This window comes from Phasianus colchicus, chromosome 7 (genome assembly GCF_987193195.1).
Source record: "Phasianus colchicus chromosome 7, bPhaCol1.hap1.1, whole genome shotgun sequence".
Taxonomy (NCBI): domain Eukaryota; kingdom Metazoa; phylum Chordata; class Aves; order Galliformes; family Phasianidae; genus Phasianus; species Phasianus colchicus.
In genome coordinates this window covers 871,327-1,015,505 of record NC_143442.1, presented here as the reverse complement: position 1 = coordinate 1,015,505, position 144,179 = coordinate 871,327, and the positions used below count along the sequence as shown (strand labels likewise).

Here is a 144,179-nt window from a genome sequence, read left to right as displayed (position 1 = left end):
CTCCCTGCGCGTTACGGGTAAAATTTATACAGAACATTTTGGAAAACTAAATAGATGAGTAAATAATTTCACTGGCAATGTGTTATTGTAACCTGCCTTGTATGCTCCTTGTAAAGTACCGTAAATTACGATTTTAAATTATGATGTTAGATTAGGTTTTCTGCAGCTTAATATATTGTAATATAATATAATTGCTAAATGCAAATGAGATACTATACAGCTTTCCCATAGAGTTGTTCATGAAAGCCAAGCGTTTTACATATTACAGTGAAGTGCATGTTATTAAGAAACAAATTATAATGGAGCTTAATTTAGTTGGGAGACGAGATACCTTGCCGTGCTGGCAATGCAGGGAGGTATCTCACTTTGCTGTTACCCCACCGGTGTGCAGCTCAAGGCACACAGCACGAAAGGACCCAGCAGCTGCACGGCACCTTCCTGGCCTCGCATGGAGCTGGTTGCTTTAGAGTCAAGCAATGCTATCAAGTCATCAGCGTGGCTTCAAACGCACTCTGTGATCATGACTGACAAATGCTCTTTTCAAAATAACAAATACGGAGCCGGTTAGCATTCAAACAACGCGCACGCAGAGCAAAGTTTGGGCAGAAGGCACATTTCACTGCTCCGAACGCAGAGCGCAGCATTCGGCAGAGGGTCAGGAGTAAATGGCTGTGCAACACCCACAGCCCCACAGCCCTGGGCAGGGCCTGCCCAGCCTCCCATGAGGCACCCGTGAGGCACTGTGCACGACACGTGCCCCAGGAGCACACCCCTAAGATAAACACTGGCTTGCAGATCGCAGCTCAGAGCGCACATCTCCCAGCACCAGGTGCTTGCAGCACCGAGCACTTGGCGCGGTCCTCCGGCCTGAAGCACAGGCAAAGGTGGGTTTGTTGCAGAGCAGGAGAGCCCCGCTCAAAAGCAATTCATTATTAATGCCAGAATATTCTTGCTAAACAGTTCTGATTATTTCACAAGAAAGAGGTCAAGGTATTGGAGAAAGGGATTTAATCAAATAAACTCTCAATCTCTCCCCAAATAGCATTTTCGTCCGGCTGCATGTAAATTCATCAGACGTGCAGCCTCACAAAGCACAGGAAGGTTAATCCGCTGTGACTGTTAAAACTTCTCTGATATGCCCACGGAATAAAGATTGAAAGCAGGACGAGCCGTGCGAGCCACCCCAAATTATTTCCTTTCTCCTCTCTTCCTTAAAGTTTGGCCGTGCCCCTCAGCATCCCCACAGTCTGGGCACAGCCTGCAATCCCCGCCCGGGCTGCACTTTGGGAACTCCACAAAGCGCTCTTTGTCTGCCCCTCGGCAGCGCTCGCTGCTCGGCTGTGGGCTGACTGCCTCACAGCTCCCTCCATCCCCGTGAGCAGCACAGAGCCGCCGGATTCCTTGCAGCGCTCCTCGTTTAAATCAGGTGCCGAGGAACTCAGCACAGCCGTATCCCAAGGTAAATTCAGTGACGAATACTGATAATTCCTCCGGGTCACCCAGCACTGATCAGACAAACCCCGGCTGCTAGCAGAATAAGCCAAGGTCTGTTTTTAAAAGCAATCTTTGTGAACTTCCAATTAAGCACAGCTTTATGGCACGGCTGTAAGCAGCACGGTCGGTCATAAACAAAGAGCTGCAAAAGCGTTTTGTTTGTTTGGGGGTTGTGCTGTTTTAAGTACACGTACGTTCCCAAATTCCTACTGAATCAGATTGAGGGACAAAAAGGCAGGCAGAAACACAGCGGGCAGGCAGGGTGAGTTTTACCAATATTTTTGCTTCCCTTATCCCAAATCTCGCCGCTGAAGCCCCGTTTAGTACAAAGTGCTGTAAATATCTGCATGAAGTCAGATCAGATTTATGAGACGGGAGCTGTGCTTGACGCGAGCCGCGGCGTTATGCAAACAAGCCCTTCCAGCACAACACCAGCACGACAGGCCCAGCACAGCCCTCCGACCAAGCCCTACGTCAGCTAAGGAGCAGCTTTTTGTGCACGGACACCCGAATTGGTGTTGCCCCACGGGCAGCTTGCACCTGAACAGCCCCGCCAAGCAGGCAGCCCCTCTGCCCGCTGCAGGGATGTGCCCTCCGCAGCGGTCGGGGAGGGCTCCTCACGGTACACAATTGCTATCCCTCATTTAGAAGTCACGCAGCTGCTATAAACTCTGTTTCCTCCAGATAAAAAGTGTTTTGCCGCCGGTCTTCTCTGCCCCCTCTGCTCCCAGCACCTTTCCCGCAGCTCAGACACCATTTTACACGAGGACGCTTTCTAAAAAGCAAAATGTAACTGTCTAATTAAGAGCGGGATGATTGGCTAGTTCACGGACTCTGTGACAGTTATGACAAATACACATATTGGCACAGCCCTAACCTCGCTTCACAGTTTGCAACACAAAGATGGTATTTTCAGAAATGTGCCGAACACCCTGCTACAAAGCTTCACCTTGTCTAGTGCTATTCCATTTAATTTTTTATTAACTGCCTGAACATATGCCATTCTAGGAGAGGGTAATAGTTACAAAATGTCAGCAGAAACATTTAAACTGCTAAAATGTAAATGATTTTATAAATTTGTAATGAAAGGTAATTGTCATGTGGGAAAAGTAACAGAAAAACAGATATGTGTAAATGTAAAACTGGTAAAAAAAAAATACCTCTTATTGGTCGAAGGCAGCAAAATTTAAGTATGTTTTAATGATCACTGGAAGTAGTATTTAAATATAATTAGATCCACACGCAGAAAATGCGAATTCTATAATATTTTACTTTCCAGCATTAGTAAAGTTCACAATAATGAAAAGACCTCATAGAACTTTAATGTGCCTAAATTCATTAAGCAGTAGGACGTTAAGATCCCTCATTTAAAAAAAAAAAAAAAAGAAAGAAAAAAAAAAAACCCTCAACCCTACCAAAACAAATAAATCACGTTAGATAACACAAATCCCGAGCATCCGTCAGCATCGGGCAGCTCGGCTTTAAAAGAACAATATTAGAACGCGCTTAGTTAGTTTCTTTACTTTCCACTAAGATGAAAAACAATTTGGTGATTAATCCCTTCAGCAACGAAGCGCTGGGTCAGTGCTCCCCGAGATGTCAAGAAGGAGAAGAGCCGGGCGCAGAAGGGCGCTTTTCCTCCGCCACCACACAGAGCAACCACCTCCCAGCCAGGTTTGCGGGCAACCATCTTTAAATGCTTGAGCTGCTCTGCGTGGCCATGACAAGATTTGCAATTCCCCACGTTTATTTACACACCATCACCCCAACTAGACATCACATCGAAGTGGCATGGTCGCGGCTGACCCCAGGGTAGTCCCTGTCTCTGCCGATCCAATTTTATCGTGCTCTGCAATTGAACTGCAGTCACACTGCGCGGGATGTATGCACACTACTCCGCGCCGCAATAAAATTAGCAGAAGCTTGTCAGGGCGCATTTTCGAGTTTTACGCTGACAGACACTGGACAAATATGTCTGCTTTTCAGAAATCCACAGAGGTTTGTACTCTCCTGAAATGTATAGCAGGCGGTCGGATTTGCAAGTCTGTGCTTTCCTGGATGGGAAAGCGGCAGGCGCGAGCGCCGGGGCAGAGTGGCACTCGCTCCGTGCTCCTCGCTTTTTCCTCCTCCCCACCACGCAAAGCCCTCAGCTAGCGGTCATTTGTATTTTTATTGTGTTCCCTGGCGCTGCTCCTGCTTGGGATTGGACGCACAGAACGAGCTCTTCAACCAGAAATTAATAGAACATAAATCCATCATATTTTGATACCAAAAGTTCGGGGGGAGGCACGGCTATCCGCGCTGCGCGGTACGTATACAAATTGCCTTCCGCAGAGATATTACCTCCAGTCCACGTCGGCTCCCACCTCCAACTGCTGCTTTGGGAGGAGAAGCTGCTTTAATTTTTTTAAGCGCCTCTGCAAATGAACTAAAAAATGATCATTTGTTTCAAAAGCTGAGCGCGAGGAAGGCTAACACAGTAAATAGGAGAAATTCACCGTCGGTAATGGGACCGTTTTTAAGTAAAACCACCTAATATGTTTTGTAATCTACACCAATGTAATTTTATTAGATATTCAGTGCGGTTCTTACATCAAACAGCCTCAGAAGCCCCAGGATCATTTTATATTCACTGGAAGACAGAAAGAAATCCAAAACCTAGTTAAATAAATTGTTCATTTATTCCTTTCCTTTTATGCACCAAGATCTACATGTGGTCATTAATTATAAAGAGACTATTATAGCACCATATTTTCATTCAATACGATGTCCTGGTATATATCAAAGAAGTCCCATAATTAAAACAGAAGGGCCACAATGACAATTAAAATTACAATCTATATGGGGAAAGAAAGTACAGTTCTGCAATTTTTCACCCTGTCACTGTCAGCACGGTGGGATATTCCAGTCACGTCTCTTGTAAAGCAGCCTAAATTCTTCCTCACCAATGCAACCTCAAAAGCATTATCAGCACCTAAGCAAAAGCCTATGCAAGTATAATTTAATACCAAGCCACAGTTTGCAAGTAATAGCGTATAAAGTGATATTTAAGTGGTGTTTTAAGCACACTTCTGATGGCTACAGCCGCTTTTTACTGGTAAATGCGTTTTCCTTTGAGTAGTGATTATGAGTCCTGGGTGAAGAGGTCCTGTGTGCAGGTCTGCCTGTAAGCCTTACTTCCAGCTGCCAATCTTTACTTCACAGTGAAGAAAAAGCCACATAGCACCTTGTTCTTACTCTTGTATGCTGTCATCCCCTGAGCCTGATAACTGCAAAATCATTTCCACATAACACTTTTCTGCTTCTGCCTCTTAAACCCCGAGACCTACACATTGTGCATGCACTTGCACCCCTGGCAACCAGCCCCCCAGAAGCGGCCCCTCGCTGCCCCCCGCCCCTGCCCACCGCCTGGTTTTCACACTGAGCGTGGTAAATATCTGCATTAATGGACGATGGAGCCTTTTTTTTTTTTTTTTTTTTTGCAGCAATATGTATTTGCTACAATTTATTGTCTATAAAAGTCACGAGCGGTGAATTATTACTGTTAAAACTGTGTTTTTCTTTATAATAACTTTAAACTGAGCACTCATATATGAAGCATGCAATGGAGATTGAGAAGGTTTTGTATAATAAAACTGTGACATGGTCATTTTTTCCAGTTTTGCATTACACAGACACACTCATGCATGGTGCTTTTTAAATTCTTATTATATGTGAGGTCAGGGGGTCGAATGTCAGAAAGTACTGTTAATTTCACGGGGTTAGGGGAAAGTAAATTCAGAGGGAATACAGATCACTTAGCACAGAAAAGCAGCTCCTCTGAAGTTTGGTTTTACATTTGTTAACCATATCCTTCAGCTGACGAACCATTGAGACCGCCGTGACATTCCGCTCCCTGCTATAATGGCTCGACACGCTGCCGGCAGCGCGGCACGGAGCGGCACTGCGCCCATGTGGGCACCACCGCCTCCTCCGCGCCGCGCCGCCGGAACCGAGCGCCGCGCTGCCATTTGGGCTGCGAGGGCTGCATTACACGCACAGCTCTCGAGATGTCTTAAAGTTCAATCTGACAAGAAATGGAAAATATATTCCCGTCTTCATTGCCCGGGAAGGTAGCATCTCGCAGCGCGTGCTATCGCTACCCGCAGCCCTTTCGCAGTGCTTTATAACGCAGCATTGAAGTTCACAGCGTTTTGCTGGAGGCGGTGCTGGTGGGGTTTGGGCTTTTTGGGGTGCTGGTCATTGTCTGGGGTTTGGGGGTTTTTTTTGGTTTTTTTTTTTTTTGGTTCTCCGTGGTGAAATAGAACTATGGAAAATGTGAGAAAATACAGAGGGTGCCTCTGGGTTTCAGATAGCAGAGGAGAGGTGGGAAAACGTGCAGTGACACAGCTGCTATTTCACCAGGACTACTCCCAAATCTGCTTTGTTACAAACAAGTCCTTCTCTTGATACACGCCTCCTTACTCAAATGCCATTCAAAGTGAAAAATGCTTTAACAACGTAAGGGCACATTTCATCCAACACGTTAAAGACCTTTTTGCCATTGTCTCTACTCAAGTCCAACTTAAAAAGAGCACCACGTAAGATCGATGCTACGCACCCATCTGCAAAAGGTACAAAAAAATCACCAAACCAAACCAAAGCAATGTGCCCAAATGACAGCCAAGAGCTGTTCCAAGAGGCAGACTTCTGGTGCTCAGCTGCCTACCAGTGGGCCTGGAGCTGGGAGCAGCCTTGGGTGGGTGCTCTGGGCTTTATGCACGGGTTTCTTTTGGAGGATTCCTCTGAGTCAAAATTCCAAGCAGGCTCAGCTGCCCCCTCGTAATTACACTCTAATGACTCAGGCTGGGTGTTTGTGTTTTGGCAGCATATTTAATAGTGTTAGCATTTAAATGGTCACAACCGGACGCGGAGGGCAGCGCTCGCAGCGCGGCGGGGCGAAGTTCAGCTGCGGTGCGGCTGTTTGTCGGTGCCCAGGCAGCAGGGCAGAGCCCAGCACAGCCCCGGGCACTGCTTTCCCCAGACTCTGCTCAGAAACGCAATAACATCTGTAGCAATACTTTGAATCTATGGGCTGTGCGGGTTTCCAGATGCCCAATTCGGAAGCAGAGCGCACTGCACGCCTGGCTTTCACATTTGCTGCTACCAAGAGATGCTGATGACACTCGACTGCGTTCACTGCTTCCTCCAATGAAATACTCCCTGAAACTATTCAGGCAAACAGTGAAGTGGCAAATGTGACATATTTATATTTTATTAAAGATGCATTGTTAACTTTGCAGTGGTATATTTCACTAGCTGCCTTTTATAATTAAAAACTTTTTTCTCAAATCCCCTTTCCTGTAAGTAGCCTGTTGCCTGAAGATTTAATCCTTCATTACCAGTTAAAACAAAATCACCAATTAGGCACATGAACACGTCCGTATTAATCTCATTAAGGTGATGGCACCAAATAAATTGGAACTATTTTTGTGCTTTTACTGTGGTCCTATGGCTTTATCAGGCCCTGTGGTCATATACAAAGACCTTGCAGCTTAGTCATTTAGAGTCATTCGGTTGTGGACTAAATGTGGCATTACCATCTATGGCTGAAAATTGCTTTCAGCTTTTAAACTGCACTGACTAGTCTGTAGTTAATCTTAGATCATTCACTCGCAAAATTAAATGAGCCAGAACGATGGTCTTTTTTTTTCTTTTTCTTTTTTTTCTTTTTGTAAAATAATACATCACAAAACACTTATTTGCCCTGCCCAAAAGAGAGATCAAATTCATTTAAAATCCCATAAACCAGAGTTGTGAATTTTTAATTTTATTTAGTAGCACAGAAATAGAGGGTAAGCTATCTTTCCACAGCACATCATTGCTATAAATTTACATATAGAAGATAGTTTGATGCCTAACCAACCTTTAATCTACCCTTGATGTATACTCCTACTTCAGTATGGATCATGTGATACACCTTATTAACGAAAATGTAAGAAGGACTGTTTGGGATCTCTGATGTAATTAGCCATAAACCACATTTTTTTACATTAAAAGGAAAAAAAAAGGAAATAAGTACTTCCTTTGTCACCATAATTGTGCCACATGTGCAGCCTGTGCGGCGCCCTTCCCCACCCGGCCTCCCCTTCGGTTACACCAGGATTTCCATCAGTCCTCCAACAGTGCTCTGAAAAAGCAAAAGCGGCGCAACGTCTGCTCAGCCCTGAGCTGCCCGAAGAGTGCAAAAACCAAAACAATTGCTGCTGTTGAACTCAATGGAAATCTTACATTTCTGCTCTCCGGAACCAACAGCCAGACCACCTTTGCTGAGACACCCATCAGAGCTGCCTTTCCATTCCTCAGCAGCTCATTCCTCTCTCTAAGGACACCACGGATGCTCCCAGTTCTGCAGGATATGTGATAACAGGAGTGCTGCCCAGCCAACCCGCAGCACTGCTCGCAGGCTGACAGCTGCTATCTCCCCACCTCGCATTCCTCAGTTCAGCACGGCAGCCTGCTTCATTTCACACAGAGGCACAACCCATGGTACTGACAGAAGCAGGGACCCGCACCGACCCACAACAGGAGCTGCAGGATGCACCAGGCCTCGCACAGCCCCACGTCCGTGCGTGTGGGGATGTCCGTCCGTCCTGCTGCCACAAAGCTGCCTCCAGCCCTGCCTAAAACAGCGCCCGGGCTGCACTGCCCAAAAGCAACCGGCGGGTCGCATCTCTCAGAAATCCTTATGCATTTTGTTTGATTTTTGGAGGAAACCAAAGTTTACTCCAACGGCGCTGCCCTCTAAGGAAGGGTGTCTGGAAACGAGACAAAAAAACCGACATCCTAATAACAAAATTGCTACTTGATTCCAAACAAAAAATATATATTTATCTGAGATTTTTTTACTTTTCAGAAGAAGAGCTGCGTATTTTGTTTATTCTCTAAAAATCTTTTTTATTTTTTATTTTTTTTTTTAATAGCCTGAACCAAATAATTTCTCATTTCTACAGGCTTCACTTCACTTTTCTCACAGTGAATAAATTGCAACTTATTTCCATGAAATCCGCAGATGACACAGATCCTTATTTTGCATAAAGGCATAGAGAAGTGTCTAATACCCTCCATATTCCCCCGCTAAGTGGACATTTGCATGGGGCGAGGAAGGGAGGAGGCGGCCGGCCCTCCCGCGGTGACAGCTGTAGGGTGGGATGACATCTGACAGCTGTGACAGCGCTGACGGCGGCTGGATGGCTCCCGCACCCGATCCAATTACAGCGCACATCCCCTGACACAGCCAGCCGCCCGGCGAGCGGAGGACACTATTGATCTCTTGTCAGGGCCGCCCGCCACGCCGCACTCGGCTCGGGCCCGGCGCCCTCGGAAACGAGGGGGGTGCAGGGTTATGGGGCGCGGGGCAGCGCTGGCCGTGTGGGTCTGTGCTAACGGCGAGGCCGGGAGAGGCCGCGGCGATGTGACAGCCCCATCATGCCTGCGCCGCTAACGGCAAGGAGACAGCTCTGTGTGGTTAGCCGGGCGAGCGGACGCGATGAAAAGGCCACTGCAATTAGCGCGGGCGGGTCGGCCGTGCCAGTGACAGCAGGCCGGGTGCAGGAATGGCAGCTGCCAATAATGCTAACTTCCAAACGGAGACAATTAGGCCCAGGTTCCATGCGGCCCCGCTGCACCAGCACCAGGTCCTGCACCAGCACCAGGTCCTGCACCAGCCTTGCTGTGAGCTGCACACCAGCATGGCTTGCAGAGGCCTTCTCCTCATTAGCAGGAAGTTTTTCACACACAGGGTGCTGAGGCACTGGAACAGGTTGCCCAAGGAGGCTGTGGATGCCCCATCCCTGCAGGCATCCAAGGCCAGGCTGGATGTGGCTCTGGGCAGCCTGGGCTGCTGGTTGGTGACCTGCACACAGCAGGGGGTTGGGACTGGATCAGCACTGTGGGCTTTTGCAACCCAGGCCGCTCTACGATTCTATGATCCTCATTGCCATCCTCCTTCTGGCCCCAGGCAGCACTCAGCTTGAGGATGAAAAGTGGCTGGAAACCCATCAGCAAAACCCCCAGGCCAAAGGGCATGGAACATCTTTCTTTCAGACATTATTTTGTTGTACCAAAAGCTAACAAGGATTTGTTTTCATCATTTCCTTTAAAAGTTTCTATGTGGTTTCTAACAGCTGCAAGTCAGAATTATTTTTAAGAGCCTTTGTACACCACCATGCTGGGGGCCAAGGTCTCGGAGCCCAAACCATTATCACAGAATAGACCGAGTTGGAGGGGACCATTAAAGGCCATCTGGTCCCACTCCCCTGCAGCATGCAGGGACACCCACAGCTCCATCAGGTGCTCACAGCCCAGTCCAGCCTCACTCTGAATGTCTCCAGGGACGAGGCACCCACCACCTCTCTCAGCAGCCTGTGCCTCACTACCCCAACTGCAAACCACTTCCTTGTATCTGATTTCATCTCCCCTAATATACACCGGACTAAGCTGAGAATGACTTTATCCAGCTCCTCAAGAAGCAGGCTGAGAATAATAACAAAGAGAAACCAGCAGTGTTTTGACAAAAATATAGACAATAGCAGAGAAGTCCCCAGTAGGAATGTGAACCTAAGCTGCAATGGAAATGGGACAGACAGCTACAACATCATGAGAGAATAGGGATGTCATTCTTAAAAACTATAAAATACCCGTAGTTGGAAGGGACCCAAAAGAACCATCCAAAGTCCAACTCCTGCAAGTATCAGAAGTATCAGGAAAAATTAAAAAAAAAAAAAAGTTTTTTTTCCTCTTCAAGTATATAAATAAGCTGTCATACCTACATTTATTCCCATTATGTCCAGGAATTTCAACTTAAAACACACTGAAAGAGGCCATGCTCGGTCCCATATGGTAATTCAAATATCATTATTACTCAGACCAACTTTTTTTGATAAGGCTTTTCAGCAACAACCACACATTGCCAGCTAGATGTCATTATAAACAAAGTTATTGATCACCTCACCAGAGCTGGATTTGAACCTGCAGACGAACTGTGAGCTGCTTCCACGCTATAATGTTATTGATCAGAGCAATCCAGCTGCCACGGCTTTCTGGAAAGAAAAAAAAATTAAAACAAGAAAAAAAGGAAGCCTGAAAACATCTTTCCTTTGCACACACATGAAATGAAATAACAACTTCAGCCTGAGCTGCTCTTTTTCCTTATTTCTTTTAATTTTTTTTCCCCAAAGCCATATATTCCCTCATTTCACAACATAACCACCAGGTCTGCCAGCTTTGGGAACAGACCGTAATAATTTCCCACCACTCTTTGTCCAAATTCCCAAATCTTTCAGTAAAAAGAAATCCTCTGTTATCCCTCATTAAGATTAGAGCTCTCTAGAAAGAGCGCTGTGAGGTTTGCACTCCCTGCTCCCTACCCCAAACCTACGCCCAACTGTAGTCAGTCACACTGTATGCCCCACCAAGCCTTCAGTCCATGCCCCCAGCCTGGATGTTGCACAGACCTTTACAAGTGAGAGGCTCATTCAAATGGCTGTGCCCAGAGATGCTCAGTTCTTTCCACTGCCGTTATGCATTACATCTCCTGGTGGGTTTCATTTACTTTCAGAGATGCATGCTATTCAGTGCTAAAATTGTCCTTTCTTACAATCTTAACCCATCACCACATCACCATGTTAAGTGAAACTGGAAGGAAAATACCTGAGAGAGTGAAACCCAGGGCTGAGGCCCCAGCCCTTCCCCTGATCCAGAGGAGGGAACCAAAGCAGCTCAGCACCACATCAGCCCAACTCACCAGCAGTTGACTTCAGAGCACGAGCCACAAACCTTCGGAAGAATTCATTAAACACAGAGTTTTTCTGAAAACAGCATTTCCCACCCTGAGATCATGTACTCCTGAGAGGAATGCTTACCCGCCAGATAAACACTGATCTCTGCAATGCAAAGGCAAATGTGAAGGAAATGAGAAATTCTGTAAGGTGTTAATCACAAAGCATGGCAAAACGTGCATGCAAGAATTTAAAAAGCAAATTGCTTCAAATCTGTTTGAAAATGCTATTCATGCCTTCCAAGCAATGCAGTCAGTGGTTTTTATCTGATTGTTTGTTTATTTTCTTTTCTGCTGACACAGTTTTACCCTGAAACAAAAATATTTCAAGGTGGGTGCAGCAGCACCCCTCAGAAAGAGTGGGATCTGAAACCTGCTTGCTCCAGGGAAGGGCTGTTGGTTGTTTCCAGAATACGTGGTGGTGGAATCCCACATTTAATGTGCCCAGACCTCCGGCCCCCAGCACAGCAGGGAGACCTCATTGTGGCTTTCCAATAATTGAGGGGAGCATACAAACAGGAGGGGGAACGGCTGTTTGTGAGGGTGGATGGTGATAGGACAAGGGGGAATGGTTTTGAAGTGAGACAGGGGAGGTTTAGGTTGGATATGAGGAGGAAGTTTTTCCCCCAGAGGATGGTGAGGCACTGGAACAGGTTGCCCAAGGAGGCTGTGGATGCCCCATCCCTGCAGGCATTCAAGGCCAGGCTGGATGTGGCTCTGGGCAGCCTGGGCTGCTGGTTGGTGACCTGCACACAGCAGGGGGTTGGAACTGGATGAGTGTTGTGGGCCTTTGCAACCCAGGCTGTTCTATGATACTATGATAATGGCACAAATACTCTAGAATATTCTTCTTTCTTTCTTTCTTTTTTGTTTTCTAATAAAAACAGAGATTAGATTTTACACCTGAAATACTGAAGTCTCATTTATAAGAAAAATGTCACACATTCAGCTCTACAGACAAAACCAAGGATACTCCAATGTTTATGGAAACTGCAAGCACTACGGTGGTGAAAGTCAGTTTCTCTGTAAATCAATGAAAGCATCACATTCAACTTGAGATTTTAACTCAGTTGCCATCATTGATTTTAAGTGGTCATTGCTGTATTTCTTCCTCAGCATCCACCTTATCACAGTCTCTTCTATGCTGTTAGTTCTGCATGTGCCTGGCAGCCCACATGAGGCACGTCTACAGCAAGGCCACCACGTTAACAGGTTTACACATCTACATTCTGGATGTATGCATTCACATCCTTCTTGCCAGTGCATTATCTCTACTATAATGATAAAATGTACACAATCTCTGAATAATTTCATTTAAAACCATTGAGAGGAACTACAATGGTTACAGGTGGCTTTACTAAAGAAGAGGGAAAAAGGCTTTTCTCCAGGAACATGAAAACGTGGTAGAGGTTTTAGCGTACCTCATTAATTTGTCCTGAGTTGCAGACATTCTTTGATTGTGATACTCTTTAATGGCAATTCTTAATTGTTGACATTAAAAAATATGCTGAGCTGAGCATAGAGAGGAATTCTGGCTACAGTGCAGACGTTACTTCCTATTCTCAAAAAATTAAGCATAACGGGCACAGTGGCTTAATAACCTCTCTCAAGAACCATAGTTCAATCCCAAGTGCCATCAGAAAGGTTAGATATTTAAATCTTGGCAAATAGGCAGTTTATGAATTTCAGTGCACACGGGCAACTTCGTCAAGTCTTGAGACAACGGAAAATTTGGAAAAGAACTCCTCCTAAGTGCAAGCAAAGACATCAACTCAGATACACTTTTCCACTGTGTGGATTAATATTATTCATCAGAGCAGTATGACCCAGAGATTCAGTCCACCATTCTGGGTGTGCAGAAAGGAGACCAGCCATGCTCTGAAGAGTAGAAGGAAAGTAAAGACCTGGAAGTCGAGACTGGAGAGCCGACTGGCCTTCCTCCGAGTTTATTCTCACCTTGTCTCCTGAAGTTTATTTTCTATCTTCTCATTTTTAATTCCAATTTAGTCAGCTGTTATTTCACTGCTAAACCCTTCTTACTTATTTTTGTTGTGTCCTTGCTGTACTTTACAACATATTCTAGCAATACTTCATTAAACATACCAGCTGAAATTGTTGATTTTGTTTTAGTAACCCACTTCAGTTGAGAGAGAACACCTCCAGCAAGATACCCTCAGTGCCTTCTGCTTCCCCATCACCTCCTTTGCACAAGGAGCTGTGTCCCAGCAGCATGTATAGAGATGTGCTGCTGCTGGACAGGAGGGGCATTACAATGCAAAACAGTGGGTCAAACAGCATCTGCAGGAAAACATACCATAGAACCAAACTGCCTGAATACTCATATTAACACAAGCAATTAGGTAGCTCTTCAAATGAATTTACATCGCAGTAAGTCCTATAATATGCACTATACATCACATTTCTCTTTTTCCTCTCCAGTAGCAGAGTTTATTTCCACTTGGATTGTGACAGAAAAGAAGCTCCATATACAGCCCTTCATGTGAAGGACCTGCAAATTTTTTCAGATATACATTATTCTACTTTTCTCTCTCTTTCCCACTGCTATGGATAAAAACTTGAATTAACGTTACCTGCTATCACTGCCAAGTTCAGGAGCTGCTCGCTAAGTTAAAGTTCCATTCAGGGTATTAGTCTTGCTTTGAAAAACTGAAAGTTTTCAGATCATGCTATATAAATATCTCATGTCTGAATTAATCTACAAAGTTTGTTAGAAATGAAGGTCAGGACTTGATTTTGCAGCAATTAGAATCATTGATATTTTCATGGTGTCAGCCTCCTTTTCCTGATTATCAATTTCCATGGTGCTAACACCTAAAAAGTTTGCCCCTCTGACCCTGCTTGAGTTTAGATGTGGATACTGTAATGTCGAGAATATGTTTCTGCATTACTTTTTGTAAGTCTAAGGAAATTTGTTTTAGAAAACATCATGAAGAACAGAAAATACGTATGCAGAAATATATAATTTTACATATTTTAATTAAATACTATAACCAAGTAAAATACCAATCCGGATTCTGCCTTCTCCAACCTTTGCCTCAACACTTAATGCAATTTATTAACGGTGTTCTGACCTACAAGGTAACTAACTAGGAGATCAACTCCCAGCACCAAATGCCGCGAATAAGCTTGCCAGCATTCAGCTATTTTCTGAGAGCAAGGACAGGTCAGCCTGCTAGTGGGAAGCCTGAGAAGAAAAGAAATGCCATTCCCTTCAGAAATAAACTTGTGATGGTCATCCATGCTGGATCCAAAAGATGCAGCTGGATCCAGGCTGGATGTGGCTCTGGGCAGTTGGCAACCCTGCCCATGACTGGGGGGTTGAAACTACATGATCTTTCAGGTCCTTTTCAACCCAGGCCATTCTATCATTCTATGACCCCGAGTTAAAGATACGTGTTAACTCTTCCACTAGCACATAAAAAAAAAAACATGCTACAACAGTGCTGCCAAGCATGCAATTCCCCTACAAATCCACGGGCATTTCAATATAAAAGCCAGGAGAGATCCAATGAAATGGAGGAAAAGGGAACTGCCAGAGCACCCATTTGGTGACTCTTCAACAATTTCTTGTCAATCAAGAGATCAGAGTCTGCTCACCCATTAGAACCTAAAACACAAACGCGCTAGCTTGCACTCAGTTGAAATTCCAAGTGGCATTGGACACAGAAGTGTTCCAGTGGTTAGTTACAGATGTATCATTTCCCGTCTGCAAAGCACCCACAGTACCTTTGTGTGTGCATCTGCAAGGAAGCTAAGTCTTTCTGTGTCCCGTCCCAATAGTGTTTGTAGACACTGTCTAATTTCAGTCCAACGCAACAGAAAGTAGAGAGAAGATTTTTTATGCTTTCAACCATTCTTATGAACCTAGTTGTCCAAATCATTCTGTCTACTTTTTTTTTTTTCCAAAAGGCTGATAATTTGACCTTCAATAGACCTCAGAAAGCCAACATGGGAAACAGAATGGGAAAACAGAGAGCTGTTGCTTATAAACTATTTGAATTTGCCCAAGGAGGCTGTGGATGCCCCATCCCTGCAGGCATCCAAGGCCAGGCTGGATGTGGCTCTGGGCAGCCTGGGCTGCTGGTTGGCGACCTGCACACAGCAGGGGGTTGGAACTGGATGAGCATTGTGCTCCTTTGCAACCCAGGCCATTCTAGGATTCTAGAATTTCCATCAAATTTTCTTCAAAGCCCAGCTTCTATTAATATAATTTGCAGAAAATACAGCTCAGCACTTTTCCAAAACAGACCAAAGTCAAGTGCCCATAAGAAAGGTTGCCAGTTAAAAGTTTAGATAGCATGACTTGTTTTTATCAGATAATACACACATATATATATATATATATATAAAAAATATTGTTAACATCATTATCCATCACTAACACTTAGCAGGTGTCTAATTTTAGAACATAGTGATGAGAAAAAATAAATTCAAAATAGAAAAGCTATAAAGATGACCAGGGGAAAAAAGTCTCGTGCAAAAAGGAATAAAAGAGCAAAGTCATTTCAACGAGTATAATGAAATCTGTACAGGGATACGTGATTTTTCTTGTTCCTTTTAAAAATATGTTAGTAAATAGCAAGGAAGAAGAGCATCCATTCAGTTTCTAAGATACTGCTGTCATAAGAAAACTAGGAGTGGGATGGTCACCACATATTTTGGTTTAAAAGGAAGACAGTTCCCTACCATCAGAACAAACATCTCAGTAAGGGCCAATTCAATGAAGAGAGTTAGTAGATTTGACAACAGTTATGTGATTTGGCAGCCTGAAATAGCAGGAGACTGGGCATTACTGTCCTTCCCTGTCCTTATTCATATGAGTAGCATCACAGTGCAAACACACCTCCATCGCATTTGTGAAGAAGAGATGTGCAGGAAGAGATTCAGATTAATCAAAACCAGCTTTAGTTGCCCAAATCTCTCTCCTCTGAAACTCATTTTACCTTTGCAACAAATAATACAGGAGGCAGCAGCCTCCTCCATCATGCAATCTTGAGTCATTCTCTAAGTAGTTCAACCTCTGAATTAAATAAAACAAGGGTCCTGTGACTTCGCTACCGCAATAATCATCTTTGCCAGAGTTTCCTGAGCGAAACACTCCAACATACACATAGTCATACACACTTCATTGAACCTAATACCATACAATCCTTTTCCCTTGAGAGGAAACTGAAGGCATGTGATTTCTGTACACAGTAGTTTTCTTACGCTCTCAAAATTACCAGAATTTTAAACAGAGGAGAAGAGAAAAAGAGACAGAAAGATGCTAAGTGGGAATTTTCCATACTCCAGATGCTTAGGGAAAAGACAGAGTGGTATAGCCTTATTTTTTCTTGCTAATACACCTCAACTCTGACCTTCCTGAAAACCTGGACCTCCTGGGTAATATGGTAATTTAATGTGAGCGCTTATATGCTGATTTCTATGGAGTGGGTTGGCTTTGTGAAATACGACGTGGTTTACTTTTAAATAGAGCTCAGCTGAGACTGGAATGGAAGTGGAAACAGGCCTCCAATGGAGAGAGATAAATGCCTAATTTACTGTCCCACTTAATCCAGCACTTTTTCCTTAAGTCATTATCTCCTATTCCTCATTATTGTGGCAGCACAGTCATGAAAGACATGTGCAGTGAGACCATGATTTGAGTGCTTCTGTTTACAATAGCCACCATTTATCATTAAAAAGAGAACAGTATAGCCGAGCTGCCACATCCAAGACAAAAGATAAATAGGACAAGGTCCACAAATCTGTGCTTCAGCCCAGACGTTCCTTTACCTGGAGAATATCATACACAACTTAAGCCGTAAAATCTGCTTCACAGAGCATCGTTTAGAGTAACACTGACTATGCAGAAGGCAGGCAGTGCAAGCTGAGCATCAGCTAGCAGCTCTCACACGTCTCTGCATTTCTGACCCTGGTGGTCAGCCCACAGCCAGCAGCCGGGTGCCACAGAGCTCCACGTGCATCACCTCCCTGCACCTGCAGCCAGCTGCTGCCAAAGGCAGTCCCAGCAGCAGCACTCATACTGACATCTCCAGCCATGCTGAGAGGCTGCACGGAGGCGGCAGAGCCTGCAGGCGCTCAGCGATGCTCAGCAGGGTCCCTGCCCCACAGAGCCCAGCATTGCTGTGTGGTGCAATGCTGCCTGACCCTGAGCTGCTGCAGCACCGGTGTGGCCACTCAGCCTTTGACACGCAGCCCTGTCTGTTCTTTGCACATGGCATGGAATCAGTGCACCAGCCAGAGAAGGATATCGCGCCTCCTAACATTTCAAGTATCCACATAAATTAAAATGTTCTCAAATTAAAAAAAAAAAAAAAAAAGAAAAGGATCCATAAGTTCGGATTGCCTCAGGGTGACGGTAACTGACTTGCCATGCGCCCATTAAATTTGGTATTCATTAAGGACAATGTCTTTTTAGTGCCTTAACAAACCCGCGCAGCCCCTACTCACGCTGGGCGCTCTGATGGGGAGATCGGCTTTCCGTCACGGCGCGACTTAATTCGTGTCACATCAGTTTCTTCTCCTCGTACGTTTTAAAGGAGGAAAAAATAATAATAATAAGATTCGCTTCACAAGCGGCTTTGCAAAATGACAGGTTGCAAGGCACAAATTGTTTAAACACTGGGAAATGTCTGGAGGGTGCCCTCCCCCCGTGAAAGCTGCCCGGAGAAGCTCGGCGACAACCTTCCACCCACCGGGGGTCGGAGGGGCACAGACAGGAGCCACACTTTATCACTTTCTGAAATGGCACAATCTGAAAATGCAAATGAGCTAGTTAATTTCTTGCAAGTTTCACATTAATTATTACTCTTTATCAGTTTAACTGTTAGTGTCATATGTATGGTTATGGGGCTACTTGTCTACATATTTAGAACAGATGTTTCGAGAAATGTGGAGTGTAAATATTTATGGGTTAAAAGAAGAGACTTTGTAATTTAAAGAGCCCTATTAATGGTTCTCACACCGCCTCCTTTCATGCTATGGAGAACCACTTTTCTGTGGCTTCCTTTTGAGGATGCTCAAATGGTATTTACATATGAACTGCCACGTGTAACGTCTGCTTACCCAGCTCACAATATCTAGCCTTCAACACATGCAGGCCTGGAGAACAAAAATTACTGATTTCTGAAGAGAGCTTTGCTCTTTTTCTTTTCCCGTTGTTAGGGTTTCAAATCTCTTTCCTCCTCTTTCCACCAAGGAGGTGCTCGGCACCTTTCCAAAGCCCAGCCAAAATATTTAAGCTGGGAAAATGACAAATGAAGACATCCAAAGTGAGCTCTCGCTTGGCAGCCTGGGCTGGCACTTCTCAGCTCACGTAATCCTAACCCAGAGTAAGCGCTGCTCCTCCTGCCATCGGCCGGAGGGAATTGCAATGGATCGCAGAAGGGATCGGTGTCCCAGCCCTCCACAAAGCCCCGGGCACATTGAGGAGAGCAGCCCTGGCACCTCCGGAGTGCTGGCGATGCTCTTCCACCCTGCCCTCCCAACACCCCCCTGTTCTGCACATGATTACGCCTAACCTGTTTATCAAAAATTCATTACATGTAAATTTGATAGATAGTTCTCAATCCAGTAACGAAAGAGCTAAGTAAATTAACATCAAGCTCAGATTTGGTACAAATTACCTAATCATTCAAAGCTGATATGAAATGCAGAATGTGTGTTTCATAGTGTGGTGCAGCTCAGCTCAGCTCAGCAGAACTGGGCTGCAGTGTGGCTGATGGTCAGAGCAAACCAGCAGCATCCCACTAGGCTGGGAGCCACTGACTGCTGCAGAGCCTGGCCCAAAGGGAACCATCTGGTGCTGGTGGAATCATACAGCTGTGGAATTGTTACAGCTGGAAAAGACCTCTTGGATCCCCACATCCAACCCTATCCATCCCACTAATGCCCACTGCCCACATCCCTCAGTGCCACATCCGGCTCTGGGCCACCCCCAGGGATGGTGACCCCCCATTCCACGGGCAGCTGTGCCAATGCTTGAGTATGACATTGTAAATACTGACTACTGGTTGAAAAGCAAGCAGAGGAGCAAAGAGATGCTTCACCATTGTGCCTTCACCGCCAGCTGGGGCAAAGGACTCGTGCAGAATTCATCCACAGACTCTCACTCTGCTGCCCTCATGCAAACTGTTGTAGTGTTTCTCAAATTCATTGATGTTTTGATCAAATACACTGAGTCAGCAGTTTTAAATGCTGCTTGCCTTTCTTCCTGCTGTGGATTTGGGGTTGTGTTTTGTTTGTTTGACGGGGCAGCAAAATAGAGAACCAAACTCTCAAGGAAGTTTGGAGCTTCTAGCTTTAAATCCTTTCTTCTGTAACTTTGTGAATAGCACTGAGAATATGGCACGGAATCACAGAATGGCCTGGGTTGCAAAGGCCCACAGTGCTCATCCAGTCCCAACCCCCTGCTGTGTGCAGGTCACCAACCAGCAACCCAGGCTGCCCAGAGCCACATCCAGCCTGGCCTTGAATGCCTGCAGGGATGGGGCATCCACAGCCTCCTTGGGCAACCTGTTCCAGTGCCTCACCATCCCCTGCGTGAAAATTCCATGCATCTTAAAACCTGTTATTTGCCTGGAATCTGATTTCCTTATCATTTGCCTTCCTAACAAAAAGTACAGGCAAACAACAAGGCATGGAGTCCTCTGCATTGCTCACAGAGCAGATGCCTGCCCAGGACCTGCGTCCCATGGTGCTGAGATGCCCACACACTGCCCATGCTGAAACGCTGCCCTGCTCATTTCCCCTAACAAGCTCTCAAAATGTCCCATATAGCAAGTTTACACAATCCTAAGTAGTACCCAAACCAGAACTTTGCACTAACTTTCATTTCTTTCCGTGACACACGATCTTTGCCACTCTTTTGATAAACTCAATACATCAACAATGGTAAGACCACATCAAATTTAAAGGCATTTTTTGGGATGCCTATATGCAGCAAGTTCACTTCATCAGAATTAAGAGTCACTTTGAACCATTAATGCCAAAGTCTAACAAATTTCAGAGCAGAGTATCTTCATCTGATTTGTTCCCACTTATTTAGTCCTCCAGCAGTTTGAAGCTCACAGCTGTAAGTGCTATGCAAGTGCTCAGCTGCTACGTCAATCGACATATTGTAAAATGATTAAATGAATAAATATTCGGCTATATGTATAAATGACCTATCCTAGGGGACAAGGGCCATTATTCACCGGGCATAATGCATCTCAAGGAAAGCAATGAAATTAATCAGAGGTCTGGGAAACCTGACATATGAGGAAAGATTAGAAGAGTTGAGGCTGTTTATCCTAAAAAAAAGAGCAGTTAGTAGAGGACACGATAACAGTTTTCAAGTTTGTTGACAGTATGTAGCAAAGATGGAAAGAAAATAATTTTTTTCACGTTAATGGTGAACTGAGCAAAAAACTCAGGGATTTAAATTGCAGTGAGGGAGATTCACGTCCTGTGGTAGGGAAAAAAAAAATGACTAGGGGAGCGTAAAGAACTGGAATAGGTTTCTTGGGGAATTTCTAACACGGGAGACTAGGAACGTGCATGCATTGTCAGCAGTGAGATGGGCAAGGTGAACCGTGCTGGGAACGCAGCCCTGATGACATCCCCTGGTGCTTTTCCAGCCAGGTTTTCCTGTGAGCCACACAAAAGCTCATTCTATTGGAGAGGAGTAGAATGTCTTGCTAATTGAATGTCAAAGCAATTAAAGTGGGTATAGACTTCTCTCAACATTATCTTGACTTGATAAAATAAAGTTGTTTTGACAACGCACACTGACAATTCCTGATTTTCAACCGCAGCTATTTTTCTTGAGGCAAGACATCGAAAACGTTGAGGCTTCAGATTGAATTTTCAAAATATATGCAGAAACATTATTTTCAGAATATGCCTATTAAACAAAACTAATCCATGATTTTCAAGGTATTTCCAGGTCTTTGTAACCCAAAGCTCTCTTCCCTCTCGCCATCCCCACACTCACCACCCGACTGCTACGTGGCGAGCATTCCTAATACAGCTCCATACATCTGCCTTCCAGACATGCTCGAGTTGATGGTCCAGCCCGCATGATGAGCCATGCAGTACTTAGCATTAAAGTTCAGATACCTCTTCATTCGCTCGTAATCTCACATTCACTTGTATTTTAACAGCACGTGCTTTATGCGTGAATACACAACATTCAGTAAATATAATTTGGTCGGTTTTCCTTTCTTGCCATCTTCCACTCACACCCTGCTCAGTTCCACCCTTCACCTGGTGGCACTAAGACTCATGGTTTGGAAGGCAGCTCACCAGTTGTTTGACTGCTCAGGGAGACTCCAACGAGGTAAAGCAAAAGGGAAGAGGAAATTGCATTCCAACAGCTCAGCCTCCCCTAGGAGCATAAGGAAACACTCAGAGCCCACCTCAGCTGGGCTTAATTCCCACTGCAGACAGCTGCCAGGCCCAGCCTCAAGCAAAGCACAGGAATGGCCGTGCTGGTTCGTATCACAGAGCCATCGACCTCAGGGAGGAGTCTGAGCACAGAGCAAACACCCAGTGCTATTTCCCCAGAACACTTAGCAGTTTGACTATTTGCAGCTCCGGAATTTCCTGATGCGGAGATCACAGGTTTGTATTTAATAGCCTTCTCTCTCATCAACGACGTTGCTCATGCAAACCTGGATCAAGCAGTGCACAAGTCACTATCTCAGGTGCAAGAGGAGAGCTTCTTTGTGTTCATCTGCTCACAGCCTTCTGCAAGCTGTGTGCCCTCTGCTCCTTCCATGGGAAAAAAAACACGGGAACGCCAACCTACATTTCAATGCTTTTCTGAATGAGAGCACTGGACTTCAGTGGTTGTGTCTCCTCTTTTCAAAATCTTAATTTTCTTAGACTATGGAAACACCCACAGGAGCACCTGCACTCTTGCAACAAACTCTCAAGCAGAGCTTCCCACCTCCACCTGCAGTGTGGCTATGCAGGACACCTTGATTTGCCCATCACCACGCATCATGCAAGTACTTCCAGTTCTAAGAAATAACCTCCAAAAAGCACTGACATGAAGGAGAGTATGTGCAGAAGAAATGTTGGTTTTTGTTAAAAACAAAAGAGAAAGGAAAAATCTCTACAGGAAGGCTTCTGTTTGCCAATGATGTTTAAGTTCCCCTCCAACCCAGCCATGCTGTGGTTCTTTGATTCTGTGATTCCATGGAAAAGGTTGGGCAGAGTCTGCTAAGAACTGGATTTCCCCAATAGCAAATAATTTGTCTGACACAAGACGCAGAAGTGCTTGGTAAGTTACTCACAAAGAATAATTGGCCAGTTCTGTTAAGTAGGGGCAGTTATGAATGCTGCTATCAGTCTTTGACCTTTACAGATCCAGAGCTCTGGCTGCACACCTTTCCACAGCATGGCCTATGTGAGATAAAAAATGAATGCATTTATTTATTGTCATGCTTTTTTCTTGTCCTTTGCATAACTAGTGTATGAAATGCAGCTCACTCTTCCCAGTGTCTGCACTCCCTGAGCTCTTTCTCCTCTGCCTGATGGCACAGGTCTCAGCATCGCAAAGGAAACTCACCCAGTGCTTTAATGCATTCCTGCCCTGCTCTGCCCCACGCCTCCATTACCTTAAAGGAATTTCAAACAACAATCAAGAGGAACAACCACATTTGTGCAAGCAGTTTACAGAAAAGTGTGAAATACTGGTTCTGTATGTGGCCACCTGCAGGCCTTCGATGCTTCGGATCAAGCATTGCTTCATACAACATAATTTAAGAAGGATGGATGGATGGATGGATGGATGGATGGATGGATGGATGGATGGATGGATGGGTGGAAGAAGAATAAAAAGCACAAACCCACAACCTAAGTTTAAAGTTAGCACCTTAACATTAAAATAAAATAGTTGAGGTCTATCAGTTCCCCTCCTCGATATGGACAAAGATATCCAAAGCAGCCCCTCTGTACCCTCAGACATTCCTATATCTGCCTGAGGAGTTCTGTAAGAGATGCATATTTGCTCTGTGTCCAGAACGGAATGAAAAGGTACCGACTCACATATAATTTGCATTCAAAATATCATTAAATACTGTACTCAATAAGCAATTTTTTCCCAATTCTGTCTTCCCAGGAGCTGCAGTTTTTAACTTTGCAACCTTCCACGCCTGCACTTCCAAGGACGTTCCTGGGGACACACCAACCAATACATTTGCACGATGCTCTGTTTTCACAAAGGTTTCATCCCAACCTCCAGCCTGCTTTCCATCCCTTCCTTTCCCAAGCTGTACAACTCGCAACAAAGCGCCTCTCAGTGCGTCCTGCTCCAACTCCATGGCACACACCAACCCACAGCCACCGGAGGAGACCGCCGTGCTCGGATCTCTCTCATCCACACTTGGACAAATCCAGGGCGGCTGCACAGATATTAAAGGTATTGGTCCAGATTTACACCAGAGCAAATGAGCTCACTGCCTGACCTTTTAGCTCCTTCCTTTCAGACCTCCTAATGGTTTTTTTAATAGAAAAGATAAAGTATTTGTAAGACAAAGGAAATCCCTCAAATACCATGTAAATTCCCCTTCTAATTTGCCCAGATTCATTTTCAAATTCCCTAAAAAAAAAAAAAAACAACCTGCAAATAGAAGCTGGGGGCACCTTCCCATGGATCCCCTCATGTTCTGCAGCTCCCCTCCCCTCCGCTTCTCAGCCAGTTCTGCAAAATACAGCACTGTTTCTTTACTTTGCACACTTTTCCCATCCTTAACTTGGCTTTTAACTCCACAGACCCCAAAGCTCCCAAGGTTTGCTGATTCTCACTTATTCACTTTGTTAGAAGTGCACTAAGCAGATGAATATCATTTTAAATTCATTGTGTCTTGTAAAGCTAGGAGCAAGCACAGCTCTTCTGAAGGGAGCAAATGATAAGGATAAAAATACTTTTGTTCTTTGCCTCACACAAAGTACTTCTGCTGAAATCAGAAAGTCCCACTTTCATTTGTGCCATTTTTTAAAACCGAGTAATCACAGCGAAGCAGCATTGCTAACTTTTGAGTCATCAGCAGCACAAATAAAGCTTTCATGAATTGCAATAATTTCTCATCAAGGCTTCCCCACAGAGAAAAAAACAAATTAACACAGTGCCACGTATCAAAGGCTGGAGGATTTGGTACAGAGCATTTTAAGGAATGAAAAAGACTGCAGAAAACAAAAGCAGAAAAGCAGCAATGGGCCGGAGTGAAATAGAGACATGTCTCCCCTTCCCAAACTGCAGCTTTCTCATCGAGAGAGCTGGGAAGCAATGCAGCCTGCTGCCAACCTGCTCTTCTCCTCACCTTGAGGGCGATCCCTCTGCCTTCTGCAATGCCAAAGAAGAAATTAGAGCCCTGCCTCTTCTCCCAAACCCTGGAAGTAAGGCAGAGTTCTAATTACAAAGCCACAGACTGGCTGAGGGCAGAGGGGACCTCACGTCCATATGGACCCACCTGCTCCACTGGGGCACCCACACTGGCTGCCCCAGACCACGAACAGCTTGCTGCTGGAGATCTCCACAGAGGAGACCCCCCAGTGGCTCTGGGCTACCCATATCAGAGCAGGAGAGTCTCTGTTTCTACATTCACTAAACTAAATCCAATTTACTGCGATGCAAGCCACCCTTGTCCTACGACCCTGACAGGAAAAGGTGGGTCTCCCATATGAGCACGCTGCACGGACCTCAGCTTAATTAAAAGTCTGCAGGAGTCCTTGATCCACAGTCACACCCTTTGGTGTTTCTGCTGCATCTCCGTGACAAATCCAAATTACATTTAGGAATAAATTTTTACGTGGTTGGAACAGAATGATGTCTCCCCTGTCTCACTGCACAGTCTTGGTGGTAAGCCATTAGCACATCAATCACTTTGCTATTGCCCCCAATCTTCTGGAAGCACCAGGACTGTCCATTCACAGCAATGTCAGCACAGCAAAGGCAACGGCAGCAACTCACAAACTACAGACTGAGCACTGCTGCACACTTTACTTTTGGGCCATCCTCTATCTGCTGCATAAAACACTGAATTCTAATAATGAATGCTCTCCAAATTCCAGGACCATTTTACTGGGAAATGCTGGAACACCTCAGGTGTCTGTATGCACTGAAATAAATCACTTGTGAGCAAATACCTGATTATTGAATCTTTCATAGGAAATGCGCTCAGCACTTTTCCTACTACAACCTTATTTTCCTTCCTCCTCTTAAAATACAGTGTGGCCATTAAGGATTATAGGGCAGAGAATGGATTTTATTAAATATTAAATTTTCTACAGTATATGTAATTTGGAGTTTGTCAGATCTGAGACTCGGTAAGTTACGAGCTCAAAATTTGTAGACTCGAATAGATTATATATTTTATTGGGTCTCCACTGGGCAGCATCCATCATGCACTTCCTTTTACCTCTGCCAGTAAGTAACAATTAAGGTGAATTTATGACAACAGTCCTCGTAATAGATACACACAAAAGTTTACGAACACTTACAGTATTGCACCAGCAACCCACCAGGACCAACTGCGTGCAGCAGAGCACGTGGAGATCTTCCCAAACACCTCTGGAAGTGGCACAGTTCTTTTCCCGAGTTATGCAGCGATTTAAACCCAGTAGGGATCAGTCCTTAAGAGAGGAACAAATGGGAATTTTTGAGTGAGGAAATTAATAAATAGGAGTTGAGGTTCAGGAGGTGATGGGATGGGACAAGCGAGTGTGGGAGCCCCAGAGCCAGCTCCACTGATCTCAACACCAAAGAGATTTAGGTCCCGAAGGAGACTTTTGGCCACGCCTCAAATTCTGCAGTTCCAGCTCTCCAACCTAAGATGTCCTTATCCATAAACAGCACTTTGAAAATGTGAAGGTAAAAAAACCAACCGCACAACTTTCACGTCCTTAGAAATGAAACCTCCTACTGAGTGCTTTGCTAGGTTACCTACAAAATGTCAATTCTGCCAGGGGCGATGGTTGCAAAAGAGAAAATCGAGATCATTTACATCTATTTAATGCCCCAACCACAGCCCAGATCCCAAAGTCGCTGAGTTACTTCTTTATTTACTGCCATTATGAGGCGTGAACACGAAAAGGTCTCTCTCTTCCTCATGAACCTGAACAACCAGAGGGAGTAATCCAAAATCCACGGGAGGAAAAGAATTCCTCAAAGTGACTCCGTCTGTGCGTCCTTGGAGAATCTCGGGTACCTAATCTCAAAGCAAAACAGGTAATTAGCAATTTCAGCACTCAGACATTTCGTGATTTCTCTGAGCGATGCAGCACACGGCCGCATCAGAAACGCTCCCATTTGTCACCGGAATGGACCCTGCTGCAGCAGAGCAGGGATCTGTGCTTTGTCAATGACAAGCAACAGATAGCGCCACTGCGCAACGTTGCACTTGGGGTACACGTGCTGCTCATCCATCTGCTTCCATGGGTATTTTGCAGAACTTGAGACCAGTGAGTTAATGCAGAGGACCAGGCTTTGCAGTACTGTGGCAGCAGGAGATGCTGAGCAAGTAACCACCTACAGTGGGGAGTGTGCTAAGTAAAGGAGCCGGCTTTCAATACTCCATCTGGGGGAAAATGGAGCACGTTGTCAGAAGTGGATAAAAAGAAATCGTCTTTGATTTACTTCACTCCTTCAGTGATGTGAAATAGTGATACTATGAGTCAACGCTTTCGTAATTTGAGAGACACTTTTCAATAGGCTGCAGAAATTAAGTTAGCTACAAGTTGCCCCAAGGAGGCTGTGGATGCCCCATCCCTGCAGGCATTCAAGGCCAGGCTGGATGTGGCTCTGGGCAGCCTGGGCTGCTGGTTGGCGACCTGCACACAGCAGGGGGTTGGGACTGGATGAGCACTGTGGGCCTTTGCAACCCAGGCCGTTCTGTGATTCTACGTCTAAAATTTCAAAGGTAAGTTGAATATTGAATTATAAAATACAAAATAAATGAGTAACGGGAGTTTGCAAGTGTCACAATGTGTGGTGCCAGCTGGGGGACAAACAGCCCCATTGCGACGCAGCGGTGGAGCCCCAGAGCCACCAAAATGGAGGGGTGGGCTTCTGCGAGCCAGCAAGTAGGAGAGAAACACATCAACAAGCAGAACAGTCTGAACTATTCTTAATTATGGAGCGGTCATATTTATCCTGAGTCCTTCAATACTTTAAATAAGAACATTGTTGCACCAGGAGATGCGGCTCGACCCTTCAATCTCCACGGAGAAGGAGAGAGTTGTTACCGATTCCAACGCACTTGTGTGCATCTACTGGATGCTCGAGTGTCTCCTTCTGCAGGGCTGTGAGTATTGCACGCATGTTTACACACGTACACGGCTAGAAAGGAAAGCAACAACAATTACAGTATGCGCACACATAGCCAGAAAGCCTCGGTAGTATTCCCAGCCAGCAGCTTCAGCACATTCACCGCTGGGGAATAAAGAACTTCTGCTCAAAGATAAGCTGAAGTGGTTTTCATCATCAAACAGACGAAATAAACACAGCAAAGTGCCACTGTTTCTCGTTTTCTTTCCCATGCCTACTTTTTTCCCCATCCACCCCAGCTGGTGCTGGTGCTGCAGACAGTGACACAGACAGGGAAGGGACATGACACACATAAAGCAAACAGAAGCCGAACAAAACACGAGACGACGGCATTTACAACGCAGCTGACAAAAGCAGTCGCTTCCCTTTAAACAACGTGGCAGCCAGCAAAAATATAGTAATTACAGGAATTTCGTTTTCATTAGCTAACAAACCAAGGAAAACAATTTGAGTATCTGAATGTCATTTTTCAAATGAAAATAAACGGTAAACATTTGAATAACATCACAGCAGGGATAATATACCTAAGGAAACCTATTGAAATACGCTGGCGAATTCAGCCTCTTTTATCACATTAAAACTGCAATTGACTGTAAACCTCCTACCACTCTCCGCTGAGACTTTAATTGTAAAGATTCCTGTTACATATCATATTAGAATTTAGTTAAAATTGTAGAACACATTATTTCCAATCAGACAGCCAACCATCACTCACAAAGATTTTTAAAAAGGTGATTAATAATTCATCTCAGATAAGGAAAAGATCTATATTTATACCATCTTCTCAGCCACCATAAACTACCTGACAATTGTTCAGTAATGATGCCCAGTAAATTCTTTAAAATGGTAATTTGTCATTCTGTCACTTCATTTGTGACCTAAAATTCCTCACTTGAGGCATCATCAAATAAATTAATCACTTTCCAGGATCCATTTCTCTGTTCTGCACGTTATTATACCCAGGCTCTCTTGTGTTTCTCTTCATTTACATATATTTAATGGCTCAGCAGTGGTTCACTATGGCACATAACGCACACATCTCATTACAGGTGAAATATTCTAACTGCCACTATCACTGGGAAAGAAAATAACTCTCCCAATTTAATTTTCCTGATGTAACAAAACCATGATTCTTCACTATGAAATGTTGATGCCATCCATCAGTCACAATCAATAAAATCATCATAGAAGTACGCCTTCTTTAGCATCATTCCTTCAAACCGGTATTATTTGAGGGAGGTAATTAAACTCATAATATGTAATGAATGTAAATGAAGAAAAAACCCTCGTGCTCTCCCTCTAACTATGCTTATTTTACTGCTTTGATTTAAAGTATTTTTACATCTTACAATCTACGAAAGGCACAAAGCCCTGAAGGAAAGGCATCAGAAGTACAGTAAGCATCAATCAATACGTATAATGACTAATTAAAAAGGAACATATTTTAACATTAAAAAAAAAAAAAAAACCACCAAATGCTGTTATTTATGGATTTTTCACTTAAAATGATGCATTCCCTCTGGACTAATATATTTGCTGTCTCCCTGAGGTATAGATTGCCATACACGAGTTTTAGATACTGTTGCTCGCATGCATCAAAAAACAAAGTGATTTTATGGGCATTGGGTCCACCATCATCATTTAAAACCCGCATGTGTATAAATGCATATATGCAATCTGCCTCAATACTGGAGAGAAAGCCTTCATAATTTCAGCCTTTCATATATATGCCTATGCTCATATCAGTCAAAGCAGAGAGCAGCCCCTTAGAAAAGCTAACTTTTAAACACGCGGAAAGAAGTCCACTAAAAAAAGGCACTTTGGGTAATGTTGTTTGCAGCTTTGCACTGCAGAAGAGTCCAGAATGCTCAGAAAAAGCATTCCAGTCCATCCTTCATACTCAGTGCTTATCTGCACGCTACTAAACTCCGGGTTGTTGGTAACCCAACAGTTACAACTTGTTGAGCAGCACCCGCACACCGCAGGCGATGCTCTTCGCCCAACCTGGCACTTCCCAACTCACTCGTGTGCTGAGGCCACCAAACCACAGCAGGAGCTTTGGGCACAGTTTGTCTTCGACTGTTTAATTTCATTTAATGTACAAACACTTCTGATAACCAGAACACGTAGCCCCACTGAAAACAGCCTAACTCCCATTCATTTCCATTGGGTCAGGAGAGTAATTCCCTGTAACAGAAAAGAGGAAATATTTCAGTGTATTTGTTTTTCTTCTTTTTCTCTAAGACAGCTCTCACTGCAGCTCATATGCGAGGCCCACGAGATGCAGCAGAACTGGCAAGGTTCTCTGCATAGCCATTATAATACTTGTGCATTATATGCCTTGAGAGAGGACGATGATTCATTTTTACTACTCATTAGGTGGCTTTGTTAGTATGCTAGGAATTTTGCAGTTTATGCATGAAAACTGTGCCACCTGCAATATTTGTAATTCTTAACTTCTTTAGTAACCACTGAGACATTTATCAGATGCAGGAGTGCACATCAGGGCAAACACACTGAAACAGAGCCACTATTACACTCAGCCTAGTAGCTTTGGTCCTGCACATATCATGAGCACTGGATGATCTTTAAGGGCCTTTCCAACCCAAGCCATTCTGGGATTCTACCATTCTATGTAAACAAGTTTGTTACCAATTAGGAGAGGCACGTTTTCATACGGCTGCTTTTTTTCTCTACTGTCCCCTGGAATTACACCAGTTTTCTACCCAAAAGCTGACTTCCGAGAATTCTGTATTTGATTTTGTGTTCGCCTGACGAGAACTCCTGCCTCACATGGCCAAGCACTCTCTCATCATCCTGGCAGACTTCAGGAGGAAGCCGCGGGAAGGCAAAGCAAAAAAGAATCACCCACCAGCACAGCCCAAGCGGGAGCAATATCTGAAGTCACTCACACCTCATTCTGCTGCTGTTTGGAGCAAATTCCCCGCAGCCACGTGCACTCCTACTCCCCACCGCTCAATGAGGACATCCAACAAGCCACCACCACAACGAACCCATTGGGCCACTGAGGACCCAGCTCTGCAAGAACCATCCCCCCCCCTCCAGAGCTGGCTGCACAATGTGTGCACAATCCATACATCTGCGCGTGCATCAGGAGCTGACACCCCCCAAACGCTGGCAGCATCAACATCTAATCGATATGCGTGTTCGCCAGCAAAGCTGACTGGTACATCTGTTCTGTGAAAAAACATACATTCTGCCTCTAGTACAATCAGTGTAATTAAAAATTAACATGCATTAATTGTTGGAGCTGATGTAAACAGCTGATGTTCCACTTAGCCCTGTCTTCTGTACATATCATTAGGCAAAGCCAAATATTGTTAAGTAAACAGGCAACACTTGCAAAAAGAAATAGGAAACTAATTCCAACTAAATAAATTGACGACGCAGTGCAAGTCACATTAAAACAGTTGAGGTAATTATTAGGCTGCTGGACTAACGGAGACAAAATCATAGAAGACATACTTAATTGTTTGAATCTCATTTCAGGAAATGTATTTAGGCACAGTGTGAAATACAATTTAACTCGGACGCTCGTGAGGTGTTTTCCCCCAAGCGGGATGGGCAACGCGCTGTAGAAAGAAAGATACAGGTTGGAGTTTGATATGCAGGTAAAACAAATAACTTCTCAAATGCAGCAACCTCGACCAACTGCTTCAGCATCCAGCAGTCTCAGGAGAAATCCGGGCTGGTTATGCAACGCTAAAGGTTTTTTTTTCTTCCTCAGATGCATCTGCAAAATTCCCATCAATACCGGTGGGAGCTACACGCAGACACCGGGCGCAGAGCACACTCCTAAAGAGTTACTTCCCACTTTTTATCATTGTTATTTAAATGTCATAGCAAAATAATTCCTCCAATTTGTATACAAACAAACCAGCAGCAAAATCTGCTGGGTCGCGCACACCCAGGGCCGCTGCCGCAGATCACAGCGGTGCTGCGCATTGCCTGGGGCCGGCAGCTGCCCGTACCCGCAGGCTGCAGGAGCTGGGTGCCTGTGCTGTCAATCTCCGCGGGATGAGGGACGCTCCATGAGCACTGAGCAGCACCTCCACTCCTCCACCACACTCCAATGCCCTACACGCAGTTCCTGACACAGGGCTTTGCATGCTGGGCTTATGCGGCGAGCTGCTTTTTGGGGATCCTCGGTGGCCCAAAGAAGCCTCGTGGTTCCAAACACCGCCCAGCAGGGCTGCAAGAAGTTGCACCATTGAGATTCCTTTGAACGGAAGAAGCACGGAGCAGAAGGGTTTGCTCGTTGCAGGAATGCTATAACTATGGACTGCAAACTGAGCCCAGTAGCCTGAGCCACGCACCTAGGTTTGATCCATGAGCTTCTACAGAATTCCCCAGTGATTTTCTTAAAGTTTAGCAACTAACTGCACATGGAACTAACTGCACATGGGGACAAGAATGCTTCACAACGGTTTCTTTGCAATTGCATTTGTAACATTAATACTCTCGAAAGTCGGAGTCAAAGCACGTGCTATCCCTCCCACAGCCATAGATGATCACAAATGATGATCACAAAAAAAAGGTGAAAGATGCTTTAAATGAGCATTCTCAACAGAACACCCGAGGACAGAGATGGGGCTTTGGATGTTTCAGTGCTATTGGTGTTTGGATGTCAGTTTTGTCATGGCTTTGTCAGTCTGTTAGCATTTGCCTTACTAATGCTGATAAAATGCTGCGGCCCTTGAGGACCTTCCCATTACAGACCCTTCTTTTAACCACGCACCTCCAGTTCTCCAGCTCTTAGGGCCTTCCACACCTCACAGACAAAGTTCCCACCCAACCCCCTGCCCTGAAACCCCTGGAAAGTTCACAGCACTGCTCAGCTGTTTCATAACAATATCAGGCTCATGATGAACCAAATGAGTTCTGATTTGTGCTATTTAATGTCCTAATGGCTTGACTAGTTAGGTAGATAATTACACAGTATGATTTATCCAACCCATTTATAAATATTTATAATAATGGATAGATTAACCTTTGGGATTGCTCTCCGGCAGTCCCCTCAGCTGGGAGGCATCGCCCAGCACGGCTGCCAGCGCTGCTGCCCACACGTGAACTGGCAAGGGCACGGCTCAGCTTGGGGAGCAGTGGCCAACACAGCATCTGGGGGGCAAGCAGTGCCTGTGGCTCAACATGGACACCCTAGCTGTAGTCCTAGTCCTAGCCCCACTCCTGCTCCAGCTCAACCCATCCCTCATCCCAACTCTTACCCATTCTCTGTGACCCCTACCCCAGGACAGCTTTATCTCCACATCCCATTGAAGTGGGGGAAAGAGAAATCACAGTGGGTGAGTCATAAATCTCAGGCTTGAACTGCCCAGCCACTCCAACACGGTCTACAAGGCGGGAGGAAGCAGCTTGGTTTGCCGACCTCCGACAACAAAGAGCTTCAACTGGAGGCCCGGGTTGTCTGCAGGGCTCTCCTGAATGAGCCCGTTCACACTGTGGGTACAGGCGCTGCAGGAGCAGACGTGTCCCCGTGAGTCACAGCAGCCCACGGCCGCCCACCAGGGCACAAGGAGCACATTGTGGTCAGCGCTGCGTGTGGGGACCGGCGGCTGCCGTCAGCCTGGGACATCCCCGCCAACGTCCCGCACACCCACCACAAAAGGCCACTGTTCTCCACGCCGTGCCCTGCAAAACACCAACCGAAGCTGGGAACTGGGAGCGCCCGGTGCTGCGTGCCCTGAAAACCCTGCTCCGAATCCGCTGCTTGGAGCAGGGAGAGATGCCCTCACGTAGAGAGAGTCACCTTCACACAGAGTCAGCTCCAGCACTTCCAGTCTGGCAGAGCTATTGCTTAAGATCGGTGAAAATATGCTAAATGCACATTAGATAGAAACAAAGAATTGAATTTGTTCTCTTATGGTAATTATCTTTTTGGATGGCTTTGACTTTGCTGGAACAGTTCCAAACCTATCACATTTCTGAATTTTGATACAGCACAAGCTTTCCAAATTTCGGCTTTTGCATCCCAGCAGTGTAAGGAGAATCACAGAATGGCCTGGGTCGCAAAGGCCCACAGTGCTCATCCAGTTCCAACCCCCTGCTGTGTGCAGGTCGCCCACCAGCAGCCCAGGCTGCCCAGAGCCACATCCAGCCTGGCCTTGAATGCCTGCAGGGATGGGACAAAGAGACAGTCCAGCCCCTGGCCAATGCTACTGAAAGTCAATGGAAGCAAGGCACAAATCTTTGCATACACTTTGGAAAATTCTTCTCGACATCATTAAAGTGCTGTAATACTTATTGTTATTGTACTCTCTAATTGCTAACACCTTGTAACATGTCTCTGCGCTTGGGAAGAGCACCGCCATGTTTGTGTATTGCATTATTAGAACTAATGTTCAAATAAAAAAACCCTTCTAGCAACAGAATGAAAATACACAGGAATAATTACAAAGAGACAAATAGATTTCCTAATTCTAGGATCTGACTTAAAAGCAAACTGTTTTTATTCTCCAAGATTGAACTGTGGCACTTAGCTTCTCTACTGCATGCCTAAACAGACATCTGCTGTATAAGTCATTAAAACTTAAACAGCCAAGAAAAGAACAAAATATTTGAAGGTATTTGGGTTTTATCACATGATTAAAAATTTTTGATTAGAACATATTTTCTGCTTGAGATCTCGCATTTTTCCATGCAAACTGTTGCACCTATAAAAAGATATTTGCAAGATGTATCTGCGCCCCAGACTGGCTCTGCAACCACACAACAGCAGGAACACGTGTCCGTTTCCACGGGCGGTAAATCCCTATTGAAATTCTACAGTCTCTCTCTCTCAAAGCAGTGCTGAGCCCACCTGCCAGAACGTCAGCTGCTCTGGGGATGGTTTGCATCCACACACACGTGGGTCCCCAGTGCAGGTTGAGCCAGAGCCTCCAAAGGGAGGAGGAGAAGCAGAGACCCATGGAGCAGCCGGGGAGGTGAGTTTATCTGTGGTCTGTGATAATGCTGGGTACACATAAGAAGTGGTCAGGGGATCAGATTAGGCTCCTTTGGAATTTTATAGATGGGTCATGAGAGATCCTGCTCAATATGAAGATACCTAAGCTGTTGGGTGAAGAGATGAGACATCACTTCTTGTGAGACTGCAACCAACACAACTCCTCTGTGAAACCCTTCAAGTGTAAGCAAGGCCAGCAATGTGTTGGGGAGTTTTGGGGTGCATAACAAACTGATTAATAACATGTCTATGCATAACTTTTAAACAAACTGCTTTAAACACTGCACTATAGAAAGGCGTTCAGATCTCAAAGACAGATCACAGAATCACAGAATGCTTGGGTTGGAAGGGACCTCAAGGACCATGAAGCTCCAACCCCCTGCCACATGCAGGGCCACCAACCTCCACATTTCACAGCAGCCCAGGCTGCCCAGGGCCCCATCCAACCTGGCCTTGAACACCTCCAGGGATGGACGGGGCATCCACAGCCCCTCTGGACAAACAGATCTGGGGTTCACTAACATACATTCCAGATGGGATGATCCTAAGAGAAAATGAAGGGTTGGAAACCACGACTTTCACAACTTCTTCCCACCTCTTTCAGACAACCGAAACTTTCAGAAACTATAGATTATCCCTATACTTGGTCTAGAACCAATAACGCCTACTGAAACAGTGAAATAATTAATTGTGTAATACGTGACCAGAATTAAAAATGAAAATGCAATGCTAGACCTTCCCTCCTGAGCTTCCAACAGCACGAGTGAAGCTCTCCCGATCAGACAGCACATGTCCATTAGCACACCTATGGTACCCCAGCACAGTGGGCACTTCGCACTGCTGCTCGTGCATTGCACACATCTCCATTTGCCCGGGCTGCTCCTTGTGCAGCGCTCCATTCTGAACTCGGAGCACTCTGCCAAGACCAGGGTGCTCACATGATACGAGCCGCGACACAATTCATACATAATCTGAATGCGGCTTTCTTCGTGGAACCATTCCAATGCTAAGAGCAATGCTAAGAAGAAGCAGTAGACAAAATCTGCCTCCAACAAATTAAAACCCCCCTCCCCGGTATGCATACAAGTTCACACCAGTCAGACTGTGTAGATTAGCAGCACAGTGAAGGGACCTACTTAGAAATGGACACACATGTTGGAGCGCAATCTGGCACGAGCATTTTATGCAGAGTGAGCTTTTGGAGTCGCATGGAACTGTATTTTTTCCTCCTGCTGCTCTTGTCTCTGCCCATTGGCAGTTTTGACATGCATCATAATTTCGCAGTCTGCTCGTGATGTTGGAATCCGGTCAGGGAGCGTACCAGGATCCTAAATCAGTCCCCATGATTTGTGCTGCAGCGAGTGAGCGCGCGTGAACCTCAAGGTTGGCATCGCTGCCAAGACACTGCTCATGCACCAAAAGCAAGCTGAGCTCCGGGGAGACGAGAGATACAAATGAGTCCTTGGAGACCTCCTCCAGCTGTACCGCACATTTGCAAGGGCAGAGGAGCGTGCTGCTGTGCACTGCGGCTGCCTTTGTGCCCGGGTTGCTCCAGGCAATAGCGAGCTTGCAGGCTGGGGAGCCCCACAGCCCCTTGCTGGGAGGGCAGGGGGTGCAGCAACACAACGCCAAGGCCTGGCTATGGGCAGGGTGGGAGCAGGGGGTGCGTCGCCACCAAGCTCAGCCTCCAGACAGCCGGGCAGCACCAGCACCTCAAGAGCAGCACCCTTATGCCTGCTTCACCAAAGCACGTGAGCATCACAATTTAGAAAGGAGTGAGATCTCCTGCTCGCTTTAACGGCCATATATTCTACTTGTATTCAACAGCTGCGGAATAGGCAAAAACCTCTCCCTGAAGGAATCCGCCTCAGAAATTCCACCCAGTGTCCTCACGGTGCTCTGCCCTTGGGGAGCTCCGCTGCTCTCATGGCAGGGGGAGCACGGGGCCTGGCAGGGACTCACAGCCACGTAGGGTAAATAAATCCTTGAAAATCTAATAGCCTCCAATGTGACTATACCCTGCGATAAAGCTGTAAATGAAACACGCCGTTCCCAGTACAAATAATTGCCTTTGTTTTCATCATTTTGTCTAGTGCGTCGCGGGAGGCTGTAGAACAGTGTGAGTTTTTCTGATCTATAATCAGACAGTTCATAAAAATCCTAATGGAAATGAAGATTTTGCTATTTGGAGTGGTCAAATTTCCATTTTCAAACACATCACATTTTAAAACCCAGGTTGGCATTTTGGTTTGCTGAGAGTTTTAGGATAATAGCAAATTACACAGAAAATCTACCAATTCTTTGTCAAGTGAACTATGCAAAAAAGAACCATTAGTTCATAGTTCATCTGTGAGATGGGAAGACATCCTGAATAATAATTTTGTGAGACTACGAAGGGCATTTATTCGCAAATAACGCTCACATCTTGAGAATTAAGACTGCCCCTGCTGTCTGTAAAGCCACTGCACTCAGCTTTTCATGCGAATACATTGGCTGAATACATTCATTTTCCCCACCAGAAAAATGGGAACCCCCCTGTCCCATACAAGAGCAGCTCGTGCCTCACCACATTGGGGATGGGGAATCCCATGGGTCCCCCTTGGCCGCTCACCCTGCCCAGGCTGCAAGCAAGATGCCACCATCCATTCTCAAAGCTCATCTTCTGCACCAGTTCCCTGCCATATTTACAGGTCTGTGCTTTGCCACGGCCATAATCTTTACTCCTGTTGAAAAAAAAAGACAGAAGCACAACTCAGGCAAAAGAACACATTCTTTTATCCTGCATTCTGTGCAAAAGTTAAACTCTGTGGCATAGAGGAGGCTCCCAAGGCAGAGCTTTGGGTCCTGTTATTTAGGAAATGAAAACCTACCTGGAGCACACTACGAAGAAAAGGTACAGAAGATTGGTTAACTAAATTAATCCACTTTTTCTTTCCCTTAATAACAGCGCCCTGAGGCACAACCCATACAGAAAATTGTCTGTGACTTGCACTTTGAAGTGAGCACGGAAAAGGAATCCCATCGGGAATTTGCTGCATTTGTTACAGCACTGGGATATATTCATCTGTAAATAAATATATTTTTGCTTTGGGGATCTCAAATGATCTTAAACGCGATGTTTGTACTACGACTGAGCTAAGAGTATTCCTATTACACAGAGAATTGAAATGCTATTAATACTTCTGTGTAAGTTTGTTGTAAAACATGAGAAATCACTCTTATCTTCATTTTATGATCCTATGACCTATTTGGGAGCCCATTAGGAATTTGTTTTTTCTTTAACAGTCTGAAGAAAGCTAGTAATTGCCAGTGGTAGCATCTCTGGAGACCTCCCCCAGCAGAGCCATTTTCCACCATGCCACCCCCAGCACCCAGCCCATGGCTGCAGCTCCTCCTGGAGCCCAGCACCCAGCAGTGCTCCATGGCAGAGACTCATGTGCTGCACTACGACTCCGGAAAGTTGCAACCACCGAAGTGTAAATCCAATGTATTTATACATGTCTCAAAAAAAGGTGTGAGCTACTCTTGTTGTCCCCTTTCCCCTTAGGCTGTGTCGCTCACAGGTATTCCTTAAAGGTAGAGATGAGACACTGTGGCTCCCCTTGCTGTCAGGTTTGTGGTGCAGATGAAGTTCTAAATATCAAGTTTGTAGACCAGATCTTTCCAGATTTTTAGCTGAAAATACAAGATCTAATTACGGGGACATTTCCCCCTGTGGTCTGACTCACACAGAAAAAGGTGAAAATGGAGTGGTTCCCTGACCTACTCTGGAAGCAGATATTTTATTCTACCCTATTAAACAAGCCTTCTTTCTCTGAGTTTTTTACTGGATAGCAGCCAAATCTAGGAAGACAAAAAAGAATTTCCTTGGACAGTCTGACCTTTCCCTTAACTTCAATGGCATCTGACAGCTTCTGAAAGTCCTGGCCACCACTGAACCCAAGGGCTTTTACCCTGGGAGACAACAGGAACCTCCCAGGAGCCTCCACTGGCTCCCAAATGGGCAACCAATAAAAACGTTTGCAAGAAGTGTTCAGAATATCACGGAATTTAAAAGCATCATCAGTTCAGCTTGGGCATAACAGATTTAGTAACGACCATTTTACCTCTGAATAAGTCTCAGATACTGCTGGGCTCTTCCACACAGTTCCATTTTCCCACCCCCGATTTACTGTGCTAGTAACCAACAGTAAGAACTCTTAAGATGTGGGGACAAAGTTGTGGGAATTTTTCTTTTCAATGAGCAAATCCCTGAAAGGTGGAAATTTTGGAACAACTTCATTGTGCCTACCAAAAAGAAGGGATGCCACCTGCTTAGGTATACCTCGCATCCCCTCTGAACTAGGGAACATTCAGCACTTCACCATCTGAGGCGGCCTCACGATTAAGACCAGGTGCCTAAAAGAGGACTTGAAGCCTCCCACTCCAAGTCCATTTTCTTCTTTGAGGACTAGAGAAGAATGGAGTATGGTAGGGTAGGATAATATAGAACAGAGGAGAACAGAGTAGAGTAGGGTAGGGTAGGGGAGAACACAACGCAACACAACAGTCGTAAGGGACCCTCAAAGATCATCTAGTACAACTGCCATCGTGTTTCCTTCTGCAATGTTTCTTGCTTCCAAGAACACATCCGAGGCTTTTGATCACATAATGGTATGCTCTACAGTTTCACCTACCAGAGGAAACGGCATGAAAATTTCCTGAAGCCACGTTCACAACAGTAGCAAGAGTGAAGAGTGACCACAACGTGGTCGGACTGAAAAGTGTTGACACTTAAAAAGGAGAAACGGTGTAATTTTCCCAAGAAAACTAGAAAAGCTCCATGGAAGTTGAACTGCTTGCAGGCAAAGCTTGCTGGTGTTCTGCAACCCCTTTCCTGCCAGAGCCCAGTAGGATCCATCCACACCAGTGTGAGGTTTTGTCAGGAATCAGACTCTGAATTTCCCTTCCCACCCAGCAATTGGATCTGGTTACTTATCACCTCATTGAAAAAACCAAGTGTCTTCCTGCATTTTTGCCAGCAGAGCCTCCTCATTTATCCCCATATTAAAGATTCAGCCACCGTGCATTAAATGAACCCGTTTCAGTGGCAGGTGCTTGCTGGTTTTTAGGCTTTAAACGGTACCATTACTATCATTTATAAGGATAACATCACAATTAAGAATGTATGAATAATTTAAAAATGAGCAAGTAGCTTTTAGTTTCACACCCTGCCTGCTGAAGAGGTTTTAAAATGCAGGGTCTTTATTTTATTGCAAAACACAGGCTCGCCTTGGTAAAAGGGATGAGAAGTTACTAATTTCAGGCTTTAGCTCAAACCCTTTAATCTGACAAATAAGTGCCTTCGGTGAGTACTTTGTTATCTCCTAGAGCCCCGGCAGAGCTGTTGGCAGCCTTTGTCTCAGTCTGAGAGCCTTACCTTATCCTAGGTGAGCCAAATGAGACAAAGGGGATGCCGCCAGAGAGCATCCCTGGCTTAATGGAGCTTTTCTTCTTAAATCCTAACTTGTACTCTCGGCAAATATTATGGAACAGGCTCGTTTCGTCGCAATAAATAATGGCATATCATTAAAATTCCATTCCGTTGTTGAGAACAGTGTGATAAACTGTTTGCGAATTGGTAATTCTATTTATTAAAAACAGGGGCATTAATTTTGACACGTTGAATTATAACGCAGACAAACAGATCTTGTGTTTTAATTAAATGCTCCCATTTGATGAGGTTCTTCGCATTAAGATTTAACGCCGGGCCGCGCTGAGCAATGGGCTGCAGCCCCATTGGGTCCCACTGCCCGTGGGCTCTGGGCAGCCCCAGTGCTGATGGAACCCCACATCCCGCACCCTCTGCTCCTCCTCCTCCTCCTCCTCCCCGCCATAACGGTGCTGTTTGACCACCGCTACTTTTCTTATTTCCTAACGCTGAAGCAGAGCTGAATGTTTAAGGAAAAAAAAAAAAAATAAAAAATAACAACCATACTGCTTTGAGGTTTCTTTCACATTAAGCTACATTTAATATTCATTCCGCATTTTTTTTCTATTAATTAAAAGTAAACCGTGTATTGTATGGTACATTATCCCTCTAACAGCCCCATGTGGAGATCATGAAGTGGAAGACTAATGGTGTAGACTTTAGCATTTAGTTTTAACCAGAATAATTTACATATCTGTGAGAAGAGTCCGAGGCATGTGTAAATAAGCAGAACTCTGAGATATCAAGACCCTTGCTTAGTTTACTACGGACTGGAGAGCCACGGGCTGTGTATTTATTCCATCAGTCAGCTAATTTAATGAGACTTTATACGGCGTCTATTTCTGCGGAAAACACAAAACTTATTATTAAGGAGAGGCATGTGGCAGTAAGAAAAATGTGTTTGTTTGCTTTTTTATTCTATTACCCCCAAGTAGCAAAGGTGATTCTATTCGCTGTTCATTAAAGTTTACCTTTATAATTTATCAAAGGGGACCGATATCAACAGCTTTATGCTGAGATTTCAAAATTCAGGACTGATTAAAATCTAATATAAAAGGCCACAGATTTGGGGTGGGTTTTCAAGAAAAATAGCTTCCCAACTTGAAAGTACGGATTTCATTAATGTCCTTCTCCATTAGAAGGCACTATAAAACACGTTAGTGGCATTTTCACTTCAAAATCCACGTGGGCCTTTCCACATAAGTTTCAAGAAAAGGAAAATTCTGGTAGAAAGCTGAGAAAACTGCACAAGAGAAACTGAGACGGCTTGCACAAAGCCAAGCCACACCTCGCACAAGGCTTGCACAAAGCTTGCACGAGGCCAACACTTTGCACAGATACACCCCACTCACAGCCACCACGCACCTCTGATCCGCCACGCACAGCCATGGACAGAATGCATGCTGGTGCACGCCTTCACTGATCACAGCCAAGATGTACACGTGATGAAAAGCACGTACAAAAGCACCTGTGCAACAAATAGGGGACAAGGGAAAGCCGTCCAGGAACGGGGCAGCAAAGCTGGCCAGAGGAGCCCAGAGTTGAACACTGTGACCCAACCGAATGGAGAGCAGCATCCCTTGTGTGGGGTGAGGAAATAACCAGCTTGTCATGGGTGTTCCCAATGGGAATATGTTGGGAATTGATATTTGGAACTCAATTTTGATTGGATTAACCATATTCTGGGGTGGGAACAAAGCAAAAACAGGGATGCACCAAACTCACGAAGTTGGTGACATAAATACTACTATGGAAAAAATACATATTACACAGGTGTTACAAAGCTAGATATTCCAGCTTCTTATCTCGAACTACTGCTTTCCTTTCCAATTTGCTTACTAATTTAGCCTTTGAAATCTGACTGAAATGGAACAAGAAGAGCTTCCATTCAAATGCAATCAAACTGTAACGACTTTTTTTGTCTCCTGCATTTTGTCGGCAACTGAGAGATGGATGAGGCATTGGCACCACCATCACCAGGAGCCAGACCAACATTACTGCCAGGTCAACAGGGCAAGGCAGCACCCTGCTTCCCTATGAAAGGACTACAACAGGCACTATGGCCAATCATTTATAGAAAGATTTGAGGGCTTTCTCAGCTAGAAAAAAATGGGGAAATTGAGAGAAGAGTTGCCTTTTAATCATGGAAAAGTCCTATCATTTCAGATGTGGTTCATTTTTCTGAATTCGTGTTTCAGAAAATATGGAATTACATAAAAATTTAAAAAAGAGCATAAAAATAATCTGTGCAGACACGACCTGGCATTCCATGCAACTCACCTTAACATCATTTCTCTAACTGCCCCCACGATGCCTACCACACCCCAGGCTGGGTACCCCTCCCTTCATTGGCGTGGATCATAACACCTAGGAAAGCATGCCTGCCTTCCACACACGTAAGGCTTTCAGCACTTTGGCTTTGCACAGTTCCACAAGACAGCCACACTACAAGCAGTTTTTCCCCAAAGGCTTGAGCAAAACTTTTGTGTATCCTTATCCTCTTCTTGATCCTGCACAATAAGGAAAGGGAACGGAGCTTCCCAGTCCGTCTCTGCTACGTGATTAGTCCCATGAATCTCATTAGAATAATAAAAATACGGCCTACTTATGGCTTCAATTAAATGTTTCCTAAGTGAGAAATAATTAAGAATTGCAGAATCCTGTCTGTGAGTCAACTGGAAACCCAGCTCCTGTGGGAGGAGCCCACAGCCCCAGTGCACAGCACCAGGCAGCCCTCGGCCCCTTCCCTCCTGTGCTGCCACCTCCAGACACAAGGCATGCGTTCTGCTATGCACCAGAACCACTCGTTTTAAGATGTCTGAAGCGGATGTTCAAAAATACACATAGGGGCAGAGAAGAGTATGAGTCCTGGGATGCTCCTTCAGCACCATACTTGCTTGATTTGCAACGCTGCATGCCACGGTGAGCTCCCTGCAAACTAAGAGTGTGCAACGTCCAAGTAAGATGGACAAAGAGAAACCAAGGCAGGCTAGATGAGATACCCTTCTGTCACAAGGGTGAGGGTACTCAAATAACATAAGTGTCTCATCTGAGTAACAATTGTGGTGCTTTCTGCTATTTTGCCTTGTGGAGATAACAGAAGGCAGGAATACCAGCCCATGTATGCAGCAGATTTAGAAAAGCTTTGTGACCGTGCTTTTCCAGCTTCGGATTCTTAAGCAATTAGTTTGCAGATGTCACTAAATAAATGGCATTCATTCCTTAAGCAGGAACCATACCTGTTAACCATCTCAGCGTATTCTAGCTTTAAAGCTGAGCTTGATGTGCACAGCATGCTCAAAAACTGTACTCACAGTTCAAATGAGCTGGATTACAGACCATGACCACTGAGACCCTCACATGACAAAGCCTTTGTGTAATTAATATGCAGGGTAAAATGCTCCCTGGACGGCTGCTAAAGCGATTTAAATCATGCACATAAAAAATGTAATCACAAATTTAGCATGGTGGACATTGTAGTCACACTGTGCTTGATTGCATAGAAGGTTCCAAGTGTGTTTTAAATGTCCTTTAAGATTGAGATTAGGACTTGTACTTACAAGATGCATATTAATCTAAAACTCAACATTTTTCAGTGTGGGATCACAGTAGGAGAACATTATGGGCAATAGAGGTTCATTCTAATCCCAGTAGGTAATTACACTTTGAAATAATATTCTTTAATTAAATCTTGTTTGCAGTTGATTGATTTAAACACTAAATCTAAAAACCTAAATTTCAGTTTTTATCAATTTTTGATGCTTATTGCACAGAACTTGGGCTTTAATTGATGTTTCTGAAGTTTTTAAAGCTCTTGTCCACCGTGTCCTAGCTGAATTTATTGTAATTACCAGCATCATTCTTTTGCAGTGCAGACAACTTTCACTAGAACCCTGACAATTTTAGGTACTTTTAAAGCGTAAAATGCATGATGCATATTTGCTGTGAAAGAAAGCTGGTGTTTTTACTGTGGTTCTTTCATAAAGCATCCTGTCCACACACTGCAAACTGTTTTCAAAGCTCTGGAGAAGGGACCTGCCTTCCACGCATCTACTGCTGATGCTGATGCACGGACTGCCAGCACAGGCCCTCCTACGGCAAGGCCTCCAGCACCAACACCCAACCTTTCCTGCCCTACAGTTCCAATTTGAAACCCCCACTCAGGCCCTGCAGCATCTCCTGCGCTGGCACTGTGCTCTGGAAGAGGACAGGGTTCCTACCAGCACAGCCACAGAACCACAGAGTCATTAAGGTTGGAAAAGGCCTCTAAGATCGTCAAGTCCAACTGTCAACCGATCGTCGCCAGACCCACCAAAACGGTGCCCTTAGGAAAGCGTAGGAATGCCAGAACAACCCTTTGCTACCTCTCCATACAAAACGCACTTGGAGGTCAATGGGCACGCACAGAAACGCTTGGCAGAAGGTTTTCCCCACCTCTGGGCATCTCCCAGAATGACTGTGCTTGAGGCTTGGGCTCTTAGCCCGCGGTGGGGGTAGGAAGCAGTGCAATTAATGACTGAGGGGGAAGATGGCCCAGCCACAAGGACAGCGTGGCAGTGGGCACAGGAGGCACTTATGCACCCCAAGCAGCCCGAGGAACCCCAGTTTGCTAGGAAGGCTCGCTCCTGAGAGACCCCATTGCTGCAGCAGCAGGAGGAGGGCCCACGCACGGAGCTGCCAAGTCCATAAGGAAAGGAATACAGCCCTGTATTGGGTAGCACCAGTGCCCAGTGCTCACCATGGGAAATTACACACGTAAAACTGCAAGCACACCTCAGCAGGGCTGACCTTTTCAGCGTACGAAATCCCACACCCAGAACCTCAGCAATGAGTTTGTTGGCTGGAAATGAGCTTTGGAAATGCAGAGTTTCACCCTGGTCATCCTTTCAGGCCCAGCCGGGTGAGGAGCAACGGGCCTGAATTCAAATCTCAATCAGCTACATAACGATATCATGTATGTGTCTTAGAGTAAATTAAATTCATGATACTATATATTTAATAACAGAAAATTCACACCTTGCCGCAGCTGCATTTGTCATATCCGAGAAAACGCAAACTACTGTATGGAATGTTTTATTAAGATGACTTCGCTCTTATGAGAAATGATTAAGTCACTATAAGAGCAAAGTAAGACCACAAGACCTCATTCATTGTAACACTAATATTAATCACACAAATAATATAAGTGTCTTACAGTAATCCACATTCCCTTAAAATATATATTATACATCCTGAGGGCAAACAGTAACACAACTGACTCGGAATAAATCCCTCAAGCCATCCTGGCCAGAAGAAAACCATTTATATTCTGACAGATTCATGTATATTTTGTTATGCGTAACAAATGAAAATATTTACAACACTATCAGAGCTCAAGAAAAATTAAGTCTCGCTAATCAATATATTTCAAGCATGAATTTAAGCCCTGTCCAAATCTGACAATGTCCTCAAAAATTAGCATAAAATAATCAGGCGTCTCTCCATCCATTTAGCTGTGGTCAGTTATTATCATTGTATTTAATCTTAAATTTCTTAAATTAATTATGTCCCCATGCTGGCATAAAGGTGAGAAAAACAAGGAGCCTTCAGGTGCTCCATGAATTTCTTGGCAACGAAACGATTCAAAAATGTGTTCATCTTCTCTAAATGACATTCTCTGTTAATTCACTACAACAGCATGGGAAGACAAAAACAAGGAGGCAATGATTACACTGATGGCAGCAGTCTGTACAAGTGCAGAACGGCGCCCAGGAGGCTGGGGGTCTCCTGCATTAAATACAGTAGGCTCTTTTTACCCAACCCTTCCCTTTTGGCACACAGATCAGCTTCGTGCAGGTGGGTCACATGAGCTTCCCTCAGAACTCATTCCTCATGCCCCATCCTTCGCCCCATACAGCCTCCTCCCACCCCATTGCCACCAGCCCCATCTCAGCAGCCCCACACGCTGCTGGTGCACACATTTTCCTCCTGTGAGCAGGTGCCCCATGCCCTGCAATCACAGCACACTGCTCCCGGAGCTCCCCACGCTTTGTTCAGTGCCTCTCTCAAACCTTGTCACAGTGGCAGTGCTATTCCTGCTCTACCAAACGGAGAAAACATTCTAACATGACTAAAAACTGACTATCCGTCCTTAACCCACGCGTCTCCATCTCCTTTCAAGGTGAGGTTGGACCAGGCCCTGACCTGTGGTGTCCCCCCTCATCACAGGAGAGCTTTACAGGTCCCTTCCAATGCCAAGGATTCCATGATCCTATGATTCCCCCTCTTATTATCTGCAAGAAATTCGGTGAGATGCCAGTCATGCAGTCATAAAAACAATATTTCCCACTTCCTTGTCAGAGCTACATTCTATTTACCTCCGTTCACCCCCTCTGACAGACATCAGAAAAAAAGGTGCAAATAGATGCACTCATTATAGACCCGAGTCTGTGGAAACTCAGCATGAGGTCAACTGCTACAACAGAGCTGTACAGAACCCTTCCCACCCAGTTTCCCCCTTGCAGCTCCAGTATGACCTCCAATACTGCATTTAGTCCATACTGGGCTTATACCAATTTTGGACCTCCAGAGAGTGGTTTCTTTCTGCCTCCCATCCCAGGAGCTAAATCTTGAACAGGTAACAGCAATGCAAAACAGAAGCATTCTGCATATTGGAGCTGGTTAGGGACGTGGTTAGTGGGCACGGTGGGGATGGGATAGGGTTGGATTGGTGATCTTAGAGGTCTTTTCCAACCTTAATGATTCTGCTGTTCTATGATACTGCCCAAGAGCATATGGAGAATATTAATCCTGCAATGCTCCAAGACAGCTGAAATTGTTTCTCATGAAATTTTAAGAATCTTTTCATTGATATCCAATATGCAGATCCATATAGAGATATCTGCTCTCCAAGAATGCCTCCACGTGCAGCAGATATGTTGTAGACGTTGCTTTGTCTATGGAAAATGCAAAAATCCCAGACTGAGCAGTCACACTCCGAGTTCTACCTGTACTTCAGCCAAATGCTAATTACAACTAATTACTATAGCTTGGGATGCATTAATTAACGTAAATGAATGCATTAGTTGGTTTTAAAATGAAGTTTGTTTAAACTTTCTGTAAATCATATCTTACCCCAGCTCGTTGTTCTGAAGCATGCAGCAGGGCCTGGGCTCCTTCCCCAGGGGATGCAGGACCAGAACCATCCCTACTTCTCCCCTTAAATGCAGACCAGGGACCATCTCATTTCACAGCCTGCTCCTCTCCCTTGCGTTAACCCATGGAACAAGTGCAGGAAAGGGCTCCTGGAAGGATTTGTGTCATTCTGTCTGTAAACATCATGGGATGGCAGCAAGCAGGGATGGCTTTGTGTAAGGAACTGAGCTCTGTAAGCATATAAGGGACACAAAGGGTCAGCAGATGTTAGAAGAGAACAGCCATAAAGAACTTTGGGCCTATGAGCATCACACAGCTATGCTCCTTTAAAAACAACGATTAAAAAGTCCTAACTTATAACTGCTCTCAGCCCTCTGTTCAGAATGATTAAACACAGCAGCAGAGGACAACCTGGGCAGAACTCTTTAAATAACGCACAGGATTTATAATTTCAAAAGTGCCCCAGTGCTTCCCCTGCAATTGGCTGTGAGTGCTGACCTGGAGGATGAGAGACGCCAGGCAGCCTGTGCATGCCAGCAGTGTGAAGGTGTCAATTGTACCAAGGTCATCAGCATTGCTGCAAAGGAACCGCGTGGGGTAGCGAGGGAGACAGGCACTGGGGGTGGTATAACAAGGGAAAGAATTGAAATCAAAAAAAGGAAGGGGAAAAAATAAACCTCCACCACTCCCTCTGACCAGAGCAGAATGTGCAAGACAGGGAAGGGGCAGCAAGAAATGAGGAAGCAAACCAGAAGTCACCTTCCAGACACCTAATCTGCTTTTCATGGTGGTAGGCAAAGGGCTCACATGCAGGAGCTCAGGACCTTAAGTGCTGCAGGGATCCCTGCTCACGCTGACAGCATCTGCACACCCAGGAGGGCAGCTTGCTGTGCCTGCTGCTGTCTCCCCAAAGTGTATGACCATCAATAGTGGTTTTCCTCTAAAATGCCTCTTTGTTTTGTTTTGTTCCCTTTCCGCTTCTCCATCCTCCTTTCTCCCAGACTCACAGACTGCCCTCAGACCCACGAGCAGGGATGTCACAGCGGATGAAGGAGTGCAAGACTGGAAATCCCAATTCCCTTGCCCAGGCTTGTTGCTTTGGGTGATTCATAGAACCATTCAGCTTGGAAAAGATCTCTCGGATGCCCAAGCCCAACTCATCCCACCATGCCCAGTGCCCACATCCCTCAGTGCCACATCCCCACGGCTCTGGGACACCCCCAGGGATGGTGACCCCCATTTCCTGGGCACTGCCTGACTGCTCTTTGGAGAAGGAATTGTTCCTCGTACCCAGCATGAACACCTTCTGGTGCAACTTGAAGCCATCACCTCTCATCCTATTGCTGTTAGCTGGGCACAGAGGCAGCCCCCACCTCACCACAACCTGTCAGGAGCTGCAGGGAGCGATGGGGTCTCCCCTGAGCCTTCTCTTCTCCAGTCTGAGCCACCCCAGCTCCCTCAGCCACCCCTCGCACGCTCCTCCAGCCCTCTCCCCACACCTCCATCTGTAAAACCAGACTGGTGCTCCCTACCCACAGCTGAGTGCAGCTCCATAGGCGGCCACGCCACGCACAAAGACCCCCGGCACCCCCCCAGTACGGGTCACCCTGCAGCTTTCTCACCGTGCTGGGCAGAGCCCAGGGCTGGGGGCTGATTTTGGTGTCCCCAGCATTGGGCTCCAAAGCCCCAGGCCTCCCCAGGAACTGCTGGGTTTTCAATTAGGCTGTGTTTTAGGGATATAAAATTGCAATATTCCCTTTCTACACCTTCCCATGCACTTGCAGAGCAACCCATTATTAAGCTATTAATCACCTCTTTCAATTAATTGTTCTAAAATGACCCGGGCTTTAGTAGTTGTGTTGCAATTGAAAAGCTCACTTGTTTTTGGAAAGGTAAAGTTGCAGACGGTGGTAATTTGAGACAGCCGAGCTATTAGCCACTGTTTAGAATCTCAATTACTCTTAAGAAGGATAATTACAAATAAAGCAAACTTGTGATCCCACATCAGTAAGAACAGTTCTTTCCCCCTTTATGGAATATACAAGCAGTTTTTCATCCACCGGATTTAATTTCCACATGAAAAATTGACCTTAACAGTATGAAGTATGGCTACAAGTAAAAACTGTGTTTTCATTGAAGAGAATAAATGCATTTCCTGAACGCCGGCTGTTAAAGCTAATTGATTTATTGGCTCTCTATATAGTGTACTATTGTCTTTGCACTCATGGGACAAGGAAGCTCTTGAGAACAGAACTAAATTCTGCCACTGCAGCATGACAGCTGAAGAGGGCTTTTTTTTTTTTTTTTTTTTTTAATATAATGTGCAAGTTTCCAGAGCTAACAGAAATCTTTCTCGGGCTGGATGTACCCATAATGGATGTGGTCTCCCAACACTGTAACAGCACTGGGAAGCGGCAGCACTGGCAGCGCGTTGCTTCCTTTTAATCAGACGGCTTCCATTGTAAAGTATTTATGTTCAAGCAAATGCAAAGCTCTCGTCAAAAGAAAGGAAATAGGAAACTCCCTTCATCGTTTGTTTGGATTTTTTACTTTACAGACAGCAGTCAAATATTCAGTAGGAAGTCATATTTCTCCCTGCTGATGAAAACAGCTTTAAAATTCATGGAATAGCCAAATATTTGTTATTATCTCTTGCTTTTAGGTTTTATGTAAATGAGTGCCCATAAGATGAAAGCAAGCGCTTGGTAGCAGGTGGGAGCCAACTCACATAATCATACCAATAAAAAAGCCCTGAGGAAAAACAAAATAAAATGAAAAATCAATACAAGATGTTGTTCTCCAGATATGCCATTACAATGCAGTATTCCAGAGCCACACCACTGTGCTCATCAGAGGGTGATCAGGGCAAGCCAGGGGACAAATTCTCCCCTCCCGTGTGTGTAGAAATCCTCGTGGCACGGGATGCCCTCACAGGGACAAAAGAGAACTTCCATTTCCACCTAGACAGGAGTGATTTCCAGCCGTAGAGCTTGTGGGCCACCTCTTGCTCACGGTTTGCATCCTGTGCAGTGACATCTCTGTAGCAGTGAACACATGCATGGTCAATGCAGGAGTTCAGGGCCAGATTGGATGGGGCGTTGGGCAGCCTGATTCGGTGCCTGATCTAGAGGCAGGGTTGGAACTGGACAGACCTTAAGGTCCCTTCCAACCCAATCATCCTGTGGTTCTACAATCTCTAAGGTCCCTTTCAACACAGCTGCTGTCTGGTTCTCTGAATGCGGGATCTGCAGTGGGCTGCGCAGTGCTGGAGGCAGAACTCACGGACTGCCCTCCCACCCATCCATGGGAGCACCACCTGACCCACACCACGTCCCCCAGACGCAATGACAAATTACCCTTGGGTGCTGCGGGGAGACGCAAGTGCATTAGCAAATGAATAATTAAACTCAGAGATAGGAGATGCTGGGGGAAGCTGGAACGATGAGAGGCTGGCAGCCACGTCCTGAGTTAGCCTGGCCAGGCTGTGCTTGGTGTCAGCACCAACTGCTCTGCACAAGGGAAATCGCCCCATGCATGGGCACCTGTGCTGCTCTGCAAACGCGAAATCAATCAGCAAATCACCACATCCCTTCCCTCTCTTCAAGCCTCCCACCCTCTCAGGACAGCAAACCGGCCACTGTCTGAAGGGTGGTGATACCTACATGAGCCTTTGCTATAGCAACACAGCACATCCGCACGCAGAGCTTCCTCTGGTAACCATTAGTGCCTCACCTATTCATTCCTTAAAGCATCAACATCTCATCAAAATCAAGTTTTAAAATCCCGACTCTTATCACAGTCAGCACTCCATAATCCTTTTTCCAGAGGAGGTGTTTCCAAATCACGTTAAATCTTTCATCTTCCTTCCGATTAATTTCAAGGTCTTTGCTGAATCAAATGAGATGTTTTTAAAAACCCTCTGTTGCAGCTTTTTGGGCTTTTAGCCAGCCCTGCGAGTCCAGAGCATCCAGCCACGCGACGGGAGCACTCTGTGCTCAGTCACATCGGGAGCTCCAGGTTTTGGGAGAACGTGATAACAATAACCCTTCTATTGTTTTAATACAGCCGATAATTTAAATTATGAGGATTGCTAAAGCCTGATTATTTTGTCCTATGGATTATCAGCAGCCGTATGACCTTGAACACAGTCGAGTCGACTCACCGATTTCTACAGTTTAAGAAAATAGCAAATCTAGCATAACTGTACCAACTTTGTCTGACCTGGGGAAATCACAGCGCTCTAAATACAGATAAAGGTCCATGTCAGATCCACTCCGTAGCACCAGAAAAGTTTATCCTAGGATGGGGAATCATCTGGGAGTGCTACTGAGCTGCCAAAATGGCACGTCCCAGATTTGCCTTGAATATACAAACGACAGAGAACAGCACTGACCCTCATTTAATTCATCCCTAAAAGAGTCGGAAACCGAGGAAAAGGTAAAGAGGAAGAGCAGTTAACCTCTGGTGACCAAAGGTGCACTTGATCTGTTATTTTGTATTCTATACTCTTCAAAGAGCAATATAAACAGAATTATTTATGCCCGGCAAAATGTTGCTAATTACTTATGCACCACTGTTTGCTTGTATTTTAAGCTCTCTCTACCACCCACAGGCAGACGTTAAACAGCTGCTAAAAGCTAGCTTTAGTCTTGCCTGTTTGAAATTAGCATACTTGAGCTTTGAAAAAACTTTGTTGCCAATTTACATATGCATAGAGACTGATATTTAGACTCACCATATGATATGTCCCTCAAGAGCTTTTCTTATTGCCTCCATCCTCAGGTCTCAACCTAGAGACTGTAAATCTAGCAGGTGATTAATTCTATACCCTTGAGAAACTAGCAATTAGCACTTGCAACCAGTAAAAAATTGTCATTTCAAAACCCTGTTTACTATGCCCATGTATTTTCTATGAACTCACAGTTAACTCTAAATAGATGGGTATGGCAATAGATTTGCAGCCTATTCCGTCTCTTTATGGAAAAATATAATATAGCTCCCAGCTAATCAACCTATTAAACACACCGAGAGGGATTAAATAATTGGCATTCCTTTTTTCAGATATATAAAATGGGAAGATGTAGCAAGCATGGAAATACTCGACATGATGTTTTATGTTAGCAGACCTTAATCAGCTCATTTCAACACGATGACTTTGTAGGGTTTACCTGTTTTGTGTCAATTCTTATCTCTGATAGCTGAAATTACCGTACTTCCAGATGTTCTTATGCATTATTGAGGTCTTCCGCAGTAGATGCTGGAAAAGGTAAGATAAGGTTTTATTTCTTTGTAGTAGTCACAACGCTGAGATCAAAGGCAGCAAAGTGCAGTGCTTAGTATTGAAAACTACGATGAACTTCACATTTATTTTCAAGTAGAAAATCTATCACAAAACTGCTCATCAGTCCTTAACTGTTTCAAGTGTAATCCACTGCACCACGATTTGAAGATCTGGGGGTGCTTTTTCTAAAAAATGGGGGAAAAAAAAACAAAAAAAAGGCTGTTTTAACACTCACTGAACGGGCGCCCATCGGCAGCGTGCACAACAGCACACAGCACAGCGTGCTTCCCCTAAAGCCCCATTGAAAATCTGCCTCGCAGGGAAAGGAGTGGATGCGTGGACCTGGGGGAGCGGGGTCCCTTGTACAGAATAATCCCACTTGAGCGTTTCCTCCGAGCTGCACAAACCTTTACTAAACGGCACTTTTCTGATGGGGGGAAATGCCGCTGCTCCTCCCCAGCTTTAGAGGGGCTTTGGGGAATTCTGGAAATACATCGAGGTAAACTTTGGTGTAAAATGACCGAGGCCACGTTTCCTGCATCTTCTTTGGACAAAGCAAGGAATTAGTGGTGAATATAAAAACGGTCACCGAAGGGAAGATGACTTCTTTCTCCCCCCCCAACCCCTTCCCCCAACCCCCAGCACACAGGGGGCTGTGCAGAGCCGGCCGGACCTTCTTCCCACTAATTACATCATCAGATGATCCTACTGTTAACATCAGCCGCAGAGTACCTGTACACAACTACATCCCTGCTTCTAATTACTATTTTAGTCTCTTTTTCCTTCTGACATGTTGGTGATAGATCATTATTTTTTCAGCAATTTGTTCGCATTTATATGCAATATAATTGGATCTGATTAATTATTATGATTAATGACTGCAGAATTTCCTTGCGAAGCTATTAATACTGGTAGTATCAAATGAAAGACATGGACAAATTAAAGCCAATGGAGTCCTGTTGCTTGTACTTACAATGCTGGGGCTGGAGTAACCCTTTGCTGCTCTCAGCTCAGCAATAAATGTGAGGGTTTAATGGGTATTTCCCTGCAGACCCCAGTGTATTCAGGGGGGATGAAAACATAACTACGGGGTCAGAGAGAGATTTATATTTTAGGTGAACTAATGCACTCTAAAGTATATATATATATTTTGGATGTATTTTAAATGAGCTCGACAGCATTATTTTAGGGCTGCATTGATTTGAAGTCAGGGAACTCCAGCCAAAATAAAAGGCTGGGAAATATTTCTAAACAGGACCAGATACTTTTATCCTTTCTTCAGGTCGGGGGTGCAGGAAAACTTGATGATAAAAGCCGTTAATTTCCATTAAATGTCAAATTACAAAATTTCCAAAGGATGTATTTTTGTGGTGCGTGTTGTATTTTAAATTACACTCCGGCTTAGAAATGGGATATTACATGTAAAAAAGCAAACAACGACTGAGTAGCTTAGGGGATCGACTTTCCTGCTGCCTCTGGGACCTGACTTTAAATCTGTCTTTGAGCAAACTGAGGAAAAATCATTTCAGTCTAATGGCAGCAGCATATAAAAAGTCAGATAGCGGGAGTTCCACGCAGGTGGCAGAAAGCTTTAGAAGAAAGGGGGGTGCAGAATCAGATGAGCGATGGCGATTTTGCCTGGATTACCGTAAAGCTCAAAACTCAAAGACTTTGAATGCGATTTTAATCTGTAATAAGTGACAGCAGTCCTCATCAAACCTTGGCAGAAATGAGGGCATTGATATTTCGGGTGCAAAGCTACCGAGAAATTGTGAAAGGGTCTCAGTCAGCCCAACATCAGAGCTGCAGAACAACGCCTGCCGACAGCAGGAATCAAACAAACACCAAACTGGGACTTCTAAAGAGCCTCGGCGCTGAGATTTGGAGGACACTGCAAAGATGGCCGACCCGAGGTTCTAGGAATTGCCCTGTTACTAAAAAATGGCAAAAAGGTGACAGGCATTTCAGAAGGAGAACCAGCGGGCCACCGAGTATTTTTAAGTCATCTAATTTATATAAATTTGATCTTAAAATGCCACCTTAGAAAACCAAACAGAAAGGAAGCAGCCAAATCACACGTAACGTTTGTGGCCAGGTGCACAGAAACCACTTGCCAAACTCATCCTGGTAACGACAAGAAATTGCAAGTTATCGCGATGTAAGCTGCAAGTCACATTGTACAATTATAACTACGTGCCTTCTGATGTGAGAGCATCCTGGTTGTGCCATTTTGCAGCTTATACTTATAGGCTGCTTCTGCCTGTATTTCCATGGGCATACCGTAAATCACAGAATCACCAAGGTTGGAAAAGACCTACAAGGTTGGAAAAGACCCATCCAGTCCAACCACCACCAATAGCTCTCACTAAACCATGTCCTTCAACACAACATCCAAATGTTCCTTGAACACCTCCAGGGTCGGTGATTCCACCACCTCCCTGGGCAGGGGAAGAGGAAAAGCAGTAAACATGCTGTCAGAATCACATTTCTCATGCAATATCTACAGCAACTCATACACCAACTGCACGTCACTGCAAATAACACGCAGTTTGGAATAAAAATGAGCTTTCCCTACGTGTTTGGGCCCTTTTGTCCCCAAAATAAACTGGGAGATAATACGGGATAATCACATGTAATGGCTCAAAAGAGAAAGTTAAAAATTCAGTAATGGGGAGTATAGTAGTATCATTAAATGAAACACCATTAGAATTCCACTAGGTAAACCGTGACCGTGGATGCACGCAGCAGGATGAAACAATTAGGGACTCACACTCAGAAACTGTGTGAGTGCCTCACCTGCCCAACTCCCCACTGCCACTGGTACTCAGATTTTACACACCAGACCATTAAATGGAGCTGAATTCCATCACGTAATGCACTGAACTCACAGCAGAGATGGTTAGCTAGCAAAATAATAGATGAACAGCAGTGCAGAAGGCGGTGCAGTTTCCTTCACCCACATCCCTGTCCCACCTGCCAGGCCACTGTGGAGCCATGGCTCACTGAGGCACCCCAACTGCTTCTAGGGTTTGTTTTCCAAGATACAACCAAACAAAGGCCTTTCCAGCCTTGGCTGATCAAACATCATCATCAACAAAACAGGGGCTTGAATAAATCTGGAGTGTGGTGGCTGATGTGGTTGTCATATTTATTCATGGAAGCTCCGGTTAGCTCCATCAGAGGAAACAAGTGATGATGAAAAAGGTGCAAGCAGAATGCCTAATGGACTGCAGCTGTTATTTGCTGGCTCCCAAAAGGGGTGTCTGGAAAAGCATTTGCACAGGGATGGATAGGAGGAAAGCCTACAAACAGGAGGGGAATCAACTCTTTGAAAGGGTTGATGACTGCAGGATGAGGGGAAAGAGTTTTAAGTTGAGGGAGGGGAGATTTAGGTTGGATGTCAGGGGGAAATTCTTTACAGAGAGAGTGGTGAGGTGCTGGAACAGCTGCCCAGAGAGGCTGTGGATGCCCCATCCCTGGAGGTGTTCAAGGCCAGGTTGGATGGGGCCCTGGGCAGCCTGGTCTAGCATTAGGTGGGAAGGTTGGTGGCCCTGCATGTGGCAGGGGGGTTGGGGATTCATCATCCTTGGGGTCCCTTCCAACCCTGGCAATTCTGTGATTGTGTGATGGAGAAGGAGAACATGCAATGCAGCCATGGGATGCTGAAAAGCAAGAAGGCACAAGGCAACCAACTGGAAGCACCCAATGTGGGCAAAGAGGAACAAGTGATCCATGTAAACCTGGAGCAGAAGAAAACTGTGGGACTGCAAGCAAAATGTGAGGATGGGCTGCTGCTGAGCTGCAGGCTGCTGAGTGAGCGCTGCACAGATTCTGGGGAGCCATTCCTCCCCAGGAACAGGTAACCCAAAAGCTCCCAGCAGCTGAGAAACATGCTTGTCATGTACCAACCCAAAGTAGCACTCCCTGACCGTCCAGCCTTCGTGTATTTTGCAGAACTAAGAGACCAGTCTTCAGGAAAAAAAAAAAAGATGTTAAACCTCTTAAAATCCACGACCGCTAATCAAAAGACTTTGCTTACAGCAGAAGCAGAACCACTTGCTTACATTTAAGATCTATTTTTACATGTCTTCAACTGACTTTGTCCCCGAGAAACTTACAGTCAATAATGCACTACTGCTCAATTAAAAGTACGCAGGAACCTTCATTTCATCAGTTGCCTTTGTATCTTCAGGCTCCCCTCTGCACCCAGGTAGGCAGCATTAACCCATCTTGTATGCAGAAGAGATTATCTGAAGAAGCACACATCTCTAATCTGAAGATGAAAAACAATGTCCTGAGTGCCTTTAAAATGGTTTTGCAGAAAATGAGGGTGAGATTATTTTGTTCTCCTGTTTTCATTTTTCTTTGGGGGGCTTTAATCATTTTTTTTAATAAAGACAGTTGAGATAACTGAAATATCAGTTCAGAAGCCACCGAGGAAACAACATTTAGACCACAGTAATAGAACAGGCAAATGTGAGCGTCATAATCTTCTAGCATCTTTTGCCCTGTATTAACAAAACACAGCATCATCAATCTCCCGGTGCTGTTTTTCACCTGACTACCACCTTTTGCCTTGCACACCCCAAGGAGCGTAATTACAGTCACATAACATATGTAGAGTTTGAAAAGGGGAGAATAAGAATGATTTTCACACTTTGGTAAATAGGCTTTGGTAAATAGGCAGAGCCCTGCACTTTCCTTCTTGCGACTTCCTCAAAGTTTTAAGCATCTTTTTGTTTAATGTAAAATTCAGTACAGTGCCGGAGTCCAATGGCTTGAAGAGTCTCCACATAGCTGAATGCGAGCCTGTATATTTCTGCATAACTCCTGAATGAATAAATAGCAACTTCAGACAGAGGACTTACTATGTACATGTATTTCCTTGCTAACAATGTCCTTGAAAGCAAAATATGCCTGGAAGAAGGACATTATATATATATATTTTATATATATATCCACTGTTGGAAACACCTGCCAAAAAAACTTTAAGAGGTGAAACATAGATTTACATCCTTAGGTTGTTTTTTTTTTTTCAGCTGTGAAAGATAAGAGGTTGAGCGCACAGCAAGAAGAAGAAATTCAACAACAAAAATAAATATTCCACGATGCTGAAGAAATCTGAACTCCACAGCCACTACTTCCGAACTCCTAGCACAAAGAGCCTTAAGCTTATCCTAATTTAAGATAAGGGAAGCTCAACGAACGGTGTTAATTATTATCTCCTGAAAAGCAGTGCCACATTCACGTGCCACAGAGGCAGATTGGAGTTCAGTAAGAGCCTCCATTTGTTTCTGCCTTCCCGTTTAAGCATGGATAACATATCACACTTACAGAAGGGAAAAAACAAGCAGGACATATTAACACAGCCTCATCTCCCGGCCTCTGCTGAGCGGGTTCTGATTGTGACTCAATCACTCATCAGAAACTCAGGCCATAAGCTGATTTTATTGGTGCTCTCAAGGCGGCCCTAAAGCGCAGCACAAAGGTGTAAGCTGAGAAATGCTCACAGAACTTCACATTGCAGCCCCTAAACAAGAAAAGAGGGAAGGCAGGCAGAGCCCCAGTGCTGCAGGACGTGAGCAGGACTCACGGAGCTGGACCTGCAGGAGTTCCTTTGGTGCGCTGCTCGCGAAGGACAATGAGAGCAGATGCCCACGTGCCAGCACAGCCCAACTGCAGCCGAGATGGGAGGTGAGATTTGATGCAGAGAGGCACTCGGAATCAATCTGCAGCAGTGAGTACAGCTCCTAATGCACGTGGTTCAGAGCGAGGAAGGCACTGCCTGCCCCACGGAGCCTCGCCGCTCCTTCCCCAGCGAAAGCTCTCCAATGAGCAGGAAAGGGAACATGTGTTTCTCAGTGCAGTGATTGAAAGAGCAGCCACGTGTCTAAAACTAACACATTCCAGAGAATTCAAAGAGCTGTATACTACTACTATACGTACCACTGTCCGCGTTCTTTCTTCTACTACGAGACCTGTGCAGGATATCAATCAATTTTATCTGTGCAATATGCAAGAGTTGTCTGAAGACACGCTGCACTTCAGGCTGTTGTGCAGGGGTAATGCCAATTTGGAACAGTTGGCTGCCTGAGAGTATTTTGCATCTCTAAGGCATGTCTTCTCAGCTTTATGTCGGGTGAAGCAGCGAGACCTAAAAATCAAGCACTCGATGAGCTCCCACGATCAGGTATTTAAGTTACTTATCTATGGTGGCATCTGACAATCCTACAAATGGAGTGTCCATGGTTTATAAATTGGTCATATCCAGTAGCTACTAAGTCTGATCTGTAACCTGTCCTCCATTACACAAAGAAAACACTTAACTGAAATTCAAGTACATGCTTAAGGCCAGTTAATGGCTATTTTTCCCTCATTAAGACAACAAACATCAGTGATAAGGAAGGCAGCTCTTCTCTCCCACTCATAAAACCAAAAGACAACAGAAATAACTTCGTTCTCTCCCTACTTCTTGCAATAAAATGAAAATAACAGGAAACAGACTATCAAAGTAGAAAAAGGAAGGTGTTTTTATCAGTGTATACACCATTAGCAAGACCATTAATGGGACAATCTATTACAAGACAGCTCTTCTAAATTTCAGCTTTCACAAACAACGTTAAAAAATGTTAAAGCTTCCTCAAAAAGTGCTACAGGACTGACTGGAGTCTGCAGAACCCACAGCATACAGGGAGGCTCAAGGAGTTCCACCTATTTAATTTACTCGAAAGATGCCATTCCATGATCTCTGAGGTCCCTTCCAACCCAAGCCATTCCACGATTCTATGACTTGAGCATAACCTAAATTACTTCTGTGGGCAACAAATTCCTGATGCCAAAGCCCTCCCTCATTTGCTAGGTGAAGACCCAGAAAATGCAGCAGCCTTAGGGTGTGTTTTGCCTAGATTTGCCTGTACCTTTCCCAGCAGGGCAACAGGAGGGCTTTCCTGCTGGCACAGCAATCCACACGTGTGTGTGTGTATGGGGGGAAGCAGCAGAATTCACACCTCTTGCTGAAACTCCGGCTGAATTTGCATCCCTCAACCTCAAATTAAATCAAAAACAATGAAAATATACATGCCTATACATAACACACGTCTACAGATATTTTGTATGGTATTGTGAAACCAGATGATAGAAAATATAGAAAATTAAGCAGCAAGTGCAATAACACAAGATGGCAAAAGGCGTCACAGCCTTTATCCCCACGGCTGGGATGAGCTGTGCCACTCTCAGAGGTTTCACATAGCTCTGGGGGCAGGAGCACAGTGGGGCACAGGGTCCTGCAGTGAGCACAGCCTGCCATCCATCCCACTGCCTCGGCTCTGTGCAGCCAGCACGGACTGTTTTACAAAGAAACAAATTGAAAGCAGCTCTGAGGGTTACCGAGTGAAGTTCAAGCACGTTGCTTTCAAATTTCCTCGTAAATAAAAATACATGGGAAAGAGAAGAGCTGGCAGTACCTCGGTGCATCCCTCGAGCACGGTTCATAGCCCCCAGCGCACCGCTCTGGTTTTATAAATTAGAAATCTTGTCATCTTATCGTGGAGACCAGGAAAATTGTGGCAAACTTTATCTGCTAAGTGAACCCTAATAACCTCAACTTTAACTTCAAGAAAATTACACGAGGAAGCATTTCCCAGCCTTGCAAGTTGCGGGAGACAGAATTCTTTCTTTTCTCCCATCTCCCCAGGAGTTATTAACCCTCCTGCAGAGCCCCAGGGACCCCCAGCAGCCGGCACTGCCCACGGGCTCCGAGCAGCAGCCTGCCTTGGCAGCGTATCTGCTGCCAGAGCTTATGGCTCACAGGCTGACTAAAGCTCACAACAGGTGATGGAAAGAACTTAAAGAAAATCGCAGTCTTCGGAATCAAAAATGTTACATTGCTAGGGTGGTTTCTCGTGGAAAATGGTATTTTTTCCAATCAGATGGATGGGGATGTTTAACTGCTGTGCTCATTGCCCTGGTCTGTCTGAAAGCAGCTGGTACAGACCCACTGCTGCTGCAGCAGCCAGGTGCAATGCTCTCCATGCAGCTCAGAGGTGAGCTGGGCATTTGCTGGTGCTCAACAGTTCCCAGCTTTTAAATGAGAGCCTTGGAGTGTTACGCAGATAGCATGCAAGTATGGAAAACTGCAACTATGTTCTGGAGCTCAGTTTCGCAGGAAAAACTTGAAGCAACCTGTAGTGGCTTGGAAAGGTAAAATTAAACAATTAAATGTGTCACTGAAACAAAACTGCGTAAAGATTTATTAGTTAGAAAATTTGGGGTGTCATCCTATAATGTTTTCTAACAACTGACTTGGCAATACAGCAGCTCTGTGCCTGTACAAACCAACACTGGGCCAACAGCACAGGGGGAATGGTGATGAAATGATCAAAGAATCACAGAGTGGCCTGGGTTGCAAAGGCCCACGATGCTCATCCAGCTCCAACCCCCTGCTGTGTGCAGGTCGCCAACCAGCAGCCCAGGCTGCCCAGAGCCACATCCAGCCTGGCCTTGAATGCTGCAGGGATGGGGCATCCACAGCCTCCTTTAACACAAGAACTCTGATTGTCCCATTGACCTTCAACCTTTTGTCCAAAAAACACTGCTATTTTTGATGGGCCCAAATATCTTTAACAAAAACAGTGAAATTTGCCTGAACACTCAGCTGGTCCAACAATAATTCTCTGAGACTGCAAGGAGAGGTTCTTTTTCCCCCAGCTGTTCTCAGATCTCAGGGACGCAGCATTCTGAATCTGTTTCCTTCCAGTGGTTTTATTAAATCTGCTCTCTCCTTTGCTTTCAGACTTCCCAATCTTTTTAATTATCATTAATAATCTTGAGCTTTGACTTCAAGCACAAAGAGCACAGGTTACAGTTCTGACAGGAGCACCGGAATACTTTCCATCAATCTGAGCACCATGCCTTCCTTTCTAGGTTCAGAAAAGACTTTTTCTCATTCCAGGCAAAATTAGAATTTCACCCGCAGGTTCTCCTGGTCCATTACTATCTCATTGGGTGACCTCAAGTCACACATCGTGTCTGTATGCGCACGAGAGAGGTAGTGAAGGTGTGAACAGGGTATTAAGCAAGTTGTCAAAAATACCACCCTACTCAATCAAGCTTTCAAAGGCAAATGGGAAACCCTGCCACAAGTGAGTCGGGTGCACCTCAGAGCCTCACTGCGACCGCTGAGAGCACTCATGGAGCGCCTTGGGAAACCCCCTCTCACAACACTTATTGAAGATGCAGATTCAGATCTGCCCAGTAAAATACTTTATGATTAACGTGGTGGGGAAAAAACACAAGGCTGCTGGGCTTTCTACCCCAGGCTGACATGCCATCACCCTGGTATCTAGTGTAAGAAACACTCACCTGCGCTGCTTGAGCCGAGCCTGCTTCCACAGCAAGGGATGCGCAGCCTGGCTGCTGGGCACGGCTCTGCCTTGGAGAGCACAGTGTGAACCACCAGACCCCACTGAGGGCCACGGGGAACAGGAGTGCACAGCATGGGACCACCACATCACTGTAGGCACGATGGGAATGAGTAAATGCACCCTATGGAGGCCAGCCTTGAGGAAAGAAAACCGAGTTAAGGCGTAAGTTCACGCGGGCAGCCCGGACTATTAGCAAGGAGCATATAATAAAGGACTTTGTTTAAACAAGCTGAGTTTCTAAATTTGCAGAGATATCACTAAAGCAATATATTGGTCACATCAGGAACCTCATATTCCGTGACAAGCAGGAAAGGAAGAGGGTCCCACAGTTTATTTTCTACAGCAGTTTTCACTGCCTCGCAGCCCCTGCTTCCAGCACCCCGTCCTGCATCACCACAACCCCTCGTGGGCGCAGTGCTGCAGCCCATGCCCTTGCATGGCACCGTGACATGCGCTGCCCCCAGCAGCACCTGGCTGTGGGGTCCTGGCACAGAGCCCTCGAGCAGCACACAAAGCTGCTGCCCTGAGCGCGGATGGAGAGCATCGTTAATAAAGGAGGGAACAGACCAGGCTGCAATTACGCCCCGTTAATCCTCTTAAAACTGAGGTATTCCTTCACCGCGGTAATTATTGGCACAGGGTGGAAAAAACAACCGTATAGAACAAATTAAAACTTTACCTTCAGATGCTACCTCGATTGTCATGCAGATTTTCATTTGGCCTGGAAAAGACCCTTAATACCAGCCCCTGTCCTAACAATCAGAATAAGACCGTGACGTCACGGCTCAGCTAATTCCAAGTTTGCCTGATGTGTTTTGCAGTGCGGCTCCCTCCGTATGGCCTGGCGCTCAAAGCAGACGCGGTCGGAAATCTCTCTGATTAAAAGAGTGAGCAATACATCAAGTGCTGCAGGGCCTTCTGTGGGCTACACCTGGGCTGGGAGGAAAGACACATCAAATGACCGGCGCCGGGCGCAAACTGCTTGTTGAGGCTTTTTTTTAAATACAACCATCACATGTTTAAATGTCATGCTGGGATTTAGTTGACTAAGGTGGCAGGTTCTTAAAACGCAGAATTTATTATGTTGAAATTCTCCGAATGCGAGACCGAAAAGGGAAAAAATACGTCGACTTTTATTTATTTCCTAAATAAATATAGGCAATTTAGTCCTTCCCCCAAATACGGGCAGATTAGATGAGTTAGACAGTAGTCAATTCATTTTGCATAGGAATGGCTCATTAAAAAAAAAAGAGCCCCACACTTGCATTAGGCTCCGATTGGACAGTGTGCAAAATGAATTTACGGTGTCACTCAGAGATGCAGCAGGACTAATGAGGGAGGGATACGGCACGGCTAAATCTGCGCTGCATTCATTCCCTCCGCTGGTACGGCTCACCAAATGGAGGTGTCCCTCATTATGTATGTGTCTCAGGAGCTTTCTTTAATATTTTAATAAATAACAACATCAGCCCAACAAGAAATTAATGAATAGTATCATTAATAATGAGCCGGAGTCTTGTAGTGATGGGACAGATATTAAATTGAACCACAGTGGTGCTATCTCTGGAGACTTGGGAATTTTCCAGCGGCAAACAAGGCCACCGAATGAGGCAGCCACCGCGCCGTGCCAACAGCTTTTACAACAGGTTGGGAGTAATAAAAGAGGATTTTCTGCACGATAAAGTTAAGCCTTAGAAAATCTGCTGGTGGAGATCGGTGTGAAAAGTACTGCCAAACGTGATCCTTAATTAAACTTTAATTAAGATAAAGCTCTTTCCTTTAAAAGGGGGGGGGGAAAGGGGGAGCAGCAGCAAAAAAAGTGCCGGCTATTCCCTACCAGTTTGGGATCTGAAATAATTCTGCATTAAATCACAGAAAACTGTGTTCAAATGCATTCAATCCTCAGAACCTGGGGAACTGGGAGCTGCGGATGCAGCGCTGTGCTGAGCCCCTCACATCCACGGCACCCAGCACCCCAGCGGGTCCTCTTCAGGCTCAGGATTTATCCCTTTCACTGTCATACCACGTACATACAGACAGCTGTAGTACATGGAGTATATGCATGGTACAGAAAATAACATGCACAGCCTCTGAGTATGGGAAACATCCTCACAAAACACAACGTGTTTCCACCCTGAAGCCCAGGACAAAACCTCTCAGATGGGAGCGGCGCGCACTCACATAGCAAAAGGGATGGGGATTATTAATAAGTACCATCAAAATGAATTCATAGCCAGTTTCCCAACAAAGTTAATCCCAAACGCTGCCCAGAACTGAATTTCACAGGAGCGATGGCATGCTTTTCCCAAAAACGCTTCTGGCCAGGCTGTCGGCCGCACCAGGATGGCAGAGCAGCCAAATTGCTTTGCAGAGGCCGTTCTGTTCTCATAAAGCCTCTCTAACCCAGCACACAACCAACTCCGGTCCCTGCGTGTGGTTCATACACAGACCATATGGAACGGGGACCGTGCATCTTTGGGAGCTTAATTAGCTACTTCTTGAGCATCTAACGCTGCTTCTGTGCCTGAGCACTTGATTTCTCTTTGAAATATGTAAGACAGCCTCACCAAAAGCAACCGCTCACCACGTCTCAAAGCCATATTTAACCCCATCTCCTGCTGCTATCTCACTATTTTGAGACTGGCGCTCCTCGCTGGTCTTTCTTCAAAGTTCAGAGCATCTATTATACTTGTGATTAAACGATGGTCTGTCATATAGCGGCTGTATTAATATTTTTAGAGAGGCTGATAATTTGGGAAGGACGCAACAGACAGCCCATCTCCCCCCATGGGAGACGCTCCTCCCCATCCCACAAGCAGTGCCATATTGACTGGGCTGGGGTTCTGGAAAGCAGCAGCAGCCCTGCATTGTGGCAGCTCCCACCCACCACTCTTTATGATCTGAAGTGCTGCCTACCACCAAAGAGCCACGGGGGCCCCCAGAGCCCAGGACACCTTCCCAGCACCTCCACCTGCAGCACAGCCTGTGCACTGCTGCCCAATCCCACCCAACCATCCATCACACCAATAGGAGCCTCTGCAGAACCGGCTATTTTTTATTTACCGTGTGAAAGAGACCCTAAGAGTAACTGCACATTTTGACGTGCTCACGCCATAAATTACCCGAGGTTCGTATCTTATCAGGATGCTATTATGCTGGCAGATAATAGTTCATTTTTAGGCTGTTATAGCACAGATCATAAGGTTCCACCCTCAGCAGCTATGTCTTGTAACTGCCTCTCACCGTCTGGAAGCACAGGCAATTTTTCCATAATAAAAACTGGATTAGCATGTATCAAGAAGAGGTCCCACCAGCTGTCACTTTGAAATCAGGCTACTCCATCCGACGTTCGCGCTGATAACGGATCAACCCATAAATGACAAGCAGTTTTCCTGTATTTATCTAATAAGTGGCTAATACAGGCCAGCATCTTCTCTAATAAAACAATATAAGAGAAGGGAGAAGCGGGCTCAGTTCCATTGGAATTAAATACAAGCTGAGCAATATTCGCACGTGAAATCACAACACAGAAATTTATACTTCAATTTTTCACCTGTTGCTGCTTTCTTATGTTTCATTTTAATGCACTCTTCCCACAAGTAGTTAAGAATAATTTTTTAATAGGATCAGATCTAAAGTTTTTCAAAATCCAGCTTATTTTCATTTCTTTATCACCAGTCTCTGTGTATGGATGTATATATGTTAATCAGAAAACATGTTGTCTAAAAAAGAATGGATTCTACAAGTGTATTTCAAAGAGCAGCATCGCGCTGGATGAACCAGCAATAGTAGAAACAGCTTCAAAGACAAGCAAAAGAAAATCTTACTCATTTCTTCTGCTTGATATTAGTGAAGCTATTTGCTCGCCTTCTCATCGTTAGTAATGATGCAAGTCCAAAATCACGGCTAAAAACGTACTAAGAATTAGTCTTAGAGTGGAAAAAACATCACTCTGCTAAAGGTAATGCAAAAATCGGGGTTAACTTGGCTATATTAATAAAGCAGAAAAAAAAAAAATCATCAACAAAAGACTGATGACTGGCTAATAATGAAAAGACAAAAGAGCTGTCCTGATGAAAGATTGCATTTTTATCTGGCTTTGAAACCAAATTTTACACTTTTGCTATCTAATTCAAGAAGAAAAGTGCAGATGATAAAAAAAAGACGGGGGCACTCCCATCCCACCAGCACCCCACGAGCACAGCCTGCAGCCAGCCCTGCCCCAGTGCTGGGAGTGCAGATGCACAGCTCTCCTCTCCAGCACCCGTTTTCTGGATCCCGTTTCTATTTCTATCTGCTCTTCCTCCCGAGCTTCTGCTTTAGGTGCCTGCATGGCACTGATAAAGCAGCACCACATGGAAATAATTTCTTTCTCACAAGGAGAGGATTCTTGCAGAGATTTTTCTTTCCAACACATACTCAAAAGTTTTTCAGTGCACCGCAGCCTGATTTTATGGAAGAACGGTGTGTACTCCTTGCAGCATCCACAGCTACAAAGCCTCCATTCCAATAGAGAGCCCTCCAATGCCTGTGACGGATGCAGAGGGGAGGATGCTGCTCCAGGGAGGACAGAAAGGAGAGCCTTTGTGGGGAATGTCAGCATTGCCATTGGGCCAGAGGCTCCCAAAGCAGAGCCTTAGCTCAAAACACTGCTTCCTACACGGACTAACACATCAGCACCATGCAAGCACAGCAAAGCACAGGAGGCGACCGTATTTATAGTCAGAGAATCACAGAATCTCCAAGGTTGGAAAAGTCCAACCCCACCCCCCCGTGCCCACATCCCTCAGTGCCACATCGCCACAGCTCTGGGACACCCCCAGGGATGGTGACCCCCACTCCATGGGCAGCTGTGCCACTGCCTTTAGAGAAGAAATGCTTCCTAATACCCAACCTGAGCCTCTGCCAGTAGAACTTACAGCCACTCTCTCTCCTCCTATCGCTCTCATCCCAGCCTACCCTTCTGTCCCCGATTTTCACTGTCAATTGCTTTATATTTTGATGCCCAAGACTTGATCACCACCATCATTACTTTACTTTGCGTCACCACAAGTGCTAAGAAATGAGAGAAAATGAGGCTTATCCAGCGAGCCCCCCCACCCAGTCGTGGTGGGACAGAGAGGACACTCAGCAGTCTTTGCCCATTGCAGAGAAAAATGGCACGCGCTGCTTTTTCTCTGGTTGCACAGCAGACGGAGGCGTGAAGGAAACTCGGCACTGGCTCCAAACCAAGCGCCCGCAGCGAGCTAAAGGCAGCTTTCACCAGCAAGGGGAGAGAGGAGAAAACAGCACTTGTTGGTCACGGGAGAGGGGGAGCCGAAGGCCAGAGGGCAAATTCCACTTGCAACATGCAACATATTTTTGTGGGTTGAATCCATTTTCCCCGACCGTCAGAAGGGCTTCGGCTGCAGAGAGCGGCACGCGGCACCACAGCCAGCAAGGAGGTGTGGGAGCAGGGAGCTGGAAATGCACAGAACAATTAGCTGATGAGTAACGAGAATGCGCCGCGCTGCCCTGCGTCACGTCGGTGCTGGTTGTGCTGCCCCGCGCTGGGAAAGAGACTTCTCATTTTTCCCTTTGTTTTGGCCGGGCACGTGGGAAGGGAGGCAGGCTGGGATGGAGGGCAGGCTGACAAATGGGTTTGTTTATTGCATTTTTGTGGTATTGTTTTGCTTATTGTTTAGAAGAAATATTTTATAAAAAAAAATCGCAGAGACAGAAAAGGGGAATTGTTAGCGAGAAACCACAGGCACCAAAGTTCTTGGTGCTTCCAAGGCGTCTGGCATGCAAAGGCTGCAAAATCCCTCACAAACTGATAAGCACTACCTGTTTTATAGTGCTGATGCACACAAAGATTAAGAGACTTTCCAAGTGTTTGGCAGGGGCAAAACTAGCAGTGTGCCGCAGACTTCAAGTGCTTCTCTGCACGTATTTGATAACATTTACTTCCTAAACAAATTAAATCTGATATTAAAAAAAAAAAAAAACAACACCAACATGCACACAACTTTTCCTGCCCTCAATTTAACTTTTTCTTATGCTTCAAAAAAAATAACACACAGCCTGTCCTCAACAGCACTGCAACACGTGAACTAAAGTTGCTCAGAGGGTGGCGAGGCACTGGAACAGGTTGCCCAAGGAGGCTGTGGATGCCCCATCCCTGCAGGCATTCAAGGCCAGGCTGGATGTGGCTCTGGGCAGCCTGGGCTGCTGGTTGGCGACCTGCACACAGCAGGGGGTTGGGACTGGATGAGCACTGTGGGCCTTTGCAACCCAGGCCGTTCTGTGATTCATTCTATGAAATTCACCAGTATGCCTTCACTGAATGACAGTGAAGACTTGAAAACCTCCCATCTGATAGTTCCATTTTCTATGAGATTTTTCATCTTTGTGTTTCTTTGGAAAACCACAGGAAAGGAAGGGAAATACCATCTGTGAAACAAAACAGCCCCACAAGACAGAGTGGAACTGGTAGAAATGGAATAACCTGAGCTGGAAGGGACCCATGTGGATCATTGAGTGCAATGTAAAACTGGCTTGTGGTTTTATTAAATCAGGTACTCTAGCACCAGATATCCTGTTTGAAAATATCAGAACACATGCAGCACTGGAGAAGGAACAAGTTTTTGTTGCTGTTGCTATTCTGTTGCACATTTAAGGCAAGATGTCAGCATCTCTTTTACACGTGGTCAAACGGAGCTCCTCTACAATCAATTTTAGCTGAGCAGTTTTGTTCACATGCCGTGCTGTCACGGCAGAACAAAGTGCATCCAGGGGCAGGGGGGTTGCATTAAGGGGCAATAATGCAAAGAGGTGTCTGTGGGCACGCACAGGGCTGCAGCCTGGAACCTCTGCAGCACCAAAGCTGCACTGCTCCCCACTCAGCCGCACCGCCACCCTCAGGCTTGCACCTCCCCATGCTGGGCAGCCTGCCTCCAGACTACCAGACAGTGTTTGACAAAGTTCCACATCAGAGATTAAGGTCTTTGTGCAGAGATTGAGGTCTACAGAAAGAAAGGAAGCGGAATAGACAGAAATGTAACATAAAATGGATTGACATCGGCTAAAGGGCAGAGCGGGGAGGGAGACAGCCAGAAACACAAACTTTTCTTTAGGGGAGAAGCAACCAGAAAGATGTTATTTGGCATGAAGAGTCCCGCAGTGTGTCATTTAAGCAGAAGACACAGAAAGTAAATACAAACTGATAGCAACCAGTGAAACCCACAATCACTAAATCACTGTGTGACCAATGGTGGGCCAGCTGGAGCCCATGGAGCCAATTAGCTAAGTGGAAAATGTTCATCAACAGCATTTGTCACATAAAAATCAACTGCCCATAGGAGGTTGATTGTTAGGCCAGGCTGGGTGCTGCACAAAGCAGGAGGTGGAACATACCTGGTGCTGCAGGTGCCCTTGGGGCACATCTGCACAGTGCCCATCACCCGACGTCTGGGGCCATGGCAGAAGGGACTCCATCATGGCTTTAGACCAAGACAACAGACCTGGAAGATAACAGAAAATAAACACTATAAACTTTGTGAGCAGCATGCAGAACAAGCTTACCCCAGTGTGAAGATGAGCACAACGCAGCAAGCCGTGCAGCACGGCAGTAATGCCCCGCTGCAAGCTCACCTGGACGTGCTTTACTTATTTCAGTTTGCACTGTTTTCTGGGGCACCACGTCAACGTATATTGAGGTTGTAATTAAATACACCCTTACAGATAAATTTAGCTCTACCCAGCGTTTTTAATCTGATCACACAGTTTGTAAATGTTCTTACAAAAACACGACCCGTGCAGTGGATTATGTGCAAGCAATTTGTTTGTTTTTCCTTCTTCTCCTAAAAGCTCCTTCTGCAAAACACACCACACTAAGCGCACGGGCTTTATTTTACAATCTAAAATAATTCTGGTGTCAAATATGCACTTTTAAATGCGTGCCATCCCTTAAAAGTACCAAGGATCACTACAACGGCATCACATCTCCCACCACTGCACAAGGAGCAGGCAAGATTTCAGTCCCAAAACAGAGGAGCTTCTCACCTTCATGAATACTTCTGTTATGCCCATGTCAACAGCAAGCTATGTTGTAGCTTCTAGCTTTTAAAAAACGGTACCCTTGAAAGCTTATTTATATTTTTCTGTTCTTGCTCTAGCAATTAATGCGACGGCTTTGGAGGTGGATCTGTGATTTTATGCAAGTGAAGCGAGTACAAATTGCGAGCTTTTATTTATATCCCACACAGATATCATTAGAGCACATGCGCACACAGAACTGTATCCATACAAATGAGTGTGCCTCTGTATGTATAAATGTATGCGTGCTGAGAGCTCATCTATCATCTCCGCTAATTTTTTTAATTTAATCTTGTTTTTAAATCATCGGATATATAAATGATTAGATGGAACAATACAACTATTTTGCTAACACATGGACACGAGTTCTAGCAGTTAAACACAAATATAAGACCTATAAACGATGAAGATGGACTATTTCCAAATTTGGCAAGCATCGTACAAGGCTTGGAAGAAGGAAAAAAAAAAAAGGATTATTGCCTTTAAAAGTTTTAAAAATAAAAACCCTTTACTTATATCAAATGTGAGCAAACACCCACTCGGTGTGAGCGTTTACAAGGATGCTACAGATGGGTAAAAAAAAGCAGTGAAAAATATCTTCTTTCACAAATCGCAGCAGTAATTGCACAAGAGCTGTGCCTGTAGCAGCGAGGGAGCACGAATCCTTTGTCGTCACAGCCGTGGCTCTTCACACCCAGACACCCCACTAATTCTGCCTTAACAGATCATATTAAAGCTTGGCAAGCCCACCGGGCTTTTAACGTTATCAGGTCAAGCACGCACCCACTTCTGCCTCTGAAACCTACAATAAAAATAATACTTTGCACTTCTGTGGAGCCTTTCATCTGCAGATCTTAAGGTGCTTTGCAGATACTGCATAATTAAGCCTTGAACCACTCCACGAGTTGGGTGATGGAAACGTTTAACAGCAACGCACAGCAGCAGCGCTACCAGCTTAGGACAGAAACCAAGAGTTATTTCCTTGTCAGTGGAAAGCAGGGGAGGTTTGGACAAATCAACATTGTTGCCCAGCCCAGAAGCATGGTCCCTTTGTTTCAGAATGCCTGCAGAGATGGAGCTGGTCTCAGGGCTTGCTCAGCTCCATGGTTCCTGCTGCATCCCCATGCAGATGGGCTAGAGGGGGCTGAGCCAAGCACCGGTATCAAAACTAACCCAGAAAACAAACCAAAACCCAGTTATCTCTGAGGGTACCCAGACACGAATACGGCTATACACTGACAGAGGTCAAGAGGAGCAGCAGCAGGTCAGAAAAAACAAACATCCCCAGTGCATGAGGACTTACACAGCCTGCAACACATACCCAGAGGTTTTCAGTCTTCAGCCTTACACAGTGAGGTTGCAGATGCTCCCTCCCTAGAAGCACTCAAAGCCAGGCTGGATGGGGCTGTGAGAAACCTGGGCTATAGGGAGATGCCCCTGCCTGTAGCAGGGGGTTGGAATGAGATGATCTTAAAGGTCCCTTCTGACCCAAACCACTCCATGATTCAGGAACAGGGACTCCCTTTGCTTCAGCACAGGCTCTCAGGGAGTGTTTCCCCTCTGCCTGTGACACCAGAGCTCAGGTTCTGAGAAAGTGTAGGGTGGAAGCATCCCCGGGGTGAGCACATGCTGGCAGCCTGCAGAGCTCCAGGTACCCAGTGTTCAACCAGCACAGAGCATCCTTGCACAGCATTCCTGCTTTTGCTTTAACAAAAACACACGTAAACAAACAGAAATTCTTATCCAACAGGACAACTTCTAAAGCACTTGTTTTTGTAGAATGGTTTTTCCCTGCATACAAGCTGAGTGATGTGCACACAAAGCAATGGCAGGAATTTGCATAGACTCCCCTTGCATTCACAGCTGGATTTGGATGGGCATAAGTCACCATAACTTCACTGTAATCAAGAAAGCTAGAAGAACTTTGGGACTTGGCGTTCTTTATTTATGCTCAGGCAGTATTTCCCAAATACCACTACTTCCAATTAGGAACCACATGTGAGCAGACAAGCTGGGCTTCCCAAACACAGCGGAGCGCGGAAGGAATTCTCAGGGTGGGCGCTGAGCAGACCTCACCCCTGCTCCAGCATCTGGCACGGAGCGACTGAGAGACCCTCTGGGCCCTCACATTCATTTAAAGCATCCCTTTGATTTTTAATCTAACTGACAGCGCATTTGATAGCAGCCCTGCTCCCTCCTTGTTTCCTCGGGAGTCTCAAAATTTAAACAAAAAGTACGACTGCTCACTTCATGAATCTTTTAAGAAGATCTCTGCATATGTCACCGGGCCCACGCTGGCATCAACAACAGCACGTGGCATTCGCTGCTGTCTTAATACAGTAATGCTCTCCGAAGTATCTGCTTAATCTTTTGCTGATGTTTAAGGGTACGTGGCTCACATTAAAAACATATTCTACACCTTACAGGGAAGGGAAAGTAGAGCTGAGCATTTTTGAGCAGTTCTACGATTGCCACCTGTAGAAGGAAGGAAGACCAGGAAAAGCACTGCTGTTGAGTGGAGCAGATCTGCTGGCAAAGGACTTGGAAACAACTGTGGCAATCAATGCCTTCTTTGCTCCAACCACCAAACCTGGTGGACCTTCACATGGTTTTATCTCTTTTTTATTTTTTTTTTCGCTTGTTTTTAGCACAGGGCTGGGTATGCATTTTAAAAAAATAATAATAATCATCGGATGAGAAAATAAATGACTTATCTCAGCACCAGCAACTCCAGTCAGCGACCAGCAGCTCCTCTGCCAATGAGCAAGAAATGCAGGGTGCAATTAGAAAAGTAGACATCGTTCTAAGAAAACTAACCAAAATTGGGCTCATTTCAGGTGAGCCCAACCAGGTGGCTGCAGTTAGCCTGATCTCACACTGGAGTGAAAGAAATAAAAACCTTCACGTCGCAATGCTGAGTTGGAGCCAGGCTGCAGAATTTGGTCCATGCCTAGCTGAAAGCCAGCATTACCACTGCTCGTGTTAGATATCTCATGGAAGAGGGCAGCCCAACACCACGGAAGGGATCTGCAAATACATTCAGCTCAGAGCACGTCTATTTTCAACAATGAAGTTGTAACACAGAGAGCTAGATCCGAAAGAGGATGTTTGCCTAATAAGAGGCATTTTTCTCCGGTAAAACCCTCTGTTAGAGCCACTTTGCTTTGTTAACTTTCATAGCATGTATCCTCACTATAGCCTTCAACACCTGAAAAATTAGTGGAAGAATTTGACTGATTATAGAGGTTGTTTTCCTTGTTCCACTGCTTGTTCTAAAAGGGATACTCAGCAGAACTTGCATTTTTTTTTTTCATTTTGTGCTGTCTGCATGAGTAATTACCTCCCTGATTTCTGAGATGCAATTGAGTAGCTTCCACATTAGAAAAATCCAAAGATTGATAGAGCCATCTCTCCTAAAGGATTAGTTTGCCGCTGTAATTCCACTGAGTAGGTCATTCAAATAGCAAAATGCTACAAAGTTTAATTTCTCCTGTTTGTAAAAGCCAGGTATTGATACCTATTTAAAGGGATGTGAAAAGGGCTGGTTAGCCTTTGGAGGGGAAAAGCGTTTTCCCATTCCTGCAGCGGCCGCAGAAGGGCAGGGGGAGGAGGAAGGTGCTGGCACTGCAGAACGCGGCAGCGCGGGGCTGGAGATGTGCTGGGAGGGGGGGAAAGGACAGCACAAAGGTTTGGAGGAGCAGTGCAACCTCCTCCAGACGTGCGTGCAGGTTTCTCCCCTGGTTTGAAGGGCAAATTAGTTTTCTTGCTACCCTGGGGATGTCAAGGGGATGGAGGGCAAAGCAGCGGCACGCCTGGAGCCTCACAAGCGGAGCAGAGCAGCGCCTGACGGACGGCTCAGAAGCACTTTGGAAGGTTTCACATGCAGGGAACCGGGCCCTGCTCCATTCAGAACTGTGTACAGGCCACAGACTGGGGAGAAAGGCCAGCATTAGCCAACCTGGCGTGGCCACGTGACGCATATCCAAAGCATTTACTGTGGATCAGGATCACCACAACATCGGTCTGCATCCATACTTTCCAGATTATTTAATAGATAACATTTATACATCGGGTAATTCAATTGATGGGACAACAATTCTGGGAATGGTTTGGAAAGCTTGCAGTGGTAGAATAAAAGAAAACATAAGAAAACATTTTCCAAATATTCAGATAAGGATGGAAGACCTAATGGGGAATTAAGGCAGAATTCATCAAAGCATCACAAGCATAACCACAAGTGGGGCCGAATGGAGCAGTAATTTTGATGAATACTTGTGCCAACATCATTTTTTCTACTAAAGTGTTGCTGACTTCCTCTACAACTTTAAGAAATAAAAGCAAAAAATTTAAGAAAAAATTTGTTTTTAATTTAGACAATCACAAATATGTCAATCCCTTACATTCACTGGAACAGGTTGCCCAAGGAGGCTGTGGATGCCCCATCCCTGCAGGCATTCAAGGCCAGGCTGGATGTGGCTCTGGGCAGCCTGGGCTGCTGGTTGGTGACCTGCACACAGCAGGGGGTTGGGACTGGATGAACACTGTGCTTCTTTGCAATTCTATGCAATGCAGGCATTCTATGAAATGCCTGCATTACATCCTGAGGTCCCAGTGTGAAATTGGAGGTGTGTCCTCATGTTGAGGTGGATTTCCCAGAAGAACGGTGTCTGGAAATGACTTTAAAAAGCTTGGTGCTCAATCTGTGCAGCTGTGATGTTCTGTCTCCATCTGAGCTCACAGAACTCCATGTCAGTATTTCAACTGGCCGCTTCCAGGTGATGAAATACAGAACATGAGCCGCCGTACTGATCAGCGGGTGCTGGGACAGTGTGTTATCTATGTTGGTTCTGGGATGCTCCTCTCCCTGAGGCTGCATCAGGCCCCAGTCCTGGCTTCTCACCCACACACCCAATCACACCTCGCTTTGCTGTACAGTCACTTGGAGGTGTCACCCAGTAGGATGTCCGCAGTATTTATTATTCTCTTTCCTAGCTTTCTCCAGATGTTTAGCTACAGGGTAGTATTAGGGAATAGATGAGTGCAGCTGGTTAGGAGACGCTGGGCTAAATAAGCAGAGCATCTGTGGTTTGTCTAGGGAGGTTGGATTTCAATTAATTAACCGTGCACCAACCTGCAAAGATCTTTTGCATTTCAGTTAAACAGACTTCAGAGCAGAGCCGTGATCCGTTCTTGCCTTTTCAAATAGATGCTACATCCTCAGCTGGCACCAATCGTGGGGCCTCTCCTGCCATCAGCAGAGCTCAGTTTACACCAGACAGGGGTATGGATCATGACAGAGAAATAAGCTTTTGATGATCCCAAGAACTACTTAGATGCTGAAGCAGTTCATCCAAAAATAAAATGCTTATTTACTTGAAAAGGAGGAAAAAAAATTAATCATTTCATTAATTTTTTCCCTGGGACCATCATAAGCTACATCTTCATAGAATCACAGAACAGCCTGGGTTGAAAAGGATGTTCATCCAGTCCCAACCCCCTGCTGTGTGCAGGTCGCCAACCAGCAGCCCAGGCTGCCCAGAGCCACATCCAGCCTGGCCTTGGATGCCTGCAGGGATGGGGCATCCACAGCCTCCTTGGGCAACCTGTTCCAGTGCCTCACCACCCTCTGGCTGAAAAACTTCCTCCTCATATCTAACCTAAACCTCCCCTGTCTCAGTTTAAAACCGTTCCCCCTTGTCCTATCACTATGCTATTTATAAAAAGGTGGAGAGCTCACATGCAAATGCACACATGGACAAAGTTTGAAGGCAATAGCCCAGCTCACAGCATCTTATTCTGGGTACAACCCATCCGGGAGCCCAGCACATTGGTACCTCAGTCACTTGAGCAGGAAAGCCATGAGATGAGCAGGAGTCAATCTGTGCATTTCACACACCATATTTACATGGCACGGAATTTCAGATTTCTTAATGCAGAGAACTATTACAGCTCTGTTTGATGCTAAGGGGTGGGCACATGGTGTTTCCTTGAAAAAGACTGAGAATTTTGTCTCTCTGCCCATTGCAGGATTGGGTTCTGACTGACATGGCTGCTCAGTGCCAGCTCAGCACCCATAGTACATTAGCTGTGGTTCCTCCTAGGCTGAATAAAATTCACAGTTCATACGATCCACATGTCACTAGAAAACTTACTAGCTTTGTAAGAGGATAAATAGCCAAAAGACAGAGCACAATTGATTAAATAAGCTCCTCTTTGCAACACTAACTCAGGAACCTGCTATCTCGGCATCTGCTACCATGACACCAACGGTACTTGAGAGATTGGCAAGTGGTCAGAAGGCATCATTATAAAAAGGAAAAGAGATGAAATCGGAAAACCTCTCTATCAATCTGCCAAGCTGTCAGGGATGCTTGTTCTGAAACAATTCCCCTTGTTTCCAATAAATTATGTCAGAACTGGATGAAAGGCATAGACAGGAAGTCTGGAGACAGCCACCTCTGTTCAAACAATCTGGGGTAAATCTAACATCGCTTCCAGGTGACGGCAGGGCTGGCACCATGAATTTGGGATGGCTGCCGTGCCTGCACAGAACCCGAGGGCAGAGGGCTGCCCAGCCCTGGGCACAGCCCCCTCCTCCCCCCACCCAGGAAACCCCTCAGCTCTCACCCAAAGGTTGGGCTCTGCATTTCAAACTGATAATGCCTGATGAAAGGGTAGCATTTGTCAAAGCACCAATTTAGCTGTAAGTTGAGCATCCAACCTATGCACCAATAAATACACTACAGCACGCCCTCTGGTCTGTAACTCATAAACACTGACAGCTCCCATCACCCACATCATCCTCAGCAAAACCAATGCAAAGCAATCAAATGGCTCTGGTTCTAGAGCACATACTGAAATGGCACAGCATCCATCCCACCTGCAGGACCTCAGCCATCTTCCCTGCCCAGCTTCATCCTTCCAGCACATCACTGCTCACCCTGTGAGCTCCCCCTGCCCCTCTCTGAGCCACACACCTTCCTGCTTCAAGGGCTGAGGGCAGCTTTGGCCAGGAAGATTTTCTTATGCATTAGTGAGTGCCTAGCACAATGAATGACAATGAAATAATATTCTTTCTTCACTTTACTATTACATCAGATGATAAAAAACACTCACATAGTGTGTCTTCATTCTCCATTCCTTAGCCTCTCCTGCTGCTTCTCCTTTTCTTATGAGTTTCACACTCCCCCAACTCCACACATTGCACTCGTTTCCTAAATTCCAGAGTACAGCAGCATTTCCCTGCATGAGTGCCTTCCCCTGCCTCCCTTCCAGACTGCACCTCTGACTGCTTCGTTCCTGATGCTCCTCTTAGCAGATTCCTTGTTTACCTTAAGGAAAAAAAACCTACCACTCATATGCTGTTAAAATCAGTGAGACATCTGTGCTGGTTTAATAACTGGTACATGGAATTTTTCTGTATTTATATTAGAAGCATTTAAGATGTTTAGACGGAGTTGTTCACAGACAGCATCGCAATAGAGTCCCCATGGTGTCAACTGGAGATAAAAACACACCCACAGCACTCAGAGCCTGAGAATGCCCCACGTAAGTAAATGCAAACCCTGTTTGGCATTATCTGGAATACATAAACGAATATAATTGGGTAGATATCTGTTTCTGAATCTGCAACTCGTTCTCTGTAACATGGGTTAAGCAGCGGTTGTTTAAAGGTGACAGGAAAGCATAATTGAAAATTGAGCTAATCAGAGATTCCTGTGCTGAATTACCTCCACAGCAAGCAATGAGCGTGGGAGGAAGAGGGGGACAAAGCAGAGCACTGCTTGCTTGCTCTCACACTGCAATGCTCCCTTCCCCAAGAGTCTCCTGGAAGACATCAGAGAAATAACAGGAAAGCCCATCTTGTAAATCGTCAGCCAAAAGAAAGCTGGGAGATGATGAAAGGAAAATTAAAAGCCACCACGTTTGTTTTATGCAGCTACGTTTCCAAATGTTAACTATCACCAACCTCAGTTTGCCATCAGATGATAACACCACAACAGCTATGGCCAACTCCTATCTGGTTTCAAATCCCCCTGTACCAGCTTTGCTGGTACACACTCTTTGCATCAGGGTGCCAGTGGGAACAGACCCACGCGGTTCAGGTAAGGCTTAGCACTGCTGCACACTGCCTAATCCCCTACATCTCAGTGTGCAGGCACCTCCAAGGCCCCACCTGCTCACGTTCTCCTTTAATTCATGCCCTGACACTCCTTTTCCAAGCGTTCACCAAAAGCCCTGGCTGGAGACAAGCCACTTAGGGAACACTGACTTGTGGTGTGGTACACAGGGCACAGCATGGTACATCCAGGCTCTGAGCAGCTGGACACAGCTGAGTCTGGGGGATGGGGAGAAGGCAGCTAGCAGGTGAGATTCCATCAGTGAGGGGGAAACAGAAATGACAGCCAGCTGGGTTAGCTGACTGCACAGAGTGACCTGGAGCTAATGCTGCTGCCCACTCACCCAATGGCCCCAGTGCTTCCTGCCCCCTCGCTCGGGTGCAGAGGAGAGCAAAGCCACAGGTTGCTGTTTACCAGGCACCATAGCAACTTCCAAGACCATTAGCTGCAATCACAGCCTGCTCCACTACCTGACTGAAGGGCTGGATGTGTGATATTTAGTCTGACCTATAAAAATATCTCTGGAGCAACCTGCGTGCATAAGTGTCACATCAAATGTTTGTCATACAAGGGATGTGACACCAGGCACCTGATGGAGCATCACTGCAAGGGAAGGGGACCTGCCCCTGCAGGAGGCTTACAGCACACATCTCAGGTACGACAAAAATCAGCTGCTGACAGCAGGCACAGACTGTGACAAACAGACCCCGCTCTCCTCCTTACTTATGGGATCCTACACTCTCCATCACCAAGTCATTCCATTAAAGACGCACTTCATTACAAGCACCGACCCAGAGCTCTCCTTAAATGCCACAGAAGATGGCAAAATGCTGCCAGATGGAAACAGCACGAGGACAGAACTGGGGACGTGGGGACGGGTGATGTGTCCAGGTGCCCTGGGCTGGCTGCAGCACAGCTGTGCGCAGTGATGGGCAGCTCAGCCAATGGTCACTCCTGTCCAACAGACACAAAGAGCACGAGATGTCCTCTGAAAGTTATCTGTCAGGGCTGAACTTCAAATACCCGAGCCAGCATTTAGCTAGCTAGAACAACAGAGTGCTGTGCTCACATCTCTCAGCATAAAATTACAGAATCATATGGGACCTCTTGGGATCATCAAGTTCATCCTTGTGCTAACGCAGGTTCCCTACAGCAGGTTGCAAAGAATGCACTCCTAACAATTAACGCCTCTGTCACTCCTGCAGCCACCTGCAGATCATCATCTGTCTGCAGATTCTTTAAGCTCACTGTTACTCTCCTCAGACCGTGCTGCTTTGCAAGCAGGTTGGAGCCAGGTTGCAAAGGAGCAAAGCTGTGGTTGTGAGCTGGTGGCTCTGCTGGCAGCTCTGTGTGCTTGTGTGGATCCAGGTCTGCTTGGATCTGCTGCAGAACCCCACACAGCATTAAGGCCGTGGATGTTTGTGACAGTGCTCTACCGTAACACCTGCAAGGAGAGTTAAAATAACTGGAAGAAGCTGTATGCATTTTCCATATTATAATTATCACATAGTACAGTATACAGCCACATACAAATATGGTCATTTTAGCTGTAAAATCCCTACGTCGTTTACACACACACAGTCTCCAGGGTACAGCACACTGCTCTCTCCCAAACACAAAAATCCTTCTTCTTAAAACACAGTAGCAATCTCAAGATCCACTGCTTCGTTAGTACTAAAGCACGCCCTGAATTACATCTCATCAGTTACGGAGGCTGCTGCAAAATCAAAACACAGTGGCTGCAATATTGCACCCTCCTATGGCAACCTGTCTGTACACCTCCTTCATTTCCTGAACGCTGGAGATGCTGGAGTCTGCCGGCACAAGGCTCAGAATAAGGCTGCTGATTACAGTGGCTGAGACAGTCATTGAGGAGTATTGGCTCTCTCCAGTTCAAGCTTTGACATCCTCCAGATGCTTCCTTTAAGAAATAGGGCTTTAATCACAGAATGGTTGGGTTGGAAGGGACCTCAAGGACCATGAAGCTCCAACCCCCCACCACATGCAGGGCCACCAACCTCCACATTTCATAGCAGCCCAGGCTGCCCAGGGCCCCATCCAACCTGGCCTTGAACACCTCCAGGGATGGACGGGGCATCCACAGCCTCTCTGGGCAGCTGTTCCAGCACCTCACCGCCCTCATAGGAAAGAAAGCAAAGGCGTACTTGATTTTTGCCAACATTTTTGAAGGCCAAGCAATACTTGAATTCTGATTTTCTTGCATAAGAACAGTTTCATCAAAAGAAACAGTAGTATTTTCTGGCAGTCCTTATGGCCAACCAAAGCAATCAAAATCATAGATGGCCATTTCTTCAAGAAAAAAAAAAAAAGCAATGAAAATTCCTACTGTAGTAAATGCAGTATTGGGGACGAGGGAAAACACAACACGTTTTGTTTGTCAGCAGTCCATATTTTTTCAGATAACTTGCACCCTTTTACAACTACATAATTCACTAGTCCTATAAACACTGCCATATAATCTTTAACACATGTGGGAGAGACTGGAACAGCTCGTGGCCAAAGCAGCTCTGAATCCTTATAGCTCATAAATGATTACTAAAAGATAAACTAAAAATATTCAAAACACGGAATGATTTGAGACAAACAACTCAGTACTAATGTGGCATTTTCACCCAAATTAGATTTAGGCTAAATAAACCCTGAGCTTTAATCATGACAGTAACACCTGAAACTTTCATCAGATTTAATGGTGGTTTGGTCTTTTTTCCATATCACCCAATTCACGTATCAAATTAATTTTTTACTTTACAGAATCTGGATAATTGTACCCTAAGAAAAGGATTGCAGAACACGTTTTCCTTCTGTCATGTTCCTGTAAATGAAAAGGTAGAAAAATATCCAACTTTAAAGGACAAAATCAGGTCCTGAAACCTCCTTCCTTGCTTGCCCTATAGCAACACAAATAGATGCTTTGTGCAGAAAGGAAGGAAATGTCCTGCTGCCCCTCCTACCCATCGTGGAGCATTTAACATTGGTGTGCATGCCATTCTCAAGGCCTGAGATGGCTAAGGAATCATTTGCCATTTGAGAATGGCAATAGAGAAGAGCTCAGCAATTCAGATGGTGGGAGCACACGCTGGCAAAGTAGCATCAGCTGAATGGCATCCTCTGCTATCAAACACCACATCAAAAAGAATAAGGACCAACTGAAAAACGGGCAGTAGGCACTTCTACAGTCTTCCCAGCAGGAATAAGTTCTACATTACAATTCACTCAACAATATTGCACAGACAGGCAAAACCTGCCTTTTCCACCACTTTTTCCATCCAGTCTTGTATCGTGTAAGCATAACCTTATTCCACGGAAGGGCAGCTGCCTCTTGCTGCAACACCACTTCAAAATAAAGAGCTGTACCCATACTGGGGACTCCTGGAAGAGCCAGGGACAACACGCATCTCCAGCCCACTTCTCCCATGCCATTATTTGATCATTCATCATCATTAACAGACAAGCTCACGGTGCCCGCGCTGTGCTGCACACCCATGAAGCCACAGCTGGAGACAAACCTGACAGAGGTTTTCATGGTGCACCATTGCTTGAAAATGCCACGCAGACGTGTCAAAAGACGCCCAGTCATGGGGTGTCCATTGGATGCCAAGGAGCTGTGAAGGTGTTACACGCAGCACACGCTGATGGATTCGGTTCCCAAGCAGCTGGTCGCCTGGGTCAGGCTAAATAACGCAGGAAGTATCAAATATCTTTCTCACAGGTATTCACATATTAAAATGACAAACTGTAGGGATGACTGCTAGCCTGGAGACACCGCCGTTCCATTATTTAACGTCTATTTTTTTTTTTTTTAAGTGCCTGAGATTTCTCCGTAAAAAAAAATAATGAACTTTACAAAATGTCACTTTTACTAACAGAAATTATGGCTTGAAGATGAATATTAAATATATTTTTTTTTAAGTTCACTTAAATAATGCTAAGGTCGTGACACAAGCTGACAAAAGCTGGGAAATGCAGAGCCATCGCTGACACTGCCCCTAATTCGCACAGCGGCCAGGAAGGACAGCAGGGCAGGAGTGCATCTCCAGCCACCGTCTGAAGCCTGGAGACTTTGATTTCTGTCATTTTGTAACCATGTCTTAATACATTTCCAAGAAATTTTTAATCCTTCCGTTTAGCAGAAGAAAATATTTTCACAGAAATTACCAATCACTTTTAATGCAGCTTCTACACCCAAGTCACAGGGTGCTCTTTTCCTCAGAGAAGCTAGGAGTCAACAGTATCATCCATATATATGGATACTGGCCAGAGGTACTACCCTAGATTTTATCTACAAGAACTGAATCCGTTACCACTCTCGGATTGAGCAAAACAAAAAGCTATGGAGAAACAGCACAAGGGCACCCAGTGGGCAGCAAGTCCTGGGACCAGCACATGCTGAGCACAGCAATACACTGGGGTGAATAACAAGCACATCTGATTGTTCCCACATCATGTTTGTTACTTATATATATCAACTACGTCGTATATTATATATGCAGCTCAGGATCATTCCTCTTCACTCAGCGTTGCCCAGCAAATCCTAAGGTTGGACTCCCAGTGGACAGAGGTGTGCAATGGGGCAGGGTTTTGTTCCATCCAGGGGAAGGGAAAACTAGGATGTCGTAAAGTGTTCACCCTGTACAGGAACTCATTATGCCACAGAACTCAGATAACAGTAATAATGTGAGCAGGTATCTGACCATGACATCACTACGCCTTTTGAATGTTATAAAGCAATAAACAATAAAATCTCTCACAAATACTAGAATCATTGAATCGTAGAATCATTAAGGTTGGAAAAGACCTGTAAGATCATCAAACCCAACCATCAACCCATTGTCACCAATACAACACAGTTCAAGTACTATGTGCAAGCTGAGCCCTCGGAGCAGCAGGGCTTAAGAAGTTAAACAAGACAACAGCAAACCAGCCAGTCAACCAAAAGCAGTATTTTCCCAGTTATCCACTACCACCCACTCACCTCCTTAAAGTGAAAATAAACGATACATCTGATTCTTTATGAATTACATAGCCAAGATTCCCAGCCCAAATCCACTTTTTCTCTCTGCAGTGTTTACTTCACTCAGCAATTTTAATGGTTTTAATGGGATGCTGCACAATAACTTCAGCAGATTTCAGGATAGGATTCACAGACGATTCGCTATGCTTCTACAAACAGTGAAATAGAACCTATGCATTTGTAGCATCATTAGTTTTCCCTTGCTCTAGTTTTACTATTTTCCCTCATTCAATAAATCCCCCAGAAACATTAAACACTAACTGGAAACGTGGAATTTTCTGATTATGGATCTCCTCCCTCGTCCCCTTGCTAAGTTGTTGAGGGATATGGTTTATTGAGAACCATTGGTGATAGGTGGATGGTTGGACTGGACGATCTTATAGGTCTTTTCCAACCTTAGTGATTCTGCGATTCTGTGAAGTTCTCAGAGCAGCATTTGGGGTCGGGGTGGTGCTTCAGTCAGAGCCAGCTCTGATAGGGAGAAGCGCTCCTGCTCAGCCTCACTCCTGCTGGGCTGTACCACAAAGCCTCAAACACAGCCGAACCTTGCTCCACGCAAGCACTTGTTGCAGGTACTGCTGAGGAATGAGGTAGAATTAGAAGAAATGTTCATCACAACCTGAAAAAAGCTGGAGCTGCGAATGCAACTTTCTCCCACAGCACCACTTCAGAATCACTACATCAGTCAAACAGTCCTCCCAGTGCCAGTGGATGATAAAGAATTCAGCATAAAAATAATAAAAGAATGGCCCAGGTTGGAAGGGACCTCAAGGATCACAAAGCTCCAACCCCCCACCACATGCAGGGCCACCAAACTCCACATTTCACAGCAGCCCAGGCTGCCCAGGGCCCCATCCATCCTGGCCTTGAACACCTCCAGGGATGGACGGGGCATCCACAGCCTCTCTGGGCAGCTGTTCCAGCACCTCACCGCTCTCACAGCAAAGAACTTCCCCCTGATATCCAACCTAAATCTCCCCTCCCTCAACTTCAAACCATTTTCCCTTGTCCTGCTATTATCTACCCTTCTAAAGAGTTGACTCCCCTCCTGTTTATAGGCTCAATTCAGGTACCTGGAAGGCTACAATGAAGTCACCCCGCAGCCTTCTCTTCTCCAGGCTGAACATTCAGCCATGTATGATGATACTAAAATCCAGGTATGTTTGCACAGTTCTCCTGGAACCCCATAAAAGTATGAGACTTAATTGAAACTTTTGCACCTGCAATCTCAGGATAACAAAACTACAGCATGTAAAACCTTTGTGCTTGCGTTGCTTATTGATTCTCAGTAACATGCAGTTTCACTGAGAACAAAAATCTGAGTAGAAGCAGCTGCACAGCTCTCTTAGAAGATCTTTAAATCTTAAAGATTTTTGACAAGACACTGGCAAGGCTCTGGGATGCTGAAATAGGAATGGCTAGAAGAAGAAATACTCTGAAGGAAGGATGAAATTAGGTTAAAGCGAGCAGGAATTCTGGCTGACATTGGTGCACTGTGGCAAGGTGAAGCCAAGGAGAGGTGAGTGTCAGGCAGAACACAAGGAGCACGTGCTTGCCAACCAAACACCCAGAGAGAAAGACAACCTATGGCTGGAGGGTGCTCAGCATCTCCGGCGCAGTGACGGACCCTTGCAATTGGTGATCACCTTTGCAGGCCACTTCCTAATGCAACCATCTATCAGATTCCCTTCTACTCTTTCAAAATTAAGCAGAAAGAAAAAGATTTTTGTTTCCTTTTCTTCGCTTATTTTTTAACAGAGGCACTACAGAATTATGATGGTGTCCTTTTGGTAAACCAAAATGTCAGACACATATTATTCTTTTAAACATCTCCTGGCCTTTCTCTGAAAGGTTAAGGTGGTTTAAATAAATTTAGTCAAAGTAAATGACAGCTGAGGAAGAGTATTAGAAAACTATACTTATCAACAACCTCTTTTCCTTAAATTTAAACAAGTCATTCACCAAACTGCAGTTTAAGGAAATCACAGCAACGCGCGCTCTGCCCACAAAGATGAAAACAACTTTAAGTGGTGAGGAAATGTTGGGTGGGAGAAATTACACACAAGTTAACAAATGTTAATGCACGGTCCTCCCTCGGTGAAAGTCACAAACCATGTTTTTTAAAAATAATTATGCAGCAGACTGATCTTCAGCATGGAACTGGCAATCAGAGCTGTCCTTTCCGTGCTCCTACATCACCTAAATGACAGGGGCTGAAATGGAACGGGCAAAGTCCTCAAATCACGTGGGAAGGAGTCGGGTGCACCACGCTAATGGTACACAACTGGTTTACAATTATTGTTATTAGCCACGGGAACCCTGTTTAGAGCAGGGGATTTGATATGTATTTATACCCCATGAGATGCAACTCTGGAAGCCGTTCTCACACATCTGAACGTCTCAGACTGCACACGTGTAAAATGTTCTTCAAAGTGGAAAAAAAGAATCCGCTAGTAAATCAAAAGGCTCTGCAAGAAAACCGTGCAGGAGGTTATTTATGAATCAGCAGCGAGAATTCTGATCTTGTACTTTGCTCTCAAATAAAGCACTTCTCCAAATACACTACTTTAATGTGACCTGAGGCTTTCAGGCAGGGAAAGCAGGAACTGGAACCATTCCCCCCCAACATACCCAAAAAGTGAGCGTGTCCCAGGTCCCAACAGCTCCTGAAGGGATGCTGATGGAGCTGCATCTGCCTGCTGCTGGGCCAAGTTCTTTACAGAATGAAAACCAAACAGCAATGTGGTCCCAAGGGAAATCAAGGCCAATGGCTGAGGGCGGGATCAGCGCTCCAGGAAACCTCCCAGAACAGGACAAGGTACAACAATTCTGATTTATTGTGCCTGCTGTGCTCAGTTAACAGCCAGAGTGGAGAACCACAGGGCTGCTCTATTCACACACAGCGTCTCACTAGGTGCTGCATGGTGCTCTCAGGTCCTAACACCTAAATGCTATTCCCAAAGAAGCAGTGGGAACTGGAAGGAGGCTGCTCTCCCCATCCCACGGAAAGGAATCGCTCACCTTGCAGGGAGCAGATCCAGTGGAAGGAAGAGGAAGCAGTACTGCTTTTTCACCCAGAGGGTGGTGAGGCACTGGAACAGGTTGCCCAAGGAGGCTGTGGATGCCCCATCCCTGCAGGCATTCAAGGCCAGGCTGGATGTGGCTCTGGGCAGCCTGGGCTGCTGGTTGGTGACCTGCACACAGCAGGGGGTTGGAACTGGATGAGCACTGTGCTCCTTTGCAACCCAGGCCATTCTATGAAATCCTATACTTACAAACAGGAGCACACAGCAGCACAAACAACTGGCCTCCAGTCACCCTTTCCTACTGCATGTTCCTGAATAGCACACAGGTTCTTTTACACTCCAATATGGCACTCCCCCTGGTCTGAAGGATTACCATCAGTGTGCAGACCCCACACCTCTGCAATTGGGGGTGCTGCCTCACCTCATCACCAACAGCTGGCACACTTCAGGGACTTGCTTCAGCAAGTTTCCACTTTTGTATTCTCCATCATACATCATCTGACTTATTTCCCATGCAGATAAGGGGAAAAAGAGTCATTAATTTGAGCAAGTGTGAGGCAAGAGCAAGGAGCTGGTGGGAAGGCAGGGCTCCCAGGGCCTCCCCACCTCCAAAGCTCTCATACGGGGTCAGCTCACAACCCCGTGTCTGCTGCCAAAACGAACCAGGCCTGAGATCACCAATACTTAAACAAAGGCCAAATACTTGACAAAGACATCATTATTTTATTTCCATACCATTATAAAGCCCTGCTTAAACATGTCCTCCCAGATTTGTCAAAAAAACGTTATCCGACTTGTTGCAATTAAGCAAAAGCCCAGCTGCGATGGAAGTACTGCTTTCAATAACACTGCAGAAATGTTATTTTTTGCTTTTTTTTTTTTTAATTAAAAAAAAATCCCACAGCATTAGCGGTTTGTTGGCCCAGCACAAGGGCCCTACAAATTTCTCCCAAGTTTCCACAGAAATGCATTGATTAGAGCATAATTTCGGTTAATATTGCCCTCTTTCAGTGTGCTATGCTTGCTTACACTAACTGTGCACCTTCCCCTCGCAGCCGTTTTCATCTTTTGTTCGGCTCAGTAGGTTTCCTAACTGGTGGATTTTATTGAGTTAAATCAAGCTGTCACTTCATCTGCCTGAAGGATGACTCAAATACAACACATAATAATAAAAGAAAAGTAGGATAAAATAATCTTGTCAAGCCAGAAAAACTGATTGCTTGAAGTTGTAGCCTTCAATCAATACACTAATTCCACAATTTATACCTCTTTCAATTGGAGAGGAAAGAAACCCTGATATGGTATTTCTTGGCTCACTGACCAACTTTGACCTTCTATCTATGTGAATGTGGGATTAGCAAGTGCTTCTGCTTAGTGAAATCACCTATGAAAATAGGAAAGCAAATAGGTGACATTTGAGGTTCAAACTAACTTTATTAATTTCAGCAATGCAAGGGTTGCTTATTGCTCAAGCACTGTGGTTTCACCGCCAGAGCTCGCGGGGCAGCTCATGGTTTGCAGGTGCTGTTATTATGGAGCAGGTAAGGCAAAGGCCGGGATGGGGCACCCCAAAGCATCTCACCTCCCAGAAAAACAAAGCCACCACCGTTTGTGCATCGCTTCACGCTTCTGTAGGTTGAAAAACACGCAACCCAACCCAGCTTTGCTACCTGCAGTCTGTAGGTGAGAACCAAGTGGATGAGGGCAGCTTATTTCGGCAGCTCAGAAAGCAATTTCTTAAGGTATAATGGACCGTTTTGACATTTTGTTAATTTTTTTTTTTTTTAAGGGTCCATCATTGCAAAAGCCTCTTTTATTTGTAAATTGTAATTAATCTGCATAGCTTTATAAAAGAACAATAAAACAGTTCATTTAAAAATTCTGGATGCTCTTCGGCTGTCAGATTTCTGCTTTGCTTTCATAATTCCTCCCCTGCAGGCACAAACCAGGAAATAAAAATTCTTTGTTTAGCAAGCCCTTTATATTTCACCCTGCCACCTGCTTAACTCAAGTTGTGGCATGCTATCAAACAGGCCCTGGAACGTGGGTTGTCCTTCTGCCCCATGCCTTAAAAAGAAGAAAAGCCTGTGTAGACTGCTGCATTAGCTGTGAGGTTGGAAGTGCCAGTCCATACTGCTGAAAATAATAATTAAGATAGAGCAACAGCTTACGGCTTATCTTTGACTGGGAACGATTAGCTTTTAAGGAGTTTCCCCGTTATCCCTGTTCCCTGGGATACTCCTTATGCTTATGTTCCATGATACTTTCAGACCTGAGAAATAAAAGCTGAGATGCATTTCTGGCTTCAGCTGAGTGCTGAAAGGAACACTGCAGAATTTACAAGGGGCTGCCAGGCAGCAATTGGGGACAGCAGCAGGGGTGGGTGCTGGTGCTGGAAGACTTGCTCACTATCTGTTGATGCATGTAATGGCCTCACGTTGCACCAGGGGAGGGTCAGGTTGGATATGAGGAACAATTCCTTCTCCAAAGAGCAGTCAGGCAGCAGCACAGCTGCCCAAGGAGTGGGGGTGACCATCACTGGGGCTGACCCCAGCTGTGGATGTGGCACTGAGGGATGTGGGCAGTGGGAATGGGGGGGTATTGGGAATAGGGAATGCTAGAGGACTTTCCCAACCTCAATGATTCCACAATTCATTGCACATAAGAACTCGACCTGCATGAACAGAAAACCACATCCCAATGGCTCATTCAGAGACTGAATGAGCTTAGTTAGAAGCTAAACTTTGCAGCAGCTCTGCTCAAGGCAGGTCACCAGCAGTGCTGCAGTTCGTAATCACAGAACGGCTCGGGTTAGAAGGGACCTAAAGATCATCCAGCTCCAACCCCCTGCTGTGGGCAGGGCTGCCACCCAACAGATCAGGCTGCCCAGAGCTCAATTCAGCCTGGGTTTGAATGCCTCCCAGGATGGGGCACACAACTTCTCACCCTCATGATCTCCCATGCCATGCACTTATCTGGGAACTCAGTCCCCACTGCATTTGTTATGCTCTCAACCACCAGAACCTGACCTGAGACACTTCTGGGCTCACAGCTGAAGTGCCGTACAGGTGAATTAGTGGAAGTTTCCTTGTGAGAGGCCAAGAGGTCCGAGAACGTACAGGGTTATCAGGCAGGAACATCTGTGTCCTTAGAACAGGGCCAAACTGGGGAGCCTCCAAGCAGTGGGAAGCTGCAGACAGGCCTGCAAAGGAGCCGAGCCATGGGGCTACATGAGGAACAACTGCAAGCATCAGGAACAGCTGGAAACTCAACCCACTGGGTGAAAACAACTGGCAGTGAACTTAGTCACCTTAACACAGCAATACTGCTGATGGTTCTCTGATTTATGCCGCCTCTAGCCACAGATGCAAGGAGCACAATTAAGCCTTCTACTTCCTTTTAGCAAGACACACTTTGATTAAACTTTGCTTTATACTCAGAGTTTAGTCGCAGTACAACAAGCTGCCTGAAACATTTCCATTTTTTTCCAGGTAGAGGATGGTATTTCCCCAGGCAGCAGCCCCAGCAACACAAAACATCTCCATGAAATACTGAATTCCCCCAGAGCAACCTCATTTCCTAACAGCATCACCCCATCCCAGGTACAAGGCAGTGTCAGGCCCCTCTACTGCTCCGCACAAACACTGCAGACACATTGAGCACAGTGCTGCTGTTCTGCCTTCCTCACCACCTCTGGCAAATTACAGCATTTCTTTCAATGGGGTAACAACGTTAATGAGGTACTGTTAATAAAGAGAAATAAAACACGTAACCGTTAGGTGGGCACCTTACACTCCGAACATCCTGACTCAGAGATGCTGAACTACTTAAATCTGGCACTGCTTTCATCCTGTTTCTTATGTGTAATTTTCACAGCAAAATGGAGAAAGTGCAAGAGGAAAATAAACACACAGAAAGAGGAAAAGGTTACTCTTGGTACCCCCAAAATTCCTTTTACTGACTACATGCAATGCCTAGAAAACAAATACAGATGTAAATACTGTGTGGATAAGATGTTATTCTTTTTCACATTGGAAATTTGGATCTGCTCCACCGTAAGTGCCTGCAGGTAGAAGGGGCTACACCAAAACACTGCTTTTTTTCTCCTGGATTTTAAGGGGAGGGAAATGTAAGAAGACATTTGCAGATAAGGAGGCAGAGTCCCTGAGCCCACTGATCACACTGTCCTTGGATTTCTGCAGCGATGAGGGACACAGACATCTCACACTGATCCTTTGGAGCTCGTGGAGATGAAGGTTAAGAGGCATTTGTAGCTGTTAGTTTGTTTGTGGCCAGGGAAGACGATGCTCAGTGCCCTCAGTTCTCCAGGCCAGGGATGTCACTGTGACTAACCTACTGACATTCAGTCTGATGCTCAAGAGCAAAGATTGCAGGCAGGATCAGCCACTGCCAGCCCAGTTTCACCCAAAGTTTTGTTGCTGACACCATTGCTCAGCTGATTGCTCCTGAATACTTTCTTATTTAGCTCTGTTTTCTGTCATTCATTAATTTTCTGCCAAATGAGCAAACGCTCATTTTAAAATTACCAAGTATTTGAAAAAGTAGGAAAAGATTTATCCAAAATGAAAAGGATAATTCACAGAATAAGCAAATAAGGGTGGGATGTAAGGCTGAACAAACCAAACAACCCCTGTGGCACATGCACCAAGCTAAGGTATTCAGCAACCCCAGCTGCAATGGACACGCAGCATCTGTGGTCCAGACAGAAGAAATAGCTGAATATTCCAGCAAAGGGGCCACCAGCTTGTGATTTGAATTCAGAAAAAAAAAAAGCAAACATTGTCAGTTTAACTATTCAAACCACAGAGGTAACAGTTTATAGCTGAATCACGGCTCTGCTGCAGTTCAGCCCATTGCCCTGACCGCTCCTGAGGCACGCTGCGGGTGTCAACTGCCCATCAACTTCCATCTTTGCAATACAGCTAATAAAAACCTCAGGCAGCTTCGCAGCTCCCAAGAAACAAAAATGCAGTAAGCAACAGAAACCACACAAACCAGAAATGAGATGACGAGTAAGCCACAAAGGCCAAAGCACCAAGATATGTGACTCATAGGATCATCGAGGTTGGAGAAGACCTCCAATGTCATCCAGACCAACCACCCACCTCCCTCCAATGGCTTCCCCACTAACCCACGTCCCTCAGCACAACATCCAATTGTTTCTTGAGCACTTCCAGGATGGTAACTCCACCACCATTCCAGTGCCCGACTGCTCCTTCAGAGAAGAAACTGTTCCCAAATTCCAACATAAACTCAAATAATTTCTTAAGCAAACAGCACACAGTCTTAACCTAGGCTCTAAGCCAACTGCTACAGCACTGACTACAGCATCTCCTCCTTTGGTGCTTCTAATTTAAAGGGAGAGAGTGTGACAGAGACAGAGAATACATACAGCAGGGCAAATATTTGTTGTATAAGATAAACACACAATTATCTAAAATGTAATCTTAATATGACTTATTAAAATAGATTACATTTTAATGCGCGCTGCAATTTGCACATTATATGGCACGCTCTATATGTGCAGCCTCTCCTCTGCGCCTACCCTGACAACCTGCACAACTGAAGATATATAGAGAGGCGAAAAAAATACCGCTATCTTTCTCTAAATGGATGTATTTGGTGTTGATAGTCAGATACAGTTTTCACCTTTATCCCAGCTTGTTTCTGACCCACTGAGTTAGTGTTAATCACCCCTGTAGGCACCAATAATTTCCCCATATGTGGAATTTGATAAGTTAGAGCACCCACTTCATTTCAAGAAGATTCCAGCTGGCTATCCAGTTATCGCTATGGACAGCTTCAAGCACTTCCATGCCTCTCCTTGTATTCTTAGCTTTATCAAGCGCTTTGCACTTTTTGTCTTTTATCTCTTAATTGAGACCTGACTGCAAGAAATGCCTATCTCTTAAAGTGTGGTGCATTAAGTATTAACTTTAACTGCTTTGGCTACTTGAGGTGCTGAAAACCTTAAGAAGCCAGGAAAAAGGTGAAAAATCTCCCCAAATCTCTATTTAGAGAAATTGTGTAAATGCTACAGTGCAATAAAAAGAAAATCGTTTTCCTTCCTCCTCTGCTTCTCCTCTCTCAAATGAAGAAAAAAAAAGAAAAAGAAAAAGCATATGCTGGAAACAAAAGTAGACTTCCCACATATATTGTCTTAAATAGCAAGGCACTAAGATGCAAACGTTCTGGAAAAGGAAGGTGAGACAGAATTAAGAAATTAACGTAAGAAATTAACTGCTAAATAGCAGTTAGAGGTGATAAAGAATTCATTCTGTCTCAACATAACGACTTGTTTGATCCTTCCAGTTGTGAAGAACAGCAGCTGATCCCTCCTCATGGAGGAACCTGGTGTGCATCTCACCTACAGCACAGTCAGCCCTTGAAGGGAAGCTGTGGATGCCCCATCCCTGCAGGCATTCAAGGCCAGGCTGGATGTGGCTCTGGGCAGCCTGGGCTGCTGGTTGGCGACCTGCACACAGCAGGGGGTTGGGACTGGATGAGTCCTTTGCAACCCAGGCCATGCTGTGATTCTATGATTCAGAATGCTTTCAAAGAAGTTGGCAAGAACACCTTTCTGAACCAGTCTTATCCTCTGTAAAATGGGATGAAAGCATCAGTGCTGACTTGCAGCCTTCGGATGGATGCTGGTACAAAATGCTCCACCAGGCAGCCTATAGTGACCCACCAGAATGATTCCTCGTGAATGACTGTTTTCTACTTTATTAAAAAAAAAAATAATAATGAAAGAAAAGCATTAAGGACTTTCTCCCATTCAAACCCAATTTCTCAGGAGGACCAAACAACATTTCTTACATCAATTAGTTTGCAGCATGTAACAATAGCAGGACAGCAGGACTTGTCCCTCCCAGGAGCCCATTACCAGGAAGGAGCTCTGCATTCATGACTATAGGTGTCACTTGCAAGCCAGCAGCGTGGCAAAACACAGTGTTCTTTTACATCAGTATATGTATTGATTTTGCTTTTTCTTATTGTTTAATAAATAAATAAATAAATCAACATTTCCAAGGCTGTTTGCCTCTGAAAAACACCCAGAGAAATTCAGATCTTGCCCTGGACCGATTTCTTACTGCCTCAGCAGCTGTGCTGTACTCCATTACAGGCAAGGGAACCCCTGTCTGCTGCCCTCCCAGGGAAGCCGTGGATGAGGCAAACAAGATCAGGACTGTCTGCAGGACAGTCTGGGAAAAGGAAATACTGACAATGCAAAATAATCCTTTTTTAGAGATAAAGTCACTAGCAAGTAGGTCACACCATGAAGAGCACGTAGTATGCTCGTCTCCCCACCCAAAGGATAACATGGAAATAAAAGCAGAGCAAGGGCCATAAAGATGAAAAAGAAACTCGGAAGAAACACTTCTCAAGCTAACCCAGAAGGAATGGGGAATGTTACCTGTGGGACTCAAGAGGCAGAAACAGTCCCTTGGGGAACAACGACACGGACAAAGGTGTTTGGGCTGATCAGAGATACAGGCAGAAGACAGACACTAAAGGGTACAGGCAGACAGGGAGCACCAAGGGTTTGGTTTTCATGTGCCTGACGCCGGGTAGGTGAGATAAAATATCTCAGGCAACACAAAGAGATGCCAATGTGTTGGCAGAGCAGTGAGGGCTGCCCAGCAGAAGCACAGGCTGCTCCAAGCAGGGCTGAACCAGCACCCAGCCCAACCCACAGCACATTCCCTTGTGGCCACAGCCTGGCAAAGCCAGCAGGCCTGGCAGACACATCCCTGGGCACATCCACGTGGCTCTGCAGGCTGGAACCAGGAGCTGAGCTCTGCCACGCGAGGCGCTCAGCGGAGCTCCCAGCATACAGTTCTCTTACAAGACCACAAAACTGTAGCTTTGTGTTACTTTTTGGAAGGTGGTTCAACTCGAAGCACGAGGCTGGTGGGCTCATACGGATCCCTTTGGGGAATCACTGCGGCACAGCATAGTGGGGGGCAACATTTAAAGCCTGGCTCGTAGCTCAGGCTGTAGGAAATGCAAAGTCTGCTGACAGGCAAAGTCCTCCCAGCACACGACTCAGAACAAAAGGGAGCATGAACCAAATTGCAGTGATCCCCCCACGGCCGTGCAACTCTCCAAACTCAGTTTTCCTTCCTGATGCACTGCACAGCGTGGAACAACATGAACCGTGCTGAGAAACATCTCTGCATTTGGTACAGAAGCACAGGCAGATGCAGCACTGTATTCCCCAAACTGGCGAGCCATTTGACTACGAAGACGCCTGGTGTTACTGTCAGATTCAAGAGTTAAATATTCCAGGAGGAATTTGTTACTGCACAGCGATACATAATGCCTGAAAACCCCCTGCACCAATATTGCTCTCAAATTGGCAGCAAGTGAACAAGGGACATGAAGGATGCTTCAGCACAGTAACCTATCCTTCCTTCTCTCCTGGGAGCCACTTGGCCAGCTTTCATCCTCATAATTATAATAAATTTGACATTTCATAGATAATATTGATTTCTGTATTTTAGCATTTCACCATAGGTGACAGTCTAGCGTCAAGAATGAAATTTCTATTGATCTCCAGCGCATTAATCTCTCATGTGTATGTGATCATTTTTATAAGACCTTTTACTGCACATAAATCAATATTTCATATTTCCAGCTATGCCAGAGGAGATGTCATATTTGTAAACTGTGAGTTGACACCTGCAATTCCTTCCTGTTCAGCTTCAACTGTTCGGTAACAGTCGATTCAGGGTTGGGAAAGGATCAAGCTCCAGAAACAAGCCGGATGAAAAAGAGGAATGTAGGAGATAGTAATTAGCTTAATGAACAAAGCCGCGGAGTAAGTGAAATAAAGCTGTGTTTCTTCTGCTTACAGTTGCCTCATGAATACAAACACCTCAAGGCAGTTTGCTACCCAGCTGATAATGCATTTTAATATGCTTACAGCACATTATAGCACAAACGCATTGAGGGAGTAGAAGCAGTTAGAAAATTATTAAGGACACTCTTACATTAACTGTCTTGCTTCATACACCTCTTTAACCATCATAATACTGCGTGTAAAATGTGTAATTTAAGAACTACGTCAAGTTTGACAAGGCACGAGAATTGTTTAGTTGCCATTCCAAGAACTGTGAGCGATGTTACTTAGCAAATGGTAATTGGAGTAATAGAATTCTCCTCTTCAAGCTGAAATATTTCCTCCCCCAAAGTAGCCGATGGAAGCAGTAAGTGACAGCGGGAACCACGGTGCCTCTTTGCAGAGGTTTAAGCGAGCGAGCTTAAATTCACATGAATAAAACATCTTTAAATAATATAGAATCTGCATCTAAATAAATAAAGCTCTCGAGGTGCTTTGGGATTTGTTAAATTAGTTAAATGAGCAATTACAGCATGACGGCCAGCGATCACACCCGCGCAGCAAACCGCTCTGAAGCATTCTGCACTTTTAATTATTTGCTAAATTAGTACAGACCTCCTAGAAATAGTTTGGGTGGTTTAATAATTTGGGATAGAAACGGATAACCTGCAGTTTAACGAACAGAGTCACTCCAAAGGACGTCTCTAACACACGATGATAAGAGCAGCACGCCAAGTGCTGGGGACGTACGTATAATCATAACCATCAGCCTTATGTACGTATAATCATAACCATCAGCCTTCACACCTAAAGTGAAATCACCGCTCAGCCACTCTGAACTGCAGCGATGCTCCCCATCGGAAGGCGCACAATGAGAGCAGCACGGTGCAGCACGGCATGCACAGCTGCAGGACACGGCCAGGACCCCAGGCCCTGCAGGGGCTGCTGCACAGCACTGCATTCCTGCCGCCCGCTTCGAGGCCGACTCTGAAATCCCCATTTTACAACCATCTCCTATAAGCGCTGTTGACACACTATTATTTCAAATTATACGTCTTTCCACCGCGAGGAAATGCTACCCTTGCTTCTTTTTAAAGGCCAATCCTTTTTGTTCATCTCTAAAACATGTTCGTGCCCATAAAGTATGTCACCCTCTGACTGTTTTAGCAGGATGACAGACACGCTATCAGAGTGTGACTGACCGCCGGATGAGTGAGCGGACCTCCGCCGTGCTGCCAGGGCTGACGGAGGGCTTGGGCTCAGACAGCTCCAGCAGAACAGGCGGCGGTGCTGGGAAAGCCACGGGGTGACAGGTGTCCTTACAAATAGTTCAGTCTTCCGAGTGTCACAGGAGTGAGTCTGCAGAGAGCCTTCTGCGCTGTCAGATTTGTTTTGTTTGGCAGGGAGTTAATAGTGTGGACTTGAAGCCCTGCGCACAGCAGCGAAGCTTTGTGTGTTTTGAGCTGTGCAGCCCTGGCAGTTCCTGTGCTGCCCACTGCGGTCCCAGCACATTGCATAGGAAATCACAGAATGGTTGGGTTGGAAGGGACCTCAAGGATGATGAATCTCCAACCCCCCTGCCACACGCAGTGCCACCAACCTCCTAATTTCACAGCAGCCCAGGGCCCCATCCAACCTGGCCTTGGACACCTCCAGGGATGGACGGGGCATCCACAGCCTCTCTGGGCAGCTGTTCCAGCACCTCACCACTCTCACAGCAAACAACTTAATCATGGGTTGGAGAAGACCCCTATGGTCCCCAAACCATAGAATGGCCTGGGTTGAAATTAGATGATCATTATGGTCCTTTTCAACCCCCGTGCCACAGGCAGGGTGGCCAACCACTGGAAATCCAACCCAACCCACCTGCACCCATCCCACTTCTATACCACATTATGTCATAAAGCATTAATTTAACATAAAGTCTTCAAGTTCAAACTTCAGGTTAAACAGGAACCCTCTGGATAGAGAATAGATGCCACACAGAGAAACAGCTTGCAGCTCTCCACACTGCTGCCCTGATCCAGAAGTGCAATTAAAGAAAGTGAACTTCACAGGAAGGAAATGTGCTTGGATACAGTTTCTTGGGTCTGCTCTTTAATGCTTTAAGAGTAACTCAACACATACTAAAACTCTCAGTATTGGGATGGTAGTATTTATCTTTCCTGTTATTTGTTTGTCTCTGCTGACATATGCAGAGTAAAATATTCCAATGAAAACAGTATTTTAAACTGAAAACAGACCTATAACCAAACAGAACTTGTGTCATCCCAGACTCAGTGCAGGATGACAGTATCTGGTTTCAGAACACAAGGACAGTTCCACATGAGCCCCTTGCAGGACATAATCTCTGAATGAAATTACCCCCATGGTTTCAACAGAGGATATTCACAACACATTGACAAAAAAAAAAATGTTTTGCATTATTAAGTCAATGAGACAATAACTCATATTGTGGTCGGACTTTGGCTCATATGGTTCAGATATTCCCGTGGTTGAATTAACTGTATGCATGGGCAAGGGGAAGCACAGGAGAAAAGCAGCACTTCCAGCCCTTTATAACCAACATAACCAAAGCGGCCAAGTTTCAGAGAAGGAATTGCCCTCAGCACAAAGTGTCAGATGCAGTGCAGTGGCACAGTGTGCCTGCCGGTCCTATGGACCCACACACTGCACTCTGCCCACTGCCATGAGAACACCGAGCATCCCTCTGTCAAACAGGGCCAGACTGCTCTGCAGCCAGCGAGCAGGGAGGTCAGAGCTCAGCTGGGGCAGCATGCTGAGCAGTCCCAGCAGCTCAGGTGGGATGTGAGGGACAATTCCTTCTCCAAAGAGCAGCCAGGCAGTGGCACAGCTGCCCAGGGAGTGGGGGTCACCATCCCTGAGGGCATCCCAGAGCTGTGGGGATGTGGCACTGAGGGATGTGGGCAGTGGGCATGGGGGGGTGGGTGGGACTGGGGATCTTAGAGGCCTTCTCCAACCTCAGTGATTCCACCGTTCTACAATCAGGAAATCAGCTCCAGACCGGGCAGGTCACTGCAGAACACACTTTGCACCGATCAGAAAGGATCCACACGGGAACATCAGCAAAGAGTGGGAAACTGAGTTCTCCTTGGAATTCGTTATAGCCACAGAGAGCACCGACCAGATCAAAAAAATATAATTAATCAAGCTTCTCCCAGACTGTGCCTACAGCTGTGCCTCCAAGTGACCACTGTAAGACACCACTGCAGCAGCGTACGGCCAGCACTTGATGCAACTTCACACTCAGTGCTGCCCACTGCCTATTCACACCAACCTCCTGGGGGATCCCAGCTCACACAGGCAGTGCTCACAGCCTGGGGCAGCTGTGAACCGACCTGCAGTCATCTCACACACAGCACTGCAGGAGGGGCGGCTTTGCTCTCTTCCCACCACCTGAACACAGTGAAACACAGCAAGCTGGGAGCCCACCCCAGCAGCAAGCACCTCCCCAGCCCCCAAACACTCAGGTCCTGCAGCTGCAGCCCAGAGGAGCTCACCTGGAGCACCGCACTGGGACCCAGGGAATCTGGGTCTCATGAGCCAGGCTGACTTCAAAAGGGAAGAGAATAACTAATACATAGATAGAGAGCTATAGACAAATATATACATACACGTACATATAGGATTTTTGTTTTGTTTTCTGGGAAAAAATAATCCTTTGAGATCAAGCTGAAATCTTTTCACTACTCTAAAACATTTCAAATTGTATTTATATCCTTTAATTCCTCCATTAACTCTCTCTCGCTTTATTTTGGCCAGTATTAAATGAGAAAAAGGTCATTTTGAAATGAAAAGTGAAAAGTTCCATTTGGAAAACCTGGAAAGAAAATGTCACATTTTTTTCCTTTTTTGTCTTTTCTCCCCCATCCCCCCAAAATTGTCTGCTTTTACAATCATACCAATGACCTGAGCACCACACGACCCCAGAAATTCTCTCAGGTATGTCACAACCTACTTTCAGCCATCCACACATTCAGTTAGAAGAAAAGGACCTCAGATGTCGCTCCCTCTCCACGTACCTTCAGAACTGCGTTGCGTAAACACAGCAAACAAATATTTCCCTTTACGTAACCGTGACCATCTCAAAGCCAACCAAATCAAAGACTCAGAATAAATAACTCTGTTTTTCTAACAGTTAAAGAATTAGTAGTTGTGTGTAGGAGCTACGTTTGCCATCACAAGGTGCAAGAAAGGATTTTTACATCACACGGAGCATTCTCGTTTGAAAATAGGGCAGCCAGAGACTGAAGCTACACTCAGAGGTTCATTTAGGGAGAGTTGCTCTGTATCGGTGCATCAATTCATCATTTATGGGTTTTAAAATGACTTGTCACATCTCTGCGGAGGAATCTCTGAAGTGATGCTGCTTGGGGCAGGATGGTGATGACCTCCCAAGGTCCCTTCCAGCCTGAGCTGTCCCATAGCCACACAGAGCGTGCTTGCCCATAAAGAAATCACCATGGTGCCACCGGAGAGATGTCCCACAGCAGGGGATGTCCTACAGCAACGGGCCCAAGCTGTACGAGCACACTTTGTGCTGAGGACAAACCCCTTGAAGTCGCTGAGGGTGCTGCCAAGAACCTGCCTGCTTCAGAAGGGCTTTGCAGGATCAGACCTTTGGTTTTCAAAATTAGTTTTGATGTGACCTAATGGCTTTTGTTTCTTTGAAAAGAATATGAAAGAATGACAGCAATATTGAATTTTAAAACCATGGTCAGTCCACCTGCAGAGCCTTTCTTGCATACTTTAATAAGGACTTTTACCATGTCATTATACATTTTAATTACACTGTTAAATGTCACAATCACACATGTTAATGACATCATTACACCTATTTACACCAATTATGTCATTTGATGCAATTATAGTAATTCCGCCAATACACACAAATCAATAAAAAGGTTTTGTTTGCATTTTTAAGTGAGCAGTCACAAAAGAATAGCCTTCTACTTTCTAACAGAAAAGGGGCAAGCACTTGAATCCTGAAATGAAAAGAGTGACTTCTGAGGCCTGAGTCTTTCTCCCGTTGCTGTGAATAGGCAATAACTTTGTGTAAGGCAGCTAAGTCAGACAAGAAACCAGATAGCAAATCAGACCTCTTCTGGTTGTGTACATCTCCAAAATGCATAAACACACAAACCATGCATTTGGAAGAGACCAGGCAACCCTGTGACCAATTCCATATCAGCACTTATCTGGCAGAAGCTGTGGTCATCCTCAAGGACATCCAGAGAGATGGGGCCACCAGCAGGCACAACAAGCAGCATGCATCAGCTGGGGATTGGGACATACAAGTGGTGCCTTCAGCCATATTCATCCAGGTGTGATGGATCTTATCTCTCCTCTTGCTCTCCAGCATCTAACTCTTCATTTGTTTTGAATTCAGCCCTACTCAAGTGTTTCTCAAGAGAAATTTCAACACACCGAAAGAAAATTGCATCAATATCTCAAGGCTGTGTAATACAATTAGAAGATGCTCAGAGGGTGGTGAGGCACTGGAACAGGTTGCCCAAGGAGGCTGTGGATGCCTCATCCCTGCAGGCATTCAAGGCCAGGCTGGATGTGGCTCTGGGCAGCCTGGGCTGCTGGTTGGTGACCTGCACACAGCAGGGGGTTGGGACTGGATGAGCACTGTGGGCCTCTGCAACCCAGGCCATTCTGTGATATATGCAAGTTACTTTAAAGGAAAAAAAAAAAAAAAAAAAATCAAGACCCAGAAGTTGACCCATTCCCACAGTCAGGACAGCAGATTTCTGGGGGCCAGCATCTCCCAGCCAAGGGGGGGACCCTGATAGCTCCACCACATCAACAGGAACGAGCACAGGAGGAGCTCGTGCTACTGATGCTTACACATCCATCTACAAAACGACCTCTGTTAATAGGCTCTTCAGTCTAAGAAAGTTTGACCTTCATAAGGACCTCTGGGGTTTGATCAAATAATTCCCTAACCATGTCTTCGCTCAGATAGGCAGGTGAACTTCTACAATCTTCCAGTATAAATCACAGGAGCTAAAAATCACGGGGGCTTTTTTACTCCTTTAATCTTTCAGAGCATCCAGAAACTCATTAACATCCATCTCACCGCAGCACAACTGGACATGGCACCGCAGTACATCACTGTGATGATCAAGCCTTTTTCAGAGGCTAATTCCTGGGATGATACCTTCCTCTGTGCCTTCAGCCCTCAAACACATTTCATCCCCAGGTGTGCAGTCCAAATACATATTGGTAAGTAAAAATTAACAAGTCTCTCTATATCAGGGATCTGCCTCACTCAACACTGACTAATCATTTTGTCTCGGTATCACTTGCAGACTTCAAAATGATTTCATGCTTCATCCAGATCATCAACGGAAGCATTAAAATGCAAAAGTCCACTGCACCTATGCTTGACTTTTAAACTCATGGATCTTTCCTCCAAACTCCACCAATGATTTGTTATTCACAGAGGGGGTGAAATCACTCCTTTTCCAGACGACCACACTGCTCACCTGATGGTTTACATTAGTTTATTCATATAACATACGAGTAATGGAAAAGACATGCTGGAATATACTTTTTGACTCCTTCCAAAGACAACCAGCAAATGCGGAAACAAAGGCCCATTATGGAGGAGGCTCTGTTATGTGGTGCTTCTTTGAAGGTGAATTATGCCCATTGCCATGCAAATATAGTGTAGCAAATATAGGTCAGCTTGGTGCCATTACAAACGATTCCTCTCATTATGAATCAAAACTACATTTCTAAACTTCTGAGAAAGCACAAACTGTCCATATCAACCACAGGCCATTCGTGCCAAGCAGCCTGACACAGGGAGCAGTAATCTCTGTTTCCACCTGGACACAGATGTCTAGTTTCCAGTTGTCACCACGTTACTGTTTTAGAGAACTGCTGAAATCCTGACCAGAAAGCAGAGATTACTCGAGCCACGTGTGATGAAATAGCTGGACAGCAGTTGGGTATCCACCAATGCCTCAAACCAAACCCCTGGGAGCAAAGCCTCACACCCAGGCAGCAGTATGGAATTTCATCTGCAACCTAGCCATGCACACGTGTCCTCATCCCTTCCCTTTCAGCTTCACAAGCAGTGGAGAAGTACATTCAAAACATACTGGGCACGCACAGCATGTTGTTTTATAAGCATTGAGTCTAATCAGATTTCCCTGAGATAGGAAAAGAAGAAATTCAATGATGGCTATTCTATAATAAATGATCGACTTTGCAGCTCTTTAACTGGTGATAAAGTTCTTCCAAAAAGTATGTGTGACCATGGGGTGGGAAGGAGAAGGTGAGAGATAAATACAAGTAAATCACTTGTAACTGGAAACCAAGCACTTTGGGGCTAAATCTAAGCTCTAAGTGAACAGCCCTAGAATTCTGTAACTGGAATGTATAATTCTTTACAACATTAGCTTGACTTTGCTGCCACGTAAACTGAACATTACATGCAAAATAAACAGAGTAATTTTATTTATCAAGTTGCTTTGTGTTTACTTATGTGGGAAAAGTCGGCTCTCCCATGGTTAAAATACAGACTCTAAGCCAGTCAGGACTATGACTTATCTGAAAAAAGCAGAAATCCTGTAGGAGCCATTTTTCTGCTAGTGGTTAAACATTACAAAGGAGATAATTTCAGGAGCTGAGCCCTGCTACTTCCTACAACTAAAAAACTGCCCTTTGATTAATAGCATGCTGCTGTACAAGCAATGAGCTTACAGCAAACTGTTGCAATAATGTCTACGAGACTCAAACTTCAGAATCAGACTCGCTACCAAAAAAGCCAGTAAGCTCTGAATGTGTTTGTTAAAAAGCAAGGAGGAAGAACTGAAATACGAAGTCAATCCTGGTTTTCCATTTCTAATAGAGTTTGAATGCGATTGGTTCTGTTCAGCTGTACACCAGTTTATCTGCCAAGCACGGGATCTAGTTCATCTGTCAAGGTACTGATAGCTCTTGGGAAATAAATGGAAGCATTCCATTAAAAGGCACAAGTCAAGAGAAAATAGCACAGCAAGACGAACTGATGATCCAACTTCTGATCTAACTTTAGATGTTAGATGTTGGGTTGAGGGACACGCTTTAGTGAGAGCTACTGGTGACAGGTGGACGGTTGGACTGGGTTACCTTGTAGGTCTTTTCCAACCTTGGTGATCCTATGTCTGTATGACAGGCTGGAATAAAGAGGTCAGATATCAGCAACAGCTGCTGGTCTGCGCAGTCACCTCAGCACTGTGGTAAGGTGCTTCCCAGAGCCAATGCATGGAGACAACAACAGAAAACTGCTGTACTTTTTAACCAAACACACAGTTGGCACTGGGGGAAGACTGAAGAGCAATCGGCGGCAGCTCATTAGGAGCAGATGCCTCTGGCAGAGACATACAAACAACTTGTGTCTTCTGCCACCAATCTCAGTAGACAGTTGGATGACCAGCTCTGTTCCCTCCAACCCCTTCAGTACAGTTGGTTGGCTCAAAAGTCACATTTTCAGGGCAGAAGTGTATGGTATCCACTGAGTAAGCTACAAAATCCCTCACGCAAACAAAGTTCATACAGTTACACTGAGATGAATAACCAGCTCTCCATTTTGAAGATAATTTTTATAGCCAGTTCAACAATACATCGTGCCAGAACCAGTTCTGAAGCTCATCATGATCTTGACCCCCCTATGCAAGGTGCTAGAAAGACCTGTATTCTGCTTCTTCTGGGAAAAACCAAGTCAGTCAATGAACATGATGAAAACTCCAACAAATGTTAAAAAACAACTACACTGGCTAGGAAAAAATTGATTTTGTCCTAGAAGAGCTGAAATCTAGAGAGGGGAAGTAGACCTCCAGCCAGGCTTTGCAGCATTGCTCAAGGTCAGAAAGATGAGAAACAAACTCAATTCTGCTTTGATGGCCAACTGGGGAGCAGTTCAGCTGGGACTACTGAGTTGGCCCTCAATGCACTGTGCTCATGCTCACACCACAGACCAAACCAACCAGGCTGTAGCCAGCACGAAGTCAGACCAGCACTCACAGGCACAGCCCTGATGCTGTACCAAATCTTCTCCTGCCACGGCCACAGGGGATCTCCTGCACAGAGCTCACACCTCTGGTTGTCTCTCACCTTAACAGCAGCTCTTGAGCCTATTGCCCACACGGGCACTGGCAGCCCTTTGGTGGCTGCCCTCATCACAGAAAGGATGATTTAACCATATATGGGTCTAAATAATGCTGTATGGTATCAACAACTTTGCACGGCTAAGCTAGGGCTTACCTGGGCACTGAAAGCAGCACAGCCACCCAGGCCAATGATATCCAGCTCAAGCCAAAGCAACGGTGATAAAATTCCTCTTACATCTGCTTACAGGCTCCAAATACTCCTTAACCTACATGTAAATGAACACCATGAATTACCATTCTTTCTCACACACACACACAAAAAATAGAGGCTCTATTTTTCTGCAATGCCTCTGGTAGCCTTCAGAAGTACTTTTGTTGTGGCTTTGTCTAAGGCTGCTCCTTTATTCCCTCAGAAAATACAGCAATATTAAGAGATTTCATTTTCTCTTCATATTCAACGTGATCGGTTTCTGTGTCTGGATGGTTTGAAATATATTCTCCATTGGACAGATAAGTCTTGGGCAAATGACTGACCTTTGGAAATAATATTTATAATTTCAGAAATGTAAAACTTAACATTCTTTAGTAATCCAATATTAAAATACATTTAAGTTGATCTATTAAATGCTACGATTCGAACTTCTAAAAAAACGCGCAATAGAAAAACATTAACAATGTGTGTGGTTTAGAAAAATTCATTTATACAGCGGTCTGCAATGTCATGATGTATTTTAAATAAAAGAGCTACAGACAAAGGTATTGATTTTAGAGGCTTAACTAAATAAACAGTATGTAAATTCTGTCTTTTTCTATAAAATTAGATCAGAACGCACATATTACACTGTCTTCTTCTAAGGGAATGACAGCTATTGAATTTGGCAGACATTGGAATTTGGTTAAAGAGTTAAAGACCTTTGATCTTTGGTTTACAATTAAATGATACCTCTGTAAAAGGACAGTAGCAGAGTAGGCCAGACAGTATTTATGAGCGGCAGATGCAGGTGGGAGGTGTTGCATAGGGCTGCCAGGACACGGCACCGGGGCTCACTGCACCTTATAACGTCACATCAGCTCAGGGGATGGCAATGAAGGCACAGGTTGGGCACAGGGAAACACTCAGGGAGCCTCTCTTGGGCTTTGAACTGCCTTGTAACGCCACCCATCCGACCCCACAGCAGCACCCTGAGCAATGGAGGCTTCCAGAATACCACCCGTGGGCATCGTTACGGTGGTGAGGGACGTGCAACAGGAAAGCAAAGTTTGGGCTGAACGCCTCTCTGCCCCGCACTGCTGCAATGGATGCTATGAGCAGCGCTCCGTGGGGCACAGCCTGCTGCTCTGCCTGCACCCACATGGGGCTGTGCTCCACCAGCTGTGCTGCAGCTCCCAGCCCAACTGAGCAGCAGCGCTGCTGACCACCTCTGTATCTTTATTTAAAAAAAAAAAAAAGGAAGATTTATTGATAACCTTTCTAACAAAGGGAAGCTCGCTCCCCAAGTTCCTTATTAATTTATGCTCCTCTGTAATTATCACTTAGAGTAACCACCGGAGCTCTAATAAATGTATAATGAAAGCAGTAACAGAGCAAGCCGCAGTGCTTAATCTGAGATTACATATTTACAACAACAAATTATGCAATTCAGGTCTAGTTTAGGGCTTTCTGTTCCAGCCCACCCTCTCCAATGGGTTTTTTTTTTTTTCCTTTCCTTCTTTGTTATGTCATTCTGCAGACAGATCCCAGGCTGTTTCCTGTCACCCACCGGAGCAAACTGCTCAACAGAAAGCACAGTTGGACAGCCCTTAATTAGTGCTACTTGGGATAGTCAGGATGAACGCCTGTGTCAGCATCTCACGTGTGTCCCCATCCGGCGGGGCTCTGAGCACACACAGCACTCAGCACCAGGCAGGATCCGGCCACACACAGCCAGAGCCAACTGGTGCAGGAGCACAATGCAAGCTGCATGCCTGGTGCTGCTGCCAGAAACGTGTGCAACAACCTTCCTTACGTTAAACGGCCTCTGAGTGTTCTGTTCCAGCTTACCAAGCATTTGCTGCTTTATGTTCAAACCACACGCGCCAGCTGCGCAACCAAATTAGTGCTGGAGGTGGAAGAATAAGCAGACAAAGATCAAAATAACTTCTTAGATCATTAAACGCCCTGATCTGAAATCAAAATGGTGTCATTCAACTATTTCATATAAATAGTTGAATATAGTTTCATATAAACCCTTGTTTCTTCTGCAAAAGGAGGACTTGCATCACAGTATAGGACAGCTGATAGGCAGTAGGAGCACACAGTAGCACCCTGTGGCAAATAACTGTGCATTTCAGAAGGAAATAAAATTGCACACTACCGCAATGATTCGGAGTGCAAGTTGGCCAGCAGATGTTTTCAGTCATAGAATCATAGAATGGCCTGGGTTGCAGAGGCCCACGATGCTCATCCAGTTCCAACCCCCTGCTGTGTGCAGGGTCAGCAACCAGCAGCCCAGGCTGCCCAAAGCCACACAGTCACATATGTTATTTCTGCTTCCCAACCACAGGAACCCAACTTTCAATGCAAAGTGGCAGACGAGTCCCCAGGAACAGCAGAACACACAGGCACACTGTTGTTTACACGAACACATGCAACATCTCACTGCCCGTGAGCGCTCCATGCACGCCCTGTGGAATTCCACATTCAAACAGTTTAAAGCCACGCTGGCAGGAGAACAAAACCCAAACAAACAAACAGGGGCTTCATCTGCGTGCCATTCTTCTCCCTAATGCTCCACCAGCTCCACTCAGAGTTCAGGTAGCAAACAGGATGATTGATTGCCTCGGGTGAGCCAGTAGCAAAAACTGGAGATTCAGCTGGTTCTTCCTCTCCATTTTTCTTTTCCTGCTACACCATTAGAGCTGGATGCCATCAATTTAAGCAGGTACAGGATCATACCCTAAAAATAACTTGCCTGATCTCTCCATTTCTTGTTAGAAGTGGGGGCTTTGGCTACCGCACGACGGGCTTGTTACCATTTCCATTGTACTATCTACTGCTGAAACAGTCCGTGGCTCAGCAGCTGCCAGCAGCTGTGTCAGTGGCAGTGGTACGACACATATTTAGGTGTCACAAACACTCCCCGCTCGAGCAGGAGCAGCTGCTGTTTCCATGCAATACACATTTTAGCGACTGCTTTCCTTTGGGCTGCAGCACGGTGGCTTCCCATGCTGGTGGCAGCGCAGCCTTCTTTATAAGGATGAATGAAGATGAAAAGGAAGACAAATAGAAGTGAATGAGGCACTGCTTTATGTGATTCATGATAGCTTGCAGTAAGCCTGTTAGCCTCCGCCTGGCTCCCTTCTCAGAGAATAATGGATAGTTACAGTGTGTATAGTGACATTGTCAAACCATCAGGAATTGCTGATTATAGTGCTAAATATTGATCTCTGCTTCACATGTGTCAAAATTCTTTCTTCCCTTAATTAGAACTTCCCTAAGCACCATACGAGAACAAACCAAATATATCAGATCTCCGTGAAAGGGAGTGTGATACCAGAATATAATTGTGACCTCTTGTCTTCTTCTTTTCTCCTGAGTTTTGAGATGACTTCAGCTGTCTATCCTGCCCTTCCCAGCACATGTGATAATCATACTCATTTTTCCCAATCTAACCATAGGAAGATTTTTCCAAGGCTGTGCTTTTCATCATTTCAAACCACCGGGGCTGCAGTCAGATGGCAGGGAAACTTAAAGTGCCAGAAGGTGCCTTTTTCTATTTGTTTTTTTCATGGTACACTGCACCAGGCAATGACCTGTGGCAACAGTGTCACACAAAACGGAGACAAGTTCACCCAATCAAAGGGAGCTTTAAAATTAACACAGATCCCTTCATTTCTTCATGCAGGATCGGGGAAGGGCAATTTAATGGATGTCATAGGCTGCCGATTATCACCCTGCAATCGCCGGCTGTACAGAAAAACAACTTTTGTTGTAAGGATTACTATGCATTATTTATATTAAAAACACACAATTATCCTCATCAACAGAGTCGTGACAATTAATACTAATTTCGTATTACTGTTCAATCATCTTTCCTACTCTTTACAGTATTTACAATATAAAATAATGAAAGCCTGTGATGTATGGTTTCAATTTACTCCACAAACTGAGCACTTAAGTCATTTATCTTAGTTTACCTGTAATATACCGGGGCTCTTTTTTGTATTGTTTTTTTAAACATGACACAATGGTACATTTACCTTTAGTTTGATGCCCTTGATAAAAATCAATACTTCATTAAAAGATCCCCCAAAACGTTAATTTCAGCACGGGAGGGGGAGCGGGAGAGAAGACTGTGATTATTTATGTAAAAAACTCTAACATTTGTATAACCACGTGAACGCCATGCTAGCACTGCCAGCTCAGAGAACAACAGGGATAAGGGCGTGCAACCCACGGAAATCATGGAGAAGGCAGAAGGAAAGAGCAGTCCCAGCCTCTCCCCATTAGCAGCAAACTGTGCAACTGCGACCTTCCAGTAGGAAGTTTCCAGGAAAGAGCTACAAGTGGTTCTCTTATCATCACCCCCAGCCCAGTGCACAGCAGCTGAAGAAATGACCAACAAAATCCATTCTAGGCCTGTTCTATTTTAACCTTCCCAAGGAATCAGCCTAGTACACAACCAAGGCACTCTTCCTTTTTTAGTTGATGATCTCCATCAGCAGAATGACAATAACCACAACAGTCACACAGTGCTGCAAGTTCCCAAACCACAAATCACAAGAGCACAGCAGGATGCCAAGGGCTGGGACAGATGGCACAAGGCTCCCAGGCCTCCGAGTACTGAAAGAGCACACGCCTGCCTGCCAGAGTCTATGAGATGTAGATTCATACAACCACTGAGGCTGGAGAAGGCTTCTAGGGTTAGATATGAGGAGGAAGTTTTTCATCCAGAGGGTGGTGAGGCACTGGAACAGGTTGCCCAAGGAGGCTGTGGATGCCCCATCCCTGCAGGCATTCAAGGCCAGGCTGGATGTGGCTCTGGGCAGCCTGGGCTGCTGGTTGGCGACCTGCACACAGCAGGGGGTTGGGACTGGATGAGCACTGTGGGCCTTTGCAGCCCAGGCCTTTCCAACCATATTCTATGATACGATTCTATGACCCCCAAGGCCAAGCCCACCCACCTCACCATGCCCACTGACCACATCCCTCAGTGCCACATCCCCACACATGGTGACCCCTCACACCCTGGGCAGCTGTGCCAGTGCCTGACTGCTCTACAGAGAGGAAATGTTTCCTGACACCCACCCCAACCCTCCCCTGGCACAACATGAGGCCATCACCTCTTGTTCTATCACTGTTACCAGGGAGCAGAGGCCGACCCCCACCTCATCACAACCTCCTTTCAGGGCACTATAGGGAGCAGCAAGGTCTCCCCAACAGCACTGCTTGAGCATACACGTACTATTGGCTTTGCCATAAAGGCTGGGTTGCTTTATGTGCAAATGGGGCTGCCCAAGACGTACAGGTAACCATCAGCATCCCACCCTGCAGTAGACAGGCAGCAGCAGAGGCAGTCATCATGACCACACGGGTCATGCAGGGAATCACTGTCAGGCAGAATTAGATCTCACTTCCTCTGTTCCTTCCAGCAGCCTGTGCTGGTGAGCAGGGGAGCACTGGGAGCACACAGCACAGCAGCAGCCGTGCCTGAACCTTCTGCAAAGAGCCAACGCTGCTCAGTGACCTCCCTGATAAACTCAGATTGCTGTTATCAAACGGACAGCTGATAGTTACAGACAGCTATTGGATTTTTAGGAAAGGAACACAGAAAGCTGCTAGGTAACAAAGTGCTCTTTCTGTTCCAATTCACGTTTATGATTCTCTTTATTATTATTTTTATAATTTTGCCTTTTTGCAAAAAAGGAGCGATGTTCCCTCCAAGTCCCCATATCTTAACCCATAGCAGCACAAAAACAGGCCAAATCTCTGCCTTCCTCTGACAGACAGGTCAGCATGGAATCCTGTACAGCGGGCGCTACACATCTTTATGACCTCAAAACAGCAGCAGTACAAACAAGCTTTACAAAGCCACACCAACGGCATGACTTACACTCATTCTGAGGGCCTATTATGCTCCTAAAACAACACAAATAGCTTTTATTAGGCAAGCAGGAGTTAGTACTTTTGCGCACATAAAGATTATTGATCCGGGTCCGAACGCAGCGGTCCTGCAGCACAGCCAGGGAGGAACAGCTGATGAGGCAGAACGATGCTCAGTACTTAAGCTTTTAAAAATATTGCACCTGCAGATCACCGGGAACCGAGAAGAAAACATATCATTCCTTTATCCGCGGCGCATATTTAGAGCAATTCAGCAGAGGCAAATATGATCTGATCAATAAGGAAGCTTCTTGTCTCCCACACTTACGTCCTCCTCATGAATCTTAACCAAGAGAAATAATAATAAGTGACAGAGAAGGTTTATAGTGCTTTAAATAAGCAAGTGAGCCTCCTAAAGCTACGAGCGACGTTCTCTGGATATCAAAAATAATAACTGGTTTTGCAGCAGTGCAGCACGGAAACACAAGGGTATAAGATATACTGTACTTTAAGCTCTGTTTGATGAATCTGAGCACAGTTCCTGGGGGATAGATTACTTTAAACCATGCTCTTTTACTTTCTAATCCTGACTTGATTTGATTTGTACTTTAATACAGCTGCCTGGCAATTCAACAGCAAATAGAGACTATTTATGTAATCATATCGTAAGTAGTGGGACAAGAAGAAACTCTCCAGAACCTTTTTGGAAAATAGTTTGTTGTACTTTTTTATTTATTGAACAGCAGGGCTTCGGGCTTTTCAGTGCTCATTATAATTGGTTTTCTGCTTGAACTTTCAAAAACTGTCATGTCAATACTCAAACAGAATTTTTTTGCTTACTATATGGCTGTGGGCTCTATTTTCTCATGTGCTACTTGACAAAGTTCTTGTAATATCTCAGAGGCAAGTTCTGGAGCTTTAGTTGCTATTTAAGAAACTGGAAGTCAGAGTTGTTTTATCTCCTTGACAGTTCCTGCTCCGCTCCTCACGGCTCCGCAGTGCCAGCTGTGGGACCTGCAGTGCTGCAGAGGAGCTGCCCACCCCATGCACTGCTCCTGCTCTGCACTGTCTGACTCACACTGAGCACACAGCTGAAAAGAGCAAACGTTCCCAGCACAGACAGGGACCAAAATGGGTGAGCAGTGGAAATCCTTCAGGTGCCAAGTGAAGCCCTGCTGGCTAATTTCACCCAACTCTCACATTGGTCCCTGCCAACAGATACACCCCTAAAGAGCTCTGCCCCACACCTCCATTTCTCCTTTCTTAAGCACCCTGAAATGTAATAATTTTCCATGCTGTCACAAAGACTGGATAACAAGAAATTCTTCGTTCCCAACTCGTAACAAGCATAGAAAGCATCACGTGCTGTATCCACCGCAGGGATCTCTACCACCTGCTTACACTGTGCCAAAAGGGCAGCACGGGCAATAACAGCTGGATTATTTTAGCACTTTAACGAAGAAGGAAGAACTCAGCACAGTTGATTGCTGGCTCTGTTTGTTAACCTACCAGGTCCACCTCCTGTACGCATAACAAAACCACAACAAGCACAGCTCAAACCTTTGGTTCTTATGGCACTGACAGTACTTAATCCGCATGGAAAGGACATGAGATCTCCTGTCTTAAAGCTGAAGAATGTAGAGCTTCTCTTTAGAATGGGCCAGAAATGGCTTTTGTTCCCAGCATACACCCATGCAGCAATGGTGACACATAGGAGTCTGAGGGCTACGAGCTTTGCTGGAACGAAGAACAGCAAATGAAATACAGGACTGAGAACCTGCCTGCCTGAACAGCACTGGGACCAGGTGCAAATATTTTGGTCACAAGTCAACCAGCAGAACTCTGCTGTTAACTTACACTGGTAGGAAAAAGAACATTTTTGTTCTCCGTTCATATCCAGTTATAGATGAACAGCAAAACTAATGGTTAAAACAGTAAATTTTTTGAGTATTTAACATGGCTGGTAGAAGGACTCAGTCTGAAATCCCAACTTCAGCTTCAAAATATTTATGCCCGAGCAATTAACTAACAATGAATAGATAATAAGTAGGAGAAAAAGGCTCCGTGCAACAGAAAATGCTCCCTGAAACTATAGCACAAAACGCAGGACATATTAAAATCTACTATTTCTCTCAAATATTTAGACAGCACAGATGTGTAAATATGTGCTGCTGTGAGCTTCCGCGTGAACCACAATCTGACACACACTGTTGGGCTCTGAAAGTACAAAAGAGAAATTAGAGAGCGTGATTTAAGCGGCCAAAATTCGTATCAGAATCATATTTCAGCTCGGAGCAAAAGAGTGTGGAAATGTTGGTAACAATCAGCTGGATAAAGGCTGCGGAGGTTTTCTAAAAATTACTGTGAATTTTGTATTGAAAAGACATTTGATACCAAATTCTCACTGGAGGATTTCTATTTGCTTTTCCATTTCCTTATTAGCTGGCGTTTTCTCTTTGCTCGATTAATGAAATCCTAACACTGTAACCCTTTTACAACTATTCGGCTGATGACAAAAAGCAGCTGAGGATACACTTTGCCATTTCCCGCAGTATTTCAGAGACAATGGAGGGTCAGTAATTTGGCACTTGGCGAGGAGATGGCAGCTCAGCCCATCCGCCCGCTGCGAGCAGAAAGCACAGCCCATCCTGCGGTTCTGCTCCCTAAAACTGCACCAGGGCGACTCTTTTAGTCAACTTGGAAATTTATATACTATACACTAACCCTCCTTTAATATCCTCGCTCTCTTTCCTCTGGGCATTTATTGCTGTTCTTTCTAGTTCAGTAACCAGTGAGCAGAAGGTTCATTAAAACTAATTGAATTGGAAACTTGTCCGCCCTGGGAAACGTTAACTCTTTGTTGTTATCTCCAGGAAATTCCTTTTGTTATTTCCCTTTGAATCCCGCAGCCGGGCTCCAACACGGCCATACCCAGGGCTGATGGCAGCAGGGAGGGCTGCAGCCCGGCTCCAGCTTCAGAGCTGCGCTGCGTGCCGTGAGCCGGGCGCGGTGCCCGCGGGCAGCAGCACCGCTGCCTTAAGCCCTGCCGGCTCTCCGGTGCGTCCCCCCAGCTGGGAATCGGGTGTGCTGCAGGTGTCTGCCGCTCCTTCCCTTGCAAGCCGCAGAACTGGGGCTTGCGGGCTCCTGACTGCCCCGATGCACGCGATCGGCCAGAAGCACGGAGCGGAGGCTGCGTTAAGTGAGCAACTGAGCGCTGCGAGGGAGCGCCGGGGAGGGTCAGCCTGAACCGCCGAGCAAACCTTCCCTCGCCGCCTTCTTTTAATCATTTGTGAGCAATGCTTACAAAGCAGACGGGACGCGGCGCCTCACCCGGCTCTGTGCAGCTTGAAAATATCGACGAAATAAAGCACTTGATAATAGTCACAGTGGTAGATTTTTGACAGCTTTAAAAATCAATCGAAAATAACAGGCAACCCACTGTTGCTAATAAAAGTAAATATTTATGACTGATTTGACTGAGCTTCAATACCAGTCAATCACTTTCCAAAGGATCTTTGCAATTCATTAACCTCTTTTTACTGGTCTTGTCCCTGTTGGTATTAGCCATTAAAAGAGAATAAGGGAGGGGGACTTGATTTTTCTGTTCTCATCATTCATAGCTTATTTGTTCATTCCCTCCATTCCCATACGTTGCTGTTAAATTGATTGTCTGTTTAGTCATATGAATGATAAAGTAGCTGTGCCAGGAGGAATGAAAGCCTCCATTAATTCCCGAGAAGGGTGGGCTTCTTTGATTCAGCCTCAGCCTAAACCCAAACTACTTCCCCTAGTTTCCTACAGCACCAGTAACTAAATTTAGACCATAACATACTGCTGATATTAAGTGCCATAATTCTCCCCGCAAACTTTTTGCTGTCAAAACTTCAGGGAAAATTATATTTATTAACAGCTGATAAAGGCTGTTATCATCACTCTGGTACCCTTAGTCTGTAAGATGACAGTAGGAAAAAAAAATAAAAGAAACCTAATTTCGTTTTGTAATGTAAATATGATTTCTAAAAAAGCATTTGCACGCAATAATGGAAGAACATCACACAGCTGTTCCTTTAAATAATAAGGATGGTAGCGTGGGGTCTGACTTCACCTAACTTACACCAACCCCATACGATTGCTTTTATTTTAAACTGATGAGCCACGGTGTTATTCTAAACACAACATTCAGATAGAGAAGCCACGCAGAGCCCAATCCCTTTGGGATACCCAAAGCGATGCTGGAGATGCACGTGGGCAGATGCTTGCATTGATGCAGCGCTGCAATAAATGGGCTTCCAGTTGTACACCACTTGCCCTGTGGCTGAGGAACCCGTTTGTGGAGATACACAACTTCTGCAGGATGCAATGAAACACTCACTCCTGTGCCTCTTTGCATTCTGCATCTCCTCGGCAAAACACTTTGCAACTCATCACAGTTGGGTATAGCAATGGAGAAAGCCTGTCCCACACCACAGCAGCTCTTGGCAGCTGTCATTTCTTACAGGTCACAACGTGTGGAGTTTGGTTGTCCACCATAACCACCAGTTCTCTACTTCCTTCTTTCACACAAAACACCTGCAGAACAGAGCACTGTAAAGCCAGTATTTTCCTATCTGTGAGGCCATAAAAGCCAAGGGTATGGAAGTGCAATGGCCGTTAATGGAGCAACAGATTCCTCGGAGAAGTTTCCTGCTCCATAAAGCAGCATTACACAAAGGGGGGTCATCCGCATTCACGGGATTGTTAACTGTGTTCCAGCACAGCCAGCACAACAGTAATGCAACAAGCAGCTAAAATCACTGTCCTTCAGAACGGTGAAGGGAAAACCCAAAGGATGTTATAACTAACTGCACTGCTTAAATAACTGTCACATTGCCACAGATAATTCACAGGCAGATGCAAACCTTCCAGTTCCATCCCCGCTCCATACCTTCACCACAGGCCCTCCCTCTGAACCTCATCCTGTTACACACACCAGGCAAAGGGGCCGTGACCAGGGAGCTCCCAGCAGCAGGATGAGGGCAGTCCTGAAGCACCATGCTTCCTGCTCCCCTTGAAAGCAGAGCAAGGCAGCAGGAAAGGCACCCAGGGCTCTGCACGGCTCAGGGTACATCCCAGCTCAGGCTCAGCACACTTCTCGCAGTCGTCATTCATCCCTCTGTCGCCTTCAGACTGGATTACTGCAAGGGGCTGCAGCACGAGGCTGTGCCAAAAGGTCACTCGCTCTCCATCTGGTGCAGAATGTGGCAATGGGATTATTTAAGGTCGTCAGCTGAAGACAATATATCTTTACATCACGATGGTACGGGCCATCCTACTTCCTTATTCACCACCAGGACCGATTCAAGGTGACGATTATGGCAACGGATGAATTACGTGTGCAGAACATTTTTTTGACAAACGTCCCACCCTCTTCTGCTTATGAATTATCCCTACATAAACTTCTGTTGATACTTATTTGTTACACTCATTTATAAGCCACTCTGATTTATTCAATGACTCATTTACAACAACAAGGAGAACTAGAGGTTGCTGACAGACCACTGAGCCTTGCCTCGGGCTTTTGTTTTCTGTCTGGCTGGCCATTTCAGCCACACGGTGTTGTTTCTCATCAGATAGTTATCCTACACTTTCCAAGTGGTTTGCATAGCCCCAGCTAAGGGAACTCAGACTGGATGTAAAGGCCTTAACTCTTTGGCAGGGAGCATTCAATTAAAGAACCTTCACTCTGGAACTTTTCTGCTGAGCTTCTGAGAAGACACCACCACTTTGTTTCTGCAAGCTTTCCTACTGTGTACAAGATAAGAATGTATTTTCAGCTGCTAGTCAAAGCATTCCTTGGCTGCAGACTTGGATAGAAAAAAAATCTCTCTTTCGCTCCAAGATTCTAACTTGTCATAGAACCATGGAATCATTCACGTTAGAAAAGACCGCAAAGATGACCAAGTCCAACCATCAGCCCATCCCCACCAAGCCCACCAACCACATCCACTTGAAGGAGCAAGTTTTACAAATAGCAGAACAACTGCTTCTGATTCTTCAGCAAACAGGATCTTAAACTGTGCTTTTGGAAATCACCACCCCTCGTTCCACGTGATGCAGCAGGGCAGTATGGGATGGTGTCACATCGCTGCCATGCACCTGGCATGGAGCCCAGCTAACCTCACGGGTAAAGACAGGACCTACACAACGTCAATTCTGTTTAGGCAGAACTCAGGCAATAAGATAAAGACCACAAAACCCCTTTTATCCTCCTCTTTCACTGAAGATGAATGAAATCCTCTTTAAGTGTTTGCAGTAGGTAGGAAAGCCACACAAAACCTATGGAGAGGCACACACCACGGAGAACTGAAGTTATTATCCATTTCTGTGCTCACTGATTGTGTTCAGGCTTCTCCTCAGATCCAGCACAGAAACACACACAAGTGACCCCAGGAAGATTCCTGTGCCCACATTCCCCAGATGAGGATGGCTGCAAGGCTGTGGCTCTCAGCAGCACCAGCACCACCCAACCTGTGCCCCAGGATGCTTGTAAGTGTTGTAGGGCGTCTTACAGATAGCCTGTGTAACTTCTGCTGCCTCTCAGACTTAATGGCCCTTATGTTTAACCCATTTGAGGACACGTGTAATGGAAGGCAGCGCTTGGGAACGGGCATTCAGACATGACTGTCAGAAGTTCTGCTGACTGCACGGGGCGCTTCGCCTGATTTCTTGTAGATAAATACAGAACATATTTACAGCTGTCAATGACAGATGTTCAGTGCAAATATTATTCCGGCAGATTTCTTAATCAGATGGTGTAATGTAATGCACGATAGCATCACTTTTTAAAAAAAAAAAAACTATGAATACAGTGAAAAAAAACCATTCAAAAGGCAAAACTGCTTCTGCACAATTCCTAATGAATGACTCTTTTCTCATCAACAGAACGATGCTACCAGACACACAAAACTTATTTCCTAGTTATAAGAAACCAAATAATTTAAAATTATATACATGTTCACCTTCATGTTCAGGTGCAGAGGAGTCCCACACACCATGACCTGTATTTGTTTAGCGCCATGGAAACCATTTCACTCCATTATCCAAACATTATTTACATAAAACCAGGAGGGAAAAGGTAAGAGAAAATAAAAGTGACACAGACAGAAATAATAACAGCAATTGGATTCATGGTGGGGAAGTGGGCAAGGAACCAAGAGGGCTTTAATGAAATTTACATGCACTGAGGGTATCAGTGTATGAGCAGCTGATTGCATCAAATGGGATAAAAAGAAAAAGTCAGGGCTTTGTGAAGTAAGATTTTCTTCTTCCTGCAGTAGCACCTGTATGGCTACTTTATCAGAGTGATGAATCTTACTTAAACAGAGCAGAGAAGCTTGGCAGGAAAGCCACCATGGTACAACAGGTAAAGGAGCAGCAAGGCAGTGATCACAGAGCATTTGTAACGGGCGATCAAACAGCGACCTGGAAATCAGACACAGCTCTAATGGGAGAAACATCGCTGCTGAAGGCTGCAGAGAGCTGCCTGAGGATGACATGTTCCTCAAACACCAGGATTGCTCTGAGTTCTGCCCCTCCTTGCAGCCTTGCTGCGCTGCTGCAGCCTCCCTCACAGCCTGCTGAAGGTCCTGAGCACTGCTCCACCCCCCTCTAAGCATTCAGGACGATCAGAACATTGGGCATATCAGTAAAAGCTGAAATTAGCACAGACACTTCCCTGTTTGTCCAGCTCATCAAACTACTGAAGCCAAGAGTTCTGCAAATAAAGGAAGGGAAAAGAAAAAAAAACAGCAAGGGACCCAAGAACCGCCTCATCCAGTTTTTCTGCCTTATGCAGAGATGCACCTCAATGGAGCACGGCCTCTCCCAGGACATCAGCCCCAGTCTGACATCAGCAGCCCTACCCACAGCCACAGCTCCAGTGGGATGGCTCCCAAAGACATTCACAACCACTGCTGGAACCAATCCTTCCACGCCACTTAATTAAAAGAAGTTAGTTTAATGCCTTTCACACATTTAGAGCCAAGTAACACAATGGATATGCACTCACTCCAGCCCAGAGCAGCACAGGATGGTGAACCAACCATTCACAACATGGCTTTTTCCTGACCTGACAGAGGACAGGAGCTCTCACTGAGAGAGCAGTGGACCCGAAGCCATGCTGATCCCTTCCATCCTGGGAGGGGAGCAGCCCCAGCAGCAGCACCAGATGTACGGGTGTCTCAGAGAGGCCCTGAAGCCCACCTCTCCGAATTCACAGTCCAGCACAACCACAACTAATTGTTAACTCATTTTCACAACCGTAGGAGGATTAACTTCAGCACTGAGGTGAGCATTAATTGTTGGCTGATCTCATCCTTAATTGCAACTGAAAATGCAATGCTCTTCGTCCTCCGTCACGTCTTAAGGTTTCATGGCGCTGGGGCGCCTCGTGTGCTGCAGAACATACACCCTGTTCTCATCTCAGTAATGGCCACGTAGTAAGCAAGTAAAATTATTTCACATGTACCACATGTGGCTTTCGATGGTGCGGAAGGAAAGGGACCACTGACTGCTAAAAATAAGTTATATCATCAACAGTTCTGAGTTTTGAAGTGCAGCACAACACCTCTCCTACCACACCTCCCCTGCCCTGCGTTGCACAACTTCACAACAGCAGAAAAACATCTGACCTTCGATGGAGTTCCACCGCTGGAACGATATAATTACAAGTGAAGAAATTGGATAATCAGGATTAAAAAGAAGTTAAGAAGCGGTTTCTTGCATTTACTAAAGCAGAAAACATAGATTGCCACTAACATACTGTCTTCATACATTAAACAAACATTCTCAAGTACTTCCCACAGTAGTTACTCTGAACAACATGTATTTAGCACAGGCCCACATTTATCAGTGAATTACAGAAAGATCTGGGCTGTGTGAGAAGATGCTTTTCTCCACTTTTCCCCCATCTAACTTGACAGCATGACGAACTGATACCAGGGTGGGTTTTTAACTCATTACTGCCTTTCAGCAAGCAAGAATAAGAAAGCATGGCAGGATGCACAAGGAATGATCTGCTACAGACGTGAGCTCCAGAGATCCTATTTGCACTGTTTACAAGCCCTCACCATCCTGCTGACGTCAGGGACTCACCCCTGTCAACAGAGATGTGCAAGAACAAAGGAAGCTTGGGAGAACAAAAAAATGAAGATGGGGAAGAGATGCAGGAGTGATGAGACCAAGCTGTATCCTAAAAAAATACCCCTTGATCTGAAGCCATGTCTGCTGGTTTATAGATCAGTGAACTCTAAAGGCAGAGTAAAGGAAAGGAGAGCATTGAGTAAAGAGACCACGAGTCAGAAATACATCAGCAGTTACAGGATACCGAAATGAGACCAGCTGCCTCCCAGATGGATACCACGGAGTACACGCAGGCACAGCAGCTCTTTGGAAAAGCCACAGAACTTGGTAGTCCATCACGAAGACCTCCTGATTGCAGAGCTCACAGAGCTCGGACAGCCCTGTCCCTCACTGAAACCAGGAAGCCACGTCCCCCTCATTTAGGACAGCTCGAGCCCTGACGATGAGCTCACTGGGTGCAATTTTACTGATGGTCCCTGACACAGTTTGTTATCTCCTGTGATAGATGCAGTGCTGCCTCCTTCCCTTTCAACAGTTTTATTGGGATCCTCTGCAGCTTCTCTCCATGAGCAGAATGTACCCAACAGGGCCACATGTACCAACCCATGTGTACCCACAGCTGCTGACATCTGAAACTGTCTCAACTCTTCTGAGCTAAGAAGGGCCTTACCAAACATACTACTGTATGTATTAATTAATAACAACCCAACTAAAACACACCAGCTGGCTTTTTTAGGGTTGCTTTTTGAAATTTAAAAAAAAAAATCTCTTATATTCTGTAGAATTCTGGCTCTAATCTGTTAGCTCCTACATAATTCCAAAAAACAACTCTTCTCTTACTTTAAATCCTAGAATGGCCTGGGTTGCAAAGGCCCACAGTGCTCATCCAGTCCCAACCCCCTGCTGTGTGCAGGTCACCAACCAGCAGCCCAGGCTGCCCAGAGCCACATCCAGCCTGGCCTTGAATGCCTGCAGGGATGGGGCATCCACAGCCTCCTTGGGCAACCTGTTCCAGTGCCTCACCACCCTCTGGCTGAAAAACTTCCTCCTCATATCCAACCTAAACCTCCCCTGTCTCAGTTTAAAACCATTTCCCTTGTCCTATCACTATCCAAAGCTGAGGAGGAGCAGAGATGGTGTTCTCAATAAGGCAAACTCCACTCATCACCTGCCTTCCAGGAACAAAAAGGCAAATTAATTGTATGTAAAACAACTGGAAATGGGACTACATAGGGAAGAAACCTCAACATGTGCTCCCCCTGTGCCCAAACAGCCAGACATCTGGCCCTTCCCCACCACCACAGCTTTTGTTTGGAGAGATCTCAGCGAATGCTTCCACACCTTCTCTGGGTGTTCCAATCAATATAAAAAATGAACCACACTTGGTAAACACCGTGATCACATCAATTGCTATTGTATTTGTAATTACATTCATTTATCAAATGTGCTACTAGGATGATCATAATCATCTCAACATATCCATAAAAACTATCTAACTAACATTAGCTCAAGGTGTGCACGCATCTCTAACCATGAATCATCCGTCGTGAGTTACGAACTTACTACACTTACAGAGGAGTATTTGGGGAAATTCTGAACTATTTAGAGACTCTATTTTCATTAAATATCACCTTCCTACTCAGCTGTGGTACTAATAAGGAAAAAAACAAACAGGACAGAGATTCAAAACTCTTCATTTCACCTGAATAGGAGCACATTTTGTTCCTGAGGTTCGGATGTCAAAGGGCACAGCAGACTGACCAGCCAGTGGTAAACCTGTTATTCAATGCACCCCACTAATCCTAAATACAGGTTTATTTTGAGAAAGCGAGAGACGACTGACGTCACATTCTTGAGTACAACACAGAATCAGAACAGTGCATTTCAGCTGTTTTCCCTCTCACCAGGACCACCATGATCCAATATATCCGTGTTTCTCACTAAGTCTTCAGACAGCTGTTAAACATGTGCATTAAGGAAAAAGGCTTATGGATGATAAACATTGAGTGTTCTCTGCTTACATTAATGGGAAAAAGGACTTCCCCCCCCGCCCTCCCCCAAAAAAGACAAGCATATACCTGTAAGAATACTTTGTTTTCAGCCCAAGCCCTGTTTCACATGTTGTCTTTCCCTGCATGCGTCCAAATGATGCATTCCATTGCCCACACTCAGGGAAACCTCACAGTATGTTCAATGGTAGAAACATCTGAGCTGAAAAGGACCACAACGACCATCTCATTTCAACCCCCCTGCTATGTGCAGGGTCACCAACCACCAGAGCCACATCCAGCCTGGATATAAAGCAGTTCTTTCCTATTTCCCCTTCAGTCACTGATGTCCCTGGGCATGGTGATGCACAACGCCACTTGGAAGCTGCCGCAAGAAAAATGTAAGCCATTAATAAAGGTAGAAATGGGGCACTCTTTGCTCAGCACAGTGCAGAGCACAGACCTGCAGTGACAAGGAGCACTGACAGAGCTGTTCTGCACTCATCAGGTAGGAAGTGCTTCATTTTAAAAATGCTCTATAGCTACAGGGCTGCATGCAAGCTAACAGGGCTTCTCTGGCACGATGTGGAGACTGAGCATTACAATCTGGACCATAACTGATGCTCTCAACCACCACCAGATGCTCTGCATACATCTGAGCCCTCCTGTATGCATATTACTGCCATTATGTCACAGGAAACAATGATGATGCCAAGAGCAAGCCAACAGATGAGGACCTGCCCTGTAAATCTTACCCACACTTGTTACACCAAATTCTTATATGCAAGGCTTGCCTGGTTCCTCCAGCGTTCATCTCTGGAGAAATTAAACATGAAACACAGCACCTGAGGTCTCACTGACCAGCACCACGTGTTCCTGAGATGCTCAGAAAGAACCAGATGCTCCCGAAAGTGTCTGAACCCAACCTCTGCCAGTTTCTGCACATGTGGTGATGCTGACTGCTACAGCCCAAAGCACACTGAGCCCACGGAGACCTTTTCCCCTTCTTAGAAATGGATTTTGGATCACACCCTACAGGAGCAAGTGGTGCTGAGCCGAGACCTAAACCACAACCTCACTGCAGACCTTCATCCATGGTTATACAGCAGGTCCCTAATCTTAACTTATACATCTGGTTTTGAAACAAAAGAAAGTGATTAAGTCAGATGAATAAAAGGACACGTCCAAAATGCTGCATTTCCACTGTCCTCTTTGGAACATCATCACCTCCTGCCCAAATTCCATCAAGCATCCACAAAAGGGAAAGACTGAAAAGTAACAATTCAGGAACTAATTGATAAAAATCCACTAAAAGAGAATTGGCAGTATAATCTCAGCTATTTCGATTGATTTATTAGTTAAAACTGTGCTTATAATCAATTGCCCTCCAGATAAAGAGGTGGTTTAAGCTGGGTGGTAGCTTAGATCACTTACAAAAGATCCAGGGCAAACCCCGAGCAATTATGTAGTCCTAAAACAGACTCCTACACTGAATCCATTAACAACATTTAAGTATATAAGCACTGTCTTTTGGACGTTCTGGAATATTAATTATAACTGATATATAAAATGCATTTAATTACAGCTAAGTGTGAATATGGATGAATGGCTGCGCACAAAAAGCATTACACATATCCTCAAGTTAGCATCAGCTCTGAAGCACAGGCTTTGTAACGTAGAAATAGGCCATCAATGGAGTTAAATCACATGGGAGAAGCACGTTCTACACCAAGTTAGCTTGTTTTCACCTGTGATGCGTGCCCCGTTCATCCAGTGTCTGCCATTAGGACAGTAATTAAGGCACCATGAAAGTCCTTGGGAGAGGATTACAAATGGCAGTACCTTCAGACGAACAGAAGGCTGAGAAATATCAACACCATCTCCACAATTCAGCTCCTTCTGTCCAACAGACTCAGAAGTGAGGAGTTGTCTGTTCTGTCTCTTGGCCAATGTGCCCAGCAGCTTCCCAGCATCCTCCATCCCCGGCCGTTCCCGTGAGGATGCAGTTGGCTGCTGTATGGCTACTGTATGGTGACTGCTGGGAGCAGCCTGGGGAGCCCAAGCACTGCATTCAACAAACAGGGACCTCCTGAACCAAGGAGTTAAACTCCAGAGCCACTTCCCTCATTTCTCCTTTTCTGAGGAGATCTGAAAGAAGCAGTAAGTTGGAATGGCTCCAAGCCCAAAGTAACGGCTCTGGAGAAGTACTGTTGGTACATAAGTGCATCCCTGTCTGAGTCACAGCAGCACTGCAGCCTGTGTGAGCTGGGAGGACAAGCTGTGTCCCAGGAGCAGCACAGACCCCAGGTTCCCACAGCTCAGATCCAGCACCAGGCCTGGGTAACGATGGATGGTGCACACACAGCAGGCACCAGGCACAGGGCTGCTCATCACATCCACAGCAAACCAGCGCTCAGAAACTGAGGGTAACTCTGACTAGATTTCCCACCCTAAGTTCATTTCAAGTGAGAGCAATTTGTTTGCTTTTGAGGAGCAGGAGCATCTTACTTTGTGGCCATTTGTTTTTTTAAACATTAACTATAAAAATCTCACAGCACCATATGTAACACCATTATCTTTTGGGGATACATGCATTTTTCAAACAGTCTAATGAGCAACCTTGCCTCTGCACAAGAATCTCTGCGTTCCTTATGGACAAAGTACAATTGTTCCTCAGCTCCACTGCTGTATTCCACTGTAAGAGCAAAACAAACAATCTAATAGGACTCGCTTGGCTGCACCAGCACTGCTCATAAGAGATGCAGTGCATTACTAGTACAGCACCAGCAGGCAGCTGGGTGGGATCCCAGCCAGGCCACAGAGACGAGGGAAGCACAGCATAGTGTGTCATGGAACACAACCACTGCGTCACACAACGAGCAGCACCTCACACACGTCTGCACTCTCACACACCCTTAACCCTAAATACAAAGAGCCACACGGCAGCCCACATCACAGCGTTTGCGAGGCTCGGCCGCTCGCCCCGAGGCTCAGGGGAGCCGCCTCCGCTTACAAATCAATGCTCAACAACTGCAGTTAGTTGGCATCGCTGCCATTCAGCAGACTTTAAACCAATAAGATGCTTGCCTCTCCAAGCGCGCACAGAATTTGTCAGATCCGCTCCATCGCGGGACCCCGCCGGGCGATGGCACACGGCAGCTCCCCGCGGGGACGGACCGGCTCCGCACCCCGGGATCCCGCAACGGGAGGCGGCATCGCCCGGCCCGACCGCCGGCAGAGGGCAGCGGCGGGCAGCGGCGGAGCGGGGCCGGCAGGGCGGATACGGAACGGCTCCGGCCGCCCTCGTCGCGCCCCGACGGCAGCGGGACGGCGGCTTTCAAAAGCCGGATTGCTTTTAAAAAGCTGCTTTCAGACTTCTGCTGAGAGGAGAACTCTTGCCGTCGCCAGACCCGCGTAACGCGTTAAATACGGGTTTAGGAGTGTCGGCATCGGCTGGGAAAGCGTTCCCCCCGGGGGCTGCGTTAGGCCCTTTGCACGGCACGATGCCCACAGCACGCTGCCGGCTGGGTGAGCTCGCAGGGATCTCAGCGCCGTGGTCAGACGGCACAATCCAGCAGCAGCCTGGAGTCGAGCAAACAGCGTTGTTTTGGGTACGGGTGCATTTGCGAGGGTGGTAACAAATAACCGAGGGAGAACAGGGCGGGACTAAAAGACGAGTCAGTCTGTAGGCAGAGAACTGACACTGCACTAACAAATGGAAGGACTTCCCCTTGAAAGCCACTGTATCTTTGGGCCTCTCTCCTAGGTGTCAGTCGAGAACAGTATTTTCACCAAGAAAGCTCTTACAATGCATTATATAATGCTCTTTTTGTCTAATATTTCATACCCAATACCCACACTACTTCAGAACTATCTATGCCATCCCAACCAGCAGTGCTTTGAAATGCATCCTTCAAAACAAACCCAGGCTCCCATGGCACACAGAGCTGCTGGAAGGCCTGGGAGCAGAGCCCAGCCCTCACACCTCCCAGCCTGGTGGGGCTGCTAAGGAATCAGCATAGTCTGCAACCAGGGAGATAAACACAACTCAAGGAGAACAGTACAGAGGCATCCACTCTTCTACAAGTGTTCCCCCTCCCCCCCAAACCCACCCCACATCCCAGGCTGCCACACAAGACCCTACAAGTGTTGTTCTCCTATTACAATCAGATATCAAAACAAGAAAACGCACCACTGAAAGGGAGGTGGAGAGCTGTTTACAGCAGCAAAGAACTGTGTTCAAGTGCCAATTATCCTAAACTTGCATGAGAAAAACATTCCGGGGTGAACAATGTTCAGCTCCTCCTTTACATTCATTCCTCAAAACGTGACATTTATTCCCCAAACCTTAAATATTTTCCCGTATAATCAAAAGGACTCTCCAGACGTATGAGAGCTCCACCCTACAGGAGTCGATCTCATGCAGCAGCTGCACTGAAACCCTTGTTAAAGCTGCACTGAAAAATATCAGAGCTGTGTTACTTCTTCCATGGCAAATAAGTTAACATACAGAACAACACATCCTCCCTCCCATATCCTCCCACTTGAAGATGCCCAAACCACAGCAAGGCAGGGGAAGCACCTTGCCTTTGTAAATGCTTTAATGGGAGTTCTAATCTCAGCAAAAGAAATCATCATGAAGCGAGAAGCTATAAAATCCAAAAAGTTTCTGTAGATTGTCAGATCTTTAAAGATGTCAAAGAGAAACACAGTAAATACATGCTACGCTAAAAGGCTAAGAGGCAAATGATGAAAGTGGGAGTCCAGCATTAGAAAATACCCCTTGTAAGTTGGGGAAATGCAGTCATCCTGCCAATGAAAAGCAGTCAGTTACAATAAATACTGTATGAACACATCTCACACACTTCCTGTGCCACGCACGCACCGAAGCAGAACTGTCAGGTTGTTATAATTTACATGGGAGGATTACAGATGAGACGTACAATATTTTTTTTGAAAGGCAGGGTTTTTTTGTTTTGGAATTGCCACGATCAGCAGCCATCCCCTGCGTGCAGAGCAGCAGGCCAGGCAGCAGGAAGTCGCAGCAGTGCTGCAGGCAGTGCAGGGAATGCAGCATCGCTGCCTGTTCTGCACACGTACCAGCAGATCTACTTTCTATCCTGCATGCTCGCAGGGCATTCTTTCCCCAAACACTCAAGTTTTTTCCAGCATCTAAGCATACAAAAGCACACAACGGAAGCTAGCTATTAATTGCTCCTCTCCATCCTATTTCTAACCCCTGCTCTGTCACAGATACCTCCGGACTGCTCACTTGGTACAGCCAGTTCTCTCAGCCCAAGTCGTGTAAAGCAAACCAGTGACCTCACATGACTCAGCAGACATCAGAGAGGGGAAATAAACACATAAGCTGTTAGCACAGTATTGACGGTGGTCCAGAAGAGTCAGTCCTTATTCACTTTTCTCCGTACGGAGCTTCAACTGAGCAGACCCCTAAGCATTCTATTAATTAACTCACATCCCTCGCTTCGAAGCATACCACGGTCATTCCTCAGACCCTACTGGGAAACTGAAGAGATGGAAAGAGATGTAACCTGCCCAATGTTTCTAAACACTCGTATTTAGAAGTGTTTTCCCACTTGTAAGAGCAGACTGCAGTCTGTATCAAGAATTAACTCGATACTTCCCAGCACTCTTTGAGAAGCACACACCAAAGACGACACACAGGAAACATCACTATTTACTTTTGAACAACTATTCACAAATATTGTTAACCTCCACACAGACCACCTATCCCCAGACCAATGCTCCCACTGGAACTGATGGAACATTGCACGGTTCCACACTTAATAACTTTGCCAGATAGAAGCATCTTTTTCACCAACATGTTTTTTTAATGCTCTGAAGATAGCATCCCAGCTAACACTTAGAGATTCATTAGCTGGGAGAAACTGCTGGGAGAGAGTGACTCATCAGTCTGCTGTGCCAGCGTTAGCATTGCTGTGCTCCACCAGCATCGCTCCCTTCTGTGTGTGCTGGCAGTGGGTCCTCATGGAAGCCTTACCAATTGAGGACGTGTGAAGCTATGGAAAATTTCTATTACAAATTTATAACTTGCTGGTAGAAACTTACTGATTTACCCACTGCAAGCCATTTCACTATGCACAGCAGAGGAACAAAGGTGTGTTTTGTTGAGACACCATTTTAGCGACTGTTTTTCCACTTGAAGTTCCAGTGGATTTTTTTCTCATGTGTTACACCCTTCTCTGACCTCGTTCATGAGGACACACAACAAACTCCACTGGTTACAACAAGCTGTGATGCTACATAAGACCTGAAAACCTGTTCCTCCTCCCCTTTACTTCTTCCACTGTCTCCATTTCTTCCAGTTTCAGTTCTGCAAGCTCCCATTCCCTAAGTTCAGGGAACAATCAGTGGTCAAGCAGCAGAGCTAGAGTTACTGCTGAGAGCTGGAGAACAGCAATGCCATGCTCACAGCCTGAAATCAGCAAGAACACACCAGGTTTAGGCAGGCTTTCACTGCTCTGGTGCCAAGAATGCATTGGCCAACACTGGTCAATTAACTCCTAGTCTAGCTAGAAGAAAGGACAAGTTTGCTTAGGACTGGCATCATTTGTCATGATTTCACCTTGACTACCCCCATTGTCAGCCAGTATTGTCACCTAAGGTGAATCGTTAAGGGTGAGGGTCTGCCATCTGGGCTCAGATGAGCAGCTTGCTGTATTCTGGGCTTACACTGACACCTATGTATTTTGGTCTGCAGGATGGAAGGTGCATTCTGTCTACAGCCAGGGACAGATGTGGGCCCATGAGCTGGGCTGACACCACAAACTACAGAAGACCACAGTCTATCCAGGGGGAAAGGTCAGACCTGGGAAGTTTATCAGGTAAGCCTATGAAATACTTGTTATATGCCAGAAAGCAGCGCTACCCAGAGTTTTAGTTAAGAACTTCCATGGGGAAACAGGCATTAGAAGAAGCAATGAGACATTTCAAAGCAGCATGGCGTGGTGGATTCATTTTCACTTAGAGAAAACAGGTCATTTTTCCAGGGACTACCAAACCTTGCAGTTGATTCATATCTCACACCCCGGATTCAGAGGCAGCAGGTAATCATTTATGGAAAAAAAATCAACTGCTCTACTCACAATGAAGCAAAATCCCTTCTGACAGGTTCTCAGCAACAGCAGGCAACGCATTCACAGGTAGGCCAGTAGTCACATACAGAAAGGAGAGCTGAACTCACCCAAGTGATGAGGGGGATCTCTAGCTTTGCAGCACTCCTCAGGAAGCCCAGGTCCCTGAGATGCTCTCCCCCATGGCAGACTCTTATATGAGCCCAGGGCAGTTCCACCCTGATTCCACTCCTGCTCAGCTGTGGAGCAGAGGTGCAAGCAATGTTCCTGTGCTCCCTGGGCCAGCCTCCCCCACATCACCAGGTGCTCAATCACCAGTTCAAACTGTGACCTCACAGTTCCCTCATAGCAACCAGCTGGGCTTCCTGCTGGATAAACACATGGAGCTGTTTGCTTCGTTAGAGAGGAGCAGGTCTACCCCAGATGAGTATCAGGTGATGGAGGTCTTTCCAAAACCCAATCTTTCTACTTCACAATTCTAACAGTGCTTTTAGTCATGAGGAGAGCTTCTACATGGCAACTAATGTCCTTCCAAAAACCCAAACTGCAGCCTTGCACGGTTTTCCAGCATGCTAAAGAAACTGCATAAAGCTTCCACAGCCTCAAACTGATACCTGAGCAGGCAGTCTCAAAACCTTCAGCCTCAATAAGGAGTAATAAACAGCCTTAAGGTTGTTGTTGAATTTCCTTTGTTATCTGGTAACTGGTATAATTCACCCAGAGAGAACATCCTCTGATCACAGATCATCCAAGCACTGTATTCCCATCACTGATGGCATAACGAGCAATAAAGCTCACCTCTATTGCATTTGGCCAAGCGGGGTATATTTTGATTCCTTTTGTTAGAAACAAGGTAAAGCAGACAGAGATACAGGACAAGCAAAACAAGACACAGGACTGTCTGCTTGGCTAGAATTTGCAGCAATTCTGTGAGTGTATTTTCCCTACAGCTTTCATAGAATCACAGAATGGGCTGGGTTGAAAAGGACCACAATGACCACCGAAGATGAGCAATTCTGAAGGTAGGGCTTCTCACTTGGGTTTCTGTGCTCATAAAATAAAGGCAGGACTAACAGAACTTGGCTTCTTTAAAACTCCCATGGGTTGCAGTTATTATATACCCAAGCTAAGATGGGTGAACCTGTTGGTACAGCCCTCCCACTGTCAGTAATGTTATGTAATATGAGCTGCTTCTAGCTCAGTGCTGGATTTTGGTTAATTGCTTTTGAACTCTAAAACAAGTAAGTAGGTACAAGGAGGTGTTGGATTGCCACTGGGGTGGAATTTCTGGGGGCTGCTCAGGTGGGTGTTTGGTCCTCAAGTACCAAAGAAGTGAGAGGGGTCCCACCATCCCATTCCAATAATTCCTAATGTCTGTGGCACGTGGATGGCCTGATCAAAGAAAATGCAACCCTGATTGATCAATACCAATGGTCACTGTTTGCTTTCTCTCTTCGTTTCTATAAACCGAATATTTCGTTTGTCCAGAATGCTGTAATCTCCATTTACAGCATATTATTTAAAGTAACTATTTTGTTGGCCTCATTTCCCCATAAGAGATATACAGACACTGCGTGTTGCTGATCTAACCTTTGCCTATCAACATGTTTTGCAGAAAATACCCATCCCATCTGAAACGTGAACTCCAAATAAGGAACACAGTCAACAAGTCCCTGTAAACTTCCAGAAAAGCACAAATAAAGGAGCAGATTTAATGTTTAAAAGTTGTGAACATCCATTTTTCTTCATCTGTTGATACTTTAACTTACTGTACCTATCATATATTTTATAGAAAACTAACAAACATCTCCCAGCTTTGTTATATACCTAAAAGAAGGTAAATAATGTAAGCTAGTCTGAAAAAAAAAAAATGTTTCTGTATGTTGATATTCCTGTAAACTTCCAATATCCGTCAGCTCAAAAAAAATCTATTCTCCATCAAACTGTATGTTTAAAGGAATATCTACAGCACTTTCTGTGCTTCCACCTCATTTTGAATCAGCACTGAATTAAAGGCATTGTGGGAAGCCGAGGTACATAGAAACTCAGAAACTCTTGGAAATCTGGCGTAGGGAACATTTGAAAGCACATCCATCAGAATCTTCCTTTAATCCTCAGGTGAACATCATTTCTTTTGTCAATTACTGGCATGACTCGATCCGAGACCCCCTGCCTTGGAGTTCTGGAGTCACACCCCCACCTTTCAGCAGCAGTAAGCACAGAATTAGCTCCAACAGCTGCTGGTGTCTGTGGCAAAGCCTATTTTTGAGGGCTCAGTGGAGGCAGACACTCTGAAGCATGCCAGTACACTGCTAAACAAAGGGAGCCATCCTCCCAAACACCCATTGCTTCATCCTTACTGCTATTAGCAGCAAATGACCAGAACTCCTGGCTGGAGCATTTACAAGGGCGGGGAATTCAAAACCAACATCCGAGGGTCTCCAAATTCACCTGTCATCCATTTCAGCTCTGCCCACATTACCTGCAGCAGCTGCCTTCTGTCCCTTCCATGTCCCATGCAGAAGGAAGTGAAGCGCTAACAGAGCCGTGGCCCGGCCCCAAAACAGGAGATGTTCCCTCTCACAGGGATTTTCAGCATTAAGAGTTTTGGTCAAGAAAAGGAATCGGGTAAGGAAGCGCTCACAAGCAGGTCATGCCTGGATTCCTTCAAAACAAACGTTTCAACAACCACAAGCCCTTGTACTGAGATGAAGATGCCTGGTGTCTCTCTAATTGCTCCTCCCATATCTGCCCGAGTAGCACCGTTTTTGTTAACGGATTACAATCAAATTTCTTCAATTTATTCCACATTCCTCAAAGTCTGCTAGTGTAAAGAATAACCCTTTTGAGCTACTGCCTTTCATGCAAACCCTCAGGTGGGTTCCAAATATGATTATATGATTACTAGACCCTACACGTTCACTGGTTTCCATCATATCTATCATACTTGCTTCATTTCCTAAGAGAAAGGGCCTGATTCATTAAAAATTATATGCCCCATTTAAGCAGGTTTTCTGCATACTTTACTCGGGAAAAAAAAACGCCGAATGCCTTTTTTTTCCCCCCACATAAAAGTGTGGCTTTTTTGGTGATTTATCAACCTCTCAGAGCTGGCGGAGAAGCGGCCGCCCCTCGGCACCCACGGAGCAGAGCTGCGCAAAGGGCAGCGCCCATAACAAGGCCATGGTGATGGGCACTTCCCTCTGCCCACCGTGGCTTCAGACAGAACGAGGGCCACGTGTCCTCACTGCTTGCCCTGTTTCATCGTTGTGCATCTTTATTCGAGGGCCGTGACTCAGCCTGAATATCCTGGAACAGCGGAATTCACACTGAGTTTCAGTTCAGTTTGGAAAGATGCCTGTCCAAGGGTCAGGTGCAGCCCACAGCCTACAGGGGGGATTTCTTTTGCAGAAGCACAGATTTTCATATTACTGTAATTCATCTGTCTTTATTACTTTAGAGATTTAAGTGAGGGTTTGCTGTTAGCCATGCCACAGTTAAGCAGAGGCACTTTTAATAATAGCAGCAACAAAATTCACTCCTGGGCGCAGAACGCAAACAAGGTTCCCAGCCCACCTGGAAGCCTCCACGTGGAGTTTGCACAGCGAGGCACCTTTGCATAACCTCTGTATTATGACAAATTTCAGAACTGAGAGGAAAAGAAGTAATTTCAACGCTTACCTCGCTAAACTGCTGCTTCTTTTTATTTCCTTTTTGGTCTGGGAGGGAAGCTGTGGGGTGAGGAAAGAGTGTTGGGGGTACGACACACAAAGGGGCAGACGTCTGTAAGAGAAGGTTGTTCTCATACCAGCAAATTGCTGTTCTAGAGGCACTGAAGCTGAGCACACAAGAAGCTCCCACTGACCACACGCTGAGCTGCTGTTGAAAGTATGGGAGACATGGAGCTATGGAGTTCAGGGGAGAGAGGGCTCTGCAGCGTTCTCTGCAGGAGTTTGTTCACATGAGTCCTCTGCTGCGTTCATCCAACGAGATTCTGCAGTTAATACATCTCAATGTATAATTCTGAGATTAAATTAAAAATCAAAAAGCTGAGCAAAACGACCTACCTTTAAGATGATGCATTTTGTGCAGTCGTTGCTCTCACTACTCCAGTCTCAGCTTCAGAAGACAGATGTTAATACACGAGAACACTGCTACTGTACACCACTCCTCACCATGAAAACCAACAAAAGCCAATCTTTTTACACCCAATGCAAGGAACGTTTATCCTGTGACACGCTTTTACAGCATCTCTATCTTTTATACCATAGAAACCACAAATGAATCAGACAGTTCCACGGATGCTCGTGCAGAAGGCAGTTATTTGCTAACCTGTGCTAAGCACGCAGGAATAACAAAGGCCCTGCAGCCTCAGTCTCTGTGGACGTCTGAATCTTACATGCATTAATTGCTTCTCAATTAGACAGTGCCCAGCAGAAGTGCCAATGGAAATGCATTCTTACACAGCTGTGTGAATCATTACCACGTAGGCACACCTGGGATGCGGCTGAGCTAAAATTCAAGCAGTCCATATACCAACAGGGGGTCGAGCTGTTCTTTGACTTTCATCTTTTAAGTTTTGTTCTGAACGCAGTGCCATGAGGAGGGGGCAGTTATCCCAGGGAATGGCCTTAGCTGCTGACCGAATGCTGCTTCACACCAAAGCTCATCCGGTCAGAAGCTCGGTTACTCAGATCTGTGCCTTTTCAGCCATTATGTACCTGATTTTCAAAAGCAATCTATTCCACAGACTGGCAAAAACCAAATGGGCACAACAAGCTTTTGCCTTGGCAAATGCAAAACTTTCCATCAGCTCTAACAAAAGTGAAAAAAAAAAGATCATTTTCTATGGAATAATTAGATAAATTACACAGCAATCAAAGAGTCTGATGGGCTAGACAACAAACATTTAAAGCTGGGAACAAATGCATGCAGCCACTACAAAGCTCTCATTTCTGCATTCTAGCAGCACACGTGGGTGGGGGTTTCAAGCAGTTTAACTGGATCCCATTTCATCAGAAATGCAGACGAGATGAAAGTTTTCATGAGTGCTTTTACCGAATTTCCCTCCTCTCTATTTAGTACGTCCTTTCTGTGCACATTTTCCACTTGTTTCACTATCCAGACTGCAGTTCCAACCAAAAGAACAGCTGTAAGCTGCAAACACTTTGCAGCCGCTCCCAGCACTCCTACCTGAGCTGCAGTGTTGTGCTGAGCAGCTCGTCCTGCTGATGAGCCACAGTTGATCTCGTTTTGTGCCACTCCGCACACACAGCTTTGCAATTTTGCATTTCAATGCTTTTAGATCACGGAAAGTGGCCACTTCCATACCCACTGCATCTCCCTCCCCTGTGCTGAACGTGACATCCATCCCAGCACACGGGGGAAGCGAGATTAAATTGTCGGGAGCAGTTACTGGGAGCAGAGCCTGTGACAGGGAATCAGATCCAGGAAGGCGGGGTGGGAGGGTCTGGGGAGCCCTGCAGATTGGAAGGTCTGATGGAGTTTGGGGGGACGCGCTTGGAATCCATCAAAGCGTGACATTTGAGGGAGCTGTGTGTTTTGCTTGGGAACGGCACAGACCCCAGCGAGTTGTATAATGGAATGCGTCTCCCCGATGTAATCAAAGTTGACCTAACAGATTTGTCTTTCTGGCCGTACAATCCACCAAAAATCTTTACTGTAAGGAAATCAGAACCAGATTCCGATGACAGAGAGAAAAATCACTTTTTAAAAACACAACGGGTTTAGGGAAAGCAGCTCCTACCAATTACAGACACAGCAATGAAGGCCACCTCAGGATGCCAGCAGCTCTCCTGCTCACTGCCCCCGAGGAACCCAGGACCTGTCAGCACTGCGGGCCCAGGGCTGATGAGCACAGCACAACACACCTGCAAGAGTCACAGCCCCAAGTGTGCCCATGTGCCTGCAGGACCTAAAGCACCTCCTGATGCAGCACCTGAGGAACTCATTGCTGAGCCTTCAGCACCCGCCTCCAGGTGACCCAACAGCCAGCAGGAATGGGAGCTCCTGATGCAGCCCAAGTGGTGTCTGACATGGGAGTGCAGGTGGAGCAAAGCTGTCATTGAGTTCCTCCAGGCAGAAACGTGGCACCTACTGACATTCATCAACACGTGTGAATGCTGATGGAGCCCAACTGGTGGGTGTGAGCAGAGTGAGGAGGTGCTGTATTTCAGCAGGGGTGACAGCAACAGCGGGTCACCTCCTCTGGTGCAGGCTTTGAAAAGCACAGTGTGAAGGCTCCTGTTCGTTGCTGGCAAGAACGCATAGCTAATGGTGGCGACTATGTTAAAAAAGTGGTGGGTTTTAGTTGAGAATTTGTTCTATCAAATGGTGTTACTGTGCTCATCGTATCTGATGTAGTTCCCAAGGAAATAAATAGGAGGCATTACTTTTGGAGCAACACACATATATGCATCCCAAGACAGTTCTTCCTTACTCAGCGTAGCCCAGGTAAATCCAAAGGTTGGACACTGTGCAGCAAAAGAAGGCAATGACAGTGCCTTCTGCAGGGACACCAGTGATGTGGAGCAATAGAAGATCACAAAGATGAAAAATCAGTTCACCTCTTCCAGCAACCAGTGATAGCTCAAGAAGAGCGCAGTCTTATCTGGAGGGGTGCTGCTCCCTCGGCTGCTAACCCTTACATGAAGGTGAGGAGGGGCAGATCCTGCCTCCCTCCCTTCTGGGCATCACTCAGGTGCACTGCTTGCATCAGAGCTCCCTGGGTTAGCCACAGCTTCTCACCTGGTTCTCAAGCACTGGTTCAGGCCGTGACCTGGCAATTCCACTGCCTCTTCCTAGAGGTCTTTTCTGACTTAATGACTCCACGATTCTAAGAGCATGCAAAAGATTCTTGAAAAATAAAAATAAAGTGCAGATACTTAAGCAACTAAGAGCAAAAGTGGATGCAGAAATGCGAATGCATATTGACACGTAGCACGGGAACCTAAATTAAAAGGCAGCCACAGCCAGGTTCACGGACATGCACAATGAGGCCAGTCAGATTATATTTGCTAAAACATGCTATTCAATTAATTTTTTCCGTCTTTACCGAACAACCTCCTTGATGAATCAATGCTTCTGGTAACTAACCGCACCGCACTGACATTGCATGAGCCAAAGCAGTTCTCTGGGTAGGAGCAGCAGTTCCCAGGCCCAGGAGGAGCAGCCCCTTCCCACGGCAGCTCAGCACCCTGGAGCAGCCCTGCTGCTTCCACCCGCCAGCAACCTGCACTAATTTAAAGCAGCAATATGGACGATGACGCACGCGCCTGTTTCCCCCGGTTGTGTTAGTTACCGAGATCCTCCCCGGGTATTAAATGCGAAATGGGAACTGCCGGGGCCAAATTTTTATTTACAGATAGTTACATGACTAGTGAAAAATGTTAACGTTTCTAAAAGTGAGGCTTTCCTGTAAGCACCATCAATTTCCTTAAAATGTTTGCTGCGAAACCATTATCTCAGAGAAAAGCCAAACATAAGAGTACAGAGACAGAGAGGAGATATTTCTGCATCTATTTGAAGAAATCTCATCCATAAAGAAGCAAATTGCCATGGTAATTATCACCATCTTTCTTGTAATTGTAAGAATAACTGTACGTGGTTCATACATATGGACCCCTCTCATCCCGTTTGCTTTAATTCTCCCTAGAAAGAAATGATCTTTTATGGAGCAGAAGCATTAGATGTGTTCTGGCAAGCAGGAAGCGGCGGCTCACGGAGGTTCTGTGCCACAGAGCCCAGCCTGCAGGCTTGGAAGCGTTCTGGTTGTGCTCTGAGCAGCGTGACCAGGGATGAAAGCACTGCAGGTTCCAGGAGCACCAACTCAGCATTCAGTGGTGAGGCAGAGAACCGTCTGCATGTTTGCTTGGACAAAGTGACAGACAGCCTGCATCACAGTGGGGCTGGCTCACATCACATCTTCTCTCAGAGCTCATTGAGAGAACAAGGTCTTTAGCCAAACAGTGAACTATTTAAAGATCAGGAGGGTGCAGGTGGGGGCAGGTTTTGTTTTGGAGAGGGTTGTTAAGTGTGGCGAAGTGCCCTGTAGAACTAAAACCCAGATCTGCATTATAAAGCTATACGTGGGTCAACATTTAGTTCTGCTAGCCACCGTTCTGAACGGCCCAAAAGTGAGGGCACTCGTCCTCCTAGCCCGACTGGCCAGCAGAAGGAAGTGATCAAAGCCTCCTCAGCGATAAGCCATTGGCAATAACACCACCCCACCCCCAGCCCTCCGACATGCAGGTGATGCACACAAGCAGCCCCACGGCTTCACTGTGCTTCAGTAAAGCTTCAGTATTAATTCCCTGGACATTGGTAGGTACAAGCTGGACATACTGGGAGCTGGGCTTCCTTGCTGCCCCACACCCAGCTGTGACATGGGCTGTAGGAGCCCAATGCTGACCTGCAGTCCAACCTCCATGCATGACCTCATGGGCATCCTGCCACACCAGCAGCTTCCCCAGCTCCCTTCTATCATTTGCTCATCGCTGCCTCCTCAAATTAAATCCTAGGCAAAAAGTGCGCACGTAATTTGTGCTTAAAGACAGGGAATTAAGAACCACAACTGCCTTTAGGAGCTTGTATGGAGCCACCCTAACGGCCTGACAAAGGGATGTGAGGGCATGGACAAGTCTTGCTTGCTTTCTAAGATAGAGCCATACATAAAAATGCCACTTCATTATTTAAAGGCTACTCTTACACATTACAGACATGTTTTCTGCAGGATGTTCTCTCTAACTAAATGAGATGGGTCCATTTGTATTCCCAAAGAGCTTAACTAGGAGGGGATTACCACAGGGCATCAGTTGTTAACAGCAAATCCACACCTTGTCAATGGAGGACAAAGGGAGACCCGGAGTGCAGAGGGAGGGCAGCCCCACCATGGGACCAGGGTGTTTGTATTCTTTAACTGCCTTAATCTACGAGTTTAATAAATTATTAGTTAATCATCCCTTGGAACACAGAAAAATAGACTCCAAAACTCTATTTCAATCTACTGCCTACTGGTGCAAGTTCCCATTGGAGCCAGTGTCTGCCTGCATAAGGCTTAAGTGCACACCTCCAAGTGGAACCGAGCACAGCGAGACAAACCCCCAAAAGACAAACTTCCCATCCCCAGCTGCAGCCCAGCCCCACTCTCACTGATGCTGGTTTCCTGTCGCAGGATGGGGGTTGGCCCACTGCTGTGAGCTTACTGCATAACAGGGAAAAAACTGAGAGCATCTATCTTGCCAAATTAAGAGAAATATTTGCACGTAAATTAGAGACCATAGCCCCAGCCATTGAGGCTAAGCAAATGGAAACTGAGAAACGCTGCAGCCAGCATCTGCTCTCCGCACCTTCCCTGCAGCTGTGCGGCTTTATATCAGGACTGGACTTGAAATTACAGAACATGAATGTAACTGAGCGCCTCATTTTGTTACCTGCATTGTGTGGTGAGGTAAAGGAGGTGAGCAGGCCATGGATTTGCCAGCCAAAGAACTTCATCTCATTGCTTCAGTTGTTCTAACACAGACACCACGCAGGGCTCTGCTCTGTGCCACAGCTGTACCTGTGCAGCCATTCCCTCTCAGGCCAAAAACCCCAAATCCCTGGACTTGACCCAGGTTGGCAGTAGGCAGAAGGAGCAGGCTGCTGTTCAGAGCAGGCTCTGACACACTGCAGCAGTGGGTAAACACAATGACTGCAGGAGACGCATCCGTTTTTCCTCTCTAAATGCTTCCGAAGCCCTGGCTTCCAATGTTTTGGGGTCCTGGGGGCACACTTCATATATTGTTTTTAAAGCTCATTATAGACCCTGGGGAGGGAAACTTAGATCCAATACAGTTTGACAGGTAAAGGGCATGCTGAAGACTCCATAAGCATACCTGCTACAGGGGGAATGTGCTCACAGTGCAGAAAACCCTTTCCATGCCATGCAGAAGGACGCCTCGCTTGCAAGTTTTTTTCCAAGCATTTCTTCCCACCGAGGAGGAAAATGATACATAGAATGAGTGAGCTGATGAGCACTACTTCACTCCTTCTGCTCCTCGCTGTCACCTTGGTGCCACGCAGGCCAGCTGCAGAAACCACGAACCACAAAGCGACATCGCAACATCCTCTTCATAATTGAAATAAATTCTTTTGGATACAAAAAATACACATCATCAGCACACCTCACTGCAGCCCCAGGAAAGCCTAGAGACGCACCAGCATTTCTAAGAGCCCTCCTGCAGCCAAAATGAAAGCTCTCATCCCCACATGCAAAATTCACAATTCTCAACAAAATTCATTGCTGCTCTCTCCAGGGCTGTCAGGCCAGCAGGCTGCAGCAGCTGCTGCAGGAATGAAAGCGTGCTACAAAGCGGTGCATCTCTTTCAGCCAAGTGAGATACTTACAGCTCTGGCCTTGAGTACTTTGTAATTTCTACTTCTGCAGTGCTGCCTGACAGTCCCACAGCCTTCTGCTCGCTCTCTGCAGTGCCCGTGTATACGCTCCAATTTTTTCCCCATGTATTCAACAGCAAGCATTCGTCAACAGCAGAAGGCAGGATTTACCAAGAAGGGGAAATTAATTATAGGAGAAGCTGATGGAAATAATTCAGAGGTGTGATCTCTGCTCTATACTAAGGCAGCAGGTGAGCCCACGGCCCTTCCAGCCCTCCTCTCCCAGCCCAGTGCTGCAGGAAGAGCTGAGAAAAATCCCTTTCACTTCTGCTGCCAACCCAACAGGTCACATCAGTGCTGAGCAAAACCAGCTGGGCTTCTGAAGGACCTACAGCCGGTGCAGAGGAGCCCTGTGTGCTGCTCCAGGTTACTTGTCTCTACAGAAGTGATGTTTCGCACAGCTTTAACCCAGGAATAAGAAGGCTTTGGGGAAATCTGATGGATTATTCCCACACTGACGTCTGGTAGGAATCCATCTCCTTTCCTTCAGAGCGTGCACATCTTCAGGCAACGTGGGGAAATGCCAAATGGTAAACATCAGTACAGACACTCCCCCAGCGTCCAGAATTAAGCTATTGATGTTGTACCGTTCAAGGAACTGGATGGCTGCTAACCACAGTTTAACTAAGATCAAGTGTAAAATCTGTTTAATAATACCCAATACCTCCTCTATCTGGGAGATGATATCCTGCATTTGCAGGGCATCGACTCAATAATCTAATAGGTCTTTTCCAGCTCTGACTTCTATTAGCCTATGAGTTATAACAAAAGGACCATTAGGCAAACCATAATTGTGGAAACAGCCTCTGACACACGAGACGAACTGCTGCTATGGCACGGGAGAAAAAACGAAATTAAAACATGGACCGACAATTGAAAGTAAAGCTTTCCCTTTATCCAAGTGTTACCTCCCTTGATTAAAATCAGGAAAAACCTTCAGTAAAGCAGAGAGAAAGCACTCTCCCTCCTTGCTCTGCTTGGTAAAGAGCCCTGTGAGCTCTTTAAAAAGAGCGCAGCCAATGCTGGTTTGTCACCGAAGGAGGAACAGGGCACAGGGTTACTCCTCCTGCACAGGGAAAGCTCTGGTTCACACCTCATCTTCATAGATCAGTGCTCACAGATCAGGACCCCTCAGTGCAGGAGCTGCAGGCTGGAGCTGCCCTGTGCCCGGGTTGTTGCACGCTCTTTGCAAGGCTGTGCAATGCACCACAAGGCCAACATGCAGCATGTCTGCTCACCCAGCCCTCTGCTGCAGGGCCTGGCAGTGCCAGGCTGCATGGCACAGCTTTGGTTGCCATTGCTGAGACACAGCCAGTGAAATCACAGTTGTACAACACCACACTGTAGCTGTATGAACACTTGTGTTTAAAAACTCTGTTTTGCAAGGGGTTTGTGATTAGCAGTGTTTTCTGTGAGCTAGCAGCAGCCCTATCTGCATTAGTTCTCATTAAAATCAGGTCCCAGGAAACACCCAAGCAAGGACTCCGATGGCTGAACAGAATCCATGGGAAACAACACAACCCCAAAGGCAGAGCCCATCGGGTTAAGGAGGGATGCTCCTCCAGCACGTGCTTATGGCAGCTTCCATCTCCCCCACTGCCACTGGCTGCAGCGTGCAGCTGCAGGGCCAGCCCAGCCCAGGTGAGCTGCAGAGGGGTAGCGAGCAGCAGCACTGACTGCAGCCCAAACACAACCACCACGTGCCAGCAGGTTGCTCCACCTGCACAGAGCAGAACCCGATGCACACAGGAGGAGAAACCCTGGCTGGGCAGTTGCATTCCTCTCCACTTCCAATCCCCTTTCCCATTCTCCTACGATCCCTGCAGTAGATGGCAGTAGAAGGAGGAGCTGCTGAAGCTCAGCAGTTCCCAGAGCCCAGCAGGATTCCACATCCAAACACATCTCCTCCTGCATTCCCATGTGCTGCTTTAGTGATTCCACCTGCAATGGCGATTGAATTTGACAACACTGTTGCTCCTGCAGCAGGAAGAGCCAACAGATCCTATCCCAATTCCACGCTGGTCTGGAAAGAACACCGCAGTGTTAAGCCTAACTAAATATTTGCTCACCTTCTGTGGGAATCATGGATGCGAGGATAAAAACACTGCGTGATTTCTTGCTGAAACTGCAGCACCACTGCACACGTTCTCAAGGAACGCACATCCTCTGTTGGCCACAGGAAACCAACCCAAAGTTCCCCCATTTCCACAACAGGGCTTCTGCCCAGCCCTGCGCCTACCAAACCTGCGACCTTCTTCTCTGCAGTGCAGACACACGTGGCAGATACCTGCACTTAACTGCAGCCAGCGACCATCCCTGCCTATTGCCTCCAGTACCACAGAGCTGCGTGCCACCATCTCACATTTGCTTGTAGTTCTGCTACAATACAGCTCTGAAATAAAAGTATTGCAGAAAGTCCGTATTTCTCATTCATAACCGTATTGCTCGCTTACCAACGATTATGGAAGTAATGTGAGCACATGAAATTGATTTGTTTTTGTTGGAAATGAAGTAAAAATTGTAGTTCCTGGAGTTCTATAAGCTCCATTTGAAATCGCCTCAAAAACTGAACGTGTAAAGGTTTTGCAGGAGCAGAGACATCAGTATACGACTCAAAATTAATTTGCAGTAGACATAACCGTGCTTTATTATCCCTGCTTGTGCCCTCAGTTGTGCAGTAGATTACCCTTGCCTAAAATCTCATAAATACGTGGCTTGGGGTTCCTATTCCTCAGAAGCCTCTGCCACTGCCTATAGGGATGATAGTAGAACGCCATGCTCACCAGTACTGCTGTGTGCTTGGGTGCTGCAAAGCAAAAAGCAAAGCAAAAAGCAAAGCAAAAAGCAAAGCAAAAAGCAAAGCAAAAAGCAAAGCAAAAAGCAAAGCTCACAGGGCGGTGAGCAGCAGGTGGGGATTGCACCCCAGCACTGGGAGCACCATGCAGGGGTTGTCCCATTTCACACTGACACACACAGACGGTCATGCAGCGCCCAGGCCTTTGCTTTCACAACACGCCTAATTGTGGGTGTAGGGAAATACTGGGATTTGAAAACGAAGGTCTCAAATGCGGTGTAATAACAACAGGTACAAAACCCCACGGAACACTTTCAGAGGAGCACCGAGTCCTGCCCTGTGGGCTTGGCACACCCCATCCTCACACATGGCTTTGTGCTATTACTTGCAACAAGCAAAGGTGTCAGAACAACAGCTCCTAAACCGCTAGAAACGCTCTGAACCCAAATTCCCCAACAACTCAGTCGCCGCTCCGGCCGCTTAGAGAGGATTTTTCGAAGCGGCTCGGCAGAACACAGAGATTGCAGGCAGCCCTGCTGCTCCCTGCCCCACAAAGCCAACCCCGACCGGCAGCGCTCAGCCGGGGGGGCACACAGCAGCCAGGCTGGGCCAAATGGCAGCGCCCTGCAGGCAGCAGCGCGGAGCAGAGCGCCGTGAAGCAGAGCAAAGTGACAGCGCTGCCCGCGGGGCCGCTCACCTGCCCTGCACCTGCGGGGCGGCGGCTGTCAGCCCCTGCCAGCACAGAGCAGAGACAAAGCGGGGAAATATCTGGGACAAAAAAATGTCAGCCCTCGCAGACTCAGAATGGGCTGCAGGAGAATAACATTTAGAAGGGATCCGAAAGAATTAACCACGGCAGCATTAAAACGGAGCTATCGCTGCGCTGAAGGCACTGAGCTGCTGCCTAAGTTCGGCAGACCTCCCTTGCATCTGCCCAGGAGATGCTGTACAGCAAAGGAATCGAGTTTGCACCTTTCCTTTTAAAATGCTGCCGAAGGTGCGGCGTTGCAGAGCCGTGCAGTGCCTGCTGCACGCACACAGCCTGCACAGCCCCGCTGCACGCACGGCACACGCGCACCGCAGCACCTGCTGCACGCACACAGGCACAGCCCGCAGAGCTGCGGCTCAGCCGAGGGATGGATCCGTCCACGTTTTGTTTGATAATTGTCACAGCTGCTCTCTGCCTCCCAGCTCCGCGCCGAGCACAGCCCGGCTGCAATTGGGATCTCAGCTTTGATCTGAGAGGTGCGCTCAGACCTCCCAGTGGTGCATGCACCCACACGGCCCAAAGGCAGAACGTGCTGACACGCCTCTCTCAGTGCTGGTGAAGGACCGGGTGTGCAGAGTGCACGGGATGCACCACAGCTATTTGATGAAGACAGGCGCCTGGTGCAGGCCTAACACTTCTCACTGCGCACACAGCACACCTCTGTGGGTCACACACAGGAATGCTACCAACCCCCAGTGACAGAGCACCTCCAGAAAGGAACCCGTGCACTCTCAGGATGAAGGCACGGTGATCATAGAATCACTCAGGTTGGAAGGGACCTGAAGGATCATCAAGTCCAACCGTAGCCTAACCATAGCACCCTAACTCTAACAACCCCCTGCTAAATCAACTTTCTGCCATTCATTTTACAGCTGCATTACGGCCACTTTCACTGCTGGTAATTCTGACTGGTGATTGAAGTGTGCCAAGTAGGTCACATGCGACATTAAAATGATGGAATAATTAAAATTGTCGATTGATGTGTCTGTAAAAAAAAAACAAAAAACACTAAGCTAAGAAAAATTAGCTAATACGATGTGGTGTTTCTTAACATGAGCAAACCCGTATGTTGTCAGTGAGGCACACAGCAAGCACAAGGCAGCACTGCAAACAGAGCTGCTCTATGAAAGCCGTTCCCTCACCAGACGTGCAGTGCTGCGATTTGGGGCATTAGCACGGCGTGCACCCATCAGCACTGCCTGCAGAGAAGAGTTGCAGTGCAGTCCCCACAGCACAGCTGCACCCAGAGGCGGTGGGAGCACTCCAGCATCGCCCGTGCCCTGTGCCAACACATTGCTCTGTTGTTCCAAGAGCCACTCCATCCTCAGAGAGGAGCAGAGGGGCACGATGCTCAGTGCTCAAACCACCCGACGGCTCTCTGCGTCCGTTCAGCACAGAGAAAGGCCCACGCTTACCAACAGGAGTGGCTTTAAGAGCACTGCATGTTAGGGATGCTGACGAAACTCAGAAATAACCCAAGCACGAGGCCTACCCAACAACTGTGCTGCTTACATTTGTTTTAACGTCAGTCGGTGCAGAGTTTGGCACGTTTGCTGTCCTGCAGAAAAAACCAGAGCCTTAAAGTCAGGCACCACCCTGCTGCCGCCGTAACCAACCCAAGGCACTCGTAGCACATCCACACGAAGCCCCAGCTCTGCAGAAATCCCTGCCT

At 45.8% G+C, this 144,179-nt stretch overlaps 2 long non-coding RNA genes across 6 annotated transcripts; one reads left to right on the top strand and one right to left on the bottom strand.

Annotated features, from left to right (window-relative positions):
* Positions 1 to 24,966: 24,966 nt before the first annotated feature.
* LOC116227469 (uncharacterized) lies at positions 24,967 to 128,685 on the bottom strand. 5 transcript variants are annotated; one of them, XR_016468077.1, is made up of 6 exons: positions 128,600 to 128,685; positions 69,332 to 69,438; positions 59,432 to 59,559; positions 58,461 to 58,668; positions 52,402 to 52,490; positions 37,035 to 37,352 (listed from the first exon to the last, which is right to left on the bottom strand). It is a non-coding gene; the product is annotated as an uncharacterized LOC116227469 (long non-coding RNA). The 5 variants fall into 5 exon arrangements; XR_016468080.1 differs by lacking the exons at positions 58,461 to 58,668; positions 59,432 to 59,559 and adding an exon at positions 24,967 to 25,954 and having other exon boundaries at positions 37,241 to 37,352; XR_016468079.1 differs by lacking the exon at positions 59,432 to 59,559.
* Positions 128,686 to 128,840: 155 nt separating this feature from the next.
* Positions 128,841 to 130,213, top strand: LOC116227468 (uncharacterized). The gene is made up of 3 exons (XR_004166568.2): positions 128,841 to 128,923; positions 129,440 to 129,511; positions 130,105 to 130,213. It is a non-coding gene; the product is annotated as an uncharacterized LOC116227468 (long non-coding RNA).
* The last annotated feature ends 13,966 nt before the right edge of the window (positions 130,214 to 144,179 follow it).